Source organism: Lytechinus pictus, chromosome 8, assembly GCF_037042905.1.
Source record: "Lytechinus pictus isolate F3 Inbred chromosome 8, Lp3.0, whole genome shotgun sequence".
Classification (NCBI taxonomy): domain Eukaryota; kingdom Metazoa; phylum Echinodermata; class Echinoidea; order Temnopleuroida; family Toxopneustidae; genus Lytechinus; species Lytechinus pictus.
Window position 1 is genome coordinate 27,036,162 of NC_087252.1, and position 119,262 is coordinate 27,155,423.

Genomic DNA, 119,262 nt, shown 5'->3' on the forward strand with positions numbered 1-119,262 from the left:
TTTATTACCATGTCCTGCTAGTATAATACTTGCCAGTAAAAAAAACATGTTAATTGTAACATGCTTTTTTGGCAGATAAAAATATATATTTGGGCAATACCATGAAATATGTGTGGGACCTTCCTGAAATTTTTTGTCTCTGATTTCTTGTTCTTTTGACAGTCTTATGTTCTCAAAGGACCATGACTTGGTCAGTTTATAAAATGAAGTAAAACTTGAGAAAAATTGGTGTCACTTGTAAAAAAAAAGTTGATCTTTTTAGGCAATTGACAAGCTATATGTCTCCAGCCATCCTAAAACCAACAATAAATGCCATATACTAATTTGAAGATTTCCATTCATCTTGAACAAGCATACCATGAGCTTTAAAATGATATATCAATTGAGGTCAATAATGTCTCTCTTAAGTACTTGATTGAATGCATGAAAATTGGTGAGAGCTTCAACGAATTGGGAGAAAACAAGGTTCGATATTTGGGGTTCACTAATTGTGAGATGGGTAATATGCAAACTTAAACTATTAAGCAATGGTTTTCAAAGAAACTCTTGTATTTTTGTCTTCAACTTTTACAACCTTAGATTTTGACAGTATAAAGAAAAGTAATTACTTTTTTAGATTAACTAAATTTTGATATTTTTTTTTAATTAAATACTATTGTGCTTATTTACTATAAACTTTCCATGGCAACTTATTGTTGATTCTGGGTGGCTGCTCACATTTAGTTTTGATGAGAAAAAAAACACACACATAGTGTATGAAAAAAATAAAAAAAATAAAAAGTTGCCTGGCTCTTGGGATTTTCTTGTATTTATTTTGTTATCTAACTCTTATAGATTTCATTTAATCACAACAACCATTAATCTTGCCTCAACCATGCAACTAATATTGTAATAGTAGGCCTACTTACAAAACTTGATAAATCAACAATATATAAAGCTGTGATGTAGAAGAACTTAGTGATCCTATAACTACCATTAATTACATATAAATAGATTGTCTTTCAAGCGTTATGACATATAATCTCTTTCCGTCCAATATCACATTGTACTATTTGATTCAGCTTACTGTCAAATGTAGTGCTTGCAAATTGTGAAAGTTCTTTTGTTCAAATAGGTTGTTTTACCTGTTATGCATTTATACTGGTTTTTTTTTATAAATATATTCTTTAACTTCATTTCTGTACATGTGCATGGTCTATATACTGTATCTTTTACAAATTAAGTCAATGTATGCTTACCAATTAAAGTTGGCCAAACACACAGTAGGTATGAACTATCACTGAGGGCAACCCCCTCCCCCCCCAAAAAAAAAAACCAATTGAAATATGTATAGCTACATAAACCTGAAGTATAAGTCAATCAAATTTACTATGGCTAATTATATACTCTGACTTTTATTATTATTATTCTTGGCTTCCACTTGTGCAACAGTATGTCATATATATTTCAATTTGATCAATTTAATCAATTCAAGACTGAGTGGTATTTTGGTATAATGTTATAACTCAAGTGCTGTTGTCATCTCACAGTTTGGTGTAGTAATAATGTGTGCGTCCCGTTATACAACAGAAAATTATTAATCAAGCATGAGAGTGTTAAGTTGATTGACTCAAAGTGTGAGAGTTGAAGTTTGTGATGATGTAGGTGGTGTGAGGTATATATGAAAGTGATCGATGGTAATGATGATAAGGTTCAGGGCTGGTATTCAATTTCATGGTGACGGGTAAAAATGGCAGAGGTAATAATGGCAAAGGTAAAAATGTCACAGGCAAAAATGGCAGAGGTAAAAATGGCAGAAGTAATAATAGCAAAGGTAAAAATGGCAGAGGCAAAAATGACAGAGGTAAAGATCATGACATGCTAGATCAGCAAGGAAAAGATACAGCCTTTCCACTTGATATCATTTATGGTTATTGACTTGAATGGACTCTTATCGACAAAATGAGTATTATGAACTGACAAGATATTAGTTTTTTTTTCTTTTTCAAAATCAACACTTAGACTTGAATCAGCCCACGTAAATTTACCTCGGTCAATTTTGTCTGGGACCACAGTTTTCCTGCTGACTTGGGTGAAACATGATTAAGAAAAAATAGTATTATTTTTTCTGGGACCACAGATTTCCTGCTAACTCTGGTAAAACACGACTAAGAAAAAATATTAAGACAATTGTTTTGCATATTCTGGTTTAAAAAAAAAAAAATTTCTATCAGATTTGCATCTTTTGGGAAGAGATTTTATATATTTTGGGAGTGGAAAGGTTAAAAATTCATTCATGCAAGGAGGAGGTTCAAAGCACTCGAGTTGTAAAATTCACTCCCAAAAAATTGGCCACCAATTAATCCATATGATTTCAGACTTGCCTCACCTCCACATAAGTCTATTTTAAATACATTTTTTTTCTTAAAGGTCAAGTCCACCCAAGCAAAATGTAGATTTAAATAAAAAGAGAAAAATTCAACAAGCATAACACTAAAAATTTCATCAAAATCGGATAGAACCTCACTGTACTTTGCCTCATCTCATCTTACATTGTCCTCTACATATATTTTATCATTATGCAATTTTTGATAAAACCTCACTGTACACTTGCCTCATCTCATCTTACATTGTCCTCCATATATATCTGTACTATCTCTTCTTTTGAAAAAACCTCACTGCACACTTGCCTCATCTCAACTTACATTGTCCTCCATATATCTCCTCTTTTGAAAAAACCTCACTGCACACTTGCCTCAGCTCATCTTACACTGTCCTCCATATATATTTGTATTATCTTTTAAAAAACCTCACTGCATCCTTGCCTCAGCTCATCTTACATTGTCCTTCATATATATCTGTACTATTTCCTCTTTTGAAAAAAACCTCACTGCACACTTGCCTCAGCTCATCTTACATTGTCCTCCATATATCTCCTCTTTTGAAAATACCTCACTGCACACTTGCCTCAGCTCATCTTACATTGTCCTCTACATATATCTCCTCTTTTGAAAAAACCTCACTGCACACTTGCCTCAGCTCATCTTACATTGTCCTCCATATATATCTGTACTATTTCCTCTTTTGAAATAACCTCACTGCACACTTGCCTCAGCTCATCTTACATTGTCCTCCATATATCTCCTCTTTTGAAAAAACCTCACTGCACACTTGCCTCATCTCATCTTATATTGTCCTCCATATATATCTGTACTATCTCCTCTTTTGAAAAAAACCTCACTGCATCCTTGCCTCAGCTCATCTTACATTGTCCTCCATATATCTGTACTATCTCCTCTTTTGAAAAAACCTCACTGCACACTTGCCTCAGCTCATCTTACATTGTCCTCTACGTATATCTTATCATACAATTTTTTTTATGAAACCTCACCGTACACTTGCCTCATCTCATCTTACATTGTCCTCCATATATATCTGTACTATCTCCTCTTTTGAAAAAACCTCACTGCACACTTGCCTCACCTCATCTTGCATTGTTCTCCATGTATTTGTATTATTTCCTCTTTTGAAAATACCCTCACTGTATACCTGCCTCATCTCATCTTACATTGTCCTCCATATATATCTGTACTATCTCCTCTTTTGAAAAAAACCTCACTGCACACTTGCCTCATCTCATCTTACATTGTCCTCCATATATATCTGTACTATCTCCTCTTTTGAAAAAACCTCACTGCACATTTGCTTCATCTCATCTTACATTGTCCTCCATATATCTCCTCTTTTGAAAAAACCTCACTGCACACTTGCCTCATCTCATCTTACATTGTCCTCTACATATATTTTATCATACAATTTTTGATAAAACCTCACCGTACACTTGCCTCATCTCATCTTACATTGTCCTCCATATATATCTGTACTATCTCCTCTTTTGAAAAAAAATCCTCACTGCACACTTGCCTCACCTCATCTTACATTGTCCTCCATATATCTCCTCTTACTTTCCTCACCTCATCTTACATTGTCCTCTACATATATTTTATCATTATACAACTTTTGATAAAACCTCACTGTACACTTGCCTCATCTCATCTTACATTGTCCTCCATATATATCTGTACTATCTCCTCTTTTGAAAAAAACCTTACTGCACACTTGCCTCACCTCATCTTACATTGTCCTCCATATATCTCCTCTTTTGAAAAACCTCACTGCACACTTGCCTCATCTCATCTTACATTGTCCTCCATATATCTCCTCTTTTGAAAAAACCTCACTGCACACTTGCCTCAGCTCATCTTACATTGTCCTCTACATATATTCTATCATCATACAATTTTTGATAAAACCTCACCTTACACTTGCCTCATCTCATCTTACATTGTCCTCCATATATATCTGTACTATCTCCTCTTTTGAAAAAACCTCACTGCACACTTGCCTCATCTCATCTTACATTGTCCTCCATATATATCTGTACTATCTCCTCTTTTGAAAAAACCTCACTGCACATTTGCTTCATCTCGATCATCTTACATTGTCCTCCATATATCTCCTCTTTTGAAAAAACCTCACTGCACACTTGCCTCATCTCATCTTACATTGTCCTCTACATATATTTTATCATACAATTTTTGATAAAACCTCACCGTACACTTGCCTCATCTCATCTTACATTGTCCTCCATATATATCTGTACTATCTCCTCTTTTGAAAAAAAATCCTCACTGCACACTTGCCTCACCTCATCTTACATTGTCCTCCATATATCTCCTCTTACTTTCCTCACCTCATCTTACATTGTCCTCTACATATATTTTATCATTATACAACTTTTGATAAAACCTCACTGTACACTTGCCTCATCTCATCTTACATTGTCCTCCATATATATCTGTACTATCTCCTCTTTTGAAAAAAAACCTCACTGCACACTTGCCTCACCTCATCTTACATTGTCCTCCATATATCTCCTCTTACTTTCCTCACCTCATCTTACATTGTCCTCTACATATATTTTATCATTATACAACTTTTGATAAAACCTTACTGTACACTTGCCTCATCTCATCTTACATTGTCCTCCATATATATCTGTACTATCTCCTCTTTTGAAAAAAACCTCACTACACACTTGCCTCATCTCATCTTACATTGTCCTCCATATATATCTGTACTATCTCCTCTTTTGAAAAAACCTCACTGCACACTTGCCTCATCTCATCTTACATTGTCCTCCACATATATTTGTATTATCTCCTTTTTTTAAAAAAACCTCACTGTACACTTGCCTCAGCTCATCTTACATTGTCCTCCACAATATATTTGTATCATCTTCTCTTCTGAAAAAACCTCACTGCACACTTGCCTCACCTCATCTTCCATTGTCCTCCATATATTTATATCATTTTCTCTTATGTAAAAACTTCATCAAACACTTATATTTTCTACACTATAAACTCCTACGTTGTTTTATACACACACACACACACACACCATTTGAAAACTCTCTTTGGTTGTTCACACTCGGTATTGTACACACACACATGCACACGACCACGATCTAATGAATATTCATCGGCGAACCGTCGGATGGATAGTGACGTAGGAGCTGGACATTTTATCGCCCCTCGCTGTACTTTGTCATCAAAAGTGCCTACCGAGCTCAACCGGCTGCCCTGGGGATCGGATCGTGTTCCGGGGGTTCCGGGCGCGCGCCGGCGCGGGAGTACGAGTGTCGGCACGGCGGCCGTAAGTGAATCCATCTAAGGACATGAAGGGCAAGGACGACAAAGCTAAGTGCATCACACATGTAGATCCTACACTACAGTACGGAAACACTGGATGTGCCGTGGAAACTGCTTTCTATTTTCTGATTCAAATGGTACCGGTACCGTACCTGACTGACTTAGGTATGTAGCCTAGATCTACCGTACCGTACGTCATGTACGGTACGTAGCCGTAGGAACTAGGTCTAGGATTCAGGAATAGGATGGGGGTTCGGCAGTTCGCGGGTGTCCGAATATTATTTTTGAAAGCCTTCTTTTTTACTGTCTTTGCCTTCGGATTTATGTACCGTAATATGTATAGGATACGGTATGGTGATTTTTGCTTTTGTTTTGCGTCGCTGTTTTAACTTCAAAAGTCTCTATCTCACTAACTTAACTATACACCCTAGGCCCTATGACAATATATTTTCTGGGTAAGGACTCTAACTCTAAGAGTTCCATATGAACTCAGAAATAGCATTATTGATATGGTTAATGGTACTATAACTTGTATAAGACTAACCCAGAGAGCTCCAGCCCGCGTAGCGGGCTGGAGCCCAGACGCGCAGTGTACAAACGGGCATTCAGGTGAGAGTACCGTGAAGTTTGGTCAATATCATTTACATAATACATAATTTAAACAGAAATTAAGCACTTACCACGATTGTATGGATGATAGTCTAACGAGTGGCAGTTTCCTGACATCGAGGCACAGACTGGAACCTCAAAAAACGATCAGTTCTGTCGCGGTGGCTCTCCTTCTTTCAAAATTCATAGCAAAATGGCCGTTCGAGAGGGTGTAGGGCGCATGCGCGAATTTGACAAAGTCTATATGCGCTAGTGCTATACTAGCCTCGGTCTCGATCGGCCATTTTGTTTTGAATTTTGAAAGAGGGAGAGACACCGCGACAGAACTGATCGTTTTTTGAGGTTCCAGTCTGTGCCTCGATGTCAGGAAACTGCCACTCGTTAGACTATCATCCATACAATCGTGGTAAGTGCTTAATTTCTGTTTAAATTATGTATTATGTAAATGATATTGACCAAACTTCACGGTACTCTCACCTGAATGCCCGTTTGTACACTGCGCGTCTGGGCTCCAGCCCGCTACGCGGGCTGGAGCTCTCTGGGTTAGTATAAGACAAACTTACAATACATTGTGTTAAATACTAAATAGAAAAATATTTTTTTTTAACCTCATATTTTGTATCATAATAGGGCCTAATTAATATAGCCTCCCTACGACCAAAATAATCATTTATCTGTATACCCAGTTGTTGTGTGTCCGGACAGGTTGTGTGTCCGGACGATCAATTAATAGAAAGTCATTTGGAAAAATTTACAAGCTAAGTTTCATAAATTTTTAGTACAAAGAGTCAAAGTGTTCGGAAATATTATAGAGAACAAAATAGAAGATGATTACAACTATTGAATTCATATTTTTAGTGTAGCCTAATCCAAAGACAAAAAAAGAAGGCTTCAAAAATATAAAGTGTCCGGACACCCGACTCCCCATCCTACAGTACAGAGTCAGACCTTTTATAACATTGGGAGTACCTTTAGAATCCAATGTCATGTTATAATCGATTATCAGACCAATTTACCTCCTAATCGCTGCTGCTGGTGTGTGATAGCCGGCTCTATGGTGATAGCGTTTTGTCGCCCTCTACGTTCGTGAGCGAATTAAGAGGCCCCGGCGTCAAGCAGGAGATCGGATAAAGTTTGGGGGGGCAGATGGGGGGATGGCCCCGTAGGAGGAGTAAACGACTTATCCAATATGGTTGATGTAGTAGGAGAGAGCGAAGTAATGGCAGGTGATATGATAATCAGGGGACTTTTAAAGGGAAGATACATGAAGGAATCAAAGTCAAAGACAGTAGAGGCGAACGGCCAATATGAGAGACTCTCTCCAATAGGGGAGACAATCTCCCACACTGGAGACTTGCTTTGCAAAAGGACAAAAGAAACAACACCAACAAAAGCATGATTTTTTCCACCCAAAATTTTGTCTCACTGAGGTCAGAAGCCCATTTGTTTTGTGTGTGATTGACAACAAAAATATTTATTAAAACAAAAGTAGATGGTGAATATTTAAAGTAGACGGTGAAAAGGGGTAATTTTTCATGAGGAATCTGCTTATCACATTTTTATTTGCCGCCAAGGTAATCCTTTTGCAGCAAATGTAAACAAAGGAAATTGGACTCCAAAACCGGAGACTGTCTCTGAAATTGGATACCCAAAAAGTCCCAAATTCTTTACAAAAGTCTCTGATATTGGAGATAATCTCCCACATTGGAGACAGTCTCCAATATTGGCCGTGCGCCTCTACTGAAAGAGGGGGCACGTGATCGAGGACATATGTGCAATGGTATTTAAGTATGATGATAATGTTGATATTTTGTATTATACAACACATGTGTAGATCCTTGACAGCTGATTGGATGAAAGCGTGTCACATGACATTCAGAGGAATCAGCTATAGCACGCTAAGATATGCTAGCCGTGCTATAGTCGACTATTGCACGCTCGTGCTATATAGTCGACTATAGCACGCTTAAGTAAATGAGCCAGCACTGCAAGATCTCTGGGCACACTGAACCCATTGATAGCCCCGTACACGTTAAGTGAATTAGCGGTATACGCGCGTAATCACGTTTTTGTATATCTCTGACCGATGTACGTAGCACTGCGCATACACGTTGCTAAGCTGAACACAATGCGCGTACGTACGTTGCTAAGCAAATTATTTCCAGGGTACAACTGCGTACCTTCTGGGTTTCCTTCTGGGTTTTATGGAATTCATTCACAAATTAGACTTCATAGATCTATGTTGAGTACTTGACTCTCCTGGGATTACTGGAGTAAATCTACTCGACGCTCAAAAGACAACATTGTAAGCAAAATTAAGACCTAATGCGCGTTAGTCATGTACTACACCTATAGATCTAGCCTATCTAGATCTAGTCTAAAGTGTAAGCTATCGGTGTTGTATTATACAAATAATGCATGCAGCTGAGTGCGTTAGTGGAAATGCAGAGCACGCAAGGTTTCTTTAGATAGGTGCCGCACTGTGCACGAGCCGCTGGCGGCGAGTGCCCAGTGTGCACCATCTGAAGAAACCGAGCTTTCTCTGCATTTACTTTTACGCACGACAGAGCAAGTGCATTATTTGTTTTATAAAATAGCAACACAGAAACAAATTCTTAAAAAGTTACAGTACAGTTTTGTTGGACTTCTCCCGGGACTTCTACCACATTGGTTTGCTTGAGCGTGCAATGTCAATTTTCGTTGCGCACCTTTTTCACTGCCGTGCAGTGCACCAAAAAAGTTGGATGTCATGTGACGCGTATTGGCCAATCGCGATGCTTGAAATAGTACACCTATTTAAAAAAAAACAAATATTCAATGTTGTATTCGTGCGACGTTCCGAATATTACATTCGTTGCAAGTTGATACAGCCTATTCAACTCCGCTTCGCGTCGTTGAATAGACTGTTTCAACTTGCACACTCATGCAATATTCGGAACGATCGCACTCATCAACATTGAATATTTGTATACTATTGGATACTTGGATACTATGGATATTTGGATACATGGATACGTGGATACATGGATACGTGGATACATGGATACTTTGATACTATTGGATAATTGGATACATGGATACGTGGATACTATTGGATACATGGATACTTGGATACATGGATACGTGGATACGTGGATACGCGGATACTATTGGATACTTGGATACATGGATACGTGGATACGGGGATACATGGATACTATTGCATACATGGATACTTGGATACATGGATACGTGGATACATGGATACGCGGATACGTGGATACGTGGATACGTGGATACATGGATACATGGATACTTGGATACTTGGATACATGGATACTTGGATACTTGGATACTTGGATACATGGATACGCGGATACGTGGATACGTGGATACGTGGATACTTGGATACTATTGGATACGCGGATACGTGGATACGCGGATACGTGGATACTTGGATACATGGATACATGGATACTTGGATACATAGATACGGGGATACATGGATACTTGGATACTACGTGGATACATGGATACTTGGATACTATTGGATACTTGGATACGTGGATACATGTACATGGATACGTGGATACGGGGATACATGGATACTTGGATACTATTGGATACATGGATACTTGGATACATGGATACGGGGATACGCGGATACGGGGATACTTGGATACTTTGGATACACGGATACATGTACGTGGATACGTGGATACTATTGGATTCATGGATACTTGGATATATGGATACGTGGATATTTGATACTATTGGATACTTGGATACGTGGCTATGGGCATATGCCTACATGAAACTTGGATATGTAGATACTTGGAATTTTTGATACTCTGGAACATGGAAACCACATGAAGAAGTACATGATACTAACTGTACTTTTAGAACGAAGCATCACACACCCTAATTTCCTTATTTTCACATATAATTGACATCATTTTAATCTGTATTTTTCTTGAGAGAAAGAGATGGAAAAGGCTACTTTAATCAGTGAATCGTTAAAAATTTGCTGAGAACTCTCTTTATAATTAGAACGAGACATATATCACATCCCTAAGCCCATATGATTACAATTTGACCAATTAATCTTAATCCCTTTAAGGATTGATTTTTATTTAATTAAGTTGATTTCATTCAACAAAATACAATACTATTTAGATTATTGTAGATTTTTCAGTCAAACATAAAAGTAGGCTAACTACATGTACGAATATAATTAAGCTTAAAGGTCATGTCTACCCCAGAAAATTATTGATTTGTATCAATAGAGAAATAAGAAACAAGCCAATTTCATCAAAAAACGGATGTAAAATAAGAAAGTTATGACACTTTGAAGTTTCGCTTATATTTGGCAAAACAATTACAATCATGTACAACTCAGTGATCAATATGCAATAAGACACGAGAAACAGAGAACAAACAAAATAGGTAAGTAAGGAGATAATAAGAACGATATACCACACTGAGACGTTTTGGTTATAAATATTAAAATGACCAATCAATTTCAAAAGATGTCGCATAGAGACATATTTTACATGGTTACAATTCGACAAATTAATTTCACTCCCTCCTGTTTGTGATTGCAACGAGACACATCATAGGGACTATATCACATTCTTTTTATTAAACCAATTAATTTCATTCCTACTGTATGTCTTGTTGCAATATTATCTCGTTATTTATAATGCACTAAAGAACCAATTATTGTACTTATCTAAACGCTTAAACAGATTCGGTCATCGGATTTAAGCAATCATTTACGCAGACAGAAAGAAAAGTAAGAAAGAGGTATTATACCTATGATGTGTAATTTACAGCCTCGTAACGGCCGGCCCGACCCCGAAAGGAAACAAGAAAAAGGTGAGGGGAAGAATGGGAAAATAGACTTCATATAAAAATTTTCGCTCGCGCTTCACGCTCGAATTGCCTGTGTAATGAATCCCATTCAATAGGATTAATTGACACTTCATATTTCCAGTTCTGAAATCAATTTCAATATTTTGTTTGATTTACACAAATTGTTATATCAAAATTTTTCAGCTCGCCCTCGCATTGTTTGATTTGTGAGATACCTATCCTCTTTGAAAATTCTTTCCAAAATTTGTCAAAATGCTCCTTTATCATGTCAGTATATCAAAAATTAGGCTTGTGCTTCGCGCTTGCATTTAAGCCTTAGTTGGTGAGTTGTTAACTTGTATGTGAATATGTTGTTCTATAAATAGGATCAGTATTATTTGATCAGTTTTAACCATATAGTTCAGTTTTTCAGTTCAGTTTGGTTTATTTCCATTGTAACTCAATTCAAGTAAACAATGAAGAACTCAAAGTATGCTATCAGTTTCGTTTTCAAGTTTCCTCTTCGAGAAATGAAGCATTTTGATACCATGTTTGTTTAAATGATGAAATCCTTATAAATTTTTAGCATAATGCTTAGCTGATTTATCTCTATAATAAAATCAACCCTTTTCTGTGGTGGTCGTGTTTTTTTTACCTGACTGATATTATGTGTACTGTTTTATTGATCTTTTCCCAATAAGCTCAGGAAGTCAATGCATAGTTATTAATTTCTCAGAGTCAATGAGTCAATGGTAACAGCGCTTTCTTTGTTCTTAAAGAAACATGTTTCATCTATAATAGCGGAGAGTTAGTCGTTCTCAACCGTATGTGATATGAAAACTATTAATGAAATAGGTCTATCAACAAAATTGTCGTATCATTGACATAATGCTCAAATGTTTTGAAATGTCATTACCAAACTGCATTAATTTCTTTTGATTTTTATATATTAACATTACCCCATTCAACTTTTCAAGATGTAAAATTAGCCTTTTTGTTCATGTTATGAAATGATAATTTTCATAGTGTGAATCCAATTGTTTACAGAATGCTTAATTGAAAGATACAATTTCCAAAGTTAACTCTGATGTAATGCATAGAACATTTAATATCTAGTATAGTCAGATAGTCTTCCAAAGTATACATATAGCCTGAGTTTGTATATTATGCAGCCTCAAGAAATGCTCAGTACAAATAAAAGAATGTCTTGGCATAAAAAAGATATAAAAAAAAGATATAATAATTGATAATATTATTATTGTGGATATATAATAAATTACATTGTACACGCTTTTGAATTATATTTTTGTTGTATTGATACTTTCTTTTTTTCATAGTGTCTAATTTGCCCACCCCCAAACAAAATAATAACAAAAAACCAAGAATTAAAAGACAAAAATAGGCAATTAAAAAACACATACATCTTAAAATTAAAAAATGATGTATAGACATAAACCAAAGAAATAAAAAGAAATAGAGAGAACAAAAGAAGAAGTGAATGAAAGTGAGGTGAGTGAAAGAAATTAAATGTTAACAATCCTGTTTTGGAACAAGCACGCCCTCAGTAGGCAACAATGGTGTATAAAGTGACAAAAACAATTGTTACAAACATGGAATATACCAGAAAATAATACAAGTACATTTTGTGCTGCGCTTTGTTTTACAAAAAATCCATGCCATTTTTCACACATAAAATGTGAAATTGTAGACGAATGCATATCAAAAGAGTAGACAAAATTAAAGGAAGGGTCCATGTGCTCGTTTTAAAGGGGAATCCAGCCTTGGCCACAAAATGTTGGGTTTGGAAGGAGAAAAATAAATTAAACAGAATGGTGAAAGTTTGAAAGAAATCGGACAAGCAATAAGAAAGTTATGGCTGCTTTAGAATTGAGATCACTAATACTATGTAGATTTCAAATTGGCAACTGGGTAAGTAAATTATGACAAGGGGCAAGGACAACTTCCCCATAGGCCATATACTTTATTATCAGGGATTTGTGGTTTTCTCCTAAGTACCCAATCCCCTGGGGCAGTAATCTAAATATAACCCACGTAGTATTTTGTTTTATGTCCTCATGAAACAAAAATATAATCTGAAATAAAACTTTTGGGAAAAATGACATTTTAGCCATAATATGTATTGGAGTACATGGAAGAGTAGTCCTTGCCTTACATCACTATGACATCCCGTGGCCAATTTGAAGTCTCCATGGTATAGTGATTACCATACAACTTTTAAAAATTCATAACTTTTTTGTTGTTTGTCCAATATTGTTCAAACTTTCACCTATCAACTTGTTTGATTTTTCTTTTCCTTATAAAAACAAGTTTTTATTTGGGTTGGATTCCCTTGTATCAGCTAGTGTTAAAAAACTTGCGAGTTGGCTTAAAACCACACAAAATGGGCAAAAAAAATCGCAAAAGTCTGTAAAAATCTCGTCTAAAATAATTTTCTGAATGGCTCTGTATTTATTTCCCCAAAGATTCAAAATCCACGCCATATTCAGCAAAATCTCTAGATTAGTAGAGGAATTATACGGAAGAGAATAAAACATTGAAAATATAGGGATCATGTACTCATTTTCAAACTCATTGTCCAAACAGTTGCGAATTGACTTAAAACCACACGTAATGCGCCACAAAATAGCAAAATCTGGAAATGCCGTCTAAAACACGAATAGTTTCATATTTATCCTCCCAACATTCAAAATCCATGTTTATTCATCATAATCTCTAGATTTATAGCGGAAAAACCAGCAAAACATCGGTGTACAATACTAAAAAAAAAGAATATATATATTTTTTAAATTAACAAACCACAACTCAAGTTTTCTCTCTTAAAGTTTACTGTGAAAATCACCAGAATTTAATAAATAAAAAAATACAATAGGTAAGCCTATACAAAAGTACAAAAGAAAAAAAATGAAAAAAGAAACAAAATTACAAAACAACGTAAGAAAAAAAGGAAGAATATATTTATTTTTTTAATTAACAAACCACAACTCTAGTTTTCTCTCTTAAAGTTTACTGTGAAAATCACCAGAATTTAATTAATAAAAAAATACAATAGGTAAGCCTATACAAAAGAACAAAAGAAAAAAAAGGAAAAAAAGGAAACAAAAAAAAGAAGTGACAAGAAAAGAAGAATAAAAAAGAGAAAAGAAGAAGAAGAAAAAAAAAACATAAAAAAGGAAAGTATTTAAACATTACAAGGACAGAAAATGAGCTATGCCTATATTATACGAATTGCTTCATATTTATCCTCCCAAACATTCAAAATCCATGTCATATTCATTATAATGTCTAGATTTATAGAGGAAAAACCAGCAAAAACATTAGTGTACAATACAAAAAAAAGAGTATATACATGTATATTTTTTAATTAACAAACCACAACTCCAGTTTTCTCTCTTATAGTTTACTGTGAAAATTGCAAGAATTTAATTAATAAAAAATTCAGTAGGTAAGCCTATACAAAAGTATAAAAGAAAAAAAATGAAAAAAGAAACACCGCTGCCTGTATCCTCGTATCCATGTATCCACTTCAGTACGTATCCAAGTATCCAATAGTATCCACGTATCCGCGTATCCATGTATCCACGTACAGTATCTAGTATCCAAGTATCCAATAGTATCCACGTATCCGCGTATCCACGTATCCATGTATCCACTTCTATCGCAAGGACCTAAGTTAAAAAAAAGGTTAGTAAAACAAGGACATCGTATCCGTTGTTTTTACATTGGATTCTAAAGGTAAGCCTTAACATTGTATAATTTTATTGGGTTTATGGTCAAGAAATTATTTAAAAATCAACCATAACTAATATGCAATTTCTTTTGCAAAAATACATTGTATATAAAGAAATTAATTTATTGTGTACACATGCTATTTTTGCCTATTATCCTAACATGATGGTGGGTATATATCTGCTGTGTTTATCTGATTTAAGGTATAAAACAGTTCAAAGGAAATTCAGCATTAGACTAAGTAATAATTTTAAAATTATTCATACATTGTTGGTCTGAATATCTCTGACCTGTGTCATTTGACCTTCAAGATCTGTAACAAAACTAAGTAAATATATTACCTTCATCCTAAAGAATTGTAGAAATCACATTTTCTGTTTTTTACCCAATAGCCAAATTGAAATTAAGAACAACTGTGAAGAAAATATATGTCAATATGGAAGATTTTTTGTGAAAAGGAAAGAATTTAGACAATTTAGACTGTAGGCGCCGCTTTTCCGATGGCGGCGGCGTCAACACCAAATCTTAACCGAAGGTTAAGTTTTTGAAATGACAGCATAACTTAGAAAGTATATGGACCTGGGTCATGAAACTTGGCCATAAGGTTAATCAAGTATACTATTACTAAACATCCTGCCTGAGTTTCAGGTCACATGACCAAGATCAAAGGTCATTTAGGGTCAATGAACTTAGACCACGTTGGGGGAAGCAACATCAAAATCTTTAAACCTAAGGTTAAGTTTTTGAAATGTCATCATAACTTAGAAAATATGTGGACCTAGTTCATGAAACTTGGACATAAGGTTAATCAAGTATTACTGAACATCCTGCTTGAGTTTCAGGTTACATGACCAAGGTCAAAGGTCATTTAGGGTCAATGAACTTTGGCCAAATTGGGGGTATCTGTTGAATTTACCATCATAACTTTGAAAGTTTATTGATCTGATTCATGAAACTTGGGCATAACTTCACTGAACATCCTCTGCGTATTTCAGGTCACATGACCGAGGTCAAAGGTCAATGAACTTTGGCCATAATGGGGGTATCTGTTGAATTACCATCATAATTTCGAAAGTTTATGGATCTGATTCATAAAACTTGGACATAAGAGTAATCAAGTATCACTTAACATCCTGTGCGAGTTTCAGGTCACATGATCAAGGTCAAAGGTCATGTACATGTAAGGTCAATGAACTTTGGCCAAGTTGGGGGTAATTTGTTGAAATACCATCATAACTTTGAAAGTTTCTTGGTCTAGTTCATAAAACTTGGACATATTAAAAGTAATCAAGTATCACTGAACATCATGTGCGAGTTTCAGGTCACATGACCAACATCAAAGGTCAATGAACTTTGGCCATGTGGGGGTATCTGTTGAATTACCATCATAACTTTGAAAGTTTATGGATCTGATTCAACTTGGACATAAGAGTCATCAAGTATCACTGAACATCTCATGCGAGTTTTAGGTCACATGACCAAAGTCAAAGGTCATTTAAGGTCATTGAACTTAGGCCATTTTAGAGGTAATTATTAGATTTTTGTCATAACTTTCAAAGTTTATAGATATAGTGTATAAAATGTGGATATAGGGTAATCAAGTATCACTGACAAGTTTTAGGTCACATGATCAAGGTCCAATGTCAATGAACGTAGTATTGTATCATTATATGAATGGTGTTTTTTGTGAATAATTATTTAAATAGTGTTTTTCAAAGTCAGCACTGCTGCTATATTGAATCATGTGATGCAGGTGAGACCGCCAGAGGCATTCCTCTTGTTATATTTCTTTTTCAATATTTTTTACCTTTGTTTTTTGTTTTACATACATACATGTTACAATGACCTTTGCCAAACTTATTTTTCATCAATTAACAGTAAAGAGGAATGTTCTAGCTTTAATTTATACCAAATTTGTAGTTGGAAGTCACATTTTCACAAAAATATTACATGTATGCTTTTATTACCCAAAATAGCATGAAATATTGAGAATCCCCATTGACTTTGTACAGGTGGCACCGCTTCCGGCACCACCCCTGGTGCTCTGTCTTCAAAGACGGAGCACCAGAACTAAAGTTCTGTTTATTCTGGAGCAATGAAACTTTCTAGATTATTAGCCAATGAATTCAGCTTCAAATAATACCAAACTTGTTGGCACAACTCCTTTGATTTTGAAAATATGTAGGAATGATTGTAAAAATTAACCAAAATATGTAACAGCACTGGATCACCCTTTTTGGTGGGCAAACTCATGACACATGACCTTATGTAATTTAAGGCCAATTTACATTTTTCAAAGTCTTTATTTTCTCAAAATATCAAAATATGGTACAAAGATAGCCAATTAGTGGTTTTGGTGATCAGTAGCAACTATGGAAAGCCAGCAAAGTCATCATATAAAATGCAGTGTAAAAAAAAAATTCTAGATATGAATTCATAAATTCATTGATTTCTTGACAATTTGGTGTGCTCTCCTTTGTTTACAAAGGACATTTTGCGAATTTCCTGTAGAAAAAATTATGACACTGATGGATTTCCATAGAGTTACGACTGATTGGATCAATCGTAACTCTTTGTAAGATAGGGCCCTGCAGACTGTCTTACAAAGAGTTACGATTGATCCAGTCAATCTCAACTGTATGGAAATCCATCCATTCCTAATTTCTCCTTTGAGTAGTAAGCAAAGAGAGTCACACTGAATCTTCAAGAGAATGATGAATGCATGAATGTACATGTATACCAGTGTTGTAGTGCCTTGATGCTCGGCCTTGGCCTTAAGGCGCCTTAAGGCCTACTTTTTCAAAGCCTTGGCCTTGAACATTCAAGCCTTGGCCTTGAGAGGGCCTTGGCCTTGAGGATTTTGAGCCTTGACTACAACACTGAAATTGTATAAATCATATCTAGAAAATATTTTGAACAAATTTACGTATTTATGTTGATGTTGCTGGCCGGCCGTCCATAGTTGTGATTGATCGGATCAATCGTAACTCTTTGTAAGACGGGGCCCTGGGCCCTGTTGTATAAAGGTTATAGGCCTACCGTTATGGTAACTTTGCCGTGTACCGGGGTAGGCCTAATGTTCTTGCAAAACATCCTTGATTCTGATTGGCTGTTGATAAGAATTACCATGGCAAATAGTTACGGTCTCATAAAAGTAACTTTTATGCAACGGGCCCTGATCATTTTCCTTTTATGCTGTAGTTTTCCTTTGGGGAGATCATATGTGAATCCAAAAACAGGAAAGTTGTATTCAAAGAAAATGTTGCTAGTTGAGAAATTTTTCATTGGCAATTTGGCAATTACTTGGAAAAATGTCCTTATTATAGATCAAGATGTTAAAAATGCTTTTTTGAAAGTTCCTACACAGCAAATTTACAAGATTGCAATGTCCCACTAGTTGAAGACAAATTTAAAAACTACCATCAAGTTCCTTGTGTGCCATGGATAATCATGCAATATCAGAATAAAAAACACCAGAAAATATCTAGAGTATATGTATGCAGAGTTCTGTAAGAATGGGAGCTCTGATCATTCAAACTTTGCATGTACATGTACCCCATACATGTACATGATACCCCTTTTACGCACTGCTAGGAATCAATATTACTCTGCTTGTTCTCAAATGACATTTAAAAAATACAGGTACACTGAAAGCATGGACCTACTACTCTGAATGGACATTCATCGAGCAGCTCTGACTATATCCATGGACCTGTAGTAGGTCCATGCTGAAAGTAATCAGAGTTACTTTTAAGTCACCCATAAAACTATCAATCACATGTGTAATGAAATGTAAATGGTTGTTCTGTGAGAGAGAGGCAAATCATTGTAGTGTAATGATTTCTATGTAATTTGTGGCTTAAAGGACAAGTCCACCCCAACAAAAAGTTGATTTGAATAAAGAGAGAAAAATCCAACAAGCATAAAACTGAAAATTTCATCAAAATTGGATGTAAAATAAGAAAGTTATGACATTTCAAAGTTTCGCTTAATTTCACAAAACAGTTATATGCACATCCTGGTCGGTATGCAAATGAGGAGTCTGATGACGTCATCCACTCACTATTTCTTTTGTATTTTATTGTATGAAATATGAAATATTCTAATTTTCTCCTCATGGTCAAGTGAAGCAGCGATTAATTCCTCCCTGATCATGTGGAATTAGCATCGTTTAATACTATATGATTCAGCCAACGTGGTCCTTATTGTCAAATCTGTAAAAAAATGAAATATTGTATTTATAATTCAAACAATAAAAAAAAAAAAGTGAGTGATGGACATCATCGACTGACTCATTTGCATGACACTGAGTTGTGCGTATCACTGTTTTGTGAAAAATAAGTGAAACGTTAAAATGCCATACCTTATTTATTTTACATCCGATTTTGATGAAATTCTCAGTGTTATGCTTGTTTAGATTTTTCTCTTTTTATTCAAATCAACATTTTCCTGGGGTGGACTTGACCTTTGAACTATAAGCTGAACTGCCATGACATGTTACCTTGCTTTAATATAGGAAAATCAAACACTTGAAACCAGTTGAATTCATATATGAAATTAAAAAAACCAAAGAAACAGATCGGTGAATTTGCAGGGAAGTTGATCAATAAACTTTATCGCATTTGAATATTGAGAAAACAACTTGCCCACTATACATATTTCACTAAATTCTGTCTTTTGAGTGGACGGAGGTTTCACATCATATCTTGGATGAATTGTTTGTTGTTTGTTAAAATGAGCAAGAAAGAGACATTTTGGGGTATGTTTTCAGTGAGCAAAGGGGAGAGTTGTACATGTGTGACATCATCTATCTTTTTCGCATTGCAAATTGGAGGATCTCCATAGCAAATCTTGACGTTCATATGCTCATAACCTTTTATTGCTTCTTCAATTCTACTAAAACTTTCATTGATCTCATTCTTTGATTTTTCAGCTTATAAAGCCAGTTTTCTTGCTCTAAGGGTTTAATTTGAAAAGGCAATCCAAGTCTTGGGTTTGACTTTCATTAATAATGTCATTGAAAATGAGCTGATTATTAAGGATATTGTGCATGGCATTGTGAGTGCCCTTGTCCACATTATTGTCTTTCACATCTCTGATTGTGCCAAGGAAAATTAAAATTGCAAAAGTTCATCACAGTCATCATCCGCAAACCATTATATGGACAGAGCTTCCCCAATCAGACAACCTAAATTTTCAATAGCTCTTGTTAAATTTGGTGGGTGGCATGGTAACCGATACTGTGCGTAGGAGTGATGCGACTTGAATCGAATGCACAACATTTCAGCAATTCTGCATTGTGTTTGCCTCGTTAAAATGTTTTTAATATAAATTAAGTCGTCTGTATGTTACGATTTGCGCATGCGCCACTCAGTTTCTGAAGTACCACTCCTAGGGCATGTCAAAAGTACTTGTGTAACCAATATGTCGAGCTCAGCTAGCGGAAGCGAGGGATCTGCATGATTTACTCTGCAACCTACGTGAAATTTGTCTTTCGTTTATGCCTTTCAAAGACAATCTGTCACATGAAATGGAGATCAAAATGACTATAATGTGTACATTGTTCAGCCATGTTCTTCCTCGACTTGTCTTCCGCTTTCGATACCGCCAATCATACTTTTCTACTTTAATACACTCAGTTCATTTGGTGTTAGGGGTCAGGCATATGAATGGTTTCAGTCTTATCTTTCCTGTCACATGCAGATTGTCTGTATTAATGACTGCAAATCTAGTAGTATGCCTCTTTCTCACGGTGTACCGCAGGGTTCTGTGGGCGGGCCCACTTCATTTTTGATTTACTTGATTAGTTTGGGACTTTATACCGTACGATGCCATAATATCAATTATCATGATGATGACATCCAACTCTATCTCTCCTTCAAACCAAACCACGCTGAAACAATAAATGCAATCACCCTTCTTATTGAGAATTGTTTAGCTGACATTCACTCCTGGCTGGATAGTCATTCATTGAAATTGAATCCCTCCAAAACAGTTCCTTTTCTTTTGGTTCAAGAGCTCAACTTAGTAAGGTCAAGTTTTCATCTGTCTCTTTTTCGGGATGTACCATTAACGTGTCGTAACCTAGGGGTCATGTTAGATTGTGGATTGTCTATGTCAAATCAAATAACCAACATCTGTAGATCTGTCAGGTATCAGCTCCGTAATATTGGGTTCGTCAGAAAATATTTGTCAAAATCTGCTACTGAAAAATTAGTTCATGCACTGATTTCTTCACGACTTGATTTCGGGAATGCCTTGCTTTACAATTTACCCAACACCCAGTTGTCTAAACTCCAAAAGCTCCAGAACGCTGCAGCACGTTTGGTCACCCTATCAAAGAAACATGTTCATATCACACCCATTCTGAAATCTCTTCATTGGTTAAAGGGCAACGATCGCATCATCTTCAAAATCCTTCTCCTTGTATTCCATGCAGTTAACGGCTCTGCTCCACAGTACAATATTAATCTAATCAACAAGTACACTCCTGTCAGGTCCCTACGTTCATCCAACTATGGTTCCCTAGTTATTCCCAAATCTGTGAAGACATGAGGGATTTGGGCTTTTGCTCACCTTGGCCCTGTTCTCTGGAATGATCTTCCCCTGGTACTCCGTGAATGCACTTCCATTGACACATTTAACCGTTACCGTAAGACTCGTCTATTCAATGCTTCCTACTCTTAATTGTTCCTGAATGTATTACTATTATATTTGTACTTTTCTCTTTCTTTCTTTCACTGCGCCTTGGGCACCCTGCCGAGTGGATTTGGCACATTACAAATCACAAATATTATTATTTTTGTATGGGGTTCTATAATTTCAAGTGATTTAATCGGATAATAGTAAACAAATATATCAGGCTTTGAGAAAGTATAGTGGAATTATTTATCCGAGGTTGGTCTGGCAATTACTATTTTTCCCCGAGGGGCGAGGCCCCGAGGGAAATATAGTAGTTTTGCCAGTCCAACCGAGGATTAATAATTCCCACTATGCTTTCGAATGAAACGCCTGATATATTTGTTTTATATCCTACTTTTTATAATTTGAATAACCAAAATCTATGCGCTGAGCATGCAAAGTCCTGTTACTTGCGTTGAATTACCTACTTTTCTCCGAGCCACCGCGCTCAGTGGAACGCAGATTAGTGTCTGCGCTGACGCATCGCGCTGGACTTGCCCGGGAGAGAGAGCGCGCAAGCCGGTGCGCCGAGATATCCAGTTTTGTGAAATAATGACGTCAGAATATTGGTATATCCAAAAATATATTGAGGCCTGACGTCACGCAACATCATAGTTGAAATATATTCGGTCACATGATGCTACTTGAACCAATCACTATACAGGATTTACTCTATGTAGGATATAAACACTGATAGTTCTGTTTACGATTACAGAAATTTATAAAAAATAGCCTAAACTCTGTTTCGAAGCTGTGCACTGGAAGTCCTGGAACACAGCACACTTTTGTGTACATGGGACAATAATAACTAGATTATTAAAGTCTGCTTAATTTTTTTTTTATCTTGCCCTATATTTTAAATGATTCCTGGACGTTGCATGGAAATATTGATTGCAAATACATCCAGGCCGAATGTAGCCTACGATCACAGCAGCAACTGTTGTGAAGACCAACAAAACACTTAGATGAACTGTGTGTGGTCTCTCATTGACTGTGTGTTACAGAGTAGTCTTTATAATTTATATATGTTTTCAAATATCTACTAATACTACAGAGAATGAATTGAACTTAGTATTATTGTATTTGTATAGAGAATTAAATGTGTTTAGAGGAAAAGTAATTGTTTTGCTACTTGGTTTATTGTAATGTATTGAGTAGTTAATTATAAACATGTTATCATTCAAGTGGGTACTAGACTACACTAGCATTATGGGTCAAGAAACTGGCTAGATATGAAAAGTTGAGGACTCGAGATGGCGCTATTGGTTAGTATCTGCTTTAATAGGCCTGCCATGAACATGATGAACAGGTTCTGCCTCAGCACTTTCATTTTGGAATATTTTTCCATTAAATTTAAGAAATGAACTGTATCATCACATATTAAGTCTTTTCAATATTTTTTTGAAATTTCAATTCAATTCATTTTATTCAAGCATTTAAAAATCAATATATACATGAATAAAGAACAAGAACTGAAGTTGTATCTTTTCTTCAGACTATGACACTCACCCGGGCATTATGGCATTTAATATAATAAGTTCCCAGTCTATTCTCTGCCGTTTTATTTCATCACTGCTGAACTCTGGCATCAAGTGACCTCCTTGTACTTCCATTGCCTTTTTACAAAGCGGAATCTGCACAAATAAACCTCAAACCGATACTCTTTCTGCATGTTTTTACCAGGGGAGGTGGCTATTTCCAACTCCCTGTTTTTACTGTACACTTTTTCAGTGTTTTTCAGAACTAAGGCAACATTTTACGTCATAACTCGTTACTGTGTTTTCGATCCAACTTTAATGCAATTTCCAGTGTGTGTTTGTCTTTCAACTCTCTTCAAATCATGTTTGCAGCCTGAGAACCACAACTCTTTTAATCTTGGAAAACATAAACTAATTCTAGGAGGAACTGTAATCTACTAGCAAAAAATATGAACCTCAGAGTCTGAAGGTGGATACATACATGTAGAAGAACCGAGGCAAAAATTTACATCACAACTCATTTAATAATCCTTGCGTAACATTAATGCAATTTCCAGAGTGTGTTTGTCTAAATTTCTCTTCAAATCATAGGTGTATAATTGCAGCCTGAGAACTAAAGCTCTTCAATCTTTGAAAAAAAAAATTGGAGGAGGAACTGTATATAAGCTAAAATATGAACCTCTGAAGGTTGATATAGATTGGATATTGCAGGTTCTGTACAAGCTTTTTATTAACCGGGCGCCTGACGCAATTTGGCCTGGTTCGAAGGGTTATGCCCGGGCGCCAGAAAAAATCACAAATTGGCACCCGGTACACTACGGCAAAAATGCCCAGTTGACCCCGCCGTATTGGACGATAGTTGTAGCATATTTTTTCCGCTATTTTCCTTCATATACACACAGGCACACACAAAAATCGACACAGCCCAGCTCAGCCTGCCACATATATCGCGACCGCGCAACTAGCTAGCTTAGAACATGCACACCCCAAGAACAATTAGTTTGGTTCTGTTAAACTTCTCCCAAAGAACTGTAAAATTTCACATTATGTACACCAATGAAATGCTCTATGTCCATATTTCCTTAAAAAATGGTGTAACTCTGTCATTTGTGAGTAATCAAAAAAGAAATTATCACTCCTTTCTTGGCCCCAAACGATCAGGTTTGAAGTGACGTCTGCATCAACACACACTTAGGCTGCGTTTATGCGACCTCAAGCCAGAATCATGATTAGAATCATGATTTGAATCATGATTCAAAACACAAACATGAATCACAATATCACAGAATCAGCGTTTAGACGACCTTCATTCCAATGCTGTTTCTCCTCAGATTCGGGCCAATCCAGTGCGCATCACTAGTGCGCAGTTTGACAGAGGAAGTTTTTCGCACGTGTTTCGGCTCTCGAAAATTCTTTTGCTTCCATCAGAATTCAGTCTATACCTCATTTTGTTTACTTCTATCATAAAGGGTCCATATGCTTCTATTCATCTTGTTAGTTTATCCAAAATGGTGTTCGGAAGTGAATTTCAGCGTAGATCCAATTTGATATTGACACTGTATACTCAACAACAACTGAGATCATTGTCTGTCCAGTTAATTCATTTACTAGAACTTGAAGTTGAAGACATGACCAAAAAATGAAAAGTAGTGGACGATGCGATGACCAACACAGAACTTGAACATGACAAGAAATGAATTCACAGTACATAGTCATGTACATACAATGAGCATATAGAGCGCCTTGAGCTTGGCAAGAGTCAAACCGAAAGTAGCCCGACACAACAGTGAGGTCATATAATCATGATTGTAATCACGATATCGTTTATTCGAACATTTTCGTACGTGATTCTGCAGAAACGTCTTTCCAAACGCCCCTTTTTTCGTGTTTCATGTTTGTGATTCTAATCATGATTATATTCAATTTCGACTAAACGCAATCGTGATTCTGCAGAATCATGATTTGAATCATGATTCAAATCATGATTCTAGGGTAAAAAAGTGGCGGATAAACGCACCCTTAAACACATTGGGGAGTACATTACAGTCTCATATATTCATTTGTGTGTGGGGGTAGGGCTGTGTGCTGATTAAGTTGGTTTCATACAAAACTAGATCTAGGTATCAGCTTGAGCCAAAATGAAACATTATTTTTGTTTTTAATTTCCTTTTTCTTTTTTTCCTTCCATCTTCCTTTCTTTCAATCAATTCTTCCATCAATCCTTTTCTATCTTTCTTTTCTCTCTTTCTTTCTAACTTCCTTTCTTCATCCTTTCAATTTTCTCTTTTTTTCTTTACCCTGTTGGATCCCTGTAATTCTTTAATGTTTTCTTTCCTAATTTTCCTTGATTCTTTCTTTCACTTTTATTCTTTCCATTTTACTTTCCTTCTTTTCATCTTCTTTCCCAATTCATTCAATTTTCTTCCTTGTCTGTTTCTCCTTCCTTCATCCATTCTTTCTCATCCCCTAATTCTTCTTTCCATTATTTCTTTCCCCCTTTTCTCCTTCCATCCTTCCTTTTAATATTTCTTTTCCTTTCCCCTCCTTTTATTTTTTCAATTTTTTTTCTTTCTTTCATTTAATTTTCATGCTTTACTTGCGGGATTTCCTTCCCTCCTTTCCTTTTTTGTTTCTTTCTTTGCCTGATCTTCATTTATTTTTTTCTTCTTTATTTTTGCTTAAGACTCTTTCCCATTCACTTTCATTCATCTTCCTTTTTTATTTCCTTGATTCTCATTTATTTCCCCCTCTCATCCCTTCTTCCATCCATCCTTTCTTTTTTATACTCTCATTTTGATTCCTTCTCTTTCTCTTTCTTTCTACCGTTTTTTCCTTTTTTTTTTTCATTATCACTTTCTTTCTCTCTCCCTTTCTTTTGTTCTATTTTCCTCCTTTCCTTTTCTATCTCTATTTTCTTTATTTTGGTCATGATAGACAAAATTAAAAAACAATTACAAGGTACACCAGTAGTCATCTTTGAAATTGAAAAAACATATAAAACATTCTCCTTCTCCTCCTACTTCTCCTTCTTCTTCTCCTTCTTCATCTTAAAACAGTTCTTAGTTTTGATGCACAGTTGACAGTCTAAAAGCGTCCGAACTGACTGAATTAAAAAAATAAAAAAATAGGCGGTTTCAAACTGCCTCGATCACAAGAATCCCCGTTAAATTACAAGAACATTTTTAGGCTAAAAAATACCCATGAATTATTCATGCATTCACACCGCCCCGAAACATACCCTTCGGGATAAATTCCTGAAGTTAGGAGCATGCGCAGTATGGTCTAATAAGCAGGCAAGGCGCGAGATTCAACTTACCACTAGCCCAGCAGCCACCCACGGCGCCCGCGCCCAACGACACGCTGGGCTAAAAGTTCCCGTAATTTGCTTTCACATTGCCAAAATACCTGCGACCTTGGAAAAATCCCTGCGAAAGTTCTCGTAATTTCGCCAAGTACCTACTATTAAGCGGGTATTTTCTTTCGGGGAAATTACGCATAGTTTGCTTTCACATTACCAAAATACCTGGTACTTTCTGATCGGGGTAAATTTCCCGATCAGAGAATACCTGGAACTGACGAACTACAAGGCGGTCTGAAACCACCTCCTAAGAGCCACTTGCCTTCAAATGTGGCTCCTGGTCCACGCTGAGTTAATAAAAAGCTTGGTGCCGTATAATCTACATGTACATGTACCAGCAAAAATATACCTCTGAAGGTCGATAGGCCTATAGAATGGATATTGCAGGTTCGTTTGAGGACATTAAAACAGTTAAAATGAAATCCATTTCATTTTCACAAAATTTTTCAGTTACTTCAGTACCTACATGTACAATGTACATAAATTGATATGGGTTTGTGAGCTTGCAATATTGTTTGTTATCAAGCTTTGAAGTTCACACTTTTAAATGGTCCCAAGGAATGTGCAATGAAAATAATTTTGTGTTGAGTTAAACCTCTATTACTCAGTCAAAGTCGATGTTAATTTCATCAAACTTTGCAGTGTAGTTCAGAATCGTATACTTAAGTTGGCAAATCCACTCATATTGCTATTCGTTTGCTCTCTTTGTAAAGAGTAGCTAGCAGCATTGTAAATTTTGAATAATGGTGTGAAAGATGACAAAACATGTCTAAAAAATGTGAAATTTCTCAATTTAAGAAGTACATGTACAGTAAATGCTGTACTTTTTTCAAAACCCATGTCATTCTCACCAAATTTGCATGGTTGTTCATGTAGCAAAATCTATATTAGAGAGGTGTAAACTTGAAGAAAATGGGGGTTCATGTTTTGCAGCTTTTAAAAACACAAAAAACCTGCCAAAGGCTTTATATTTAAAGGGATGCTCTGGGCTGAAATATATCTCAATAAAAAGAGTAAAATTCACAGAGCGAAATGAGGAAAATTTGATCAAAATCAGATAACAAATAATGAAGTGATGAGGAAGAGGTTCATTGAGTAGAAGAGATTTAAACAGTTGTCTCACGTTTGATACATCGTGAGACAACTCTTCTACTCAAATAATGAAGTTATTGAATTTTAAAGATTTGCATTATTCCGTTGAAACAGTCTAGGCATGTCGTCATGAATATTCATTAGGTGGACTGATGATGTCATATCCCCACTTGCTCTTGTATTTTATTATATGAAATTAGGTTTATTCAAAATTTTCTACCAAGAAAGAAAACAATTGGATTGACAACTGATTAGTGCATTTATTTATTGCCGCAACTTATGGAGACACATCATTTACACATGTATGAAAAAAAAATCAAACATTTATGATTTCATGTAATAACATACGGAAGAAGAAAGTGGGGATGTGACATCAGCCCACCTAATGATATTCATGACAATGTGCATATAACTGTTTTCACAAAATATTTATATACTTTGTTATTCGTTATCCGATTTAGAATTATTTTTCTTCAACATTTTGCTTGTGAATATTACTCTATTTATTTAGATATAAATATTTTCTGCCTGGACCATCCCTTCACTAAACTGAGGGCTAGTTTCTTAGAAGAGTGACCAATTCTTCATGCAAAGTGGTCTTGTTGCTATGGGAATGCTTTCAGTGGGGTCACATATTTTGCAAGAAATTTGAAACTACAGCGTAGGGATAATAATGAGTATCCTACCAACCATGTACAGGATACATTTAATGTACAAATGGATAGCGCACCCAACCGGGCAAAAATCATTTCCTGGAGACCGGTTGTGTCCTCACCTACACTTAAACCAGTTTAACAAGGCAAAGTGGTCTTGAAAACCGCATCCCGAAGTGATTTTCAAAACTGGTTTGGAGTACCACTTCCAAGATCGCTTAACTGTGCCCAGTTTTTAAAGACTTGCGATTGATCCAATCAATCACAACTATGGAAAGCCAGAAACGTCAACATCTATTTTATGCATGTTAACAAGTTCAAAATATTTTGTCTAACTATGATGTGTATTCATGCATTCATTGTTTTCTTGAAAATTCAATGCCCTTCTCTTTGTTTAAAAGGACATTGTTCAAATTTCCTGTAGAAAATAGAATGACAATGGTGGATATCCATAGAATTGAGGTTGATCGGATCAATCGTAACTCTTTGTAAGACTGGGCCCTGGTTCCACTATGGCCGGTATTCTGAAGTCGGGTTTAACTTAAAATCTGGTTTAAAGTTGTGGTTTAAGTATGGATAGCCAATTGTTACATAAATCACCAACAGTAGAGATATAGTATTTCCGCTCATTTGGCTCTCAAATTATTCAGAATTGTCTAGGAAGTATAAATAGATGATTGTCTTCACCATCGATGAGTCAGGAAAGAGCACAGTTTTACATAAGAAACATACAACATACAACCATAATATTGGCAGAGTTAAACTAAGTTAAACCGGACTACAGAATACGGGCCTATGAGTTTACAGAAACTACAGGTAGATGAGAAAGGGGTCTTTAATTGTCTTACCAGTGCTACATGTACGTAGCTCCCAATATAAATGCAATACAGAAAAGGGTATGAGTTTGTAAGTGTTCATTTCTACCATTCAGCCTGATAAACTGAACAACAATATATTTTCATTCTCTCCTTTCCCTTTCAGACAACACAGAGGTAGACCTTTATTTGCAGCTGTGGACACAGGTCAATGAGAATATAGTGGAGAGCAGGCACTGAACTGAAGCGCCGAAGCAACGTACCAGGGATGTTTAGACCTTATACATTTGTACTTGTTGAGAAGAAAAACTGCGAGGCATCGTCAATGCAGATATATACGTGCACATGTGTGTGAACTTGAAGGCTTTGACTGAGAATCAAGTGAAATGCACATGGTGGGTCTAGATGCAGTTTGTTGGTGATCTTATTATTTTAAAGGGCAACTGAACTCGGAACACAGTGGATTTCGTACTATAGGCCAACACACATGATTTAGGTGAGTTCGATCTACAGAGCTTTTTAGAAAATTATACTGCACTGTCTACTCGACTAATGAAGAAATTATTTAAAAGTCAGTGCAGGTGTTTAAATGCAGCCCAAGGAAACGGTAAAAGAAAGAATGATTTGGTGTGTTCAAAGTCCCCTCTACCCCTCTACCCCCCCCCCCCCGATAAAACACACACAGACAAAAACACCCAACCAGTTTTAGTGTTTTTGTGACATTTGCCCATTGAACATGTATTCCTATGATGTAGCCGTGGGGGGGGGGGGGGTAGGGGGCACTCACATTTATTGGTGGTATCGGGACGTGCCGCTTTGATGACCCCCTTTTTTCAGACCTACTTTTCAGTTTTCTAGATACTCCGAATGACAAAAGTTCAGTTCAGAAGCTGCTCAGTCCCGCTCGCAAGACCCACGTTACGAGGCATCCCAGTTCCCCACCCCCTGCCAAAATTGTCAAGAGTGAGCACCGAATACGAGAGGATGCACAAACGGCTTTGCAACTCCCTACATATAACTAGTAGCCGCTCCTTGCATGGCTAGCGCATGCACAGCGCTATAGCTACAGTGCCGTGATCCCGTTCCGTAGACCCTGTTTTTCACACAGTGCGGTATATATTTAGTTCCCAAGACCCCTTACTTCACCCTTTTAGTCAGTTCCTTAGACCCCTATTTCAGAGTTTCGTGAGGCACAACTCTATCAAAAAATCATTTGAGCGCCCTTCCCCCCCGGTGACATGTAGATGGTATGCTGCATGATGTTTTCAGTTTGTCCGTCTGTCCAGTTTTTGTTCGTATCTGAACTGTTTGAGGGAGCAACTTTGAATTTGGCTTTATACAAGGGCTGTTATTAACACGCTATTTCTGATCCGGCAAATTACCCTGATCTGAACAATCTCGAGATTTCTTATAATGGAGACGCAATTATCGCGCTAGTTCGCAGGATTAATCTCGAGGTTGCAATCCCAAGTCAACGTGGGACTATTTGCAAAATAATGCGCTATTTTACGAATTATCCCGCTTATTCTCAGGTGCAGACGCACTCGGGGGCATTTTCACCACAGTTGGACACAGAGGCAAAAAAATCAAATTGATATTCATGTCAAATGCTTTGTTTTTTAATAAAACAAGACCTGAAGTTTCTGAGACAAAATTTTTTTCAGACTCTGGCAGCCATTTTTTATTTCAAAATGGCTGCCAAAGTATGGATACAAATTAGTGTTGAAAAAAGTATATTGATACATATTTTGTTTTGACAGATTTTTAAAGAACAGGTTTGATCATGATGTATTCGCCTGTGATTTAGCTTGCTATTATAACACTTTTTAAAATCCCACAGAAAGAAACACCAGTAATTCATTCATCTGATAAAAAAACATTGATGAAGTATGTGATATGTAATGTCAGTTACTGAAAACATGAACTTTTTTTTCTCATTTCCTGGAAAAGAGGATATATTATATGAAACTTGGTAGATTTCCTCTCTAGGTAACACCCCTCCCTTCTACACCAAAATTAAAGATTACCAATGAACAATGAAGCCATAGGGTACCATTAAATATATGTAATGTCAGTTACCAAGTGGAAAATGTAATGTCAGTTACCGAGATGTAATGTCAGTTACCATGATAAAACGTTGGTTTAATACCAATATTGAAATGCAAATATGTGGTCAATTTTATGGTGAAGAAATATTGTATACTTGTTATTTAAGTCTTTCACTTTAAAAGTCACACCAGAAGGAGCTTGCTATTGACTTTTAAAAGGTATAGTTCACAAGGAATACTTTCTGAAATTATGAAGGAAGTTGCATTCCCATCGTGCAAAAAAAATTACTATGAAATTGTTTTGTACATGAACTTATCAAGTACCTAATTGTTTGTATCAGACAATTTTTTGTTTGGTTTTCGGGGGGGGGGGGGTAGGGGGTACTTTTCCCAACCTATTGCCTAAATCTGCAACATTTTTTAAGCTTAACATTGTGATGAAGGGGATTTCCAGGGTCCCTTTTTTAGTTTCTAGGATTCTTTTGAGCATTGCCTCGCTAAAAGTAAATTCCTGGTTTTTATACCTGTTAGTAGTGTGGATGTGTGATGCAATTTTTTTTTGGTTTACAAGTATAGATGAAAAGTGAAATTTGACAGTTCTGATCAATGTTGCATCTACTAAAACTGTTTTTTTTTTCTAATTTACAAATAGTTCAGTTTCAGTTTAGAAGCTGGAGTTTATTTTTTGTTGACAGCTTAAAAAAGAAATTAGCAAAGAAAATGATTAAACAAATTATGAAGAGAATTGAAATCCGACAGATATGAACAAGCATTGCTTGCACTGACCAGAATAGAAATCAATAAAACTACATGGCTGCATGAGATTCGGGGGAGGGGTACGTGTAGCCTAGGGGAGGAGACCCTTATTCATTTTGCCTTTTTTTGAGGGGAGGGGGAGGTTGGAGAAGGAAAAGGTTTAAAAAGTCAATATAAAACTGATGAATATATTATGGGTGTATAGTCAGAAAAATCCATGTGTACAGTCAATGCAATATTAAATTACTATAGGAAAACATGTAGCAGCTATGACCCCCCCCCTGAGTAAGTAAAACATACATTTCTTATCTTTTGATAATTAAAAATGTGAAGTATTATGAAACTTTTATGATTTTAAAAAGCCTTACATACATGTATACAGTAAGTACCAAGAAAATTATGCCTTTGAAAATTATATAGCACTGGTAAATGTTAATGTGTATTGTCAGTTACCGACAAGTAATTATAAAAATGTTAAAATCAAAGAAAGGAATTAAGAAAAAGAAAAAGTTTTTTCATTGAAATGTTCCTAGATACTCGGGTATACTTCCACATCAAGCTCACTTTCATGTGAAGCCCTGCACAGAAGATACAATGCAATGATTCCACACATTTGACTTCCATGTGTTATCTCTATGGCAAATTAAGTGTAATGTCAGTTACCGTAATGTCAGTTACCAGCATGGTTGTGGAAAAATTATCATAGCCCCCAAAAGACAAAAACAAATTGTTTAATATTTTGACACATCTTAACCTAGTAACGGAGGTATATTTACATATTCAAATTATTACTCTATCTACTCAGGGACATGAGATATTTCAATTTTAATGAACACCCTGAAATTGCATGTCCTTTTGCGTAATGTCAGTTACCGACACATTTTTGCTTGCTGATGCGTAAAAAAATAATGTTACATAAGAAAACTTAGTATCAGAGTATACAGCAAGGTTCACTTTATTAACTCTATCAAAAGCAAACTCCCATCATTTGTTGTTTTAGAGATACACACAATGAAAGGTGTGAAAACATTGTGCTGTGTAATGTCAGTTACAGTGAAAATGCCCGAGGGATTATTTATTCATGGCTTCAGACCATAATGCATCGATGCTCGAGCAAGAATCGCTCTTGCGATGGTGGAGACGGGGTTTCTTAAATCTAGAGATTAATCCAATAGAAGGCTGATCGGGCTAGAATCTCGAGATTGGGCAAATTTGGGCTGGTGCAGCACCGCCTACAGAGGATGGGCTGATCAATTGGAAGGTCAAAGGTCATGGAAGTCATTATTTCAAAATCTGTATGATACTCCCGGGGGGGCCACTTACATTGACGAGTGGATACCATGCGCGACCCAAAAAACACGTAAAAAGGATGTCTTTTTCGCGATAGGGCACGTTACGTACGTAACGTGATAAGGGTGTCAAAAACACCAAAATAATGAAAAAAGGCTATCTATTTCGCTAGGAAAAATACGTGTTTAGGGTCGAATTCGCGGGGATGATAAAACAAAATTAAAATGTTTTATAAAGGATGTCCTTATTGCCCCAACACTTCGTGTTTAGAGTCCGATTTGCGCGAGGTGTAGAAGGTGGGGTCGTACTAAACCAAATAAGGTAAAGCCGACGACCGAAGGACCCGTAACAATAAAACATTCCTGTACTTGTTTAGGGGTTCATTTCAGGGAACATTGGCCAAGAGTATTGTTTTGTTACCAATACTTGTTAAGGGTAGGGTTTCACACGCCAATACTTGTTAAGGGGCGCATTTTCAGAATATGGAAATTACGTGTTTAGGGTGCTTTTCGAGACCCCATGGTCGCGCATGGTATCCACTCATGAATGGAAGTGGCCCCCCCGGGATGATACTGTACTTGACATTGTGATCTGGCAATGGTGAAGACATAAATCTTGACCGCATGGAGTCCAGAATCCATCTCCTTTTATATTATTACATTGCACACGCTATCCTCTCTTTCAATTAAAAAAGATATTTCATCTGGGTTTCATTCTAATGAGGAACAGATGTATAGCTGTTCCAAATGAACGAAGCCTTACATATTACAGCTGTACATTCTGTCGAACAAGGGATCCACGACCCAATTAAATTTTCAATGTGCTTTGTCAGAGAAAATTTAGGGTATTTAAACCATGTTTTTGTTGTTCCTGAATAAAAAAAAATGAATGCTACAGTACTTGCATTTATGTAACAAATCATGCCCACCATGAATTTAGTTGAATAATGTTGAAGCAATGTTTGGATTTTACAACATTCAGAGCAGTACAAATTTGGGTAAATTTTAACTACATGTATGTAATCTATACTAGTAGACAAGACAACTGGATAGAAAGTCTGTCTTGAGGGAAAGGGGTAATATACTCGGGTAACCCAGACTTAACCTTGTGTAGTATGTGTGTGTGTGTGTATTTGAGTTTTGTCAGACGTGTATCAATCAGATATGATTATTTACGTGTGGGACCGACCGTTAACGTCACCATCCGAAAGACGTGACCAGGGCTCGAACCTCTGCATCAATTTGTAACCTTTCCACAGCTTGGATTACAGGCGCACGCCACAACGCCCAGTTGTGGACTGTCTATAAATAAAACGTCTGCTAAGATGGAGCTATAACAGTCTCTTGTTTTATGATTAAAAACAGATATGTAGATGGATTTTTTTCTTCTAAAGCTGCATTTTGACCCCAACCCAGTTTGAGAATGCTTTGCGAGCGTTCCCCGGTGAGCACCCAAAAGTGGTTTCAAATCCACATCAAAAGTGGTCTTATTGCAACAGGAACGCTGTCAGAGGGGTGATACATGTCTTGCCTGAAACTTTAAACCGCAGAGTAGATATTTTACACACAGTGTGTGGAGTAGCGAGCACAAAATATGCAATGATTGCTCCCCAAAGAACTGTTGTTTCTTCACTTACCGGTATACGCTAACACCAGATTAAGTGACCGAAATCAGGGAATGTAACATTTTTTTTTTAATGCACCTTTTTATACGCCCGTCCTGCGGGAAGTATTATGGTATCACGCTCGGTGTCCGTCCGTCCGTTATTAAGATGTCCTTGTAAACGCGATAACTTCATTTTAACTTAACCTAAGCTCATAAAATTTAGTGCGTACATGTATGATACTAGCTTTGATCCCAGGAAGCATACTGATTTCGAGGTCAAAAGGTTAAAGGTCAAGGTCACACTGACATGTTTTCAGAATACCCTTCTGCAGTCCTTGTAAACGCGATAACTTCAGTTTAACTTAATCTAGGCTCATATAATTTGGTGTGTATAATACTAGCATGGATCCCAGGAAGTCTATCGATTTTGAGGTCAAAAGGTCAAGGTCAGAGTGACAGGTTTTCAGCTTAATACCCTTCTGCAGTCCTTGTAAACAGGATAACTTAAGTTTAATTTAATCTAGGCTCATATAAGTGTGTGTGTGTGATACTAGCATGGATCCCAGGAAGCCTATTGATTTTGAGGTCAAAAGGTCAAAGGTCAAGGTCACAGTGACATGTTTTCATAATACCCTTCTGCAGTCCTTGTAAACGTGATAACTTCAGTTAATAACTTAACCTAGGCTCATTTAATTTGGTGTGTATAATACAAGCATGGATCCCAGGAAGTCTATTGATTTTGATGTCAAAAGGTCAAGGTCACAGTAACAGGTTTTCAGCTTAATACCCTTCTGCAGTCCTTGTAAACACGATAACTTAAGTTTAATTTAATCTAGGCTCATATAAGTGTGTGTGTGTGATACTAGCATGGATCCCAGGAAGCCAATTGATTTTGAGGTCAAAAGGTCAAAGGTCAAGGTCACAGTGACATGTTTTCATCTTACCCTTCTGCAGTCCTTGTAAACGTGATAACTTCAGAATAGCTTATAATTTTGTGTGTACTAGCATGGATCCCAGGAAGCCTATTGATTTTGAGGTCAAAAGGTTGAAGGTCAAGGTGACACTGACAATATTTTCATCTTACCCTTCTGCACTCCTTGTAAGCACGATAACTTCAGTTTAACTTTAATAACCTCTAGGCTCATATAATTTGGTGCGTATGATACTAGGATAGATCCCAGGAATACTTTTTGATTTTGAGGTCAGATGGTCAAAGGTGAAGTCGCCACCTTCCACTTTTCTTGCTTGACCAATAACTCCATTGTCCGAGTTACAGGCAGGCATATTTATGTGCTCGCCTTAGTGGCACTCTTGTTTTAAATACCGTAGCAACAAAATTACTAAATGAGAGCGCAGAGTGCGAGCATAAAAATTACGTAATGAGGCAAACAGTTCTTCAAATATTACATGAATTCATAGTGAAAAATGCTACATTTAATTGTAGATTAATATTAATTTTCTAATTTAATTTCCTGAAAAATACCTCAAAATGATCGGGATTTCCCGGAATTCGGGAAATTTCCTTCAAAGTGGAAACACTGCACATTTAAACCCAGGCACGGTGCCTGTTGTAGATATTTCTGTATTCATCACTGTTCCATTTCCATTTAAACTCATACATGTATACCCCAGGAGGGTGGTTGAGTTTTAAACTAAACTACATGTAAACTACCTGCCATTTCACATGGTAAAAAAATCATTAAATTGTGAAATTGTGAAACCAAACAAGAACATGATTAGAATCGCGAACCCTAATCACAATCACGAATTCAAATTCTACTCCGGAGACGAATTCCAGTTAAGTTCCACTCAAATTATGGTACCAATTTTGCGTGTGAAAGGCTTGTCCTCCAAAACATCTTTTGGGGGATGGAGCTTACGTGATCTTTTAAGTACTCAATCCGTAGAAAATACAATTGTCACGCACTCATCATAGTTTGTATTCGCGATGCAGTGCTTGGATTGACAAGTCCCCAAGGACACATGCTGCCTTTGCTCGGGAATTAAAATTCAGATCACAGTTTACAAGTGAGCGTGCGAAAGGTCCGATGATTCTAAAGACGAATTGCAACCATCATTACCATGATGCTTCAAGATTCACATGTGAAAAGGCCCTGTAGCTCAGGCTAAGTCGTGAATTATTTTATAGGAGTCAAAGATACATGTACGTACATGTACAGTAAGTACCAGTTGTGGTGAGAGCGTTCCCAAAGCAACAAGATCGCTTTATGTGAAGTGATTTTGAAAACTACTTTCGTGTGATCGAATGGGAGCGCTAGCAAAGCGATCTTCCGAACTGGTTTCCTGAACCGGTTTCTGGTATTAAAGCGTAATGAGAACGGAATCAAAGAAAATAATGTGCCAAATGCTTCTGGAAGAAAATTGCTGAGAAATTAGCAAAATCAGCATGGAATTCCATTATGTCGGGTATTTTTCCAAGCAATATTAATACACTGTCCCACATATGCTTTTCTGTGTTAGTGATAATCAGAATTATCAGTTTTGAGCCAAGATTTCATGATTTCACAGATGTAGATATGATTAGATGGTGACAATTAACCCTGATTTAACTTTCTCATGAAATAATTGTTTGCTGCAACTACTTTCTTAATTACCTTCTTGTGCAGTACGTATTATAATACTGCACAAGGTAAATCTATACATAAGTACATGTACACACTGTACCTGTATTCAATTACTATACGGCAGATAACATGATTTGTAGAATACACTGTACAATATAAATGCTACAATTCACTCAACATTTTGAAGGCAAATGCACAGTCTTCTAATTCATCTTAATTGTCAGTGGTTATGTAGCATCTGTTACCATGACAACGAATGCGTCAAGGAGGGTGCAGAAGACTATCTCTACCCATATAGTTGCAGATTTGCATTGTGATTTATAGGGTTTTGAACAGAATGATCCCTTCTTTCCTGCTGTGGTACATGTATATGTATGATTAACCAGGAATCCCACCCAAACTGCAAGTTGCTCTTCTTCTTAAATTTCTTCTTTCTTTCTTCTTCTTCCTCCTCCTTCTTTTTCTTCTTCTTTCCTCTTCTTCTGCTTCTTCTTTCTTATTCTTCTTTCTTCTTCTTCCTCTTCTTCTTTCTTCTTCTGCTTCTACTTCTTCTTCCTCCTCCTTCTTTCTTATTCTTCTTCTCCCCCTCCTCCTCCTTCTTCTTCTTTCTTCTTCCTCTTTCTTCCTTCTTCTTCTTCCTCTTCTTTCTTCTTCTGCTGAACTTTCTTCTTCTTCCTCCTCCTTCTTTCTTATTCGTCTTACTTCTTCTTCTTCTCCTTATTCTCCTCCTCCTCTTCCTCCTTCTTCCTCCTCCTCCTTCTTCCTCCTCCTCCTTCTTCTTCTTCATCTTCTACTACTTCTTCTTTGTAATAGTACATGTAGCTACAATATTAACAGTAGACATTATTATACAGTATGTTGATTGGTTTCTATTGAGTATTGTTCAATCAATGCATGTAAGTGAAGAGATTCAACAGTTTTCACACGTTTTATTGATTCACTTCGCAGATTCTATTAGCCCTAATCATGTCGGTCCCCGACTCGGCCAGCGCGGACAGCCCCGATCTCACCTGCATGGTTTGCGGGGATAAAGCCAACGGCATGCACTACCGGGCCTTGACCTGCGAGGGCTGCAAGACGTTCTTTCGGAGAAATGCCCGACATCGGGACACCCTAAAATGCGAGATGATGAACGATGGTGGATGTGAAATGGATATGTATACCCGGAGACATTGTGCTGCTTGTCGAATGCAGAAGTGTATTTCAGTCGGGATGCAGCCAGACAGTAAGTGATTTTTTTTTTTCAAGGGGAAATTTAACTTGAAGGAGAGTTTGTTGAAAAAATGTAAGAAAAAAATAATAATGAAAAATATTGGTGAATGTTCCAGGAAAATCCATTAAAGATTAAGAAAGTTACAAGAAAATATGTGACCTCATATATACTGTATACGAGCAGCTGCTCCAAACAAACATGTACATGTATATTATCTGCCCGGGGGGGGGGGGGGGGGGGCACTTGCATTGACGAGGGGATATCATGCGTGACCATGGGGTTCGAAATGCACCCTAAACAAGTATTTTCCATGTTCTGAAAATGCACCCCTTAACAAGTATTTGCGTGTGAAACCCTACCCTTACAAAGTATTGGAAACAAAATGGTACCCTTGACAAGTATTCCCTGAATTGACCCCCTAAACAAGTACAACGATATCTTAATTGTTATGTCACGGACGTGATCACGGATGTCGGCTTTACCCATTACGTCAAACCCTCGTTGCAGATTCGCCGCACCAGCCCATGGTTTGCTACGGTCGTATATCCCGATACCGGGGTAACAAAATCCTCATTGGAAGAACCAAGTGCTATCAACCCTGAATCGCCCGATAATCCCTCTTATGTAATATTTCTCCTCCGCAGGCGCAAGCCCGAGGCTTAGACCTTAAACAACAGCTGTGATATTACGTAAGAGCAGCTCTGCCTGTAGTAGGCCTTTCGGAATTGAATTGTTGTATTTGGTATTTAATCAAAATTTCAAAGGCATTTTGTATTTTAAAATTCAATGTTAATTTGTTTTCAATTTCGAACGAAGAAAATTTCGGCCCAGAAAAAAGGAAACTGTTAAAGAGAATAAAAATGATTGCATGCGCTGGTGGGCCGCAGAATTTGATTGAACGCTGCGTATGCAATAAAGAAAGAAAAAGAAGGAAGAAAGAGATAGAATTTTAAAAAGATAGAAGCCGAAGGAAGGAAGGAAGGAAGGAAGAAAAAAGAAAGAAAGATAGGAGACGAAGAAGGAAAGAAGAAAAACATTTGAATGAACAAAAATAAAACGTAAAGAAGGAAAAGTAAGAGGAAACAGGAACGTAAAACCCTGTATCGCCGATAATCCAATATCAGGCAAGCCTAGGGTAAGACCATAAACAACAGCTGATATTACGTAAGAGCAGCTCTGCCTGTAGTAGGCCTTTCGGAATTAAAATATTGAATTTGATATTCAATCAAGTTTTCAAAGGCATATTGTATTTTGAAATCCAATGTTATTCTGTTTTCAGTTTCGAACAAAGAAAATCGGCCCCGAAATAAGGAAACTACAAAGAGAAATAAAAATGACTGATCTGATTCGGCGCGCTGCGTATGTAATTGCGGTTTAGTTCTTTTGCGGACCCATTGAGGTCACGAAACACATGTTTAGATAAATAACTGGCCTGGGGTGATTTAGATTTTCCATGGTTCGTAACAGGGGTTTGCCTTCTCCAACGACGGTTTTGCCTCATGCTTTACTTTCATTGGCCCGTATTCTGATAGCAGGTTTAACTTAAACTCAGGTTTAAAGTTGTGGTTTAACTTTTGGGAAGCCAAGAGTATCAAAATTTGTATTAAGTTGTATGTTTCTCATGTTTACTGTGCTTTCTCCTGATTCGTCGATGGTGAAGACAATCTTCTATTTATAATTCCTAGACAATTATGAATGATTTGAGAGCCAAATGAGCTGAAATATGATATCTCTACCGTTAGTGATTTATGTAACAATTGGCTATCCATACTTAAACCACAACATTAAACCTGGGTTTAAGTTAAACCTGCTATCAGAATACGGGCCACTGGGTTTAGCACCACCCCACACACTGCGCTCAAATCGGACCGTGTAGGCTGCGCATTTACAATTTACATCTTGACTTGAGTGCAACTGCAACGGCGCAGCGGACCTTAAACTGCAGTCGGATAGAAGCCACGCGCAGCCTACACAGGAACAGGTTAGCATTACATGTAGCTCGACAGGCTTAGGACTAGGCCCGCAACGTCAAAATTGGTCTAGATTGGTTACACATCAGCAAGGATGAGGTCTACAAGTTAAGAGGGATATAAGATCAAATATATCAGGCGTTTCCTTCGAAAGCATACTGGGAATTGTTAATCATCCGTTGGACTGGCAATGTAACTGTTTTTCTCAGTAAAAATAATAATAGCCAGTCCAACCTTGGATAAATAATTCCCACTATACTTTCTCGAAGCCTGATACTTCTAAAAATACATGTATATATATTTCAATTTTTTAATGTTTCATGATGACCATATTTTTCAGTTGTGAAATAATTTGTGTGTTGATATATTGAACAGTGTTGTGGGTCTCGAGGACGGCCTCTGCCTCGAGGCCACAAAATTGGCCTTGCCGTCGAGGACGGAGGTCAATCCTCGGCCTCGGACGCAATCCTCAGGCCAGGAAAATCTTTATAGAATGTGCAAATGCTGAATGTTGTCAGTTTCTCTAAAATATTATTCTGGCAATAGCCAGACCATGAAACCTACTTTTTGGCTGAAAAATGGCTCTAAAAATCGGTAAATTACAAATAATGGTTAAAAAGTATTAATTATAGGAAAAACAAATTGCCTTTTCCCAAAAACATATGAATAGACACCAAAACTAGAGAAAAAGACCACCAAATAAAGAAGTTGTGGCCAAAACTGTGATTTTGGGGGGTTTTGGCTGCCATTTTGGATTTTGGCCTGACACACTTTTTTCTCGGACCCGTGACAAAAAGTATTGTTATTTCATGTTGAGATACATTTCAAGGAATAAAAAAAACTGAACATGCCATATTGAAATGACAAAAAAGTATTTTTGACCCATGTATAGCCCACTCCTATTTTTATTTTGTTCTTGATGTCAAAGCCAATTCATTCAGCACAGCTGCACTACATGTATGCTGCACTGACAATGACGTGATAGAGACTCGACTTTGCAATGCGCGTGCGCATGCTCGTACTTTAAAAAACCTTGGTCTGGCCTCAACCCTTCCGGCCTTGTCCTCGGGTAATCCGGCCTTGATTTGTTTTCATAATGCACAATAATTATATGGGGAAGCCGCTCACATAAATTATACATGTACATGTGCATGTATACATGACATCACAAATAAAAAAAATTAAGATGCAAGAAATTATAAGCTTATTATCTACAGTATTTTGCCTTCTATGCTCCCATCAGATCTGTAGGCAAATTAACCTGTAGTATCATTAAATAATCTTTTTTTTTTTGTTTTCCCTTAATTATCATTTCTAAAATTTGCCACCATGAAGAGAAAATGCAGAAAGATCTGATCAAATAGAAAATATACACCTGTATGTACAGACCTTCTCTACTTGGGAAAGTGGGGAGTAATTCATGAATTGTCTTTCATTTTCATTCATCCATTCATCCATCCATCAATCCATCCATCCATTCTTTCATTCAGTCAATCATCCATCCATCCATTTTATATTCATTCATCCATCCATCCATCCATCAATCCATCCATCCATTCTTTCATTCAGTCAGTCATCCATCCATCCATTTTATATTCATTCATCCATCCATCCATCCATTCCTCCATTCATCAATCACTGTTTGTTCATTCGTTTGTTCATTATTCATTCATTATGTACGTGTGTAGTCTTCAAGGGGAGCCCTTAAAGGAGTAGTGTTTATTGTTCTCTTTCTAATCATTGCTAACATTTGCTACCATTCCAGAATAAATAGGAAGTGCAAAAGAACATATCTGATTAAACAGAGTAGAGACACTGTACATATATATATACTTCTACTTGGGGTTTTTAAAAAGGGGGAGTAATTCATGAATTGTCTTGTAATTGAGACTGAATTTCATCTGGCAACATGCTTCCTTTTTTTGTTGATTTTCACAGACAATTCATATTGTACAATGCCTACTTAGCTTATCGTACGCGAGCAAATGGGAGGCTGAATGTCAAACATTTGTACCGTTGCACAAAAGACGTACCATCCAAAATGTACCGTTGCACGGCTTTAGGAGGTGACGTCACAATATACAAATAGCGAATAGGCATGAGTGCGATAACGCCTCGTTGAATAAAGCATCTTTCTTTCACCTCATGCGAAATCTCGCACCATTGCACGAATAAGAATATTCGCTATTTGTGTTGTACAACGCCTCGGAATTTACCGAAAATATCAAAAAACAAAGAGTTTATCCCTATAGTAATCTATGAAAAGGGAGCAAAAATACCGAAAGCAGAAAGCAAAATTCCACAAGCGCACATGACCTTGGGCAACCTTGCGCATTTAGCCAGCAGGCTTATACGCGTATTGTTCATTTTACTGAGCGCAATGAATTAAATCGTATTGTGACGTCACCTCCTAAAGCCGTGCAACGGTACATTTTGGACGGTACATTTTGGATGGTACGTCTTTTGTGCAACGGTACGAATGTTTGACATTCAGCCTCCTATTTGCTCGCGTACAACAAGCTAAGTAGGCGTTGTACAATACGATTTAATTCATTGCGCTCAGTAAAAATGAAGGTGCAATACGCGTATAAGCCTGCTGGCTAAATGCGCAATGCTGCCCAAGGTCATGTGCGCTTGTGGGATTTTGCTTTTCGCTACCAGTATTTTTGCTCCCTTTTCATAGATTACTACAGGGATAAACTTGTTTTTTTTTCTTCATATTTTCACTAAATTCCGAGGCGTTGTACAACACAAATATAGCGAATATTCTTATTCGTGCAATGGTGCGAGATTTCGCATTCGGTGAAAGAAAGAGACGCTCTATTCAACTCGGCTACCGCCTCGTTGAATAGAGCATCTTTCTTTCATCTCATGCGAAATCTCGCACCATCGCACTCATGCCTATTCGCTATTTGTATATTGATGCTTTTTCCCATTTTCCTTGATTTTTATTTCAATTGTTTGTAAACAAATTTTCGGCATTACTCCTATGTGCTTAAGATTGCATGCTCGATCTTTAATGAAAATCATAAGTCAGAAAAAATTGGAACCAGTGGGATTCGAACCTGTCATCTACTGCTTGCCGGGCAGCGACTCAACCACCAGGCCATTCTGGTTCACGGCTAAGTCACGATGAACTGGAATACAAATACCCTCTATCCTCTTCTTTCTGACTCATTGATATGCAAATGCAATTTGTATTCCAGTTCATTGATGAGGGTAGCAAATCGTGGGGCTGTTTTCATTTCGGGCGTAGAGGTCGAGGATTGTGTTATTGATCAACTGAAAAGCAGAACAGTCCTGGCAAAGGACTAACTATTAAACAGCATATGTGGGACAGTGTACTAAGATTGCTTCGAAAAATAAATATCCGACATTTGATGGAGTTCCGTGCTTATTTTGCCCATTTCTCAGCAATTATGTATTTTCTTCCAGAGCTATTTGGCACATTTTTTATATGACACTTTGGTGGTATTGTAATTGGATTCTGTTCAAACTCATTTCGAGATTGTTACCACAACTGGTATTTATCTTTAAAGGTTATCCAATGTTGCAGATTTAGGCGATAAGTTTGTAAATAGTATCCACCGGAAAAAAAAAGACAGTGTCTTGTTCAGATCATGTGCTTGTGGAGGTCATGCCCTCTCTAACACCTGAATGCCTTATGGCATGGCTTGCAGACAGACATGCGTATTCAATATGTGTGCTGGGATGTATGGACAGGCAATCTGTGGTTTTAAAGAGAAATGCCAGTAGTTGCAGTAAACACTGATTTCATGAGAAAGTCTGTAAAACCAGGCTTTTTTTTAAATAGTTGTCAGTATATCATCGAGGATCTAGATCTGGTACAGTTACATAAACTGAACCTTGTGAAATCTTGAAATCTACGCTGAAAAATGTTCACACTGAAGATCGCCAACACAGATAGGCACACGTGGGACAGTGTATTATTATTGCTAGAATAAAGACCCGACGGAAGTGACCGAATCCGCGCTTATTTTGCTTATATCTCAGCAATTACACAATTTCTTCCAGAATCCTTTGGCACATATTTTTTATTCATACAAACAGACACTTGGGTGGTCATTATATTAGATTCTGTAAAAAGTCATTTTGAGATCTTTACCAGAACTGGAATTTACCTTTAATGGTGGAAGATAGGGTGGGAGCATGGAACTACTATTCCAAGTAGTACATCAGGGACTCAGTTTTATAATTATGAAGGGAGCAATAAAATACTCTCCTAAAACCTTTAAGGGGAGCAGTTGGGGAGCACTACAAAATGCTATTCTTTGACATACATACTGTACAAGCCAGGGGAACTCTCTTGTCCGATTACAAAATGGATGGAGGAACGTACACTAAGTTGCAACCCACAACCAAACAATGGAGACAAACAATCAGATATAGATCTATAGATGCAATATTTATCTCATTGTACTTTTGTATTTCATTCTTGCAAGTGTGTTATTGCTTGAAATAACTGTGTTTTTTATAATACCTTGACAGAGAATGAGGCTTTCAAGTTTGACCCTAACAGTTTGATCATTGACCGACACTCTTGAGCAATCGCTGAGGCGAGTGATTATAAATCGCTCTACCAAAAATGGCTTAAAGAACAAGTCTACCCTATTAAACAATAAGATGATTTGAATAGAAAGAGAAAAATCAAACAAGAATAACACAGAAAATTTCATCAAAATCGGATCTCAAATAAGAAAGTTATGACATTTTAAAAGTTTTGCTAAATTTCGCCAAATAGTTATATGCACATCCTGGTCAGTATGCAGATGAGGGGACCGATGACATCACCCACTCACTACTTCTTTTGTATTTTATTATATGAAATATGAAATATTTAAATTTTCTCCTCAATGTCATGTGAGCAAAGTTTAATGAGAAATGCCAGTAGTTGCAGTAAACACTGATTTCATGAGAAAGTCTGTAAACCAGGCTTAATTGTCAGTATATTAGTCCAGGATAGGCCCCATAGAAACTTGACCAAACCTTGTTTTTTTATATATACAATATTTTTTTAATGGTTTCTTGTCAATTCGAGGGTGCTGATTACGAATCTGGATGATGCCACTCGTGTAACCTTGAGCATTTTCCGCAAATTGGCAAAATCCAATATGGCCGCCAAAATATGTAAATTACCCATGAAAATCCTAAAATTGTTTGCACATTGGCTATGAAATGCATGAAATCGTGTGGCAGGAGTGAATACTCTCTGAAAAATAATTTTTGACAAAATATTTATTTTCCTGATATTCAAAATGGCCGCCAAAGGCCATTGTATACTCTATTATGTACAATATGAATAGGGAAAACTAATTTTCACAAAAATTAGCACTAAACCGCAAAAAATCGCGATGTATGAAAGAAGTAATATATGCGAATCATCATTACTAACGAGATATATCATTTATTATGTCATATATGGGGATATTGCTGTATTTTGATATCTAAAATAGCCGCCACTGGCCCAAAGAGTATGTACAATGGCAATAGCCGGGGCCAAAAAAATGACAAGAGTGAGCACTTAAATGCATATTATTAAGATAAAACGAGTGGAATGCTGACTAAAAACATCATTGCCATCATTGCCATTAATATGCCATTTATGTGATAAATGCAGTATTTTGACATTCAAAATTGCCACCAGCCATAGGCCCTATATTTATCATGTAAAAGGCGAATGGACAAACTAATTTTCACAAGAGTGAGAATCATAAAATGCATATAACTGTGATATACGAGTAAAAATATTGTCTTAAACATGATTTCTAACTAAATACATCACATATTGGTCGTGGAGGTAATAAATGCTGTACTTTGAAATCCAAAATGGCTGCCATAGGTCCTAAAAGTATTGTGTACGTTGTAACATGGGACATATAACTTTGACAGTATTTGGCTTTGCTTGACTCTAAATATTGCATATAATTGTGAATTGTGAATTGTGAAAGGGTGAAATATTGTCTAAAACCATGGTTTCTACCGAGATATATCATATCATGTGTAATTAAGTTGATAAATGCTGCATTTTTTAAAATGGCCACCATAGGCCCTTATCGTAAAATATACAATTTGAGTGGAGATAAACAATGTTCACAAAATGGGCAAATGTATGGCAGCCATTTTGAATGTTGAAATACAGTTTTATCACCTAAATTGCATAAGATATGATATATTTTGTTATAAATCATGTTTTCAGACAATATTTCACTCATACATTACCATTTGGCCAAGCAAAGCCAAATTCTGTTGAAATAATTTGTTCCCATTCACATTGTGCATAATACCATAAGGGCCTGTAGCGGCCATTTTGACTTCCCAATAACAGTATTTATCACCTAACTGGCAGAATAAATGATATATCTTAATAGAAATCATGCTTTCAGACAATATTTTACTCATTGATCACTATTACGTGCATTTATGGTGTTCACTCCTGTAAATATTGGTTTCCCACTTTGCATTGTACATAATACTGTTAATGTCTATGGCGGCCATTTTGAAAGTCAAAATACAGTATTTAACACAGACTTGAAACCTGAATGATATATTTCGTTAGAAAATATGTTTTTAGACAGTATCCCATTAATTTATCACATATATATGCATTTAAGTGCTCTCTCTTGTGATTTCTTTGCTCCTCTTTCTCATTGTGCATAATACTTTTAGGGCCTTTGGCAGCCATTTTGAATATCAAAATAAAACATTCATCACATACATGGCATATTAATAATATATTTCGTTAACAATTATGTTTTTAGTCAGTATTCCACTCGTTTAATCTTAATAAATTATTAAAATTCACAAGAGTGATCACTAAAATGCATATTAAATATGCATTTTAGTGATCACTCATGTGAATTTTTTGGCCCCCATTGCCATTGTACGCAATACTGTTTGGGCCAGTGGCGGCTATTTTAGATATCAAAATACAGAAATGTTCCCATGTATGATACTATAAATGATATATCTCGTTAGTAATGATGATTTGCATATATTACTTCGTTCATACATCGCGATTTTTGCGGTTTAGCGCTAATTTTTGTGAAAATTAGTTTCCCCTATTCATATTGTACATAATAGAGTATACAATGGCCTTTGGTGGCCATTTTGAATATCAGGAAAATAAATATTTTGTCAAAAGTTATTTTTTCAGAGACTATTTCACTCCTGCCACACAATTTCATGCATTTCATAGCCAATGTGTGGACTATTTTAGGATTTTCATGGGTAATTTGCATATTTTGGCAGCCATATTGGATTTTGCCAATTTGCGGAAAATGCTCAAGGTTACACGAGTGGCATCATTCAGATTCGGAATCAGCACCCTGGAATTGACAAGAAACCACCAAAAAATATTGTATATATAAAAAAACAAGGTTATGGCTCTTCTATCCTGGACTATATCATTGAGGATCTAGATCTGGCACAGTTTAATACATAAACTGAACTTTGTGAAATCTTGAAATCTACGCTGAAAAATGTTCACACTGAAGATCACCAACACAAATAAGCGCACGTGGGACAGTGTATTATTATTGCCTTGAATGTCGGGGGGGTACTCAGTATAAATGTGTGATACGTATGTGCCGCGGTTGAGACCCCCATTTCCAGGCTAATATTCCATTCCAGACCATTATCAATTCAGAAAGCCATAGAAATTGCTATATTTCTCCATTCCGGAGACCCTCAAATTTGTGATTTCTTGTTCCAATGCACACCAATTATTATGAACTACTCAGCCGGTTGGAGTGGCGAGCTCGATCAGCGCAGAGCCATAGCGCCAGGTCCCCGAAGTTCTCCATGCCCCAAAATAGCTAGCGCTAGTCTATGAATCCAGCAAGACACGTGCATGTTTTTCCCATAGCCGCTACCAATTACGCCTACGATCTAGTGAGTTCCGGAGACACCTGTTTCTATGTAGTCAGATGCGGAGCATTGCATTTTTAGCAATCATACCTGTAGAACCAAGAGCTGTTCTGGAGACCCCTGTTTTAAGACAATAGCTCAGTTGGTAGAGCGGACGTTTCGGATTCCGGTGACCCGGGTTCGATTCCCAAGCGGGAAGCCGTTGGTCCCCTGATTGCTTGCTCACAGGCATTCATGCTTTCTTAATAGCAGTCAGGTAAAAAACCTTGGTATAAAGACCAATTTTCAGTTCCACATCCCCCATTTTTGACTTTGGCGCGGCACATAGGTATCATGTTATAATTCGAGTACCCCCCATTTCAATACATAAACTCCACTCATGAAATCTAAGCTGTATATATGTACATGCACATACGTTACAGTATGAGCACACTGAACATAGGTATGTTATAATTCGAGTACCCCCCCCCCCCCCTGGGGCTGCATACATGCATGTAGATCTTTGGAGCTTTTCCTCTGTGATCTGAAACATTGACATTTTTTCACCTTGTATAGTCCACCAATGGCAATTTGTGCTTTGCTTTTTCATGCCTTTATAAAAACAAATATCTGAACATACTCTTGAATATTTGAAAACCATTGAACTGTAATTCCCATGCTTTTCCACATTTAAAGGGGGAGTGAACTGTGTGTGGTCTCTCATTGACTGTGTGTTATAAGTACATAGTCTTAAAAGTAAAGTTTTCAGATATCCACTATTAATACTACAGAGAATAAATTGACCTCTAATTGTATTTCTATAGAGAAACTAAAATGTTTTGAGAGGAAATTTAAAGTAATTGTTTTGCTACTTGGTAACATAACTATTTGGTAACATAACTATAAATGTATTGAGTAGTTAATTAGCCTGTTATCATTCAAGTGGGTCTATATTACTAGACTACACGAGAAGTATGGGTCAGGAAACTGGCCAGGTATGAGAAGTAGAGGACTTGAGATGGCGCTAGTGGTTCTTATCTGCTTGAATAATGCTTTGAACAAACAATACTACCATATCATTGGTTCGATTTAGTCCATTTTAGTACATAAACTCCACTCATGAAATCTAAGCTACATACATACACTGTACGCATACATGTATGTTAAAGTATGCGCACACTTAAATTCACCACCACAGATAAACACATGTATGCCTGTTGGACAGTGTGTTATTTAAATGATGTGCTGTTTGTACCTTATCTATTTCTCAACAACCACACATTTTGTGCCAGAATCATTCGGCACACAAACACATGTATGCGTGGTCATTTTATTGGAATCTGTTTGAACTGATTTTTAGATTGTTCCCACAACTAGCATAGATGTATAGTCAATTTGAGAGTTCACGGTGATGAACAAATGTTATAAAGTATGTTTTTCTTCTCTTGAATGTCCTCTAGGATTATGGGACAAGAACCGCCTGGCGACTCGTAAACCAAACAAGAAGAAAGCAAAAGTGAAGACGGAAAACAGCGAGACGCCTCCTGCGACACCCGAGGAATCCTCTCCTGGCAAGGCAAGCGATCTTCTTCCAGAACTGTCGAGCCAGCATTGGGAGATAGCGCGCCTGATAGCCATGGCTTACCGATCGGCAAAGGAAGCGTTGCCCCAACCACCTCCCAATGTAAGTACAGTCCGACCTCTCTTATCCGGCCCGCCCTTATCCGGATCTTTCTAATATCCAGATGCGCACTTGCCAAGATTTTTTTTCAATCTACTTCGTGGGGAAATGAGATTTCAATCTAAAATTACAATTCCTACGCAAACTCACTTTGATTACATGTACATATATTTTCCAATATAATCTACCTACAACCACATTATTTTTTATGCAAATATCTTACCCAAATCACCGAAAGAACTGTAAAGAGTTGTCCTTTTGGCTATGGATAACACACGGTGACAAAAATCTATACCATTACAAGTTCAGTTTATTAGCTCAGTTGATAGTAAAATCATGAATAATTATAAAGCTTTTGCATGGCTATCCATATTGGACCCCTGATAATTCCGCATACATTCGTAATTCCGAAGCTTCGTTATTCCGAAGGTTCGTTAGTCCGAAAACGAAATGATTAACGAACGTAATTTCGTTTTCGGATGAACGAACCTTCGGAACAACGAACCTTATTTCGTTTTCGGATTAACGAACCTTCGGAACATCGAACCTTATTTCGTTTTCGGATTATCGAACCTTCGGAATAACGCCACAAATGTTCGGATTAACGAACCCTTTTACGTTTTCGGATTAACGAACATCGAGGTATAGGCAATTTACGTGTTTCGGAATTACGAACCTTCGGAATAAAGAACCTTCGGAATTACGAACCTTCGGAATTACGAAGTGTAACCGATAATTCAAGGAGCCTCTTCCTACCGTGTACCCATTCACCTCTGTTGGGTTTGAGTGTAGCACAACGTAGGTAAATTTCTTGCTAATAAGGAAAACATGCCATGGCTAGGAATTGAACCCACGCCTTCTACATGTATGTATCATACAACATGTACATCTTTACAGATTGAATGTTTAATGTGTTCCTTTTTTTTGTTCTTTCTTACATGTATTCCGTACATTGGCCAAAGGTGATTCCAGAGCCAGCCTTCCCTGACAGTTCTTCTTCAACATCCCGTGAAGGACCTGAAAAATCCAGCTGTCAACTTCCAAAGGATACTGCTTCACCGGGTACCTCACCCCTGCATAACAAGGGACCAACTTACCCAGAGACTCCTCTGGCCTCAGAAAAAGTCCCCAAGAAGAAGACATCTCCAGAATGTGAACCTGGAGAGACCACCAGCAGTTCCTCGACCTTGCCACCAAGAACTATCCCCCAAGCACCATCCTGTGATCTCTCATCGACTTCATCATCCTCAAAGCAGGGAGCCGTGTCTCCAGGAGCTGTTAAAACGGCCGAGACTCTGCCATCTCCTTCGACCTCTCCTGCCTTGAAGAAATGCGAGTGCGGATGCATAATTCACAACAAGCCACCTCATGAGACTGAACCTGAAGCGGACCTTGATGTATCATCATCTAAGCCATCGGTCCAAGAAACCTCCAAGGATATCCCGTCCAAAGATCAACCTGGCACGTCTGCTGCGGGGTCATGTCCAGGTGATGATCAAAGGTCAACGCTTGCAGGGGGTAAGAAAGGCTCTGTGATTGTCCCACAGATTATGGAGATTGTCGTGCTGCTTCTGAGGCATATGATAAACTTTGCCAAGCAACTTCCTGGGTTCCAGACTCTCACCAGTGACGACCAAGCAACTCTTATCAAAGGTAAACTTCACTTCATTGAAATTTCACCATCACGTATATTTCCTGATTGTTATTGTTAACTCTTAACATACCATACACACTACTAAACCCAACGCCACAGTGCTAATCCGATGCTAATCCTCTGTGCCAGCCACAAAACCCCCCTGTGCCACATTGATTTTGGGATCGCGAGTCGTATTCACTCCTTTCAATAGTCATGATTACAATTGCTTGTAACTCTCTAGTGATTAGTTTATCCACAAAATATTGTGTAGTAAAGTTGTAGGAAATTTCATACTTCTTATAATGGTGTCCTCATTATATGGATTGGTTATTATCTTTACCGCTAAAACAGTGGCGTAACTACGGGGGGGCATGGGGGGGCACGTGCCCCCCCAATCGGCTGGCAAAAAAAAAAAAAAAAAAAAAACGGGGAGAAAGAGAAAAAGAGGGAGAAAGTGAGAGAAACGTAGTGGGAAGGAAGAACTTATTGTTAATTATGTTATATTATATTATAATTATGTTATGTTATATTACATTAAAATAAAAAAAATCATAACTTTATGAAACATAATTTGCTCAGGGCCTATGTCTTCATTGTTCCTGATGCTCGCATTGTCTGTTTAACGAGATATATAATCCTGTTGTACTAAAACCTCCCGTTTTCAAGTCAATATACACCAAATATATTTCCTCGCACTTCGAATTATTATTGTTTTATGTAGTAAAATATCATTTTAAGGTCTTAATATAAAACATTTCCCGTCCGTGCTTTCGTTCGCATTAGTGGATTAGTGAAATATGTCTGCTTTTCATGAATTCCTAAAATCAGTCCTTAAAATGTCCCTTTTTCTGATCTGCATATCAAAAATTACAGCGTGCGCTCGCATCATTTGGTTAGTGAAATACGCATGGTCTACTTGAATTCCTACAAACAAGCCTTATAGAATGCCCCTCTTCAGGTGTGAATTTCCAAATTTTTCTCCTCGCGCTTCGCGCTCGCAATATTTGACTATTGAGATGCGTATGATAATCATGACTACAATGACTACAAAAAGTATGTCTTTAGGTGTAATTCTAACAAAATCAGCATGCGCTTGGCACTCGCATTAGATGACTATGGTGAGATATGTGTACTCTTAATGGATTCTTTTAAAAAATAGTCATTAAAATATGCATGTTTGGGGTCAATATATACAAAAATTTTAGCTCGCGCTTCGCGCTCGCTTCATTTGGTTAATGAAAATTCGTATGGTCTTCGTGAATTCCTACAAACAAGCCTTAAAATGTCCCTATTCCATGTATTCAGGTCTGAATTTCCTAAATTTTCAGCTCGCGCTTCAGACTCGCAATATTTGATTAGTGAGATGCGCATGTTAATCATGATTACAATGACTACACGTGTTTTATGTGTTTGGATGCATATAATTCTAACAAAATCAGCAAGCGCTTGGCACTCGCATTAGATTACTATGGTGAGATATGTATACTCTTAATAGATTCCTAAAATATAGTCCTTAAAATGTCCGTTTGGGGTCAATATATACAAAAATTTCAGCTCGCGCTTCGCGCTCGCATTGTTTGTTTAGCGAGACAGGTACACATCATGATTACAAAAATTTGCTTATAATGTCCCTTTTTTAGGTCTGAATATCAAAAATTTTAAGCTCGCGCCTCGCGCTCGCATTATGTGATCAGTGACATACATATCCGTTTAATGACACTGTCCTTAAAATGTCTCTATTAGGTCAGCATACCTAGCAACTGAGCGCGCGAAGCGCGCTCACTAGGTGACTCAAATTTTTTGCTGGTGCCCCCCCAATGCCGTGACCCACGGTACGCCACTGCACTAAAATATGAGTTGTATCAAGTGTAATAACCATCTCACGAACCTCATCAGGATAAAAAAAACCTAGGTCTCTTCCCTCTCGGAGGAGGGGCCATATCTTGTAAAAAATGTAGAAATACTCGAAAAAGTCGAATGTAAACCGCGTGAGTAAGTTGATCTGTCAGAAAGCAGAGTTCGCACTGCACACAATAGTGCTAATTACGGCGTGCACTCGATGCGCAATACAATGCAAAACGGCGTAACAATGATTGTAAATCCGAATGTGCGCAGTCATGCACGAAGCAGGCGAGGGTAGGAAACAATGCAAGCAAAAAGCAATCAATAGTAGGCGTGCAAGCGCGAGTGTGGCATGTTATAGTAGGATACGTAGCGTGCACGAAGCACTCAATGGCCCGTATTCTGATAGCAGGTTTAACTTAAACTCAGGTTTAAAGTTACGGTTAAAGTATGGATAGCCAATTGTTACATAAATCACTAACAGGAGAGATATCATACTTCAGCTCATTTGGCTCTCAAATCGTTCATAATTGTCTGAAGTATAAATAGATGATTGTCCTCACCATCGATGAATCAGGAAAGAGCACAGTAAACATAAGAAACATACAACTTAATAACAATTTTGATACTTTTGGCTTCCCATACTTAAACCACAACTTTAAACCTGAGTTTAAGTTAAACCCGACTTCAGAATACGGGCCATTGAGTTAAAGAATGTGCCATTGCTTCCTTATCAAGACTATTTTGGGCATGGTTTCCTCTATAATATTTTCTTAAAGCTATAAAATGAAAGTAGTTGCAGTAAAACACTGATTTCATGAGAAGTCTGTAAAACCAAAGTAAATTACTATATCATCGTGGATCTAGATCTGGTACAGTTTAAAGTGAACTTTGTGAAATCATGAAATCTCAGCTGAAAAACGATCACACTGAAGATCGCCAACACATTTAGGCACACATGGGACAGTGTATTATTATTGCTGGAATAAAGACCTGACGGAAATGTCCGGATCCGCGCTTATTTTGCTTATTTCTCAGCAATTACACAATTTCTTCCAGAATCCTTTGGCACATATTTCTTATTCATACAAACAGGCACTTGGTTGGTCATTATATTGGATTCTGTAAAAAGTCATTTTGAGATTGTTACCACAACTGGCATTTATCTTTAAATGCACTGCTCATGAAAACTCCATGATTACCAGTCTGCTTGTCGATGGCCATTTGCTTTGCAATCCTGAGATAATATCAACCAGAATTATCATCTAAACTTTTTGTCTCACCTGCATAGCAGAGTGAGACTAGGCGCCGCTTTTCCGACAGCGGCGGCGTCAACACCAAATCTTAACCGAAGGTTAAGTTTTTGAAATGACAAAATAACTTAGAAAGTATATGGACCTAGTTCATGAAACTTGGCCATAAGGTTAATCAAGTATTACTGAACATCCTGACTGAGTTTCATGTCACATGACCAAGGTCAAAGGTCATTTAGGGTCAATGAACTTAGACAATGTTGGGGGAATCAACATCAAAATCTTAACCTAAGGTTAAGTTTTTGAAATGTCATCATAACTTGGAGAAAATATATGGACCTAGTTCATGAAACTTGGACAGAAGATTAATCAAGTATCACTTAACATCCTGCTTGAGTTTCACGTCACATGACCAAGGTCAAAGGTCATTTAGGGTCAATGAACTTTGGCCGAATTGGGGAATTACCATCATAACTTTGAAATTGTTGAATTACCATCATAACTTTGAAAGTTTATTGGTCTAGTTCATAAAACTTGGACATAAGAGTAATCAAGTATCACTGAACATCCTGTGCGCATTTCAGGTCACATGACCAAGGTAAAAGGTCATTTAGGGTCAATGAACGTAGACCATGTTGGGGGAATCAACATCAAAATCTTAACCTAAGGTTAAGTTTTTGAAATGTCATCATAACTTAGAAAATATATGGACCTAGTTCATGAAACTTGGACATAAGGTTAATCAAGTATCACTGAACATCTTGTGCAAGTTTCAGGTCACATGATGAAGGACAAAGGTCATTTAGGGTCAATGAACTTTGGCCAAATTGGGGGTATTTGTTGAATTACCATCATAACTTTGAAAGTATATTGGTCTAGTTCATAAAACTTGGACATAAGAGTAATCAAGTATCACTGAACATCCTGTGCGCATTTCAGGGGAGCGTTTCATGAAAGGACTTGTCAGACGTTTTATCCGACAAGTCCTATTTTATCCGACAGTTACCATAGTAACATTGCTTATCAGCCAATCAAAATCAAGGAAACATGTCAGATCTGACAACATGTCGGACAAAAATGTTGATGAAACACTCTGCTTGTCACATGACCAAGGTCAAAGGTCAATGAACTTTGGCCATATTGGGAGTATCTGTTGAATTACCATCATAACTTTGAAAGTTTATGGATCTGACTCATCAAACTTGGACATAAGAGTAATCAAGTATCACTGAACATCCTGTGCGAGTTTTAGGTCACATGTTTAAGGTCAAAGGTCATGTAAGGTCAATGAACTTTCGCCATGTTGGGGGTATTTGTTGAATTACCATCATACCTCTGTAAGTGTATTGGTCTAGTTCATAAAACGTGTACATAAGAGTAACCAAGTATCACTGAACATCTTGTGCAAGTTATAGTAGTTTTCAAAGTCAGCACTGCTGCTATATTGAATCGCGTGATGCAGGTGAGACCACCAGAGGCATTCCACTTGTTTTATTGGTCATCAAATTTAATTTTCTGGGAACTGAATTATTATTTGCTAACCCCTGACTTTGTGAAAAGCATTCAAAATTTTTTTGGGGGAAGTTAATGTACCAGAGAGAATTTATTAATCCAAGTGACTGAAGCTTGCTTTGCCTCGGGCAATTGTCAGGCCAGGAAAGATGAGATAATCCGCCCTTTCACTCTTTAAAAAGATTGTAATGTGAACGATGATTCCAGTGAAAAATAAGGCTAATGAGGTATTTTAGCACGTGTGAAACCAAACTAGAACATGATTAGGTTATGGAATGCTAATCACAATCACGAATTCAAATTCTACTCGGGTGGTGAATTCCATTTGAGTTTCACTCAAATTGCGGTACAAATTTTGCGTGTGAAAGGCTGGACCTCCTAAACATCTTTTTTGGGGGCGGAGCTTACGTGACCTTTCAAGCACTTCTGTAGATAATACGATTGTCATGAACTCATCGAAGTTTGTATTTGTGATGCAGTGGTTTGATTGACAAGTCACCAAGGACACATACCGCCTTCGCTCGGGAATTCAAATCCAAATCACAGTTTTTGAGTGAGCGTGTGAAAGTTTCGATGATTCTAGAGACAAATTGCAATCATCATTACAATGATGATTCAAGATTCACGTGTGAAAAGGCCCAATGACTGTGCCAGAAATCAAAGTATTTCCAGTGGCATAATGTCTTCTAGTCATAATTCTCTCTTTATTTTGTGTGATTGACATCAGCTACAGCTACAGGTTACAAGTTTTTGTCTATTTGCAACAGGTGCTTTGGTGGAATACATGATCCTCACTTCGTGTCCTCTGTACGACATCGAGAAAGGCCAGTTCAACAGTGAGATCTGGCCAACGCTTTCCATCGACCCGGATCAAGTAGAGAGTGCCGGGTTTATCACTGTCATGAAGTCTGTCATGTCCTTCGCCATTAAGATGCAGAAGCTTGCCCTGAGTGAGGAGGAACTTGGTTTGCTCTATGCGTTAGCTATCATATCACCAGGTTAGTTTATATCTGTCTGTCTGTCTGTCTGTCTGTCTATCTATCTATCTATCTACATGTATCTGTCTGTCTGTCTGTCTATCTATCTACATGTATCTATCTATCTATCCATCCATCCATCCATCCATCCATCCATCCATCCATCCATCCATCCATCCATCCATCCATCCATCCATCCATCCATCCATCCATCCATCCATCCATCCATCCATCCATCCAATCTATCATTATATCTATCTCTATCTATTATGTATTGTTACTTTGTTACCAACGTTCATATATAAATGTATTTAGTTTCCAATTTTGTTGTTTTAAAATGGTGATTGCTCTCGCTCTCCTTAAAACTGAGTCCCTGTCCTTGCCCCTTGTCATGAATTTTAACGAAGCCATAACTTTCTAATTGTCTTATTTTTTTTCTTATTTTTCTCTTTTCCAACACAACATTTTATGACCAAGGGTGGATTCTCCTTGAAGCTCTTTAACTCTACAATGTGTAATAAGTATGCACTTGTTGCCTTGGCAACAATGATGCTAGTGTTCTTGCTAGTTTTCTTTCATGATGACGCAATACATTTTGTGTCATTTCCCCTGAAGAATCACAATGGTTACAGACTTACAATATCATATAGAATTTTGTATCAGGGTCTTTCCATGAAGTTGGGGTATGAATTGTGACATTTCAGAATTAAGTCAATACTTAATACCATACATTTATTGTTTGCAGGCTTTACATTTGTATTTATAATGATCATGAATTTTACTGGGAATTTTGCGCCTTTTGGGGGTCATTTACCTTAAATTTTCACCAAGTTATTCAGCAAAACAGTTTTTAACGCTGTTTAATGGACATGGTGTCTGGTAGCATCGGGATATTTGCATTTGGTCCTAGAAGTCAAATTATGGCAATTAGACTGACCAAAATTTGAAAAAATATGTACATTTACTTGTTAAGTCAGGTAACTAAAAACCTCAGATTTCCTATGCATAGTTTCAAAATTAAATTTCAAAATTGTCACGGTGTCCATGAACATTGTAGCATTGGGAACCTTGTGTCACATTTGGTGGACACCGAGTAGCATATTGACAATTTTAAATTTTCTTTTAGAAGTATTAATAGAACTATGTAAAGGAAATCTGAGGTATTTAGCTCCCTGACTTAACAAGTAAATTTGCATATTGTATCAAGTTTTGCTCAAACCTAATTGCAGTAATTTGACTTTTAGGAACAAATGTTAAAGGACAAGTCCACCCCAACAAAAAGTTGATTTGAATGAAAAAAAAATCCAATAAGCATAACACTGAAAATTTTATCGAAATTGGATGTAAAATAAGAAAGTTAGGACATTTTTAAGTTTCACTTAATAATTCCCAAAAAACAATTATCCTGCTCGGTATGCAAATGAGGAGATGGATGACATCATCCATTCACCATTTCTTTTGTATTTTATTATATGAAATATTCAAATTTTTTCCTCATTGTTGAGTGAAGCAACGATAAATTCTTTCCTGAACATGTTGAATTAGCGTTGCTTGATACAATATGCTTCAGTAAAGTTGGTCCTTATTGTCATAAAAAATATGAATATTGTTTAATTGAAACAATACAAAACAAATTAAATATTGAGTATAAAGGAACATCATCAACTGTCTCATTTGATTTGCATGTCACTGATTTGTGCATGTCACTGTTTTGTGAAAAATAAGCGAAAATTTAAAATGTTATAACTTTCTCATTTTGAATCGGATTTTGACGAAATTTTCAGTGTTATGCTAGTTTGATTTTTCTCTATTTATTCAAATCAACATTTGCCCCTGTAACTGCATGATACCCCTAAATTTCATTTTAAAAATCAGTTTAAATGGCCCAAAATTTCCAGTGAGATGTATGTACGAATCAGGGGCGTATCCAGGATTTTCCAAAGGGGGGGGCAAATTTTTCGGAGGAAAATTTTGACAAGCGCCCCCCCCCAAAAAAAAAAAAAAAAAAAACCCACCAAACCAGCAAAAAAAAAGGTTTTCAACCACAAATTAAGGATATCTCGTAACAGAAGAAATTTGACAAGCAAAAAAAAAAGGTCTTTTCTCAAAAGAGGGGACACACCTCGGTTTTAATGGCATTTTTACATAATTACAAATATTAATTTTGCCTCTCAAAATGTGCCCCCTGTGCCCCCCCCCCCTGGATCCGCGCCTGGTACGAATGTACAACCTATGAACAATAAATGCATAGTGTACTTAGTCTCTTAGTTATGCTGAAATTTCACAATTTGTGCCTCAACTTCATTGAAAGACCCATCAACAGATTCATCTGTTTATGATGGAGTCTTTACAATACTTCATCCTTGAAGATCGTCAAGACCTGGGCCCCATCTTACAAAGAGTTACGATTGATCCAATCAATCGTAACTCTATAGAAATCCATAATTTTTTTGTACATAAAATTTTCAAAATGTCCTTTGTAAACAAAGGCAAATACACCAAATAAGCCAGTTCGTAGTTCCTTTCTGCGCTTGATCAAAAGATTCTACGCATGATCAGAGGAAGGTCATTTGTACTAAAGTGACATGGTGGTTTAAAATCTAATGAGATAAGCACCAACTTCAATGTCTTGATTATTCATATATTCTTTTGAATTGTGTTTTTCATTTACATCCAAAAACAACAACAATGCGTCCACGAACGACTGGTATTTCACAGTTTGCCTAGTACATTGTGCAACATGCTATGATATGTATTCAAAGTAGGAATGCAACAAATACCTTCATAAAGTGTTCATTGGTGTGCTATTCTAGTCACCTGGTCTATTCAATTTCTTCATCCTGCTATGTAAGGCATGCTTACGTAATATCTTGCTTTGAAATCTGCCTATCATAATGAAAGAAATGAAAGGTCATTTGACCAAAATTGTCCATGAAGTAACTACGAACTGGTCTTTTGTCAAGGAAACAATGAATTCATGTAATTTACGTCATATCTAGAAAACATTTTGAACATTCATGCATTTTAGATGTTGACGTTGCTGGCCGTCCATAGTTGAGATTGATCGGATCAATCGCAACTCTTTGTAAGACGGGCCCCTGGTCAACAGATTCTTTATTTTTAATTAGAGATAGTGAATGATGAGAAATAATGAATCTCGATCTGCTTTTATCCTTGAAGATCGTCGAGACCTGGATGAAGCCATAAAGGTTGAGGAGCTTCAGCAGCCGTTGGTCGACGCTTTGCAGACCTGTGTACAGATAAACCATCCAAAGAAGTTGGGACACTTTGCAAAGGTTAGGCTCGCTGGGACATGATTCGGAACTTCTTTTGGCATGTTCGGTTCAGTTGGTAGAGTGTCCTTCTCACAACCGTAAATGTAGGTCGGGAGTTCAAACCCCTGCCACATCCAACCAAAAGTAAAACGATGGAAGTTGCTGCTACCCTGTTTGGCGTTCAACATTTGAGGGATAGCACCACGTCGATCTGGCGCTGCACTGCAGCTGCTGTGTCCACAATCAAGTGGGCAAAGCAAATTTTTGGAGTATTTCATTTCATGTCTATTTCCAACAATAAAATATGGATTTTCATTTCAAATTTCGTACGCTTATTTGCATAATTAATCAATTTAAAAAAAGCAGTTAATTTTTTGAAGATTTTCTTGTACAGTCTTGTCGTTTACATCCGGCTCTACGCGCCTGCAAATTTTCGCAACGATCGCGCAATCAACGGCCGAGATCTGAGTGTGGTGTCAATTTGAACCCCCCCCCCCCTCCCCCGTATATGTCGGTCTGAAATAGCGCAGTTAAGATAGGGTTAAGTCCACAGATCTTGACAAATTTCTCAGGATTAACATGAAGGAGTGACATCACAATCAGGGCTTCAAGTTATGTGCATGTATTATGAAATGTATAAATTGAGAGCTGTTACGGTGCAGTAGAGCTGTAAAGATTTGATAATTATTTTTTCATTATTCTGACAGATCATCATGCTCCTTACAGAGGTACGTAATGCCACCGAAGCCTACATGGACGACCTGATGACCATCCAACTCAGCGGGAGCAGACTTAATCCCCTCCTTGAAGAACTCTTCAGTGACTAACTGGAGACTATCAGGTGAATCAAGACCTCATTCCACCCAATGGAAGATGATATTTTGCCGGAATGGTCTTCTCTAAAGACATTCTGCCTCGGGGCAAACTGACCTAATCCCCTTCTTGAAGAACTTCTCAGCGACTAATAGGAAACTATAAAATAAACTCCATTGAACCAATGGGAGATCCCAGGCCTGTGGATGATGTCTTGTACATTCCTCTTCAAATGGTATGCTACAAAGACTTTCCGATGCGGATGGATTGATTTCTAGTCCTTGCCATGAAGAGCTCTTCAGTGACTAACGGGAGGCAATCTGGAGCTCTGTCCAACCAATTATGAATGATGTTTGTTCAAATGGTCTGCTCTGAAGACATTCTGACTCGGCAGGAGCAGGTTAAATCCTTGAAGATTTGAAATAGTTCACCTCAGGACGCTGTGGCGGTGTTGTAGCATCCTTGAAGCATACTTCAATGACACACTGGATCCCTCCACCCACAAAGTCAGATCCCTGTTGATGAAGCTTTGTTTGTTTGTGTTGAAATAGTCCTCATGGACTATCCAGTGACGTTGGAGCATCCTTGAAGCGTTCTTCAATTATAAGTTGGATCCTGCCACCCACAAGGGGACTCATGAACTGCATTGAACAGATCCCTAATGATGATGCTTTTTATGTTCTTGTTGAAATTGTCCATCTCGAGGACTATCTGGTACAGTTGGGGCATTCTTGAAAATGTCTTCAATGGCAATTGCCTATTCCCCTCACTCTCTAGCTAAGTTGGAGCATACTTTCATCTTTTCCTGGAAGAAGTCCTCTGTGAGAGACTCAATCCTGCATTATCAATCTACAAAAAGTTTGTTGCCTTTGAGATGAGGTTAATCACTCCATTCCGTCTAAAAGCTGAGGTATCAAACTTGATGATACTTTAGGAAAAAATAAGGTATATCTGTCACTCATCTGAAGCAAATTATTAATTTGTCAATAAAGTTGATTCATCCCTTTAAAGTGAAATGGGCGGCAACAAGGGAGTGAATTTTTGTTTGCTGATCCCAGACTTTGAGAAAAGCATTGGTGATGCCTGTGAACAGAGAAGTATTTGGGGGAAAGCAAACTTGGTGTGCCAGCGAGAATTTCTTCTGTCAAGCCTGCTTGGCCTCTGGCAACTGTCAGGCCAGGGAAAAGTGAGATAATGAATTTACCATAAGGCAATTCCCAGTGGCATTACAAAGCGTCTGCTGATCATCAAATTCATCCTACTCTGGGTGATTTTATATCCAAATGACATAAAAAATTCTTTATAAAAACACACAATAATACACCTGTAATAGTCAATGAGACATTTTCCAAACCTAGAAATGTTCTTTTCCAGGAAGTTTTTTTTTATTCATGTTCCTCCTTTTTGGATCTGACCTGGAGATGTCCTTATATTGCAAAAGTGAGAAAAGAAATGGATTCTACACACCCTAAAAAGATGTATTCCTCATCATTCTGTGGCAGGTGGTTCAAAAGTTAGGTTTTCTAGATGGCATCTGGCGGCCATTTTGGATTTATGCAAATTAGCAAAATTGCCCAAAGTTGAGGTTCGGGCAACCAAGCTGAGTTTGTTTGAGGACCCATAGGAACATGAATCAAGAATAAAAACTTTATCGGAAAGAACTTTTCTAGGTTGGTGTACTACAACTATGGGACTGTCAAATCAACTATATTTGTAGTTGGGAAAATGAAAATTCAGGGAGGACCACACATTCATGATTTTCTTTACCTCGGCTGTTATACTTGTATATGTGACATACCTCAATAGAATATAAAATTACATTATTTTGTAAGTTTTCAAAGCCATTCAACATAGTGTGAAATTTGATTACATTTTTATTCTTATATTGTTTATACCCTTGTGATAATATCTATCTGTTTTTATTGGCAATGGTAAAGATTGTTATTTATTCACGTTTTTCATGTCTTTACTCCTTGAAAAGTTGATAGTTTCTGCTCGTTGGATCAGAGATCACCTTATCTAGCAGTGTTTAGTTCAGTTGGATCAGAGATCACCTTATCTAGCAGTGTTTAGTTCAGTTGGATCAGAGATCACCTTCTCTAGCAGTGTTTAGTTCAGTTGGATCAGAGATCACCTTATCTAGCAGTGTTTAGTTCAGTGAAAGCCTTTTAGGTTCAACGGCATTGAACTTTCCCTGTGTGGCAGAGGCGAGGGATCCCGTACAAAGCCTACTTAGCTTGTTGTACGCGAGCAAATGGGAGGCTGAATGTCAAACATGCGTACCGTTGCACAAAAGACGTACCGTCAAAAATGTACCATTGCACGGCTTTAGGAGGTGACGTCACAATACGATTTAATTCATTGCGCTCAGTAAAAATGAAGGTGCAATACGCGTATAAGCCTGCTGACTACTAAAAGCGCAATGCTGCCCAAGGTCATGTGCGCTTGTGGGATTTTGCTTTTCGCTTTCAGTATTTTTCCCCCGAATTTTTTCCTCCCTTTTCATAGATTACTACAGGGATAAACTCTTTGTTTTTTTCTTCATATTTTCGCTAAATTCCGAGGCGTTGTACAACACAAATAGCGAATATTCTTATTCGTGCAATGGTGCATGAGGAGAAGGATGGTGATTATGACAATGATGATGATGATGATCCACACCATTTCTGTTGCACTATATTTCGTTCAAAACATTAACAAGCTTTGAGCGTTGTGGCCCAGTGGATTAGTCGTCTGACTTTGAAACAGGGTCGTGGGTTCGAATCCCAGCCATAGCGTTATTTCCTTCAGCAAGAAACTCATCCACATTGTGCTGCACTCTTTACCGGGTAAATGGGTACCCGGTAGGAAGAAATTCCTTGAATGCTTGAGCGCCTAGGCAGCTCAGCTAAAGCTGGGGTAATAATAATAGCAGGGCCCGCTGGTAGAACAGTTTTCGAAATTGAAGTGGCTACCCTGGGTAAATATACCTATATTATTATTATTATTATAACAAGCACAGGCACATCCAATTAAGTTAATTACTACACATCTGCTGAAATGAGTTAGTTTTGAGACATGATTTGAATATCTCAATGCTGTCAATTTCACGGGGCAAAGAGGGGAGGGAGTTCCAAAGGCATGGGACATTAGATGGAAAGACACGGTCTCCTTAGGTGTGCCATGGGTACATGAAGAGTGACACCAGTATCAGATGAGTGCAAATCCAGGATGTAGACAGCGTTGTTCTTCGACGGAGATCACATATCCTGGAGCTAAACGGTGCCTTGACAGCTTTGAAATTCAGGAGAAGGATTTGAATTTGATCCTGTACTTAATTACCTGTGCGTGTTGCTGGGCAAGACATCATTGTACATTTGCTTCTCCTTAACCAAGGTGTTAACTGAAAACCTGGTAGGATGCAAAGTTGTACATTAGTTTGAACTTTGTAGCTCTTGCTAGAATGCTCTTCACTGAGTGGAGGAAGTGCATAATTAGTTTTGGGCAAGCTGGCATTTGATGAAAAAAATCTTATTTGTAATGCATTTATTAAATTTTAATGTGCAACATACACCCTGTATGATGCAGTGAATAAGCAGAGGTGTTATTATTCGGTCTTTAAAATTTTGACAATTCTAAACTGAAATACGACTAATTAAATGAGTACAATCCATCATTATCACAATTGTAACATTTTATCATAGAATTATGGAGGAAATAAATTGAGAGGGGAAGTGCAAATTCAGAGTTTTTATTACCAGTTTGGTCAAACCAATGTTGTTTTTCATGTTGAATCTCTGAAATAAAATGAAATTGAATTATTTGTGTAGTTAGTGTATGGTTTGAAAATGGTAACTGGGGATTTATTAGGTTTTAATTATTGTTCATTCATCATTACAACAGGATTGTTACGTTTATGCTGCATGCACTCCTTGGAGTTGCTTTTATATAATATACATTATAATGAAGTGTAAATATTTCTTGCAGATTATTTTTGGTAAGTTTCCTATATGACTAACATGATTTAGCTAAATAAGGAAACTTGTGCTGATAGTTCCATGTGAAGAAAGTGATACAGGAAGTGAGATATTAAAGGGGAATCCAACCCAAATGAAAACGTGTTTTTATAAGGAAAAGAAAAATCAGACAAGTTGATAGGTGAAAGTTTGAACAATATTGGACAAACAGCAAGAAAGTTATGAATTTTCAAAAGTTGTAAATATTGGTAATCACTATACCCATGGACACTTCAAATTGGTCGCATATGGGATGTCATAGTGATGTAAGGCAAGGACTACTCTTCCATGTACTCCAATATATATTTTGGCTAAAATGTCATTTTTCCCAAAAGTTTTATTTCAAATTATAATTATCTTTCATGAGGACATAAAAAAATATACTACCTGGGTTATATTTAGATTACTGCCCCAGGGGAATGGGTATTTAGGAGAAAACCACAAATCCCTGATAATAAAGTACATGGCCTATGGGAAAGTTGTCCTTTCCCCTTGTCATAATTTACTTACCCAGTTGCCAATTTGAAATCTACATAGTATAAGTGATCTCAATTTTAAAGCAGCTATTACTTTCTTATTGCTTGTCCGATTTCTTTCAAACTTTCACCATTCTGTTTAAATTATTTTTCTCCTTCCCAACACAACATTCTATGCCAAGGCTGGATTCCTCTTTAATTCTGTTTTGTTCAGGAGAGATATGCTCCTTCCCCATTTATTGCTTCACATGTGTTAAAGGGGATACTTCAGGTTGAGAATAATATGACTCATGTAGTAAGAGAAAAATCAAACAAGCAATATACTGAAAAGTTCATTAAAAATAATGTAAAAACAAGAAGTTCTTGGAAATTACATCCCCATGTACCCTTCTAAAAATTATATTTTGAAACCTTGTGTTTTATATTTTTCATACACATGTATGAGATAAATAATTCCCTTGTTTTAAGTTTCCATAATTATAATCTTTCACAGTGAAGCAGTAGTCAACCTATTTTGACAATCTTGGAACGGAGACTTATTCAAGTATCATATTTGATTTTTCTCTTAAAATTTTTGATAGGTGGACTTGATCATTAACCCTAACTAGGCTGGAATATTTTTATTTGGCCCCATCCGGGATCTGGGCCTTTGCTGTTCCACAGAAGTTAATTAATTTCTTTTTTTTTTCTTATACATGTAGTAATTTCGCTGATGTGGTTTATGGTACACCATGTGAAGTGTTGTAGAAACAGTGGATAGGAGAAGAGAAGAAATGGATAAGCGAGAAAGTGGAGATTTGAGAGTAGAGTATTCTTTCTTGAAAGTAGTCCTGAAAAGGACTGTAAACCAGGAAAGATTGATGAGTTGAGAACAGCTTGAGTAGTAGAGCTAGTGAGGAGATGCTGGCTTGAGTCGGGGAGTAGAGATGAGACTCGCCGACTCAAGCCAGCATCTCCTTACTACTCATCATCTCTACTCGCCGACTCAAGCCAGCATCTCCTCACTAGCTCTACTACTCAAGCTGTTCTCAACTCATCAATCTTTCCTGGTTTACAGTCCTTTTCAGGACTACTTTCAAGAAAGAATACTCTACTCTCAAATCTCCACTTTCTCGCTTATCCATTTCTTCTCTTCTCCTATCCACTGTTTAAACCACATCAGTGATTGTACATACCACCATGCAAACCTTCAAACAACATCTGATGTAGTAATTTGGCCTGAAGTGACAACCAGGATCAATAACAAATAATACTCTAGCTGTAACATCTCAATGTTTGTAAAATGCTGCAAAATTTAATTACACATGCTATGCTATTTTTGCTATTGAGGTTTCTATTTTTTAGTCAGCGAAAAGAACTGATTATATTCTGTATTTTATGTATTTTCATGTACTTATATGTATGAATTTTATACACCTGTGTGGGAAATTGTTTCTTTAGTGGATGTTATTCGGTGTCTAACACTAATTCCATGTCTTTTGCTGTATTAGTGTTTATATTTGTATTTGATATGTTCTTGTCTCTGAATTTGTTATGTCTCAGTATTTTTATGCAGTCCTTTGCCAGAATACATCATGTAAAATGTACAGTGTATGTGGGAAATTATTGTGTTGGAAATGATTTTATCAATGATGTTTTTCAAGACCAACAACTCAGTATCCAAGTGTATGTTTGCTCAATGTGTCTATTTTCATGCTTATGAATTAGATTGTATTTTCTCAGCAATTTGAGTTATGATAATTCAAGCACAGTTAAAATTCAGTATTGACTGTGCTACTCTGTTATGCGTAAGAAATTCAATATGGCGGATTCTGATGAGATCCACAGTGCATTTTCTCTTGACTTTGTTACCATTTATTAATGATTTTATGTGAAGAATGATGTAATTTGTTTCATCATTGTTGGTCAGTATTTTTTATATACTCTGTTCCAGACTGTAATGTCTTTAAAATAGGTAAGATGAATGAAAACTTGTGTTACTTCATTGGTCTCTGGTAGTTCACATTGCAACGTCTACATTACTGTACATTTTGGGGGTCAAACATTCTTGTACGTAGCACTGATGATAATTTCATGAAGGTAAGATCTATGTGATATATGGACGCAGAAGCCTATGTAGTATGCCTAGCAAATGAGTTAATAAACTCTGGTTGGATTGCTTCCCACTCAGTGAGTGGAGAATGTGCATACATTATGTGCAGACAAGCCAGGATTTAACAGCCAGGGTAGGGTATATATATATATATATGTATATATATATTATATGTGAGAAATTATACATCTACAACAGCTTTGGCAACTCTTGTATTTAAATATGTTGTGAAAGAAATGAATGAAGAGAACAAAGGTAGGCGTAGCTTAAATCAAGGTTCTACAGAGCTATTTGCCCTTTGGAAAAGTTGGTGATGCCGAAAAAATGTCTCTGCCGGGAATTGAACCGGTTCCTCCAGTTTTGAACGCAGGTGCTTTAACCACTAGACCACAGAGTGGCTAGGGCGACCCCAATATGATTGACCGTCAGATAAACAGATTTTCCTCACCTCCAATTGAATTTCCATTGTCGGGTGTAGGTAAGTTTTGAACAATGACAAGCCGATATATATATATATATATATATATGTGTAAAAAGCTTTGATAGAGACGTTCTGATTTAGTGCTTTCTAAAAGCGGAAATATGCATATTTAAAAAAAATTTATCATATTCATGTCATTGATGGTGATCAGATGATGATGCACGCAAACACGGTCTTGAAACGAATCACCATCAAGAATTTTTGCCAATGATTTTATTCTTTAAAGATGGTAATTTGATGCATAATGATGTATTCATGTGTAAGGTTTCATGTTTGTCAGGGATTGTTTATGTGTACAGGGGTGTGTACCCTGATATCCACATTCAAGGCATTAAAGACATTAGCATGATATTCTGCGATCAGTTTGATTTAAACTCTGGTCTGAAGTTGCGGTTGAACTATGGATAAGCTTTTTGTAAAAGAGTCTTTATGTAACCACACAAGTCCAGTTTATCGGCTCATTTGACACGCTGCTCGAATCATTCAGAACCAACTGAGAATAATTACCGAAATAGATCTCATCGTTAACCCAGGAAAGTGCCAAGTAAAGATAGGATACATAAGATGCAAATGTAATTTGGGGACTTCTGGCTTGCCATGATTAATAGTTAGACCATGATGGTGGCCCTGGTACCAGCAGACCTCAGAATTCGGGCCATTGAGTTACTTTCATGCACGCTTGTATGCATGCACATGGAATTGCCAAAGGTGATGTGAAAGTTGTAGTAATGAAGTATGCAATGCAACATAATACAAAGGACAGATGTAGTTTTAACCTGAAAGAATTATATTTTAGCATTATCAATGAAAGATAGAGGAAATGAAATAAAGATAATCACTGATGGGATGAGAGGAAATTAAGACAGGCAAAGCTAACAATTTGACAAAACTCGAGTTAAGAATGGCATATTCCATTTTCTTTCTTTTTTAAAACATTTGCTCTATTTTCAAAGACAATATAAATCATGGATTTAATGGAGACTCGATCAGTCAAAATTTGTCTATTTCTAGTTCACTGCTCATTTGAGTTTTTCTAAGTTAACCTGAAATACTTGATTTTTTCATCATGTCATATAGCAAATATAAATATTTATGTAATGTTGCATTTGGGTTTGATGAGCAGGGGAATATGTATATTATTGACTGAAGCTGTGTAATAGAAAAATGACTAATTTCGTGAAAGAGGGGTGTATGAATGTTATGACTACTAGTCACCTATCTTGCATCGAGGTAATCAATTAGACAGACAAAATAGGCATTTACAGTATATCTTGTCTCTGAAATGTCTCATTCAGGTAATATATATATATATATATATATATATTTATGTGTGTGAAGTTATACATGTACATCAGCTTTGGCAACTCTTTTTATTTTAAATATTGTTAAGAAACGAATGAAGAGAACAATGGTAGGCATAGCTTAAATCAAGGTTCCCCAGAGCTATCTACCCTTTGGAAAAATTGGTGATGCCGAAAAAGAAAATATATATATAATATATATATATGATATGTATAATATCTGCCTCTGTGCTTTAGTGTAATTGTATACATAACGTATATCTCTGTGTTGATCGGGTTATATTTGTGGGTATTTTTATTTGTGAGTGTATATTTTGTACATAGAGGTGGATTGGTCTTGTCTTGTGTTCACACTGTGCAAGATTATGAGGTGGGGATGCCTGATAAGTCTGCATGTAGTATATTACAGGAGGGCTGTATTCAGCAGGCACAACGGCATGAAAATGAATCCGGTATTGCTTTCCGTGTTGAAAGTATCAAAATGTTGTTGGTCTTCGATCTTCTGTATGGATATTCACACCTTACCGATCGGGAAACCCACAGGGCTAGTTCATGCCTCAAATTAGCTGATGGTTATTCCAAGCATCACCACGTGTACGAAAGGAAGCAGGTGCACCAAATACAGCAAAATGGAGGGAGAACTGTTTATTTGAGTGTATTGTATCACTGATGACCCCCCTCCCAATTTTAAAGCCCCCATCACACTTATTCGGAATCAGCAGGAATCAAGCGGAAGCTGAAAAGAAAAAAATATTCAAAAAATCTAGAAATTTTCGGGAGGAACTTCTGAATTCACCAAACTAGAGTTGAAATTCAGTAAATTGACCAGGTGTATCATCATACACTAGTCAAAATGAACCGCAATGGAGTCAGATTGATAATTCGTGCTACGTTCTTGGACATTCTAGGGGCATTCTAAATATCCTGACTGCATTCTGAGTGCATTCGAAATATTTTTGTCATTTCTTTTGGCCGTCCCGAAGGTTTTGGTCATGTTCAAAACATTCAAGGGATATTTTCGAACGGTGTTCGAAGTAGATTTAAATGACCAACTTGTGGTCAAATAATAGTCCTTTCATTCAGGCCAATTCTGCTTGATTCGGAATAAGTGTGATGGGGGCTTAACATAGAACCCAGTCAGAGGCTTCAGCCACCTTTGCCGGTTGATTCTGATGCTGTTAGGCAAAATGTAAGCAATATGTTTCATGTGGCAAGACTAAAAAAGTGCTTTATAAGTGCTTTGCTTTCTCAGTAACTGGGCCAAAATATAACCATGAGAAGATGGAATTAGCACATTTTGCATATTCTGAAAAAATTAAAAACACGCTTTGACCTGCGGTTGATTGCTTGACTGATGGATGATCGACTAAAGCCTTCTGTGAGTCAAAATTGTAGTGCATACGGTTTTAATACTTTGTACATGTATGTATCGGTTTTGTTTTGTTGTGTATTATGGGAAAAAGTGGTTGTATTGAAATTTGTCATTGCCCCGTTCCTCGTATTAATGCCTTACTCGTTTATGTTATTTTTTGGATTGCATTGTAGAAGCCAATCAAGTGCTGCCTATTGTTGCCTTTAATACATGTTAGTGATTTCATATGTGGATAATTGTACAGTGCAGATAAACATGCACGCACGCGCACACCCACACATGCACATTATAAAAACAACTATTTTTTAATTCATTTTTTCCCCATCTCAACATTTGTCAATGCTTGACATTATGTCGGTTGGGTATATAGGATCATCCCTTGTACTGTCTTATTAAATCAAATAGCAATGAAAACAGGATTAATTTTCATCTTAAATGTATTCACGTTTATGACCATGTTTGGCTTGGTAGTATATATCCTTTCTTCTGCCATCTGCCAAGACCTTTGGGATACTATCCCTCTGCCTAATTCTTCATTTTGCCAGTTTTAAATAACTAATTAGAGCATATGATATAATTGTGATATTAACATTTTTTCCTATAACATTTTTTTAATGACAAGTGGTTCCACCAGCTTTATTCGAAGCAAAGGGGCGGATTGGTTAAAACAAATTTGGGGGTTTGGATGGGTATGAGGGGGATTTGCCCCCCTCAGCCCATGTGCCACCACTTAGAAGGTATGCTCTCCTGGGTTCAAGAGGGTGCTCAGATACCATGTTCCGAATGCCTGAAATCTGACAATTCTCAGTTATCATATGCTTCGTCTGCTGTTTGAAGATCATGGGAGGTTGGCTCCACCGCCTCCTTTTTCTGTGTGAAATGATGTCAAAAGATAATTGGGCCAGCACGTGTGCACGTGTGTATGTGCTATGTAATTGGCTAATGAGAGACGGCTGCATGCAAATTACATTGCTAATCGTCGTAATGAAGATGGGGCAAGTCGAGCTTGCCACAAAACCCTCCGAATAGCACTGCCTTGAATCCTAAGAGTGTCTAACTTTAAATAGCACAATGAAATAAAACATTTTATAGTGTTTATGAATTATAAAATTGCCATTTTTATGTGATGTGATCTATACAGATTACACACAAGCACAAAACAAGCCATGAATGAGAAACTATACTCAGTACTTTTTTAATTTGATTTCCTAGTAAAATAAACCAGCAGCTTTTTATATTTTTTAAATTCTGAACGAAGTCAGGAAACCTGTTTTTATTGATTTAACTTTATATACTGATTGTACTAGTCTATGCCAATGTACAACAGTTAATATTTAGTTCTTTGAGACAACTTTTATAATTTTAAAGGGTGTTTTTTGTTATGATATATCTACTGGAAAGAACACTGCATGTATCCCAGTGTGTTCACACTCCTCTGGGTGTGGAACATCACACTGGAAAATTTGAGCATTTGAAACAGTGGAATTCACATGTTCACATCTTCTGAGAACACACTTTGAAATCTTGGCAATGTGGACACTCTCACTGTCCCCACAGTGTGAAGTTATGTTCAATCGGTTGAATCTCATCATCACACAGTCAACTATGTAATCACACTTGTGAACACACTGCGGACACACTGAGCACAATGCTGACACAATATGAGCACAATGTGGACACTGAGCACACTATGGGCCAACTACGAACCCACACTCCGAACACACTGAGTACACTGAACACACTGGATACACATTCTGAACACTGAACACACTGTAAATACTGTGAGTACACCATGAACACACAGGACTCACATTCTGGACTCTGAACACACTGTTAGCATGCTATGGATACCTGGTGAGCACACTGTGAACACTCTGCGGACACACTAAGCACATTGCTGACACAATGTGAGCGCAGTGTGGACACTGAACACAATGTGAGCACAGTGTAGACACCTTGTGAATGCACTTTGCGCCAACTGTGAACCCCCACTGTAAACACTGAGTATACCATGAACACACAGGACACACATTCTGAACACTGTGAATATTTATTCAGCACACTGTGATCACACTGTGGACACCTATTGAACACACTGTGAACACACTATGGGCCAACTGCGAGCCCACACTGTGAACGCACTGAAGACATTGTAAACACTGAGTACACTGTGAACACACTGGATACACATTCTAAACGCACTGTACACAGGACACACATTCTGGACACTGAACACACTAAGGACACTGAACACACTAAGGATGCTATGGATACCTGGTGAGCACACTGAACACTTATTGAGCACACTGTGGACACCCATTGAGCACACTGAACACACTGTGGACACCCATTGAGCACACTGTAAACACGCTGTTCTTTCCATGAGTAATGAAGGCTCAATAAGACCCAGGGCTATGCTCTCCCCATCGTTATCTGTGCCAGTTATTGTGTTCATACAACGAACTGCCATATTTATTTTTAACTGAAATATAAATATAATGTTTAGACAGCCAAGTCCCCTCTCTCAAAGCAAAAGTTGAATAAGAATTTGCCATTATTTAACATTTGATATTAATTAGATCATGTATATGCTTAAACAGATTTTGATGCAAAATTTGATTGACATGAAGTTAGATTAGCAGGAATTTTAAAGTGAATATTGTAATTAAATTTTTCGTTAAAATTGTGATCAGGAAGAGGGCTTTCTGTATTGGTGGTTTCCTTTTGTTAAAAATTGTTATGCAGGGTGTTACATAAGCACTTGCCCGGGGCAAGTAAAAGTTAGAGTCGGGCAAGTGTATTGAAGTAAAGACCAAAACTACTTGCCCGTATTGGGCAAGCAAAATTATCACAGTAGAATGACCAAAATTAGGGTCGATATGATATGATATTGACCAGGCAAGTGCTTCTAAAAACTTATGTAGCACCCTGTTGTTTAATATGCATTACATTATGTCAGTTCTGATGGATTCATCTGTCTATATATTAAAAATATTCCTTTGTCAGGTAATATTAATAAGTTAGGGTTTTAAACTAAAATCAACTATATTCAACAACAAATCTCTGATAAAAAATGTGTTTTTAGATATACAGTGGCCCGTATTCTGAAGTCGGGTTTAACTTAAACTCTGGTTTAAAGTTGAGGTTTAAGTATGGATAGCCAATTGTTACATAAATCACTGACGGAAGAGATATCATATTTCAGCTCATTCGGCTCTCAAAATCATGCATATTAGTCTAGGAAGTATGAATAGATGATTGTCTTCACCATCGATGAATCAGGAAAGAGCACAGTAAACATAAGAAACATACAACTTAATAGAAATTTTGACACTTTTGGCTTTCCATAATTTTAGCACAGAGTTGGACCGTGGTCTAAGATAAACCCGACTTCAGAATATGGGCCAATGGATCCGGGATGATGTATACTGTTTGCAAAAAATGTATTGAGGCGATGTAAAATTATGTATTGTGTGAATTAACAATGTCGTGTTCTTTGACTTGCTATCTGCACTTGTTTATTATTGTCAGTGCACAATCTCAGTTACACAGTAAGTGTTACTAAAGTATGATATAGTGTGACTTAGACCCCTGTTACACATACGTTTGCAAGTGGACTGAGGCCGGCCCCGGAGGCGGCTCGACGTATGTGTAACATCAACTTTTTTTGAAAAGCCGGACTGAGGCCGGACTGAGGCCAGGTGGACTCAGTCCACCTCTGGATGTGGTTTGAGGCCGGCCCGAGTCCGGACTCAGTCCCGCAATCGGTAGGTGTAACACCAAAGTGGACTCGGCGCCGGCTTATAAGCGGAAGTGACGCGACCTGTCATCATCAACAATGCATCGGCCGGGCGCGCTTTTGCCATTTGGACCAGGCATGCAGTATATATTATAGGTAAGCCTCGCGAATCGCCTTTTTTGAGCACGTCGAAATTCCCTCCTTCGATCAGAAATAATAGTTACGATATTCTTAACCTTCATAATGCAATTATATAAACAAAATATGGAGGTAAGATATGTGTACGGATCGGTCGCGATGTCGATGAGATCCAATGCAATTAAAAAGACCTGCAAACCGCGCGAAAATATTAAGCGTTTGTTTACATGAAGTGCGCCCCAACGTCAGCTCGTGAAAAGGCGACGTGAGGCCGGCCTATGTGTAGACGCAAAATTGCGGGCCCGAGACTATGTGTAACAGGGGTTTGATGATTTTGAGGCGGCTTCAAATTGCAGGCGTGAGGCCGCCTCCGGGGCCGGCTTTGAAAGCCGACGCATGTGTAACAGGGGTCTTACATGCATGAGAAACCTGTGATTTAAGTGTGACTTGAGTGTTGCTTTGATGTGAATTCATTCAATATACTGTACTCTGATAAGGAAGAAAAATGAATGAAACAGATTCTGTGAAAACACTGTTTCAATATTGCATGGAAATGAAACATAGTAAAGTTTTGTGATGTGAAAATACATTTGCCACAAATGGTATGGGTAAATATTCCAAAGCAAACTCCCTTATTTCAGAGATGAGATTCGCTTTGTAAAACTTTGGTATCCATTTCTTTATTTATTTATGTGGAATTCAATAAGAATTAAAAAAAAATGATGATATGCAAACATGGTTATTGTCAAACGGCATGTCACTTAATTGCTTTTATTTTAATACTAGTTGGTAGAATTTGTTTCATTAATATGATTGGTTGGAAGTGTCTTTATCATTAGATTTTAGCAATTATCATCTATATAGAGTGTTCTAGCAATGCTTAAAAAACGCATATTTTGGTCTGTATCAATTGCCCGTGCAGTATCAGAGCGTATCCCTGAAAGGAACCGGAATCCTGTACAAATTTTTTTAACTTCAACAGTTTAGGGCGCGTGCGCGATGCCTGAATTATACAATGCGTACAACAACCAATGAAAGCAATGCGATGCTCAGCAAGAGCACAACTACGCTCGATGACGTCATAATGAACTACACGCAAGTCCATGTTTTTTTTTTTGGGGGGGGGGGGTGGGTGGGATAGAGGATAATGATTATAATGGATGGCTTTATTTCATGAAATACCAGAAATATTCCACTCGTTAAGGCCAATATTCCACTCACCTGCGATTCGTGGAATATTTTCCCGAACTCTTGGAATATTTCGTTCTGAGGGTCTGAGCCATCCAATATAATATAATTATTTATCTCGAGTGGAGTTTTGAAAGAAACATGGCTTTTGTCCAATGTGGTCAATGATTTCCCTTTTTTTTGGAGTGTTCTTATTAGATGTATAATGAAGGAGTTTTTACAAGTCTTAAGTGATAGACCGGTATGATATAAATCTACATGTATATCTTTGTACAATGTGTTCACTTTCCATTTTGTTTTTACTTGGCACAAATGGTACACAACTGAAATGTATTGTCCGAAAAATTATATTTGGAAATAAATATATATACATATGAAACAAAAAAAGGAGCCATTGCCTTGGTTTATTTATCATGTCTCCATAGAAAAAAAAAACCACCCCCTGAGAGAGAGAGAGGGAGAGGGGGTGGAGGAAAGAGAATGAACATAATATAGTACCGATTCGATGACGTCAGTTGCCATGATGTCGTGGCGCCTGGTTCTAAACAAATGATCCCGCCGAATGAAAGCGTGTTCCTCAGAGGAGAAAATGGCTGCTATCGGAATTTGATCGCTTGCAACCTACTTTTCAGACGAGCCAAAGGTCGCACGGGCCTAATTACAACTGGCAGGCAAAAGATATTCATTTGAGCCAACCCATTGCTCAATTTTTAAATTTGATATTGCTGATTGACAAAAATGAATGAATATGACTGACAATCTAACACTGATTCTAGGGAGGGTACCTACTGAACTTTCTTTCTCCAAATTGGAAAGATATTTCACCACTATGGACCTATATTTTTACTGGCGGAAGAATTAGGGTCATTTTACTCTCAAGTGATGAATTTGGTCCCGTTATCAGGTGTAGTCTTCGTAAATGCTGATTTATTTTTAAAATGAGCCGGTCGAGGTACCCTTTTCTGGTCAGATATGGAATGTCAGACATTTATCCTATCCACTGGTAGTAAACATTCAACCCTCGAATTTCCTCCTTATTTTTAATGAATTCTTTTTAAGTGCCACTTTAACACACGAGTCTATGGGAAATGAATTAGGCCTGTGAGCCCCAAAGTCATTTGCAAAGTGCACGGACGATCGTTTGCTGCGACTTTGTTTAGAACCAGCCCGCCATGACACCATGGCAACTGACGTCACACTTCGGTACTTTAATAAGAGACGCAGAGAGAAATAAAACAAAGACGATTAAGTTGGAGGATGGGTTTGTATGGAGAATCGGAGGGGTCTTGCAACTTGGTGAGGAGAATATTTAGTTTGTTTGTTTTTTAAAGGGGTACTCAGGGCTGAAAATATTTATATCTGAATAAAAAGAGTAAAATTCACAGAGCAAAATGCTGAAAAATTCATCAAAATTGGATAACATATAACGAAGTTAATGAATTTTAAAGTTTAGCAATATTTTGTGAAAATAGTTATATGCACATCATCATTAATATTCATTAGCGGCTGATGATGTCACATCCCCACTTTCTTTTTTCTTATGTTATTGTGTGAATAATGTGTCCCCTTTATAATGAAATAAGTTGCAGCAATGAATATCTAATGCACACAATCAGTTGTCAATTCAATTTTTTCAGTTCTTGGAAGAAAAAAAATTGAATGAACCTAATTTCATATAATAAAATACAAAAGAACAAGTTAGCGGGGATATGACATCACCAAGTTGCTCGTTGAATATTTATGAAGACATGCATGCCTTGAACTGTTTCACCGGAACAATGCAAATCTTTAAAATGCAATAACTTTGTTATTCCTAGTCCGATTTTGATCAAATTTTCAGAGTTTTGTTTGTCTGATTTTTCTTTATCTGTTTAAATCATATTGTTCTCAGCCCGGAGCATCCCTTTAATTTCAAGGCAGCTATTAACTCTGTGAAAATACAGTAAAAAAATCAAATTGGAGATTAGATATGCATGTAAATAACTTCACTAAAATAAACTCTGAAACTAAGACACGATTTTTGTATGAAATATTTTTAGATAGATGGCCTTACACGACTTTAATTTCGTGAATATAACTTTACATCATACAAATTTCAATACAGGGCCGTTTATTTTGCAATGAATGAAAGAATGGGATAAAGACAACATAAACCTTTTTTCTTCATTGTTTAATGTATTGTTTATTCAAATTCTATTCACTTTCTTGAAGAAAACATTTACATGTAAAAACAAAACGTGACAACATAACTGGGTGACCTCGATGAAAGCAATACTTACGATCTTATCATATGAAAAAAATAAATAGGCTACAAATATAACCCATCATTTAATATCTTTTATTCCAAAATATATTTACGAAGTTTTGGAATCGCAACGGGGATGTATTCTACAACATAGTATATCTATTGAAAATCATTATGTCCAGGCCGGCAGGCCCCCGTAAGTGGCGGCCAGGGCGGCGGAAGGCAAACAATTTAGGGGGGACCACCATAATTTTTTGACAAGCAAAAAAAAAAAAAAAAAAGGTTATCAACCAAAATTTTAGGGGGGGACCATAAAAAAAAAAAATTGACAAGCAAAAAAAAAAAAAAAGGTTATTAACTAAAAATTTAGGGGGGGGGGGTTGTCCCCCCCCCACCTCAAATTTAGGGGGGACAGGTCCCCCCGCTTACGCCGCGTATGTTTCAATGAAAATGCCTGTCAAATTACAATAAACGGCTTGGAGATCTCTGTCGAAAATTCGTGAACCAGGACACAGCAGATCGTCCCAAGAATCAGAGCTGCCAAAAAAAATGCAAATGTTGTTTTGGTTTTAATGTTTTTTAGCCTTTATTCAGAGAATATCACAGTTTTCATACAAACAAGGGTAATACATAGAATATACAAAATAAAATGAAGTACATATATACAGCAATATAAAAAAGAAATATACATTGTAATATACATTTTTTGAACAAAGATTACCATAACCCATAATACAAACCAAAAACAGTTATTTTCCCTTGCATTTACTGTATAATAATGCGGTATTGTATGATGAAAAAAGCCAAACATAAAGACTTTCTAAGTTCTCAGCAGATAATAAAATTGATATATAAAATATATATATTTATATATCCATAAATTATTTTGTAACACAATACAAAAAAATTAAGTCTACGTTTATACTTAGAAAGTGTACAACAATCTGAATAAAGATTTCATGTATAAAACACACAAAAACAAAACAACAACAAAATGTGAAGGGAAAGCAGCCAAACTGAAACCCATCTACTTTATGTTTTACCCATGCCGTTTGTCCAGAGTCCAGGTGGGTGTTTCATAAAGCTGTTCGTAAAGTTAGTTACGCACAACTTTACGCACGACTGGAACATGTTCTTAGGTCATAACCCAATTGCATAGGGATATCACATACCACAAGAAAGGATCACCAGTCGTGCGTAAAGTCATTCGTATCTTACGAACAGCTTTATGAAACACCCACCAGGTGGGTGTTTCATAAAGCCAGAAGCGGATCTAGAGGGGGGTTGCAACCCCCCAAAAAAAAAATCCGGGGACCATTTTTTAAAATCTTATCTTTTTTTTTAAACTTGTAATTTTAGAAAACGCCATTTTCACACACAGATTTTCAAAAAATTTCCCTACTGTGGGAGGGGGGACACCCCCCTCCCACACCCTCCCCCCTCGCTCGCTCCGCTCGCTTGGACTCGGTCGCTACGCTCCCTCGCATACCACCCCAACCCCCCCCTTTATAAAAAGCTGGATCCGCCCCTGTAAAGCTGTTCGTAAGTTAAGAGCGACTTTAAGAACGACTGGTAATCCTTTCTTGTGGTAAATGGAATATTCATTGGCGATGTTAAGCGCGTACGAAAGGTTCACCAGTCGTTCTTAAAGTCGCTCTTAACTTACGAACAGCTTTATGAAACGGCCCACAGGGCGACACTGCTGTTTTGATTCCCCGATTTTCAACAAACGCTGCTCTGTCATGAAAGGCTTTTGACAATAGATTCTCAGCGTTCTAGACAGCATCTGTGTAGTGGTTGTGAAAACTCCCCAGAAGGAAGAACCAGTTCAACTGGACCAGTTCGAACAGTAGAATTTTAACTGGTAACTCTGGAAATTGGAACACCGGTTTACTGGTCTAACTGGTCGTACTGGTCCAGTTAAAATTATACTGGACTAGTTGAAAATTAAATTGGTCTTGAATTACTGGTCTCCAGTTAATTTTTAACTCCAGTTGATTTTTAACTGGAATTTTGAAACTGGTCCAGCATACACCAGTTTGATGAAAAACAATTTAACTGGTATTACTACTTTGCCTGAACTGCATGGAACTGGTTTCCAGTTAATTTTCATGGTCCAGTTAAAAATCACCTGGCCCAGTAAAATCATACTGGAAACCAGTAAAAATATACTGGAAACCAGTAAAAAAAATACTGGTCTGACTGGTTTTTCCTTCTGGGTCCCTCGGGTATCAATAAACGGGACGGGAACGGCGATAGTCTGAAAGAGGGCATTAACCGATCGATAGTCGGGACCCCTCCTTCGTATAGTCTTCGTCCTTCTGTCTTATTTTTACACCTCAAATGTTTCAATACTAAAAAAAAATCATAGGTGGTCCTTTCCCTGCCTGGCCTCGGTGCCACCAACGTTCCAAGGCTACATAAATACATCGACTTTAAATATTTGGTAATGCCCTACAATCCATTTAAGACCTATCTACATTATATATATCTATATATTTATCTATCTATCTATCTATCTAATTATCTATATATCTGTCTATGTATATTTTCCACTGTTTATTGCGCCATATTTCTGTTTAAACATCCATACACACATATATATTGTTCTTGTATAGAGTAAAAATAGTTATGACGGTAATGAAATTACGCTTGATTACAATGACGACGACGTCAGCAATGATTGGAACCTCATACACCGTACCTTAGTTCTCATTCAGTAATACTCATTTCCCTAATACTTCAAATGTAAAAATAAGCAATTATACGGTCAGTTCATCATCGTTCATTTATTGGTATCGCCTGAGGGCGTCCTTTACCATCGTTCCTTGAACGCTCACGGACCACGATGACGACGATGAGAACTATGATGAGGAGTACAAGACTAGCGATTACGGCAACGAGGATGACTTCGGTAACGGTCATGGTCATACTGACTTGACTAGGTACAGGGTCTGACTCGATGGAAGGATACTGTGTTGGAGGGTAGTCACCACACATCGGGAATCCTTCTGGAACAGGAGGAAGGTCGGATTGGTTCCCGACGCGAATTAAGATCCCCATTCCATCCTGGCAGTAAAAAAAAAGGAATTCGCTTTGTAAAGATTTGTAAAAAAAAAATATGAGCTGAGAAGCCCGACATGCACCTAGTGCATGCAATAATGTTTCGATATGATCAACGCTGAAGTTGTTTCATTATCATCCCATGCTTCTCAATAATTAAAGTGACCTAAATGTTAACAAGTGGAATGCCTCTGGCAGTCTGGCCTGCAGTACGCGATACAAGATAGAAGCAGTGCTAACTTTGAAAACAGCTATTGAATGATTATTCACACAAAAAACCCCACTCATATGATAAAGAAACACTGTCCATTGACCCAACATTTCCTAATAGATGTCTATGACCATAATCATGTGACCTATGACGTGCGCAAAACATACTTGATAACCCTTATGTCTATGTTTCATGAACTACATCTGTAGATCCATAAAGTTTTGATGCCAATTCAACAAATACCCCAAACACGGCCAAAGTTCATTTACCTTTGATCTTGGTCATGTGACCTGAAAATGGCATAGGATGTTCAGGGATACTTAATTGCTCTTACGTCTAAGTTTTATGAACTAGATCCATAAACTTTCAAAGTTACGGTGGTAAAAATTCAACAAAAACTCCATTATGGCCAAAGTTCATTGACCCTAAATGACATTTGACCTTTGTCATGTGACCTGAAATTTGCACAGGATGTTTAGTGAAAAATTACTGTAATATGTCCAAGTTTTATGAACTAGCTCCGTAAAATTAAAAGTTATGATAGCAATGAAACTAGTACCCCCAACATTCCCACATTTCATTGACCCTAAATGACCTTTGACCTTGGTCATGTGACCTGAAACTCGGGCAGGATGTTCAGTAATACTCGATTACCCTTATATCCAAGTTTCATGAACCATATACTTTCTGAGGTATGATGCCATTTCAAAAACTTAACCTTAGGTTAAGATTTGATGTTGACGCCGTCACCGCCGCCGTCGGAAAAGCGGCGCCTATATAGTCTCGCTCTGCTATGCAGGCGAGACTAAAATGGGAACATCTTTCTTCTCATCAGGCGGTCGACGTTGTAATGACACCATGTTATGCATGGCCAGCTGGGAAAGCAGTTCATAAGAGCTAATGCGGCCTCCCTGTGTAAAAAAGAATAGGGCCTATTATTATTGGAAACACTGCAGTGCATGGCGTACCTGGGATTTTTCACAGGGGGGGGGGGGGGGCAAAACCGTCCGCCAAAAAATTTGACAAGCAAAAAAAAAAAAAAAAAAGGTCTTTAATCACAAATGAAGGATTTCGTACCAGAAAAAAATTTGACAAGCAAATAAAAAAAAAAAAAAAAAAAAAAAAGGGTCTTCAAGCTCGTCAGGGGGGGGGGGGGGGGCAATAAAGGTCTTCAAGCTCGTCAGGGGGGGGGGGGGCAGGGATACGTCCTTTGCATGGGTTGTGGCTCGTCAGGGGGGGGGCAGACTGCCCCCTCTGCCCCCCCCCCCCCCGTAGGTACGCTAGTGAAACACTGGTAAAATAGCCTTTAAAACGGCCATATTGAACCTTTTCGACATGCACTCGTCAGAGTAAATTTGAATGAATGACTAGAACGATGGAGCGAAACAATACTAGTATATGATAGAACCGAGGGAGACAATGATAACTAAACGGCGAGCTGTGATTGGCTGTCAAGGTAAACAATATTAATACATTGTAATTAATACTGTTGTTATCATTATTTATTATTAATATTATTATTATCATCATATCATCATCATCGTTAAAATCCCTATATACCTCGAAATGATACTCCATATGGCAATGAAGGATCCACCAGCCAGGATTGTCGGCAACGAAGTCGATGACGGTGTATCCACCGCTTGGTATGACCACGGTGTCCTTTCCAGGGGCGTGGTCGTAGTTTCGAACAATTCCACCATCTATAATGAAAGGAAAGGAAAGGGCGATCATTCGTCAAATGTAATGACAAGAAATGTATCGATTGGGATGACGACGATTGATTTTTCCTTATTATTATCAGAAGCGGATCTAGAGGGGGGGTTGGAGGGGTTGCAACCCCCCAAAAAAAAAAATCCGGGGACCATTTTTTAAAATCTTATCTTTTTTTTTAAACTTGTAATTTTATTTTATTCTATTTCTATGTATTTATTTTTCAAAAATTTTCCCTACTGTGGGAGAGGGGACACCCCCCTCCCACACCCTCCCCCCTCGCTCGCTCCGCTCGCTTAGACTCGGTCGCTACGCTCCCTCGCATACCATCTCAACCCCCCCTTTATAAAAAGCTGGATCCGCCCCTGATTATTATTGTTATTATTTATTTATTTTCACTATTATTGTTATTATAATTATTATCATTGGTAGTAGTAGTAGTGGTAGTAGTAGTAGTTAGTAATAGTAGTAGTAGTAGTAGTTACTGTAGTAGTAGTAGTAGAAGTAGTAGCAGCGGCGTACCTAGGATTTTCCAGAGGGGGGGCAAATTCTTTTGAGGATATTTCGTCCGCGAAAAAAATTGACCAAAAAGAAAGGTCTTCAACCACAAATAAAGGATTTCGTACCGAAAAAAAATTGGCAAGCAAAAAAAAAAAAAAAAAAAAAAAAAAAAGAGGTCTGTTTTCATTGCATTTCTACATTACAAATTATCAGTTGTGACTCGTCAGGGGGGCAGGGGTACGTCCCCTGCATGGGTTGTGACTCGTCAGGGGGGGGGGGCAGTCTGCCCCTCCTGCCTCCCCTTAGGTACGCTAGTGAGTAGTAGTAGTAGTACGTAGTAATTGTTGTATAATAATTTTCGATCTCTATATACATACCGTATGATCCCTTGATTTATACTGTATGTTTTTAATGCTGCGCCGGCGCATAGGCCTATAACTTCTTCTTACAGCCCGTGGCGGGAAAATCTAACAGGACAGTAAATGCGTGTACTTATATCGCCACCGTACTATTTAATAATATGCTGTAACGCGCTTTGAGCCATTCTGGGAAAAGCGCTATGTAAAAATTGACTATTATTGTTATTAATATTATTATTTGGTGTTCCATGGTGTATTTTAAAAGCTATTAAAGTTACTGCACTGCTGTTAAAACACCGATCGGTGGATGATGCTAAAAGGTCAGTGTTGTTTCAACACCAAACTTTTTGCATCTAATCGTGTCTATAATGAATGCAATCTAGCTTTAGCCAAAGACGGATCCAGGGGGCAGGGGGGGGGGGGGAGTTCACAGCCGGCCCGTGCCCCCCCCCCCCCCTTTGAGAGGCACAATCAAAATCTGTAATGTACAAATGCATTTAAAACACAAGACAGTGTGCCCCCCATCTTGAGAGTGAAGACTTTTTTTATTGCTTGTCAAATTTTTCTTCTGGGAAATATGCCCCCCCCCCCCCTTTTTATTTGTCATATCTTATATCTTTTAGTACCAAATATCCCGATAACCTGCCGGCTGAATGTCAAGCATATAATGATATTATTTCGATTAGATTGTGGCATTAGTTTCACTCATCATCCATGGCAATTTTCAATATTATTTGTTCATGCTACATTTAGTTAGGCCCTACATATTAATTCCTCCTGTTTTACTCTGTTTTCCTTCTTTTTCTACTAATTTCTCCTCTAAAATCCTTCACAACTCCCTGTCTCTCTTTGTAATTAAGCGCATCAATAATTCAATATACACGTAGTTACGCGATGCCAGCAATTGGGTATACGCCCAGGTTATACGAGATCTTGGTATATTTCACATGAAGTTTTGTAAGCAAATTTTAAAGTTGAAAAAATCAACAGCTAATTGTATGGTGTTAGGCGAACTAGGTAGATACAGTCTTGAAAAATATATCTCTAATAGAATGATTAATTTCTGGTGTAGTTTAGAACATGCTGAGGAAAACAAATTATCGGGAATGATATATAGAATTTTGAAGGTTTTGTATAATGAGAACGTATATAAATCTTCATGGATTAAAAAAATTAAAACTACTATCGATATGCTAGGAATGTCTGATTTATGGTATACATGTGAAACCACAAACAGAACTTGGATCAAACGTACAATTGATCAACGTTTAAAAGATTGCCTCTTTCAAAATTGGTACTCGAAAATGTATGATAATCCTCAATGTATTAATTATCGGATCTATAAAAAGTCTCTTGAATTAGAAAAATACATGATTGTTTTTCTTAAAAATATCGTATATGCTTTTCTAAATTCCGCTGTGAAAACCATCGTCTACCAATAGTTACAGGGAGGTATGAAAATGTTGAAAGAAATAATAGAATTTGCAATCTGTGTCAATCACAAATTGTAGGCGATGGATACCATTATTTGTTTGTTTGTCCGGCTTTTTCAGCAGAGAGAAAATTATATTTAGACAATTACTTCGCAAAGAGGCCTAACACTTACAAAATGGAAAAATTATTCAACACAGCTAAATTAAACACACTTCTAAATCTGGCTAAATTTTGTAAAATAATTATGCTTCGCTTCTGATAGAGTAATCAAAGAATAGAAGTATTCATTTATTTCGTTTTATTTGTCTTTTAATAATTTATCTTGATTACTATATAGATATAGATATCACATATGTATTATTTGATAAACTGTTTAATTTTTGTATTTAGTTTGCTGCTGGTGCCTTTGTACGCATCATGTATTACTTTTTTTTCTGTTAGTTCTAAAATTTAGTAATTCAAGAAATAATTTATTTATATCTTATTATTTTATCATAATATTTCAGTGAAATATGTGGGTTTCTTGTTTGTATTTTTTGTTCATATATATTTTTTGTAAATATGTTTAAAATTCAAATGTAAATATGTTTCAAATGTTGTTATGTTCTCCAATACCCGTTGGGGTGATCTGAGAATAAATATTACTGTCATTACTGTCATTACTGCCACGGTGCCTTCCTATGGGTTAGAAGGGCTCCCACTGGGAACTAACGATGATTTTGATTGGTTTGCTTCCGAAAAGATGGGTGGGAACCAACGAACGTAGAGGGCAGCAACACACGTGTGTTGCTGCCCTTTACGTTCGTTGGTGGGAACTGAGAGAGATATGACAGGGAAAAGATGATAGATGTTCAGAATACCGGTTTGTGACAATCATAGCGGTGTCACATTTCGAAGAGAAATGACAAAATTATTTATGATAAAAGTTATAACAGTGTTCCAGAATATTACCCCTGGAACCGCCCCTGTCTTTAGCGTAATTCTTACTTTTGTCTAGCTGAATGACATCCTCCTTTGTTGTTCCGTTGACTGAAGTACCCTGAGCGAGGATGCGGAAAGGGTGACCATGAAGATGGAACGGATGTTCCACCTTATACGGAGATAATCCCTCATCGATGAGAACGAGCTCTAACGTCTAGAACAAAATATAAATGAGATAATTATTATTCCCTTATTCCCATCAGCAAATCCAAAGCTTTGACTCCGGGGTTCTTAAATGGGATTGGATGTGTCCCCCGAGCTATTCTGATTAAGTGCATTCTTCATCCTTAACCCCATCCTTCTTACACTATTGGCGGCTCCTATACTCTGTTGGGCTACTATTCTTCCGGCAGGTATTTTCTGGTCGTGACCTCCTCCGTACCACCTTCCAACTCTTATTCAGTTTAGATTTACTAAAACATAAGCCAGAAGGTTCTACTGCTGTTCTACTGATGAACTAAAATCTTGCATTAGCACTCTTAAAAAGTGATCTCAAATTGTCTTTACATAGAAATGCGTCTCTTAAGGACAAGTAGGTTCCCCAAACGTATTATGTTTTGTAGAATTGTGTTACCTGTCCTAAATCAACATCTATGTACTGTGTACATGCGCAGAACTCAGTATCACATGATTCAAAGCCGGCTTGTTCCACTTCACACAAAACGTCATCATAGGCCCCGGCTGCAGCGAGTTGATCGTCGAATTGAGAGAGGAGAGGGAAGTCGGTGAATTTGAATGTCCGGCTGTTTATCTGAGGTACGTGGAAGTCGCCCCAGCCCGGTCCGCTTGGACCAATAGGATACAGGTCTGGGTCGTTAAACATCGGGTTATTGACCTGAAGGGTAAAAGTAGGAGATAGAAAGATGGCACTTAGAACGTTTCTCATCTCCTCATTTATGTTGACAAGGGCTTACTTCGGGATCCGAGCCGCCAATGCGCCATAAGTTTACATTCATGAAAAAAGGTGCTGACTGGAGCCTTTCTTTATCCCGCAATTGGAACCTTTTAAGGTTCAACAAAGAATCAGAAAAGGGGTTTAAACAGTCCTTTGGACCAAACACTTTTTAAAAGTTTCTTTAGAAAGGCAGAAAAGGGTTCTATGCACTCCTTTAGAACTACTTGCGGTTCTACAATGAAACCTTAAATGTTTTATATACAACCCATGGGGTTATCGATAGTGCTAAGAACCCCATATATTGTATAAAATTAAAGAACCATACGCAAAATTGGTTGAATTCCTCACAACATCAAGAACCCCAAACGTTATATATAAAGAAACATAAATGGTTCCTATAACCTCTACAGGACTGTTAGAACCCTTTTCTGCTTCCCTCTGAAGAACCTTAAAAGGATCCATTTACAGGACAAAGAAAGGTTCTAAATTTTTTAGGAGTGTATGGCCCGGCGTCCTAGAGATGAGGATATGGTCCATCAGAAGTTGCGCACCCACAAGTTGAAGAAAGGAGTTTGTTCATAGTGTGGAGGATAGCTAATTAAGAAGCTGAGATGCTAGGGAAGAAGGGTGACCAAAATGGGCATGGATTACCGGGGGGGGGGGGGCAGTTCATTTCCGTGGGTTTTTATCCCACCGCTGCCACCAAAAGTTGCGGAAAATCGGAAAACAATTTTATTACATACAGAGGCCGGCCTAAAACAAGACACATACCGTAATGATCTTGTTCGTGAAACATACCACCTCCGTTACAGCCCACCATTTGGAGCGTGTCGCGTAAAGCAGAGTGAAAACTGAAACCAGTAAAAATGTATATATATAACAAAAATAAACAGATTATGAAAGCTTCAAAATAGCTCTCTTCTTTCTGGAACTTCTTCCTTTTCTTATCCCTTAGACCCCTAAAATCAATGGAAATAGAGGAAATAAAAAGTCAGACACAGAGAGATCATCTGAAGTTAAAAACTGCGTACAAAACAAATAAAACATTTCATACTTTCTCAATTATCAAAATTCATTTTTAATTTACTCACATATCGGCCCCTTGTATTTAACTTTCATATTTTCCGATTATCTCTATAAATTTGTATGTCCAATTAATTTACATAATACTATTTTCACGTTCGCATTCTTTCTTGTTCTTTTCCCTTGTTATCTTGTGTATTCTAATTTCTTTCATTTTATTTGCTAACAGCTCTTTGAAACTTCTATATAAAGAGCTTCATAGATTTTGTCTACCATTGTTATTACTTACGATCCGATCTTATAGAGTAAGCCCAATGATTAATTGATCATTGACTATGGATTTTATGCTTATTTTTTTAATATGACTAGCAACAAATTTACCTGATATAGAAAAAAAGATGAGGTAAGAGAAAGAGAGAGGGGGGGTTATGTTGGGGGCAAAAAGAATAGCAACAGAAATCTTACCGCATTTAGGTCAAATGGCAGATAGACCCTTCGCATGTTATTATTTGATGATTGTGTATGGGCGTCTGCGAAAGAAAAAAAAAAGATGATGATTGCATATGAGTATGTAAATCTTATTTCATTAGACCACAATCATTGTTTGTAAACCGAAGCTTCGTGAAGTACACATGTTCTTTTGGCAGTTTGGAGGTCTAGTTTAGCTATAGGCCGCATATAGTCCCCTTTCATCGATGCCCACATTCTATCACCAACTTTGATTATCATGATAATTATTGGATATTGTATTGGGTTGTCTGTTCCTTGTTGCTTTATTATACGGTCCTATACAACTTCAGATGTATACCTTGCTTTAATACTACAATATCCAACTATTTACTAACCATCAGTGCGTAAGGTATAGGCTCTTGGTATCCTTTGCAATGTCTTGAAATCGGACATACTCTGGGTTTTGTTTGAAACTTCCATCTCGAGACCAAAACAGCTCTTGATGTCTGCTTCTTTTACGCAGAGCCAGCAGTTGATGGATATATGGTTCTGCACTATATATTTTTTTACTAATAATGCATTTGAGCGATGGACTCTTTAGATTGGTGAACAATCCACAAAGGAAATTTCAATAAATCAGTGATTTTCACTGACTGATTTGCTCACAACCAATCAGGTACCAGGATTTTAGTAGCTTATAACAATTGTCAATGAATACCAATGACTATTTGTTTTATGAGACACTCCACTGACAGGGCAGGATTTCATCAACATTTTCATCTGGCAAGTTGTAAGATCTTTCTTGATTTGTATTAGCTGAGAAGGATTGTTCCTATATGATAACTGTCGGATTAACATGATTTTTCGGACAAAGCATCCGACAAGACCTTCCATGAAACACTCCTAAGGAGTTGACTTACGCAGAGATCTCAATTCATTGACAGTATGCACCGCATCAGGTTCGTTATAATTTCTGCCCAAGTCTTGGTAGACCTTTCCTTCTCTGTCAACCAAAGGGTCAGCGGTCGGTACTTCTTCCGGTGCACCTCGGTACCTGATGATTGCCAGCTCACGTAGACCCGTTCCTTGCTTGTAACCTTGGACCTTGAGCCAGTAGTTGCTGACATTTTGAGATGCGTCCAGGATGAAGTCGTACCTGTATGGTTGAAGGAGATGGTTGTCAACTTCCGGAACTTAGAAGAGATTTGACCCGAATTTAATCAGTCTATCATTTGTCGTACTCCATAAGTTTAGAATGACTTACCCCACAGCAAGAAAAGTTGTTTCATCTGACAATATGTAAATCTGGTGGGGCAGAAATGCAAACTATTTTCATCACATTCAACTGCCACCAGGAGCACATTCTGAAAGTAGATAATGGACAACACGAGGTGGTGCATTCAATCAAATAAAGTGATTTTTACTGATTACTCTGATAAGCTAACGCAATCATTCGATCTAACTGGCTGAGAGCAAATTATAGTCAATGAGAATCAATAAACCTTTCATAATTTGCTCCCGCGCCCTGACCTGCTGACATTCTGTTCAGCAGCCCTTAAGTATTCTAATTTAAGGAACACATCTCATTCCGTGTCGCAGGATACACATTTCATAAGTCTATCCTGAAATTAATTTTCTGTTCAATTCACTTTGAGAATTCTATGGTTTTACATAATGCCCGTCAGCCAATTACGCATATCTGACACTTCGGACGAGAATTATTCCTCTCAGTTTCATAAAAGGATACGATGATACCATCAAACTAGTTTTGTCCATTACCTTTCCCCGCCGAAGAGGAAGAAAGCGTCAACCTCCAAAGGCTCAAAGTCATCTCCATCGGTCGAGATGAGAGTGATGTTATGACCATCAACTGATACCTTCATAGGAATATTGGCGATGGCACTACTGATCACCCGGAAGCGGTACCGTTTACCCTGTTGGATAAAGAATGAAAAGGGTACCTTACACTTAAGACTTAAAAGGTACTTGATAAGTAACTTTTAAATGCCACTTTTGAAAAAGAGGTTCGGCACTCTATGCAAAAGAAAATAGCAAAATAATGCCCAGTAATCAAATGTTCTCTAAGACATCCGGTGAATGTTTTTTTTTTCTTTAATGACAAAATCGACAATTAGAACAGTATTCCTTATATGATCTTTAAGATCATCAATATTCATATGAAACTTAAAAGGAAGCTGCAGGCATTCAAACAACTCGTTGAACATGGAGGGACGGCTATCCCGTAAGTGAGATTTTTTTATCAACTGCAGCCAAAGGGCCAAAGTCGGGGTTAAGTTAGTCATCTTAAATACATTCCACCCTATTCATTAAAAGGGAAATTTGTCCATAAATTCCGCAATCGCTTAATGCCATGCCCCTGTCAAACTTATACCTGTTGGACTTCGTAGATCACCCTCGGCGTGGTCGACGATGTCGGACCATACACTGCAGACGCACCCATGCCGTTGATAAGTATGGACACTGGGCCTTCATCAACACCCCTGAAGTGGTCGCTGAGATAGGCCGCCGATATAGCTTGGTGCGTCCAATCAGTTAGGAAGACTGTGTGTTCGGGTAAGTCATGGTCGTACAGAAGATTATGCGGATCGTCCTGTAAAATTAAAGGAAAAGTTTTCAGGTTGACATTGGAAATTAATTGCGCACACTCTAACATACTCTGAAAAGTGTGATCTCAGTGTGGGGCACGATATAAAAGCATGTTCACACTGTTACATATGAGCATCTTGGTGGGAATCACATGTTCGCATAGTCCACGGTGTGAACACCCACACTGTTGACGTTTCGAAAGTGTGAAATTATCTTCGCACTTTTCAATTTGACCATTTATAAGTGGGATCACACCTTGACAAAGTCCAACATGTGAACGCCGTGTGAACATAGTTTGTGACACAGTTCTTCCTTACATGGACGTAGGCTTGCCAGGAAATGGTTTTAATTTATACCTATATTCAGAAGGTATTAAAAATTTCTTTTACGAAAACGATAAGATTATTGTCAGGTCCTTAAACAGTCAGGTATCATCAGTACTAGTAATATTTTGAGGAATGATGATAAAAACAGAACACAGCAAAATTGCAAGGTTCAAATTTTATGTCAAAGATGAAGTACATAATATCCCAGGACCAAAATCCAATTGAAACCAGTTGGATTTCCAACTGGTTTCAATTGGTTTCAATTGGTTTCAATTGGTTTCAACTGGTTTCAATTGGTTTTAACTGGAATATAGCAATTTCCAGTTGAAACCAATTGAAACCAGTTGGGCAACTGGAAATCCTAACTGGAACCCGTTGGGCAACTGGAAATCCTAACTGGAACCAGTTGGGTAACTGGAAATGACTTCCAACTGGAAATGATTTCTAACTGGAACCAGTTGGGTAACTGGAAATCCTAACTGGAACCAGTTGGGTAACTGGAAATGACCTTCAACTGGAAATGATTTCTAACTGGAACCAGTTGGGTAACTGGAAATCCTAACTGGAACCAGTTGGGTAACTGGAAATGACTTCCAACTGGAAATGATTTCTAACTGGAACCAGTTGGGTAACTGGAAATCCTAACTGGAACCAGTTGGGTAACTGGAAATCCTAACTGGATCCAGTTGGGTAACTGGAAATGACTTCCAATTGGTTTCCAATTGGAAATTTTCCAATTACCCAACTGGTTCCAATTGAAACCAGTTAATTTGCATATTATCTGCCAGTGTGCACAGATTCATGTTTTATGTGATTCATCATCATTTAAAATGTATCTATTTAATTCTTTTCTATTTCAAGTACCATACTTGTTTCAGATAAGTGTTTAGAATGCTTAGGAGTGAAAACGATGTTCATAAATTTTATAGATTATAATTAAAACAGATTATAAGATAATTAGTACACCACTAACTGTTACCAAATTACATCAAATACAAATACATATATTTGAAGATCTTTCATGTAAATATATATACATTATGAAAGTCTATTTATCAATGCCCTTTACATTGGTATTATAGACATATAGCACTGCTTCTTTGTTGGCATGAGCAGTAGTTAGTGCAAAATCTAATTAATTTGTAACTAATTAGGTCATTCCAACTGGAAGTTCCAATTGGATCCAGTTGGAAACCAATTGGTTTCAACTGGTTCCAGTTGAAACCAGTTGCCTCCAATTGGTTTCAACTGGAACCAATTGAAACCAGTTACCTCCAATTGGATTCAACTGGTTTTAATAGGGAAATTGGAACAACTGGAACCAATTGAAACCAGTTACCAACTGGTTGCTTTATTGGTTTCAACTGGAACCAATTGAAACCAATTGCCAACTGGTTCCAGTTGCCCAATTGGTTTTAACTGGAACCAGTTGGCAACTGGTTTCAATTGGTTCCAGTTGTTCCAATTTCCCTATTGAAACCAGTTGGCCAACTGGTTTCAATTGGTTTTGCCCTAATTGGTTTCAACTGGATTTTGGTCCTGGGATGTCCATCAATCTTTGAAATATCAGATTTTAGATGAACCGGTGTCTGTTTTATGTGTTTCTAAGAAAGAATGAAGATTCTGAATTTGATTATGATCAATTCTCTTCTGTAAACGGATATTATTCAAATCTCTTAGAATAGACAGATCCATCTACGGGTAGCCCCAAATAGGTTGTTGCAATCCATTCTTTCTAGTTCTTTATATATATTTTTTCCACAGCATCACAGGGTGAATTGAGGTCGACGCTTTTAAAGTAGTTTATGAGTAGCTGGCCAGCCAGCTTTCGAATTGACCAACAATAAACGACAAACATAGTGATAAGATGTGAAAGTGATAATTTGATAACAAATCGTTTGACCAGACTTTCGTTACGGGTCAGTCATGACTGACATTGCAACTGACCTGCTTCGATTGCCTGATAATAAGTGGGCCGAAAAGTCCGTCTGCCCTATGCATGCCAGTGTGAGCGTGCCAGAAGTGGGTCCCAGGGTGGTCAGCAGTGAAATTATACCTATAATATGGAATAAAAAATAAGTGTAAAGATATTTGTATATAGTTTGTAGCTTCTTTGTCATCTTGCTAGCTTAACTTAGTTGGTAAAAAAAAAAAATAAAAAACTAAACTTTCAAGGAATTAAGATAAATCCAGATGGGCTGTGAATATCAACAGGTTGAACATTTAATTTTTTTTCTATTACAATAAGATTTTAAAAGGATTATCTTTTAGATCAAGGTTTGAGAGTTAATCATCAGGATATAATATCCAACATGTTTGACTCACCTTTATTTACAGTCTATCTACTTTACTACTACTACTACTACTACTACTACTACTACTACTACTACTACTACTACTACTACTACTACTAGTACTACTACTACTACTAGTACTACTAGTACTACTACTACTCCTACTACTCCTACTACTCCTACTACTACTACTACTACTACTACTACTACTACTACTACTACTACTACTACTACTTCTACTACGATTACTATTACGACTACTACTACTTCTACTACTAATAGGCCTACAACTACTACTGCTGTATGCTGCTGCTGCTACTTCTACTATACTACTACTACTACTACTACTACTACTGCTACTACTACTACTACTGCTGCTGCTATACTATTACTGCTACTACAACTATTACTGTTGCTACTGCTACTTCTACTTCTACCCCTGGCTACTACTACTTCTCCTTCTACAACTCCTCTCTCGACTCCTCCGAGCCTGAATTTGTTTCCGGGTAGTATGTGACATTGACCGATCTTTAATACACCATCCACCAATACACTAATAATAGTATTATTACTGTTTCTATTTCTACTTCTACTTCTATACTACTACTACTACTACTACTACTACTACTACTACTTCTGCTACTATCATGCCTACTGCTACTATTTCTTCTTCTTAGCTGATCTTACTAATACTACCACTACTACTACTACTACTTCTACTACTACTACTACTACTACTACTACTTCTACTACTACTACTACTTCTACTACTACTACTACTACTACTACTACTACTACTAGTACTACTTCTATACTACTACTACTACTACTACTACTTCTACAACTTCTCGTTCTACCATTCCGAACCTAAATTTGTTTCCGGGTAGTATAGGACACTGACTGATCTTGAAAACACCGTCCATGTACTGGGTAGACTTCTGATAAAGACCGTGCCAGTGAAGGGTTATTGACTCCCCATTATCCATATGATTGACCGTGTTAACGATGACCTCGTCTCCATCACAAACCTGAAATAGTAAAATAATATATTTACATGTATACACGCACACACACCCGCACACACCATCCCACACACACACACACACACATATATATATATATATATATATATATATAACAGACGTGTTTTTCACGACTGTTTCAGAAACGGATTTTGAATTCTCTTTTTTGTCACATCATGGGTACTGACGAAGAGTGTGACTTTACCTTTCATTTTTTGAGAGCTATCCTCCTTTTAAAATCTACGATTATATATATATATATATATATATATATTTCTCCCATAGGAGCTCGGCAGGACAGCGTTTTGCTGGTAAACGCCAAGCTGGTATATAACCAATTACCTCGGAATCATTTTACGTCTAGATTAATCAGTCATAGTGGCTGACGTTATAGACGACAGATATTACTCTCGGGCCTTTTACCAATGGCAGAGTAGGGATTCGAACTCACAACCTTGCGATTATGAGTCCATTGCTCTAACCACTGGACCACACGACCCGTTTATATATATATATATATATATATATATATATATATATATATTTATATATATATATACATATATGTGTGTGTGTGTGTGAGGTGGTGAGGGTGTGTGTGTGTATGTATATGTGTATATGACTACTTTGAGGAGATTGGTTAAAAAAGAAGATTGCCTACCTCAATCGGAGGTCCTGGTAGGGATCTGTTAGCCACTATAATGGGCCTTGGGACACCGTCTGCTGCTACGCATTGTTCCCTCTGACAATCAGTCAGGTTGCACGGGCAGTCATAGCATGCCTTAGACATAGTATGATACCACTCTACTACAAACGTGTATTCACATTGCATTGGTTTTGAGCCAGTGCAATCTCGTAAACATGGGTGGGGTGACTTTTCTAAAGTAAAAGAGAGAGAGAGAAATTAATCCTATATTGATTTCATTTCAAATTTCAAATGGAACAACTGCCTCTGATGTATACGATTCAGTTCAAAGTATGTACAATGAACCCTTTTTTTTTCTTCAATTCAATTCAAAATTTATTTCAATCAATCAATCATAAAAATACAGGTATATACAAATTAGATAAAAACATGGGATTGGGAGCCCCTGGAAGTTTTCATTTAAAAAACTTGTGGGTGGGGCACCACCATGATACAATTAAATACAAATGAATATAAGACATGCATAATGAGTGAACAACAAATAACATTGAAATACAATTTTTTTTTAAAGAGAGAAAAAAGAAACAATGGGCTAATATAGGGGAAATAAATAAAACAAACAACCAAATTAGAAGTAATAATTATAAATCATAGTGACCTACAGTGTGCTATTGGCAGGAGTTTTTATACTGAGAGAAAAATTCAACTTTCAAAAGTTTTTTAAACTTATTTAGGGTTTTACTTTGTTTGATATCTTTGTTTAAACCATTCCACTGCTTGATTCCTCTACAACGTAGAGAATTTTGGGTAATTTTAGTTTTTGGAAGATATTGGTGAAGATCTGCTGAATGACGCGTAAAGTATGAATGGAAAGAAGCATTTGTGTTGAAGAGATTATTAAAAATATTTGGCAAGAGATTTGAATGATAATTGTACATAAATATATAAGTATACATAAGAGCCAAGTCACAAATTTTCAATATTTTACAATCAAGAAATAACTTGCTTGTGTGACTATTGAAATGTGCATTACAAACTGTTCTGATTTACCTTTTTTTAATAAGAAATAATCTATGTAAATGTGTTTTGAATCCATTCCCCCATAGCATACAGCAATAAGTGAGATGGGGTAAAACCAAAGTATTATAAAGTGAAATTAATAAATGTCTTGGTAAAATAAACTTCAGTTTGCGGAGGACACCAGTACTTTTTGATAAACGAGTGCATAAATCATCAATATGAGGTTTCCAGGATAGAAATTAATTTATCTTGATACCTAACAAATTGATATTTGATACCTGGGAAGTAATCTTGCCATCCATAATAACTGGAGGAATGTCAGTACCAATTTTTTTAGTTTGTATTTTAAATAGTACAAATTTAGTTTTTTCAAGGTTCAGTGACAGTTTATTGCATTGAAGCCAGACAACAACTTTAGGAAGTTCAATATTTATGGTGTAAGTGAGAGGAATACTATTTTTTTGAGAAAGAGTTATACTGGTATCATCAGCAAAGAGTATGAAATTAAGAATTGAGGAACAATTTACAAGGTCATTCATATACAAAAGGAAAAGCAAGGGGCAAAGGACGGACCCTTGCGGAACGCCGTGTAATACATGACTGAAAGTTGACTTGACACCGCTGACCACAACATACTGCATGCGATTCGATAAATAATTATCAAACCAATCAAGAGCGAGACCTCTTATTCCATAATGTTTCATTTTTTAAAGAAGTATGTCATGGTCAACGGTGTCAAATGCTTTCGAGAGATCCAAAAATATACCAATGGTGAGATTACCCTTATATATTTCTTGCATTATACGATCATACATGTGAAATATTGGCATATACGTTGAATATTTTTTCTAGTATCTTTGAGAATATGGGTAAAACAGAAATATATAATTAACAATGTCTTTACGGTCACCCTTTTTGAAAATTGGAACAATTTTAGCTATTTTAAATGCATTAGGAACCGCCGTAAGAAGAATGAATAGGGTCCCGTTAACATAAAACTTAAGGATTGATATTTGGGCCTATTTATACGATTTTTCACATTGATTAGTTTGTATAGTTTAGTATAGTATTTTATTCAAAGCAAATCAAACACAAACAGTGGTACAAAGCACAACATCATAGAATACGTTTAAAAGTACCAATAATAGAGAGATATCTATCTCTCTATTAAGGAGCCTCTTACGTCATGCTGATCTAGTATGATTGTGAAAGTGTGTGTAGGGAAACGGGTGCGTATCCGGGGGGGGGGGGCACTTCCATTGACGAGTGGATACCATGCGCGACCATGGGGTCTCGAAAAGCTCCCTAAACACGTATTTTCCATATTCTGAAAATGCACCCCTTAACAAGTATTGGCGTCTGAAACCTTACCCTTAACAAGTATTGGAAACAAAACGATACTCTTGGCAAGTATTCCCTGAAATGAACCCCTAAACAATTACAGCGATATTTTATTGTTATGTCAGGGGTCCGTCGGTCATCCGTTCTACATTTACACACCATTTGGTTTAGTATGGCCCCACCAAAGACCTTATAATATATTACTAGACCGAAAGCTGCGTGCGCGTTCAGCACAAAACAAATGAGATTAGGCTCCGCCTACCGCGATCATTTGAAGACAAAAATAAGCCCTCATTGACATTCATGAGCATGAAGATATTCATAATCCGGCCTTTTCATTGGCTAAGAGCGTCATTAATACGCGATTTCCCCGATTCTTTGCCATCGATACTAGTGGTATCGTGTTACAGAAATAATTATTCATTTGACCTCATTACGTCATCTAATTTATTCATTCTGAAACTTTTCTTTCCACACACAAAATGGACCTACGAACACTCCGGTGAGTACGTATAAATTGATATAACCACATGAATTCAGTGGACTATTTACACATTTCACACTGTATTTTGTGATCTTAGGTTATTTCTTTAACAAATTAGAGAGTTTGCTATCATTCTTCTGTAAAAGGAAAGCAGAATTTGGTCTTTGAAATTGAAGTTAGATTGTCATCGTCGCCCAGTGCAGCCTGTATGTTGCTTGCAGTGTATTTTGTACGGCCTCCTAGCCGGCTGGGAATCGAGAGATAATCGGGCTGGTTAGGTTCACCTCCAACAAGGACCAACCCACGATTGATTAAAACAAGAAGAATGAGGCTTCTTTTTGTACACTGTAACGTTAGATCTAGAGGGAGATCTGCATCTATCTTCAGTAGATCGAGACTCAGTCAGGAATAAACTGTGAAGCGGAGTGTGGATTAAAATACGCCTGTCATTGACATTGTGTCAGTCCTCACTTTGTTTCAGATATCAAATTTATTTTGCATAACTTCAGGCTTCTGCATTTAGCCCCCACCATTTTAACTCTTATTGTTATTCATAAATATATAGACTCGGTCTTAGAAATAGCATGCTGCTCTGCATGTTTGTCTTATTATCAATAGATCTATGACCTAAATCTTCTTAATCCTAGGCCCTAGGCCTACTTACTTTATACTTAGATCTAGGCTACTTTACTTTTATTTATTCATCGATGCTATCAAGAGCTAGGCCTACCTAATTAAAATCTAGTCTAACTTATACTTTCCCAACCCTCGATACTTACCCCCAGGGCTTCTGATCTAGGTCTGTAATTTAGGCCTAGATCTAGGTCTGGGCCTAAACGACTCCATTTACATGTAGGCCTACGAGTACGAGTATGACTGTCAGTGGACCAAGGAGTCGGACTAGATCTAGATCTACTCTCGGTCAATAATGGCAATGAAGTCTTAGCCAGGAATAAAAGTCAAAGTCAGACATCAAAAATTTCTAAACCGATATAGGGTTTAGAACCGAAGCTTTACTTTCTAGGTCTAGATAGATCGAGAGTCCATCGTTAGTCTAGATCTAGACCTAATTTAGATACATGAACGAGACTCAATGCTGACAGCATTGAGTCTCGTTGGACTAGATCTATACTTTCTTACAAATAGATCTAGACCTAGTGCATGAGATTATGAAATTATGTTAAAATCTAATGAAATAAGATTCGGAAATAAAAAGATCCAGATTTTTTTTTTTTTTTTTTGGGGGGGGGGGGCAGACATGTGAAAAAAATTAGAGAAACCTAAAATTCAGAAAGCGAGGGCCAGAAGCGACCAATATTACCTAGGGCCGTTTTGTGCATTTTCTAAAGTAATATTGAAGGATGTCATGCAATTCTCTTTTTGATGAAGGTTTTCACATTTCAGCTCTTACCCAAACCCCTCCCCCTATACGGCCATGAAAAAGATCACTTCTTATTATTGTTCTCTCCTTTCACAAACAGGTTGAGTTTGAAGAACAAGAAAAACAGTAGAGGTCTACCTATAGTATATGGTTCAAGATGATGATCATAAGTGCATGCATCATTTTGCAGATTCTCATCCAGGTATAAAAGTTAAACTAACCCATACAAAATTACAGATACATTACATGCATTGAATGTTAACCATGTTTACATTAAATAAAAATAATCTGAGCCACAAAGAGGTAGGATCTGTAATGAATATACACTTCTTAAATATACAGGCTCTCGAGTCTAAAATAGAACCAATGCCAAAAGTTATGTACCTTGGGCAAATTTATGAAATAAGGTCATGTCCTTGATCTACTAGTAATTAAATTGCCTTTTTATTTCCTATTTGTTTATAAACAAAGCAATATTTATTTTTCATATTTTACAAAATTCATTTTATGCATTCTTTAGTGTGATATTCATAGTTCATATTTGTAGATTAACGTGTTTTTTTTTATCTTGTTATTTTACATTTTGTCCAATAGGATGATGCAGTTTTACAATTTCCATGGAGGTGATTGATGATGATAAATAATTGGTGAAGAAGGCCTAATAGAACAGCGACTCGACCACAAAGAGAAATACAACATACAGCAGTTATATGAGTGAGTTAATTAGTGAATATTTTTAATAATGGAGGTTGTTCACATTTTTTGGCAAGAAATAGACCTGCCTTTGAAAAACCCATTTCAATTTTGTGTTTAGATTATAGTTAGTGTCGTTTTTAATCACAGATCAAAATATTCTGTGCAACAAACATATCAACTTTAATTCTGACTATTTATATAATTTACATATGTTGATTCATATTCTTTTTTATGAGAAATCTCTGGCATTTTTTCATAGAGTACATGTAGTGATAATGGAGAGTGGTATGTAAACTGCATAGAACAGGTTTAAGTGATATGCTTTATAGAAGTACAAGTTTATAATTAGTAGAAGTAAGATTTCCTGTTATGTGTTGAAGAAACATATATATGTATAGTCTCACTTTTCTTAAAACATTTAAGTTTCATAAATCACGACAATTTTAATTTAAATTCATTGATTACTTTCTCTATTTTTTCAATCTGCAGGACTGGTGTAACAGATGTTTTCATTCAAGAAATCCAACAATTCAACATTGAAGAGTCTGACTTAGGAACCACTTGATGAAGATGGAAAAGGTTTTTTTTTTCCAAGTCCAATTTTTCACACAAAAAAAATTATTATCACAACCCCAAATTCATGACGTATGAAATTTCTTGTTGATTTTCATTAAAACTGGTTGCAAAAGGAGAAGCTATAAACATACAAATAGGAGCGGCGGAGTGAAGTTGAAAGTGGGGGGGGGGGGGCATAGGGAAAATGCTGTATTACATGAAATTTTTAAGAAGTTGCGAGCGAGCAAAATTTTGACATTTTTAAAAAGAAAATCTAAAATATTCAGAATGATATATTTCACCCTTTTCTTTCATTTTCTCTTTTTTTCTTGGTCGTGATTTTTTATTTATTTATTTATTTTTTTTTTTTTGGGGGGGGGGCAAGAGTCCTTCAAGCCCCCCTCCCCCCTCCATCTGTACGAAACTGCTTATATACCCCACTCATGAATTATTAAACTTAATGCACAAAGGATTTCCTTCATAAGTATATTATCGAAATGAGAATATTGTTTTCTTGTTTCAAAGGGCAGTCGTCATGGTGACCATAAAACGGGTCCTTCTCAGGTGAAAGGGGCACAGAACAAGTTCTTTAGGAGCATTTTTCTTGGGTAAAAGGAGGCAGTGATTCGAGAAAGGGCACTTACAAGAAGGCAAGGGGGCACTCTTTAACACATGAAACGGGCCCTCAGATGAAAGGGCACAGAACACGTTCCGGGGGGGGGGGGCATTTTTGGGTAAAAAAAATTGCATACAAGGAAGAGCACTTGGTAACACCTAAAACAGGTTCTCGTCAGGTGAAAGGGACACAGTACACGTTCGTGAGGGGGCATTTTTCTTGCATAAAAAGGCACTTTTCAGTGCTTCAAGAAGTAGGGGGAACTGTGCCCCCCCTCCCCAGGATCGCTGCCCCAGCATACAAAAAAATTATTTTGGTTCAAAGTATTAACATACGCTTAAGAAAAAGGTAAAGCTTAATCCTCTGATAATGTGATATTTTTTTATGGCTAATTAATAAAATTCACCACTAACCAGAGAATTCCTTTATGTCTTTCATTTGTGTTCATAAAGTATTTGTACAGAGCTAAAATGATAGGGATTTGGAATTGGCAAAATTGAAAATGAGATGAAGATCGAAAGAGTGAATGAGAAGTGGGTTGAAAAGAGATGAGAAAGAAATGGAGGGGCACATATGAAGAGATAATTTAGAGGGGGTGGTAAGAGAGCTAGAATGTGGGAAGTAGGAACAAAAGGGGTGGAGGAGAAATAAGACGAGATTTATGGAAAAACCAGGAGACAGATGGGAAAAGAAGAAGGAAATATATGAAGAGTTTAGTTGCAAAAGGGGTTAGGACTATTCCGAGAAAAACCAAGTTTTTATTTTCACTTATTGCAATATTCTTATGAGAAACTAAATTGTCATGATGTACTACTCTATCATGTGAACAGTGAACATAAAATTGGGTATAAAAGAAATCTACCTGTCTTCAATTTTTTCTATATACTTAAAAAAAAATATCATTGTGTACCTAACCCCTTTTGCAAGTAAATTGAAGTGAATCCAATCTCTTGATAAAAAAAGTGATTTTTTTTTTTGCCACTTCCATTCACGTTTTCATTTGAATTTCAAATTTCCTTTGGTATCATCAGAGTGACTGAAAATTTAGAGGTTTAGAGACAGAAAACAATAAAATATATGAAAAATGGACCTAACCCCTTTGACAAATGAGTTCTGTATAGTGGTTTAGTTGCAAAAGGGGTTAGGTCCACTCCCAGAAAATAATTTTTTTTAAATTCTCCCATATTGCCATATTCTTATGCGAAACTGAATTTTCATGATACCCTACCATGAGAACATAAAATTGGGTATAAAAGAAATCTACTTGTCTTCATATTTTTGTAGATATTATTTTCCAAAAAAGTATGTGTGGACCTAACCCCTTTTGCAACTAAACTGAAATGGACCTAACCCCTTTTGAAAAAAAGGTGATTTTTCTTTGCCATATTAGTTCAATTTCACTTTTTAATAGGAATTTCAACTTTTCTATGGTATCATCTTATATAGCTACTAAAAATCTATACATTAAGACATAAAAATCAAGTTTGATGAAAAATGGACCTAACCCCTTTTGAAAATGTGCTCTACATATGTAGGAGAAAGGCGGCACAAAAGAATTTTGAGTGGGAAAATGATTAAATGGAGAAAAAAACAGAGTAAGAAATGCTGGAGAATAAAGGGGACAGGAAACATATTAAACATGATAATCTGGGGCCCGTTTCATCATGAGTTACAAGTATGGTAACTACGATGGTATAACCAACCAATCATAATCAAGGTTACCACGGTAATCACAATAATTGCAATGTTTTTAAATAGCTGTAATTCATTAATTATGAAACGGACGCCAGATGAAGAAAGAACGCACGGGGATCCATGAAGATTTTTTTTTTTTGCTTCTCGAAATTTGTTTCTAACAAGAAATGTACTCTTTAAGTGGTGACAGTTCCCCCCCCCCAAAAAAAAAAAAAAAAAAAAAAAACTTTTAGGTCAGTACAACAGCCCCTTTGATCTTTCCGCGGCCTCTGCCGGCTATAATTTAGAGTTGAGATTCTTTACATTTGTTAAAAACTAAGATTGCTGCATGTATATCTTAACATGTGACAATTTAGGGATGGCAAAAGCACTAGAGACCTCTTTACCTAATCACGACTTGATCTATTCTCAATTTCCCTTTTGGAATTGGCAAAGGCCTATATAAGACGCAATACAAACAATGCTTTGTTTTTAAGTGATATCGATTGTGATATCGATACTTTATAGAGCGCAACGTATCGTCTCAGATTTGCGCTTGCTTGATTCGCTGAATCCTTCGCGTCACGAGCGCGTAACAAAATGAATACATTAATGAATTTGCCAAGTTGACCTTTGTCATTGCGCTGATGTGCGTATTGTCTAATACACGTACAAAACCACAGTTGACGAGGGAGCATCGTACGAAATTAATATTAATGAGGGCTTATTTTAGCTTCTAATGGATTAAACAAAATGGCGGTAGCTTCGGGGGCTTGGGCCCCACCTTCCATACCTCGCGCAAATCGACCTCTAAACACGTAGTGTTGGGGCAAAAAGGACATCCTTTATTAAACATTTTAATTTTGTTTTATCATCCCCGCAAATTTGACTCAAAATAAGTAGCTTTCCTTGCGAAATATATACCCCTTTTTCATTATTTTTGTGTTTTTGACACCCTTATCACGTTACGTACGTAACGTGCCCTATATCTTGAAAAATACATCCTTTTTACGTGTATTTTTGGTCGCGCATGGTATCCAGTCGTCAATGTAAGTACCCCCCCCCCCCTTTGCCGTTACATGGCAAAACGATGTATCTGCAAAATGCACATTCGTAGAAAAATCATTTTGAAGTTAGGGCTTTGTCTTTCTTCAAAATAAAATTTCCCAGTCTTGAATTTAGTTAGATTTATTAGAATGTGATTGAAATCATCTTCCTTAATAGTTTTTATGACATTTAACTTGTGTTTTCACTCAGCATAACTGTTTTTATGTAGATATAGCATTTAGCCAAAATATTCAACTGTCCATATTAGTCATACGATAGTGGCAAAATGATGTATCTGCAGCTACATCATACAGTTCCTATGGTCGAATCATATGGCAAAATGATGTATCTGCAGATACATCATTTTGTGTTTATGGTCAAATCAATATAGCCATGAAACAAGCCTTTAAAACTAAAGACATGACAATTGGTAAAAGGGTGTAATTGGCACATACACAGTTTTAGTACCATAAACTAGTCTGTGACTTTTAGGGGCACAATTTGTGGGAAAAGATGTATGTTGCACATACACTATTTTGCCATAAACTAGTGTCTGTATATAATGGCACACAATTTATATGTTGCAGATACATTTTTTGACATCAACTAGTCTCTGATGTTCGTGGCTCACCGATTAAGGTAAAAAGATGTATGTTGCAGATACATCATTTTGCCATATTTCACGAAGCTGGGTGCGCTCCCTCACTTGATGGCAGAAAAGTGTAACAAAAACATTGCACTTTACTGTGGCATTTTAGGGGTGTATCTGTAAGATATATCCTTTTACCATAAAAAAAAGTTGGCCAATATGTAAAACGTACTGCAGATAGCCCAAGCTATCTTGAAAATTATAATACCTGTAATTATGAGAGTAAGATAAATGAAAAGAGCTCCCTAAAAAACCCTCCCATATGTCAAAACCTGAAAAAGTCAAAATTTTCAGATACATCGTTTTGCCATGTGACGGCCGCCGCCCTGGGTGCGTATACATGGTATAGGTAATCACTAGCAAAAAGACAAAAGAAGCTAGATTGGTGCAAATATTATAACTAGTTACAATTTAAATTCTAGGCACTGGGAAATATAATTGTTTCCTAGACGGAAGTAAAATAAGCCAACAATGTCTTTAACAATGCAGTGTCGCCTAGAATAATCTCTTATATTATAAAAGTGATGTATTGTTTTAATATCCTGTATTACCGCGATTAATGTGCACTGGTTACCCCTTAGTCATTAGTAAAACCAGATACTGTGCAACACCAAACAATTTAGGTTATTTATGTGAGAGGAAGTAATGCAATCCGATAATGATCTTTAGTCAACTTCTATTACATACTTCATAAAATACATCAAGGGTTTTCCCACATGTTAAAGTAGAAATGAAAAGAATCTTGTCATTGAACATGATATAAACATTATGAACAAATCGCGTATTTTTAAAATTTATTTTCAAAAAGTTAAGTACAATATTAAAATTAGTAACAAGCAGGCCTATTAAAGGTGCTATTTATATATATAAAAAGGTAGAATTCAAAGTAATGCCAAAAGAACAATGTAATTCTATTTCAAAAAATATCAAAGAACATTTTGTAATATCCAGGGGCCGCGGAACGGTTTTGAAAGTGCGGGGGCTGAGCCGAAAGTGTGGGGGCTGACCATGCAAAAAAAAATCATCATCAGATGGTCATTTTTACGTTTTTGTGCACGGTTTTGGAAAAAAGTGCCCCGTTTCCGCGGCCCATGGGAGTCCTCGAAATGAAAAAATATATATGTACAATGAATTTCGTAATATTTGTCATCTGTATTATCTTACCTGGTGAATTTATAAAACTGTTGGTATTTGTCGCCGTTGGCTCAAGTGTTGTATTGCGCATACAATTCGGGTCTGAATGTAAAAGGAAAATCAAGAAAAAAACGTGAGTATAATAAAAAATAACCTTTAAGCGATGATAATAGTAATCTAGCTAATACTTATAATGATGACAATGATGACGATGATAATTATTACAATAGTACTAGTAGTGGTAGTAGTAAAAAAAATATTGGGTAAAAATGCCCCATGAGGGTAATTATGTGTCCAAATAACATTGGGCATTTCTTTGGGGCATTTTTATTCATCCAGTGTGATGAAAATTTTGCCCATTCTAAAGTATATAATTGCTGCTTATTTTTAACGTTCCTGGACAATATGCTTCCCGCATTGGGTAAAATACTGCCCCAAATTAATTGGACACATAATTACCCTCGTGCTGGTTAAAATATTAACCAATATTTTGTTGCAGTGTAGTAGTAGAAGAAGCAACCATACAACTACTACTACTACTACTACCACTACTAATACTACTACTACTACTACTACTACTACTACTACTACTACTACTACTACTACTACTATACTACTACTACTGTTAATAATAATAACAATAATAATGACAGTAATAATAAGCCAGTTCACGGTTAGCTCATGATCAACTTTTCTCCAATGACCTTTGTGATTTTTCATTAGGATAAGCACTATCAATTTCAAATGTAGATGTTGCGTAAGCTTTACCGGTAGAGTATTCAAATTCTAAGAACAAAAGCCATTGTATAGACCAGGTGACTAGAATAGTACATCAGGGATAAAGTTTGGAAATCTGTTTTATTGTCTGCCTCTGGCACATTTGACTATTGTTTAGGCTACTGTCAAATACCAGTGATTATGAAGGCTCTATTTATTACTCTTCAGCTTGGATGTGATAAATATTTTGAAAGGAATACATGAATAATCATCAAATCACAAATGCCTATGTCAGTGAATTTGAAAGCCACCTTCATTGTTGTCTCCAATGACCTTTTTCTGCTCGTGCGCAGTTTACAACCGTGAACAGGCTTATTAGAATAATAAGAATAGTAAGAATAGTAATGATTGAATGATTGTAATAATACTAATAATAATCATAACAGACGTGGAACCAAAGAGGAAGCCTTTATTTATTTATTTTATTTCCAGGCAAAAGACAATAAGAATATATACAAGAGGAATAATTACCACCGACTAGTGCCTGAGGATGACTAAAAGAAAAACAAATTTCTGTTATGAAGCTCTCCTCACTAGTCGGGGTTTACAAGTATACGAAAATAAAATCGGTATAAAATGGCAATATATGTTCAGATGCATTACTTATTAAAACAAAGAACTTAATAATAAAGAGTATGTTTGTTTCCATGTGCAATTATAATATCCTGTCAATATGAAGTGTTAATGTATTAAAAAAAAACAACGTTATGCTATTATCAGATAGTAAAGCCTGAGGAGATGGAGTTGCATATATTGTGAGAACTTAAATGTTACCATAATCAGAGAATACGCAATTTTTAAAGTTCACACATCTAAGGGGAGCACTTGTACAGTTTGGCAAGCACCCCCCCCCCCCAAGAAAAAAAAACGGCCGAGCAAAAATTACGCAATAATTGCAAGCCTTTACCCTTCTCGGCCGGTTTTTTCTTTGGGGGGGGGGGGGTGCTTGCCAGACTGTACAACTGCTCCCCTTAGATGTGTGAACTTTAAAAAAAATGCTTGCCAAAATATTTTCAAAAAATCGGGTGATAACACTTTTTTTAATTTTGTTAACCCCCCCCCCTCCCTCCTATTTCCGGCAAGTCCCGGATCTGTACAACTCTTTAATGTAAAAGATATCTCTTTAGTAATCTGGGTTAAATCTTGTTTCAAAAGTGTTGTTCTATAAAACTATGAGTTATCACGTAGCTGGCCAGCCTAGTCGTGTATGTGCGTGTGTTGGGGTGTGTGAGGGTGTGTATGTGTTGCATATTTGTTTTTTTCTTATATCTGTTATTTTTTTTTACATATCTGTAGTTAATTCTTATTATGTACAGTATGTTCCTTCTTTGTGTACATCTCATTTATTGTAGGGCCCCACTCGCAAGCTCTGCTTTTCATGGGTCCTCGAAAACCTCTCATATACATATATATTATTTATCTTTTTTGTATCATCTGTTTATTAATTGATTTGTACTAATGTGTCTGGTTTCTGAATGAATTTAACTTGAACTTGAACTCTGCCCATAGACTTAAAGTAATCAAACTTCTGGCAAGGGTTTTACCCCAATGGACATAGGTAAATAAGGGCTATCTTGGATTCTCCCACAGACTCTGAGAAATGAATATGTTCCTATCTGTTTGATCTGTAAATATATGCATAGTATATACCAGGTAATGATTTAATTTTTTTTCAACAGAATATGAAAAACTCAATGAGCAATTGTGTAAATTTTATCTAACGTGCAACGAGCGAATCCGGATCTGTTATTAGTCACCATCACGTTTAACAGTGGTACATTATCGTAGGACTCTTTGGCCCGTATTCTGAAGTCGGGTTTAAGTTAAACTCAGGTTTATAGTTGTGGTGTAAGTATGGAAAGCCAAAAGTATCAAATTTTTTTATTAAGTTGTATGAGTCTTATGTTTACTGTGCTCTTTCCTGACTGACATCGATGGTGAAGACAGTCATCTACGTATACTTCCTAGACTACTATGAATGATTTGTGAGCCAAATGAGCTGAAGTATGATATCTCTACTGTTGATATCTCTACTGTTAGTGATTTATGTAACAATTGGCTCGCCATACTTAAACCACAACTTTACACCTGAGTTTAAGTTAAACCCGACTTCGGAATACGGGCCAATGTGTTAATCGTAAAAGAAAACCCCTTGTATTTCAAATAACAAAACTCTGAAATAGTCAGCCCAAATGCAGGGCCCTGTGACGATCTTTTAAAAGGAGTGATGCTTTGGAAAAAAAAACTGATGGATGAGCAAAAAAAAGGAAAAAAGGAGAATAGGGTTTTCACTCTAACGGAGCCACCCCGCTTGATTATGAAAACAAATATTGGGTAAAATGCTCCATGAGGGTAATTATGTGTCCAACCAACATTGGGCATTTCTTTCGTGCATTTTTATTTAGCCATTGTGATGAAAATCCCACTCTAAGTTAATTGCAGCTTTATTGTTTAACCTTACTGGGCAATATGCTTCCCGATTTGGGCAAAATACTGCCCCGGGCCAAATTGGTCTGACATACTATAATTAATTTTAACCAATATCATTTTTTTTACTGTGAGGGCGGTGGTTCTTCTTACATGACGGGAATGTTGCGGAGCTCATACCTTACAGATCTACAGATGTTGGTTATTTGATTTCTGTTTCTGCTTATGGGAACTCCCGTAGGTACTCGGCAGGACAGCATTTTGCTGGTAATCGCCAAGCTGGTATATAACCAATTACCTAGGAAACATTTCACGTCTATGTTAATCAGTCATAATGGCTGACCTTATAGACGACAGAAATTACTCTCGGGCCTTTTTTTATCAAAGTGGAGACAATGGCAGAGTAGGGATTCGAACTCACAACCTTGCGATTATGAGTCCAATGCCCTAACCACTGAACCATACGACCCGGACATTCCACGGTCTAACATGATCACTATAGGTTACGACATGTCTACATTCTATATACACTGTAAAAAATGAAGTGCTAATTTAGCACTTACAGTGCTTGTATAGTGACTGCACTACGAGTGCTGATTTTCTACACTGTAAAAAATGAAGTTCTAATTTAGCACTGACAGTGCTTGTATAGTGACTGCACTACGAGTGCTGATTTTCTACACTGTAAAAAATGAAGTACTAATTTAGCACTGACAGTGCTTGTATAGTGACTGCACTACGAGTGCTGATTTTCTACACTGTAAAAAATGAAGTGCTAATCTAGCACTTACAGTGCTTGTATAGTGACTGCACTACGAGTGCTGATTTTCTACACTGTAAAAAATGAAGGGCTAATTTAGCACCGACAGTGCTTGTATAGTGACTGCACTACGAGTGCTGATTTTCTAATTTAAATTTGAACTAGAAAATCAGCACTCGTAGTGTAGTCACTATACAAGCACTGTAAGTGCTAAATTAGCACTTCATTTTTTACAGTGTACCTCTGCATTTTGTCATCACCAGGGCCTACCACTAATTAGGACAAATGCCAAAACGGTCTGTCTGACCAGATGGCCAAAGATATAGCACCAAACCTTGTCACGTCCAAATCGATATTTAATTGCTATTTCCTAATTAGTTAAGTCCCTGACCAGGCTAGGCCTCCATGTATTGAACACCGTAGGCTGACCATGCATGGCAAACGCGCAATTGTGACACAGAAAGCCTTTACATTAAACTTGATATCATACAAATGACAAAGAAACAATATCAACCACTATAGGTTAATTATACTAGGATATTTGAACAAGGGGTTGGGGCAAAGTGGCAGAGCTAGGCCTATATACTATTCAACGAGACTTCTTTGTAAGAACTCTACTTTCTTCTTTTTTTTCGTTTTAAATTCTTCCCCTTTTTTCATGTCTTTATAATCGTTTTGTTCCCAGTTCTTGAAAAACTATAAGGGGTAGGATATAGTTAGCTTTGAGAAGAGCAACATTCAAATGAAAAACTACGAAAATAACAATTATTTCATTTCATTTCATTTCATTTATTTTTCCATTTCCAACAATCATTTACAATCATTTACAATAAGTTTTGTTACATACATCTTGATATAATCAATAAAATAAAGAAACTTATTATATGTAATAATTAAGATAACAGGTCGGAAACGGAGGAGGCTGCTAAAAAAGCGAAGCTTGTAGAATGCAGCCTCCTATTACATATTTGTATGAACAATGTAAACAAAACACAAATACAACATGTAGAAGTTGAGCTTAAATCTATTTAAATGAATAGTTTAAAAGAAAAAAAGAAAAGAAAGAAATAGAAAATGAGAGAAAAAACGAAATCAATGGTCTCCAGATTCTTGCCCCGGCACTCACAGCGAATATTACGGATCAACAGGAAAACGTAAATTATCATATTTCACACTTAGTAGTGCTAAGTATAAATGAAAAATATAATGTATGAGTGATGAAGAGTTAAACAAACTAACGAGTATCTTGGAGAAACTTTTTGAACTTAAATTTAAAAGAATTTAGACTTGGGGAATCTTTGATAGTATTATTAAGAGTGCCCCAAAGTCGAGGGCCTTCGAAAGTAAAGATAGATTTGGCAAGAATTGTCCGGGGTAAAGGAAAATGAAATTCGTCGGATTGACGTGTAGGGTATTTATGGATAGTTTTGTTTTTGTTGAATGAAGAATCGAAGATTGATGGTAGCATATTATTATTTAATTGATACATAAATTGACCCAAGTTATATTGATATAATGTTTTTACTTTTAAGATTTTATTGTCAATAAACAATTGGTCTGTATGGGATCTCCAGGCCATATTAAAAATAACGCGCAATGCCTTTTTCTGTAAAAGTAATATTCTTTCTAGATATGATGTATGTGTATTTCCCCAGGCAATTATCCCGTAGTTTAGATAAGGTAAAATTAATGTTGAATAAAGCATTTTTAGGGAGGAAGTTGGAAGAAAAAACTTGACCTTATTTATAACACCAATATTACGTGAAATTGTACGGCATATAGAATCAATGTGTGTTTTCCAAGATAAATTGTTGTCTACTATCAGGCCTAAAAATTTTGTTGAAGCGACCACTTCAATATCAGCGTTGTCCAATTTAATATCGTATGGTAATTTATCTAAAGAATTGCTGAAAAGCATACATTTCGTTTTTTGTACATTGATTGACAATTTATTAGATCTTATCCATTGTACTAGCTTCTCCAGTTCAATATTCAATATATTGACTAAAATATCGGGATTGGGATGAGAATAAAGTACATTTGAATCATCTGCAAAAAGAATATAAGATAATATTGTCGAAGAATTGTGGATGTCATTTATATAGATCGTAAATAAAAGTGGGCCCAGTATGCTACCTTGAGGAACACCCCAGTTGACCTTTAGTAGAGAAGAATTTCGTTCATTTATGTTAACAAACTGTTTACGGTTTATTAGGTAATTCCTGAACCACTCCAAGGCCTTTCCACGGATTCCGTAATTTTCAAGTTTGTATAGTAGTATTTCATGATTTATAGTGTCAAAGGCCTTGGAGAGGTCCAGAAAAACACCTACTGTATGTTCAAAGTTATCAATAGCTTTTGTGATTTTTTCAACAAATGAAAGAGTAGCATGAGATGTACTATGCTTTTGGCGGAATCCAAATTGAAAGTCAGAAATTATATTATATTTATTCAAAAAGTCTAATAGTCTTGTATACATCACTCTTTCTAGAACCTTTGATAGAGTAGGCAATAAAGATATCGGTCTATAGTTACATACATTATTCGTATCTCCTTTTTTATACACTGGTATTACCTTAGATATTTTCATATTGTCAGGCACGACGCCATTAATTAAGGAAAGATTAAATATGTGTACTAATGGATCAACAATATATTCTATGACATTCTTTAATAAAATATTATCAATACCATCATGACCACAACTCTTTTTGTTTTTTAAGTTATTCACTGTATCTATTATTTCATTCCTATGTACTGGTAATAGAAAAAGAGAATTAGGATTTGGTCGGTGAGTAAAATCTGTAAATTTCTTTTGTGTTAATGGTATATTGTCGGCAAGATTTTTTCCGATCTGTGAAAAATATTGATTGAATATGTCAGCTATCCGAAAAGAATCATGAATTTCGATATCATTGTGTTTTATTGTTTTTATGTTCGATTTTACGCTATACTTATTTAAGGCATTGTTTATAGTTTTCCATGTTTTTCTTATATCATGCTTGAAACGAATTAATTGGTTTGTGAAGTATTTTCGTTTTTCGCTGCGCAAAATTTTTGTGAGGTTCATAAACGACTGCATTGCTCTTTTATAGGTGGAAAGTCAATGACATAGGGATTATCACGTAACACAAGGGTCGTCATGCAGTCGTTTATGAACCTCACAAAAATTATATGGTATCTGCTTTATCAAATTATGAAAATACAAATTTTCGTCAAAATCAGGCCTATGATATTATTAAAATTTTGAGCTCCTTTTAAACAATATTCCACTGTCCCAATCTGGATATGTTCGCGTTTTTTTTCTTCTTATTTTGTGCTTCCTAGTTTATGATCAACAGCTTAGCGCAAAGTCTTTAAGAAATGATATGCTATTCATCGCTCGTATATCATTCAAGTACGAATTTCATTAACAAAAGCCATTTCGATCAGGCCTTGATTTACTTTCCCTGAAGAACCTAGCCCGGCCTTGCATGAGAGATAGACGGAAATCAATGCTTATCCAAGGTCTTATCCTGACTCTGACCTATCTTGGACTTAAACCATGTTTCATAAAACTGTTCGTAAGTTACGAGCGACTTTACGAACGAAATACGACGACCGAAATATGACGACCCTTGTGCTACGTGATAATCCCTATGTCACTGACTTTCCACCTATAAAAGGGCAATATCCAGTCGTTTATAAACATGGTAAAGGCGGTACGTAACTTCACGAACTGAGCTTTATATGAAACACCTAACTATACCGTTACTATTAATCTACTACACAAAGGATAGGAGGAAGAAGAAGAAGAAGAAGGAGAAGAAGGAGAAGAAGAAGGAGGAGAAGAAGGAGGAGAAGAAGGAGGAGAAGAAGAAGAAGGAGGCGAAGTAGAAGACGAAGAAGAAGAAGTCGAAGAAGAAGAAAAAGAAAAAGAAGAAGAAGGAGGAGGAGAAGGAGAAGAAGAATAAGAAGAAGAAGTAGACGAAGTAGAAAAAGAAGAAAAAAAGAAGAAGAAGAAGAAGAAGATGATGAAGAAGAAGAAGAAGAAGGAAAAGAAGAAGGAGAAGAAGAAGAAGAAAAAGAAGAAGAAGGAGACGAAGTAGAAGAAGAAGAAGAAAAAAGAAGAAGAAGAAGAAGAAGAAGAAGAAGGAGGAGAAGAAGAAGAAGAAGAAGGAGACGAAATAGAAGAAGAAGAAGAATAAAAAAAAAGACGAAGAAGAAGAAGAAGAAGACGAAGGAAAAGAAGAAGAAGAAGACAAGAGAAGGAATCGAAGCAAAATCTCCTCTCCATCTAAAGCAGAACTAAATAGTTTAAGTCCTTCATACAGTTACTGAAATCATTGTCGCGTTGTATGCCTACCCTTTCCCCCTGTAATGATTTTCGGATACTACTGACAAACAGATCGATCAACTTTTATACGAAATTCAATTCAACCGCAGGGAACTGTCTGCTCAGTTTCTGAAAGCCAAGAAGTAGGTCCTTTTGGTTAAAAAAAGAGAATTTCGACTTTCGAAATTTTAATGAAACTCGGATTTTTGCAGGACAGCGCAAGGGGAGAGGGGGGGGGGGGTCAAGACCTATTTTTCTAAACTTAAGAAGACATACAGGAGTAACGCGACCTACACACAATACCCTCTATGTTTTTTCCCCTTCCTTGTTATTACTCTTCTGCTTTTTATTTATTTATTTTTGGTTCAGTCAACTCTGTTTGGACATTTTCGTTTATGTTACAAAATAATACCTATACTTAGACTTCTCTTAAAATGATATCCATCCCACATAATATCAAAACTTTATCCCAGTATAAGAACAATTATCAATTGAAGATGTAAAAAAAGTGAAATGAGACGAATTTTATCTAGATAAGAACAAGATGAATATACCCGTAATGATAAATAAATAGTGACATATTAAATAGTGAAATAGAATTGATAGTACTTACTCTGTGCTTTGGTAAGCGCGCAAAACGCCATCATCCAGGCAATGGTACAAATAGCGCTCTTGAAGTTCATTATAGCATGGAATTATTCCTCCAAGTAATCAAAAGTCTATATATCTCACTAATTCCTTGTAAACACCCAACAAGTGTTCGGGAACATAAGTATGTCTACCAACGACCAGAGGTGTGATGAGAATTCGTTCGATAAATGTTTAAACAAATCGAATGAATGAATTAGGGCATACGTTTCTCGTTTTTATTGAGGATAGGTCGATCTCAATCTCCTGAATTTACGTCCTGCTCCACAGAACAACGCAGGGGAGGTTACTGTGCTTAGAAGCCAGCTAATCTGCGCATGCTCAATCACAAGCTAGATTCGATTACGAAGAGTGAAGTATTTCCATTTGAATATTTGATTTGATTTATTTATTTCCACATTCCAATAACAAAAGTATATACAAGTGTCATATTTTTTTTCTCAGCATAACATAGCAATAAGCAAATGACATAGTGAATAACATATGCATACATACATTCTAGCAATCTGATTGAAATATATTTATACCTTATAAATTTCCTTTTTTAATCATTAAATAAAATAGCAGAAAATATATATATATATATACATATATCGACAGAATACATTTTGAAATGAGGGAGATAATACATTTTAAAATCTAAATTGTGAAACGAAAATTTGCATATCATATATTAGAAATGACTCGCTTATCTAGGGTTTTTAAAGTTTGCCATACCATTTTATTTCATACCCAATCAATCAAGCACGGCCAAAGGCGGCGAGGGTGGGGGGACTATTTCGGCATCCATGGTTGAATGGGTGGGGGGTAGCAATATTTTTGGATTGACCGGATATGAAACCCATCCTTGAACTTTTCAGCACTTTCATTTGAATGCAAGGTAGGGTTGGCCATGATGGTGTTAGACGATTTGATAATTAGACCTGCTATTTGACCAATGCGAAAACCGTCCACTTTGCCAACTTTGAGGAACTACCTGGAAATAAGGACCATTCGATCTGACCTTTAATTGCTTTTACAACTCCAAGAGTTAACCAAATACTTTAATCCTCATTTCAATGTTATTCTTGTATTGTCCGATTCCTGAATTTAAAAAGCTGCTAGATATGGACTTATGTAATTTTCAGTCGGCTAATGCCCCCCACCCTCCCGAGGAAAACAGTCACCTGTCTTTCCCACCTCTACATCAGATACTATTCATTGCATATTTCGTCACGGTCCGGGGGGGGGGGGGGGCAGTCAAATATATTGCTGTACACACGCGTGACAAAAAAAAAACGCGTTTAAAGGGGTATTTTTTCAGTTTTCGACACGGGCCGCGCGTGCACTCGTTAAGGGTATAAAAAAACACCGATTTCAAAAAAAGAAGGTAGTTTTGAATGACTGGTCAATGGTCAATCGCAGGGTCAAACGTACAGGGTATGCTTTTTTCCAAAGCTTTTTTTTTTTAAGACTAGCCAAACATATTTAGGGTATGTCGTTTTTTCCCAAGCTTTTCCCCGGTGTCATATTCTGGCGACAACTTGTTTAGGGGCCAAATTAAATGTGTAAATAAAGCCCGCGAAAAACTTGTTTAGGGGGTTATTTTGCACACAGAGAAAAATTCGTTTATAATAGGGGGTGTTTGGAAATAATTTAGCCACGCGTGTGTACAATAATACATTTGCCTGCCCCCCCCCCCCCGGGGGGGGGGGTGCATAGCATTTTCGTCACCCCTCAGCAAGCTCAACCTTCTCCTATATTGTATGTAATACAGAGAATGTGAAAGTGTGACAAACATACAAAAGGATACGGGCCTATCTGAAACTGATAGCTCTCTGTTCTTGAAACTCGATCTGAAACAATGCTCTTAAAATACCGCATACCCCAAAATGCGGGTATTTTTTTAATTTTCATTTCATGTCAGGTGTACTCTCTTTGAATGTGGTATAACTGAATTATGACAGTAGAAGAGGTTATTCCAACTTCACCGTAAGGATGACTAGTAAATTTTGTTTCTTTTAAGAGCTGGGGCGGCGGAGCGAAGTTGAAAGTGGGGGGGGGGGGCACAGGGGAAAAAGGGAACCTTTTCTTTCGAAAAGGGCACTAACTTAAAACAAAGATAAAATGACTAATACAAATTGGTGTAATGAGCCAAATATTTTGAGAGGGCTAGCTTTGTTAAATAATGTAAAATTTGTAAGAAGTTGTGAGCGAGCGAAGCGAGCGAGCACAAGTTTTGAAATATTTATAACGAAAATCCAATTTTGTGATATATTTTGACACACTATTCAGAAAATTATATCACATTTCATTATTTTCTCTTTCCTTTTTTTTCTTGGTGGAGAAAAATTGGGGGGGGGGGGGGTCCACCCAAGCGCCCCCTCCAATTACTCACATGGCTCATAAAACTTAAGGTACGTAAGATTATTCTTACAAGTTTTTTTTTTTCCTACACGAGAAGTAACAAAGTCAATAACAAAGAAAAAAATATTTTCTTGTTTCAAAGGGGCACTCGTTAACACATAAAACGGGTCCTTCTCAGGTGAAAGGGGCCCAAAACACGTTCGTGAAGGGCACTTTTCTTTGGTATAAAAAGGGCACTGATACGAGAAAGGGCACCTAAAGAAGGCAAAGGGGCATTTGCTAACGACATAAAACAGGTCCTTCTCAGGTACGGTCACAAAACACGTTCGTGAGGGGCACTTTTCTTTGGTACAAAATGGGCAATGATTCACGAAAGGGCAATTGGCAACACCTAAAACGGGCCCTCCTCAGGAAAATAGGGGGCACAGAACACGTTCGAGAGGGGCATTCTTTGGTAAAAATTGGCACTTAGACGAGAAAAGACACTTGGTAACAATTAAAACGGATCTTCCTCAGACAGGTGAAAGGGGCACAGTACACCATTCTTGAGAGGGCATTTTTCTTGCGTAAAAAGGTACTTTTTCATTGCTTAAAAAAGTGTGTTTGTGGGGGGGGGGGGGTATTGTGCCCCCGCCCCCCAGGATTGCCGCCCCTGTTGAAGAGATTAGAAACGCTCAAGTTGTTTTTTGAGCTCTGTAGGGCATATAGGGCCACTTGAGTGGGGCATTTTAGCTGGGAAAGTCGGAGTTCCACCTAGGACTTTCAATTGGGGGCTTCCTTTTTAGTCATGAAATGCCCCTTGGCTAAATCCCACTTGATACCTAATAATAGGCATATAGCCTAATATATTCTACATGTGAGATGGAAAAAGTGACAGAATGCTTACATGTGAACAGACTACAGGGATATTTTATTCATCATGGGCACAATAAAAATAGGGCTCATTAGTTCAGACAAAGGGACAGTTTAGAATCATCGTTGGACTATATTTAGGGGTAAGTGCCCCCTCCCACTCTGCCTCACGTTCCCGCTGCCCCGGGATTAGGCAAAAAATGCTTGTTGAATGCAATTCACCAAATCATATATTATCTTCACTGTAGTACATGTACACGTTCCCCTTAAAGGGCAAACAAAATGACAAAGAATGACAAAAATGCGCAGAAAGACACTAAGGGGCGGGGCGGGGGATGTAGCGTTAAAGAAATAAGAAAAAAAAGAGTAATTTGTACTTGCCCTTAACAAAAGGGTCATTTTCTTTTGCCCTCCACTCCAAACTTATAACAAACTACATAGAAGTACTGTACGGTTTATCCACTGAGAGTGGAGTCAACACTTCTTGGCTGAGGACTTCAGAAAAAACGGACTGCAAGATACAAGGAGTGTACAGTATAAACAGGATGGGGCGATCTATCTCCGGTCAAGTAGGCCCTAAATCAATTTCCCGTGATTCATATATTTTAATTCTATTTAGTTTCACTTATCATGTAAAATTCATAGTTTTTTTTAATGTGAATTCGAGTTGATTGTGCGGTGCTTTCTAGATACATATCCGCTCATCTTAG

General features: G+C 37.0%; 2 protein-coding genes across 2 annotated transcripts; one reads left to right on the plus strand and one right to left on the minus strand.

Moving 5' to 3' along the window:
* Positions 1-48,733: 48,733 nt before the first annotated feature.
* On the plus strand, positions 48,734-62,714 carry LOC129266948 (retinoic acid receptor gamma-like). Its single transcript, XM_064104181.1, has 6 exons — positions 48,734-48,752; positions 49,750-49,973; positions 50,933-51,623; positions 56,981-57,211; positions 60,371-60,486; positions 61,173-62,714. The coding sequence occupies exons 1-6, from the start codon at positions 48,734-48,736 to the stop codon at positions 61,290-61,292; spliced, it is 1,401 nt and encodes a 466-aa protein (XP_063960251.1). The 3' UTR covers positions 61,293-62,714.
* A 17,149-nt stretch (positions 62,715-79,863) lies between these two features.
* LOC129266171 (uncharacterized) lies at positions 79,864-96,059 on the minus strand. Its single transcript, XM_064103133.1, has 11 exons — positions 95,846-96,059; positions 95,030-95,190; positions 93,816-93,924; positions 91,328-91,546; positions 90,715-90,869; positions 89,856-90,091; positions 88,951-89,015; positions 87,142-87,402; positions 86,574-86,721; positions 83,140-83,282; positions 79,864-81,374 (listed from the first exon to the last, which is right to left on the minus strand). Exons 1-11 carry the CDS (start codon positions 96,014-96,016, stop codon positions 81,084-81,086), a joined length of 1,959 nt encoding a protein of 652 aa, XP_063959203.1. The 5' UTR covers positions 96,017-96,059; the 3' UTR covers positions 79,864-81,083.
* Between the last annotated feature and the right edge of the window lie 23,203 nt (positions 96,060-119,262).

What these genes read in the sequence shown, in the direction of transcription:
- LOC129266948 (XM_064104181.1), top strand. An exon ending in CCAAGCAACTCTTATCAAAG is followed by an intron (nt 51,624 to 56,980) that starts GTAAACTTCACT and finishes TATTTGCAACAG; the next exon opens with GTGCTTTGGTGGAATACATG. An exon ending in AGTTGGGACACTTTGCAAAG is followed by an intron (nt 60,487 to 61,172) that starts GTTAGGCTCGCT and finishes TTATTCTGACAG; the next exon opens with ATCATCATGCTCCTTACAGA.
- LOC129266171 (XM_064103133.1), bottom strand. Translation starts at nt 96,016, where the DNA reads ATGCAATGTGAATACACGTTTGTAGTAGAGTGGTATCATACTATGTCT. An exon ending in TACCAGGACCTCCGATTGAG is followed by an intron (nt 95,191 to 95,845) that starts GTAGGCAATCTT and finishes TTACTATTTCAG; the next exon opens with GTTTGTGATGGAGACGAGGT. An exon ending in ATATGGAGTATCATTTCGAG is followed by an intron (nt 81,375 to 83,139) that starts GTATATAGGGAT and finishes TTTTACTGCCAG; the next exon opens with GATGGAATGGGGATCTTAAT.